General features: G+C 42.3%; 1 protein-coding gene across 1 annotated transcript; it reads left to right on the forward strand.

Annotated features, from left to right (window-relative positions):
• Window positions 1-6,720: 6,720 nt before the first annotated feature.
• On the forward strand, window positions 6,721-78,159 carry CDH17 (cadherin 17). The gene is made up of 18 exons (XM_036065518.2): window positions 6,721-6,782; window positions 24,862-24,932; window positions 30,463-30,561; window positions 37,358-37,492; window positions 38,420-38,558; window positions 40,506-40,664; window positions 40,767-40,966; window positions 43,334-43,465; window positions 43,770-43,920; window positions 48,082-48,297; window positions 51,955-52,031; window positions 53,949-54,140; window positions 62,448-62,692; window positions 65,565-65,695; window positions 69,735-69,974; window positions 74,714-74,830; window positions 74,967-75,080; window positions 77,251-78,159. Exons 2-18 carry the CDS (start codon window positions 24,885-24,887, stop codon window positions 77,349-77,351), a joined length of 2,496 nt encoding a protein of 831 aa, XP_035921411.1. The 5' UTR covers window positions 6,721-6,782; window positions 24,862-24,884; the 3' UTR covers window positions 77,352-78,159.
• Window positions 78,160-131,350: the final 53,191 nt, after the last annotated feature.

The following is a 131,350-nucleotide window of genomic DNA, read 5'->3' on the forward strand; positions in this document are numbered from 1 at the left end:
AAAGACAGACAGTAAACCACTTAATCCATAACTCTGGAAGAACCAGAGTCATTTGTCCTGTAGTTTCTCACATTTCGTATTTTGCAAACTGAGGTGTCATTTCATCCATAACCTGCTCTTCTGACCAGCATTTCCCACAAACGAGTTGTTAGACTTACATTCTAGAATTGGAGATTTGATCTGACACAGGGCCACATTTTCATAAAAGAAGTCTTCATAAGTGGTATTGTAGAACTTCCCTCAGGAGGCACATAGAGAACAGTTATCTGTCTGTTCTAGTTCATCATCTTTGTGGAGATCCATTATTTCAGTAGGGCTTGCAAAATGGTAATATTCTTTCATTTATTAGCTGGAAGACTTCTCTAGAGAGAAACTTTTCCTTAAAAATTATTTGGTTACCCTGAGATTCATTTGTATAGGAAGGGCAGGTTCAATCCTTGATTCTTGCCCTGTATTTACATGTTTTCAGAATAATACATTGGTTCTTTACATCTTCTGAAGGTGATGAATACGTTTTTGTTGTGATCTCACGGATCTTACATATTTTGTGTGTTTCATATCGTGGTCATTATTCTTATTGGTTCTCAAAAATTTCCATCTTTTGCCTGTGAGAGCCTCTTCCTGTTGGCTTCTCAATCTTTGATACAACCACAGTAGTTTTTGATAACTTCCCTGCTGTCCGCTATGACAGATGTTCTAGGCACATTTTGTAGATTTCCTGCTGCAGACCTAGAATCAGCAATTTCTCCAAGGAGGCGTAATTCCTTTTGTGAAAAATGATATTTAAAGATCACAAACTGGATGTAGGGCTGGCCGTTGCTTACAAGTTGGTCATTGTTCCCAGGCTGTTTCAGTGGACAGAATGATAAAAAATATTAGGATAAAGTACATCATGAGTTCCAGCTAATATTTTGAATTTGGATTTAGTGATGTAAAGTTTTTTATTTAACTTCTTTGATTTTGTATTTGCATAGTTTCTCTCTTCTGCCTAAAATCCTGGTTCCAAACAATATTAACATAATTACTTTCTGCTTTACTATGTTTCAGAATAATGATAATAATATCATTACTAATAGTATGATATCTGAAACAGTTTAAGATTCTTTAAAGTTATTTTTGTCCTTAGGATCTATCCCACTAGGGATACACACTCAAATTACCGTTTTAAAGTTACTTGGATTAATTCCTCTCAGCGTTTATGCTGCCAACTCAATACATAGTGAGGTTTATTTGTTTCATTTGTTTTCAACGTTTAGGAATTGCTTTCTTTTCATTTTGATTTAAGATTGTTTTTTAACTGTGTAAAGAATTGATGTGGTTCTGATGTCAAATCTATACACTAAGTTACATTGAGAGAATTTCTAGCTCTTGTTCTTGTCCTCTCCACTTTGATCCCCCTCTTCCCCAATGGTAACTATTTTTTTAAGTTTTTAAAAAATCTTTTATAAGTAATCTCTACACCTCATGTACGACTCGAACTCATGACCCTGAGATCAAGAGTCCCATGCTCTTCCGACTAAGCCAGCCAGGTGTACCCCCATGCCATGGTAACTACTAAACAAATGTGGTTTATTCTTCTATTTTCTAAAGTACAGATGGTTCCAGACTTATGGTGGTTCCACTTAATGCTTTTTCAACTTTACAATGGTGCAAAAGTGATACACATTCAGTAGACACTGTACTTCAAATTTTGAATTTGGATTTTTTTCCTGATATGCAGTTCAATCCTCTCGTGATGCTGGGCTGGGGAAGTCACAGCTCCTAGTCAGCCTGGAGATCATGAAGGTAAACAACCAATATACTCACAACCATTCTGCAACCATTCAACCCTTCTGTTTTTCATTTTCAGTACAATATTCAATAAATTACATGAGATATTAACACTTTATTACAAAATAGGCTTTGTGTGAGATGATTTTGCCCAACCGTAAGCTAATGTCAGTGTTCTGAGTGTGTTTAAGGTTGGCTGGGCTAAGCTATGATGTTCAGTGGGTTACATGTATTAAATGCATTTTCTACTTATAATATTTTCAGTTTATGATGGGTTTATCAGGACATAACCATATCATAAATCAAGGAAGATCTCTATAAGCAAATGCTTGCATGTATGTTTTTACATATGTACATAATTTTACACACAAATATATATATTTGTATCTTCTTAGACATTAGATGAGAGGTAGCATACTATATATTTTTTAAAGATGTTGCTTCTTTCACTTAGTATATCCTAGAGCTTGCTCTATATGGTTTCCATAGAAATCATCCCCATTCCTTTTAATAGCTGCAAACTGTTCATTGAATGGATGTACCACATTTTATTTAACCAGAACCTTATTGGTTGACATTTTGGTTGCTTTCAGTTTTTAGTAATAACTAGTGTTGCAGTGAATAACCTTGTACATTTATTTTTGGAAAAATTTTTCAGTGTCTTGATGGGATAATTCCTAGGGGTGAGATTTCTAAGACAAAGGGTAAGTGCAATTTTGCTAATATCGCCAAATTCCCACCCATGGGGTTGTATCATTTTGCATCCCCACTAGGAATGTGTGAGAGTAACTGTTTCCCCATAGCATCTCCAACAAGACTTGTATTTGGGTTTTTGTTAATCAGATAAGTAATAGTTTTTAATTTACATTTTTCTCATTTTTAATGAGGTACAGTGTTTTTTTATTCATGTGTTTTAGGGCCACTTGCATTCCTTTTTAATGAACTGTTGTTCATATTGCTTGTCCATTTGTCTACTTTTTGGGGGTCTTTTTGTTTCTATTTTTAACAGATCTTATACATTAAATATATCAACCTTCTCTCCATTATTGTTGCATATGTTTTTTCCTAATCTATCATTTCTTTTTAATTTCCTCTTGGTGTTCATGTACATGCAAAATTTTTTAATAAATTAATATTATTAAGTTTCTCAGTGTTTTCAGTGTTTCTTCTGGTTTTGAGTTAGGAAAGTTTTTCCATTTCCTGGTCATACAGGAATTCACCTTCTAGTACTTGTACGGTTCCCTTAAAAAATTTTTTTTTAAAAAAAGTTCTGATCTACTTGAAATGTATTCTGCTGGGTGGTGTGAAGAATGGATCTTTCTCACATTATGCAGATTTTTGATCAGAAGTGCGTAGCAGCCACCAGGCAAAGACTCAGCTATTTGGTTAGGACCTGGAAGGTGGTTATTCTGAGCTGTTGATACAGCCTTTTCTACTCAGGAACTTCTGTGGTTCAGAGCGAGAACTCACAAACTTCGGTGGTTAAGAGCCAAACTCACCAATGTCTGCAGTTAAGAGAGCGAAAGTTCCTCAAAATTGTCTACCGCAAACTAGAGATGCTAAAAATAATTTTTATGGTGTTGAGCAAAAACAGAGGTGGAAAAAGCCTCCAAGAATCCAACCTGTCCATAAGCAAAAGAGCTTCTATACTTCAGATGCCAGTAGTCAGGCAGAGGGCAAAGCTGACATGATTTTATGAATTAACAAGCCTGACCTGTATTCCAGGTAAGGGAGGACCATTCTACCTTCAGCAGAGTTGACCAGAGGGCTGCTTCCAGACAAGACCATCATTTTCTTTTTCTAAGAAGCCAGTTTGGATGCTCTGGGGTGGGGGGATCATGTGGTTCAAGGGAGGCATAGAAGAAACAAGATTGGACACGTGCTGATCATTGCTGAAGCTGGGTGGTGGTACATGGGGTTCATTACATTATTCTCTCTACTTCTGTTTATGTTTGAAATTTTCTATTACAAAATGTTAAAATGAGAAAATTCATGTCACACACACACAGCCAGGATGAAGCGTTTGGTATCTGACTATAGACTACAGATACTCCTGTGGGCCTTCTGCATCCCTCTGTGAATCAAATTAATTGCAGAAAGATGATCCTAGCAGAAAGATGATCCTAGATGGATTTCATTAATTTAAACCTCTGCAGGAAAGCCTTTATTAAGTTACATTTTAATGCCATATCCTTTGCTTTTATCAATGGTGGATGTAAAAAAGGTCTTTATAGAGAATGTTTCTTCATCTTCTATACAATCAATGCAAAGAGATCTTACATTGTTGGATCTACACTCTAAAGTTGGAGGTTTGATCTGATTCAAGTACATTTTTTTTTTCAACATGAATCCTGCGTAGACAGATCTACCAGGAGGCATATAGTGACCAGTTAATTGTGATTTGCCTATACTTATTATTTCAGTAGGGTTGACAAAATGGTGATATTTGAATTCTATCATTCTCACTTCATTTATTTATTGAAAGACGTCTATAAGAGAAACTTTTCCCTGTGATCCTAGAGTTCTTCTCTGCACAGCATGGCAGACATGACTTAAGCTTGGAAAACTCTAAAGGAAGTGACCACCAGTTGCTACCACCTCAGGAGGATCTTAGTGAGCCCAGGAGGCTTCTGAAATGGAGAGCTCTGAATTTGGACAGAGTACTCTGGGTGAACTTATATAAATATGTCCTGGACAGAATATAGCAACATATGAATAAATAGGACTGGTTTAACATTGCCTACTTAAACATCAGAGAGTTTGCCAAAAGCAACAATTCTAGTTTTGGCATAAATTTCCCAGAGCTGCTTTTTAGACTGTTATAAAACAGAGTTGATTGTATACTAAGGCCTCTTCCGGTTAATGGCAGTAAAGCTACTTCGAGGCCAGGTGATAAGAGAAAGGGAGTGGTCATGGTGTCCAGAGTAGAAGCTGTGACTAGGACGTCCCTATAAATCAGGAGTAGTGTACGCAGTGGCAAAGATCTTGAGTTACCACATCCGAGTTCAAATCCTAGCTGGGTCATCTACCTAGCTATGTGCCCTGGAACAAGATATTTGACTCCTCTGAGCTTCCATTTCCTTTGTTGTAGATAGGGCTTGGAGACTGTGATCTATTTTTCAGACTTGTGCACATTAGAATAACATAAGCCAAGCACTTTGTCCAATGCCTGGCACAGAATGGATAATTCTCTATATAGAGATAATCAAAGTAACTGTTTATTTCTCAGAGTAAATAGTTAAACAAGAATTGGGACTCATCCTTAAATCCAACAGATGAACATATTTAAATTCAGTAGATGAACAGGTGGCAAATAACTTGTGGACTAATCAGATGGGTTACATGGGAAAATTGTGCAAAGTTCCTCAAGGGGAGAATTGTAGGCTCCACAAAAGATGAAGATGTTGCTCCAGGGCCATCAAGTCAGGGCAACTATCCAATCAGCTACCGATAGAAACCAAGTTCCTGCCATACTTCCAGAAGTCATTTGGTGAGAAATGCTATGTCCAAATCGTGTCCAATCTGATGTCTAATGATTCATCTCAAGCTTTCTCACTGATGTTTGCTATAGTTTAGTTTTTTGTTTTTTTTTTTTGTAGATTAGCTGTTAAAATTGAAACTTACACGAAGATTTGAACTTAACTTTCTGTGACTTCCTTTGTATTTGGTTTGGTGTGGTAAAGACCACAGATTTTAATTTTAGTTGTCTAGCAGCCTCTATTACCACGAGACACGGTGACTAGCCTCCTAGTTACTTAGGTTTGTGACAGATGGGCTAATTGCTCTTAGTTTCTGGTCTAAGTTTGGTTGGGAGGAGCAGATACTTACGGCAGGTGGAGTAGAGTTGAAAACCTCCTTAGAAAAGTAATTAATGGAAAACATTGGGAAACTCCTCTTTCCACCTTCCATATACAGTTAAATATCGTGGTACCATTTTTAGACAGTTTGGAGCTCTCTACAAAGACCCCTAGTGCACCTCAGCATTTTACTCCCTTGATTGGGCCATTGCAGTGATGAGCACAGAGTGGGGGGTGTGGTATCAAGGGTCTAGTCTAAGATTTCCAAATTCATGCTGGTGATACATATAGAAGTCAAAGAATAGCATTAGAATTGGGATTCAGATCCCAAATTGCCAGTTTCCAAAGTCTGTGGTCTTGAGCACTCTGCCTTAAAGAATGGTACACTAATTTATCATGGAGCTGGATAAAGATGAGGAGAAGTAAGTTCTCACTGTCTGTGTCAGGCTTGGGAAATGTGCCACTGGCACTGTGACCCCAGGACGGGTCTCCGGGAATTCTCCCCACATTCCTTTGCTTCATGACCAAAAAAGGAAAAGAACCAAAGAGCTTTGTATTCCAAAGTAGAAGAAAATTAATTTTCAGAGCCCATAGTCCCTGTAGACTCATGTTAGATTCCAGAACGAAGGTCCACAAGTCAGCATTGTTGAATTGGGAGCCACGTGAATATTCAGTCACTGAAGGGAGGGTACATTTTAGAAAGCCCACCGAATCAGGGATAATTCAGTTATTGCTGGGGGCAAGGTGGGCCTGGCGTTACGTATGACTCTGAGCAATATTGGTCACTACGCCTGGCTTGTCTGAGCTGAGCTACAGTAAAAGCTAACCACTTCCTGATTAGTTCTGGGAGAGCGGGACCTTCCTGCAGAGCAGTTGACAGAGAGCGACTGAATCCGAGTCAGCCAGGGGATACTAGTGCTCCACGACAAGGGAGGTCAGGAGGAACCCTGAGAGGCCATCAGCAGGGAGAAGATTCAGGTGGAAAACGCTCTATGGGATACAGTGGTCGGTGTTACTCTTAATGGGAATGGCCCCTGGGCAGGTTGCTCAGCTGGGACAGGATTCCCTGTGAAGTAACTCTCAGGAAAGGTGGCAAGGGATGGACAGCTGGTGGGAACTGTATCGGGGTGCAAGGGCTGCTATTTTGGCTGTGGATTTGTGAGCTGATCTGGCTGCTTGGTGAACTTGAACCTGTCTGAGTGCTGTACCTTGTGGGTAAGTAGAGCTGTGCCGAGACGTGGTCTGCAGGCGGGAACCGGCAGCCGAGGGTAGCTGTTAAGCGCTTGGATTTTTTCTTCTATTCTTACCTGGATTCAAACCGTGGAGAATCTATTTTTACCTTCTTTGTTCCTCAATCTTTTTATTTGTAAAGTAATAGTAATAGCCACCTCAGGGTTAAGCGAGCTAATAGAGAGCGGGAGCACTTAGAACAGGGCCTGGCATGCAAACGTAAGGCCAGCGGGCTTCACCTCAGCGGGGCCCTGGCACCAAGGACGACTTCCAGAATGATCGCTGGTAGCTCTCGCCAAAGACCCACCGATCAGAATCCCTGCGGTTCTCTGCAGCTAGGTGTGAGAACCCCTGCACTAAAAATTTATGATTATTTTTTCTTTTTAAAAAAATCGTCTTTGAGAGAGAGACAGAGAAAGAGAGTGGGGGGAGGGGCAGAGGGAGGAGGACAAACAGACTCCACGCTGAGTGCAAGGCCTGATGCGGGGCTCCATCCCAGGACCCTGAGATCATGATCTGAGCCAAAATCAAGAGTGGGACACTTAACTGACTGAGCCACCCAGGCGCCCTAAAATTTATTATTTGTATTCAGAAAACTCTGTTGGGAGATTAAAAAAAAAGAATGATGGGTTTTGGTTGACTTTATGTCAAGCCCTGTGTTGTTAACTGTTCCTGGTTTTCTTTTGCATAAAGTGGCCACTTATGGAAGGTACAGCTACGTCTCGTAAATCTGCTTGGCTGTAGTCCTGGTTCCAGGCAATTCTCCCTGTTTCTCATGCTTAGGGAGCCGCACTGGGGAGATCCAGGAGTAGAAAAGCCCGTCCAGAGTGGTCAAGCCATTCAGATTTCAACCAGGGGCAGGTGGATAAGCAGGCTCCAGCCATTTAGGATGCTCTGCTGGGCCTCCTCCATGCTTTGCTAGAAGGGCGATCTGGCACCCTGAGCACTTGCTGATGAGGCCGGAGACTCTCCAGTAGATTCCATCCTTCCCTCCTCCCCTCCATGCCCTTCCTCTGCACTGTGGGCCACTCCTGCGTGCCCAGCTCTCCGCAGGGGCATTCAGTGATTCACAGATGTGAGATTTCAGTTCCTGTATTTTCTCATATAGCAACTGGAAAATTTCAGGCTTAAGATAATAGGGTTTTTTTCCAGCAATTCTCCTGAGTTGTTAGTGAGACTAGGCTTAATGTCATCCTGAGCGGGAAGACCAAAGAAGGGAGAATTTTCTCCTCTTCCTCTCTGGAGTTACTAGCTTAGTAGAAAGGCAGTGGTGAGGTCGGAGGTTTATCCAGTCTTGAACTGGCTGAGCCGAAACACTAGGAGACCGACCCAAGGGCCCTGTGGGGGAGATAAGAGGGGGGATAAAATAATAAGTAAAACAGATATATTTAAATGAAAATAAAATTTTATTTAAAATATCCCAAAGTATTTGCAATAGTAGAACCCAAATGATCTGTTTCTAAGGGACTGGATTGAGGTGACAGAAAATGTTTAGCCCATGTCTTGATTATTCCTATCAGGGTGGGATTGGTTGCAGGGAATACTTCCCTTTTTTGGTAACATATTTATTGAGATAAAGTTCATATAAAGTTCACATTTAAAGCATAGAATTCAATAGTTTTTAGTATATCCACAGAGTTGTGAAGCCATCGCTGGAAAGAATTTTAGAACATTTTTATCCCCAGTAAAAGAAACCCCAAATCCTTTAGTTATAACCCGCCAACCTCATGCCCTGACCCCTGGCCCCAGGCAACCATTAATGTACTTTCTACCTCTATGAATTTGCCTCTTCTGGACATTTCATATGAATAGATTCACACAGTATTTGGTCTCATAGGTTTGGCTTCTTTTACTTTAGCATTATGTTTTTAATGGTGATCCATGTTGTAGCCCATATCACTACTTCATTCCTTTTTGTGGATGAATAATATTCTATTGTCTGGATGAACCACATTTTTTTGAACCAGTCATCAGTTGATGGACATCTGGGTTATTTTCACTTTTGGCTATTATGAAAAATGCTGCTGTGAACATTCATGTACCAGATTTTGTGTGGACATACGTTTTCATCTCTCTTGGATAGATACCTAGGGGTGAAATTGCTGGGTCATATGGTAACATTATGTTTAAGTTTTTGAGGAAACATTCATTATTATTTCCCAAAGTTGCTGTATCATTTTACATTCCCCCCAGAAGTGTATGAGGATTCTGACTTCTCTGTTTCCTTTCCAATACTTGTTATCGTCTGCCTTTGTTATTATAGCTATCCTAACAGGTGTGAAGTAGTATCTTACTGTGGTTTTGATTTCCATTTTGCTGATGCAGAGTGATGTGGAGCCTCAATTCATGTGCATGTTGGCTATTTGTATACCTTCTTAAAAAAATATCTGTTCCAATCCTTTGTCCATTTTGATTGTTTTTTTAAATTTTATTTTATGATGTTATGTTAATCACCATACATTACATCATTAGTTGTTGATGTAGTGTTCCATGATTCATTGTTTGCATATAATACCCATTGCTCCATTCAATACGTGCCCTCTTTAATACCCATCACCAGGCTAACCCATCCCCCCACCCCCCTCCCCTCTAGAACCCTCAGTTTGTTTCTCAGAGTCCATAGTCTCTCATGGTTTGTCTCCCCCTCCGATTCCACCCCCCTTCATTTTTCCCTTCCTACTATCTTTTTTTTTTTTTTAAACACATAATGTATTATTTGTTCCAGAGGTACAGGTCTGTGATTCATCAGTCTTACACAATTCACAGCACTCACCACAGCACATATCCTCCCCAATGTCCATCCTCCAGCCACCCCATCCCTCCCACCCCCCACCACTCCAGCAACCCTCAGTTTGTTTCCTGAGATTAAGAATTCCTCGTATCAGTGAGATTATATGATACATATCTTTCTCTGATTTGCTTATTTTGCTTAGCATAATACCCTCTTGTTCCATCCACATCATTGCAAATGGGAAGATTTCGTCTTTTTGATGGCTGCATAATATTCCATGGTATATATATATATATATATATATATATATACCACATCTTCTTTATCTCTTCATCTGTTGATGGTTGATTGGGTTTTTATTGTAAGATTTTTTTTTTTAGCATATTCTTGGGGTGCCTGGGTGGCTCAGTTGTTAAGTGTCTGCCTTCAGCTCAGGTCATGATCCTGGGGTCGAGCCTTGCACTGGGCTCCTTGCTTGGCAGGTAGCTGGCTTCTCCCTCTCTCTCTGCCTGCAGCTCCCCCTGCTTGTGCTCTTTCTGTCAAATAAATAAATAAAATCTTTTTTTTTAAAAAAAGATCTTTTTAGCATGTTCTAGATACAATTCCTTCTTAAATAAGAGATTTGCTATATTTTCTCCCATTCTGTGAGTTCTTTTCACTTTCTTAATACTGTTCTTTGAAGCAAAAGTTCTTAATTTTCAGTAAGTTCAATTTGTTTATTTCTATTGTTATTTGAAGAAACCATTGACTAACCCAAGGTCATGAAGATTTACCACTGTTTCCTTCTAAGACTTTTATAGTTTTAGCTCTTACATTTAGTGTTTTGATCTATTTTGAGTTAGTCTTTCTGACTTGGTGTGAGGTAGGGGTCCAACTTCACTCTTTTGCATGTGGATATCCAGTTGTTTGATTACCATAAAAAAGACTACTCTCCCCACCCCCAGGAAATACTTCCTAAGGACAAAATTTTCAGAGGCAGTCCCAACACTTTGGTGTCTAATGAGAGACCCACCAACAGAGAATGGCGATAGAGGTGGGCTAGAGTGGGGTAGAGGAGCTGGAAGCCAGACGCTACAGTCTGAAGGGTGAACTGGATATGTGCAAAGACTCACACTGGTGAAATCTGATAAGGGAGATAGAGCTAGGTCTCAGAAAACCGACAAGATTATTGTAATTTCTTGGAATTTAAAGAAAATCTGAGGTCAAACAAAAAGTTCCATAGATCGAGAAAAAGTATCTGAGGGAAGATGTGCATATTTGGATCTGCTGGATCCGATCTGCAGGTACAATATCAAACCAACGGCATTGTTGTCTGAGACAGATCCTGCAGAAATGGATCCTAAATAATGGGGGAAAATTAATCTCAAGTGTGGGCTTTGCTAAAGAATATTTACTAACAGATAAAGCACAGGATCCCTAAGCTTGTGTTTCTCACACAAGGGTTCTTGTGATCACTTGCATCAGAATTCCAGAGTGCTTTAAAAAGTTTTCATTCCTGGGATGCATCCTAGACCTACCGAACTAGGATCTCATTGTGTAAGGCCCAGTTTTAATAAGCTCTCCAGGTTTAGAAAGCTCTATAAGACATTTGTCCACTGTATGGCTGATGATGGGGATATTTACTAACCATTCCATTCATAGGATTCGTCAGCAGTTTCACAACACGGTAACTAGAGCCAGATTAAGGACCTCTTCTCTTGGGCCGTTGCCTGGAGCAACCAGCTACAGATGGAGTTAAAGTATTCTTGAAAGAAACAACCGCAAACTGGGTCCACATCTGTCTAAGTAGTGAGGGGAAATACACCAACCTTTGTTAGCCTCAAACTGTCTTTTTTGAATACTTTTAGGATGAGCACAGGTGGCTGTCAGCTAAGTTTTTCAACAGCATGATGTATGGTTTAGTGTTTCCTACTTGGAATTAGTGATTTATTTGAGCTGAGTCTTAAATCATTTAATAGTTCCTGAAAGTGTTCTGCTTTGGAAAATTGCCCCCCTCCACTGGCTCTGTAAACAACAGCAACAACACAAAAACCCGGACTCAAACAAACCCAGAGACAAGGATCGAGCTACATAAAAGAGAGCTGTGTTGCTTAAATTTATCAGAAAATGGACACTGTCCTGGCCAGTGAAAGTAACCAGGGAAAATCTTGCTTCTGCCTAAAACATTCACTAGCAGAAAATTAATTTCTCCTCGTTTCACTAAATGAATTTGAAACAAAAGGTGCAAAATATTGGTGTGAGAGGGTGTGAAATCCTTTACTTGTTTGGGTTCCTGTGAGCGTTGGTGGAGGCTGCATGTAGTCTGACTATTTGGAATTATTGAATTAAGCAACTGAAATGAGTTCGATTCTAAAAAGTATTTACTGAGTGCTCACGGAAGACAAAGTTTGTGCCATCATTAACAAGAGCAAGACAGATATTAAATAAGTAATTAAAAAATATTTTTGTACACTTCTCTTCGGTGAGGCTTGTGTGTTGATAAACTCATGATAAAATGCTCTCAAAATACATGCTATGTAACACACAAAGTAGATGTTAAAATGCAAGTGCATGAAAGATGGAAAAACTTAGCATTCATAGATTTCATTTACTTTGAGTTGTCAAGAGTAAAAATATTAGAAATGTAACATACTTAGAATTTTAAGAATAATTCCAAATTTTCATGGAGTTTTTATCTGGGAGGCAATCCTAACTTTATTCCTTGCTAACTCGCATTGTTGATAAATTGCAACATTACTGATACATTTTCTAGGGCTAATGTCCAAGGAATGGCTAAAACATTAGACAAAAGTGCTAAAATGTTTTAAACACCATGAATCTGTTAGTTAGAAGTATCTGCCCAAATCTTTTCAATACTTCATTTGTTTCTGTCATATAAATCATTTATATCTCCTTTGCTTTGATAAAGGGAATCAGTAATTTACCAATTAAATTTTCTTTATTCCCATTATTACTGAGTCAGTATTAAACTATTGAACTAGCAATGTTTCATTTTTGCATGAAAATGAATTCCTAAGATGCGGTGGTGTTCATCCTGAAACAAAAGGCAGAACATATGGAATGATAAAATCCAGGCAATTTTATAAATTATAAATATATATAATTTATAATGATGAAACACACAGCTCTCAGACCATGCTAAACCATTATCCTGGAGAGCACAGGAAAAGCCTTTATAATTTAGAGATGCGATCACCTGTTGATTTTTCTGATGGGTGGTTTTGGCCTTTTAGAGTTTAATCAACCTGCTTCTCTGACTTGGAAGCTAGAGGCTAGAAGTAGCATAAAATGTATAGGGAAACCCAATTTAGGATCTTTGCTGTCTTCCATCAGGAAGGTGTCATACAGGGGCCTTTCTTCCTATGGATTTCCTTATTACTCACATGGAACTAGAAGGACAATAATTTGGCAGATTCTATGGTTGTGGTGAATAGGTTGGACTTTGAATCAGACAGACTAGGGTTGGAGTCCTAATTCTGTAATCACAGGCTGTGTGACTTGGGCAAAAGGTAAAACTTTTGTTTTCTCTCTATAAGATGGAATCTATTTTGTGAACATGTTGTAAAGATTAAATGAGAAAACATATTTTTAAACTAATAAACCAATATGTCATGACCATAGTTGTATATTACTGCTGAGAAAGGATGACTAAAAGTGATACATATGTATATATACTTAAAAAAAACACTTTATAGAGGGACGCCTGGGTGGCTCAGTTGGTTAAGCATCTGCTTTTGACTCAGGTCATGATCCCAGGGTCCTGGGATCAAGCCCCCGCCCCCCCCCCCCCCCCCCCCCCCGCCATTGTGCTCCTGCTCAGCAGGGAGTCTGCTGCTACCCCCCCCCACTCCCACCCCGCCGCCCCTGCTCATGTGTGCCCGTGCGCTCTCTTTCTCTCTTTCAAATAAACAAATCTTTAAAAAAACACTTTATAGATTTAAAAGTTCTTTTTTACATACATTATTTAAAAGTTTCTAAAGAAGCAAACTCCTTTTAGAACAATCCCGGTGAGAGTCTTGCCATTGATTTCAGGAAGTGAAACATACAAGGGAAGCTATTTGATTTTATAGAACAAGGTCCTTTTATTTAACTAATGGGAGGGCAGAGGTGTTGTGAATTTGAGAATTGCTTAGCCTCACTGACCTCATTTCCTTAAACAGTTATGTTGGCTGTCAGACAAAGGAGAATGATTTTTCCTAGCCCTGCTGATCCACTGAGTATGCTAAACCACTGGCATATGATGAGATGGTTTCACTTTCAAGGTTCTCAAGATAAATGAGGCTTAGAGCAATCCTGGTCTTCTTAAGGGATCTGAGAAGGAAGAAGTCCATCTAGACAGTGGGTTGTGCTCTTGTTCTTTCACTATGCTAGATGCACACCTAGAGACAAATGGAAAGCACAACACAGCTCAGGAGGAGCCCAGAAATGAATATCAGAAGGTCAACAGAAACAGGATGAAGTGTGACACATTTGACACAAAAGTGACATTGATTCTCCAGTGTGGATTTCCAGAGTGACTGAGAGATGGGAATCAGAAATCAGTCTCAAGGACACCTTGACTTCAGAAATCTGGGGCTATTGGCTTTGTTTAATTGGAAACCTCATTTTGAGTGTAAGTAACTTGCTTTATAGGTAAATCTATTCTCAGAATTGTGAAGGACTTGTGTGTGTTTGCGGGGAAGGCGACAACTAGTTGTTTCATGCAGACTTTGAAGAGGACCCTTGAACTTCAGAAGCAGGCACCCCCAGTTTGCATCTTTGGCTACACCTTCTGAGTTATTTCTTACGTCTCTCCAGTCGTTATCAGTGAACTGCGTCATTGCTCAGACGTCGTGCCCTGCGCTCTGTATTTGAGATGGAATTTACAAATATTTGTTAATTGTGTCTTCTATGCAGACACTATGCTAAATGTCAGGTGTACAAAATATGGACAAACTGTCTTGATGTCATGGAGCTAAAACTCTAGAGGCAGGTGAATACATAGAACGTTTTCCCACTATAACTTCCTTTTGTCCTCTAATTTACTTCTCTGCATTCAAAAATTCAGACACCTGATTGGAGATGTATTGGGTGTGAATTAGCTTCTTTTGGTACAAACCCACTTCTTTTCTGTAGTGATTATAATGATACCTTTTATGACATCTGATGGCTCCTGAGAATCAATAAAACCAGTTGATGGTTAATGTTTGACTGAAGGTGAAGGGAGAGGCTGGGGAAGCAGAGCAGTGCAAAGGGAGTGTTCTCCAGGGAGATTCTCAGGCCCCAGCAAGAGTCTCAACAGCTGAATGGGAGAAAATAACTTTTAACAACCATTTTGTTATTTACTTACGGAAAGGTAAGGGTTGACATGTCTTAACCATGTTGATAATGTACTTCTTCAAGAATGACAAAATAGATGGTGGAGGGGGAGTACTTAAGAAGTTGCTGGACAAATTTATTCCTTGAAGGGTGCTATGTGGCTGGGAAGGGGAGGGAAGTTTATTCTCGGTGTGATAAGATTTGCTTATGGAGCATAGTTTCTTTTTTGGTTTCTTTTCACTAGACTCCCCATTCTATAAATTTATTTAACGAAGTGACTTCGGTTGGATCAAGGTTGACGGTGGAAATAAAGGAATGATGGAGTTGGGGTTGTTTCAATGAGTGTTATACCCACTCTTTGTGATTAAAATATAAAAGTGCCTAGTCCTAAGATGCTCTGGGGCTCTGTATTCTAAAAATCAGAGTTGGAATCTCATTCTTACAAAGTGTCATCTCTCAGATGTGGTCTTCAACAAATGAACATTCTATCTATTTCTCAGAGAATGAGATTCAATTTAGGATTGTTAGGACTGTCTGGGACACAGTGGGGGAGGGGAAATGCATAGGAGAAAAGAAACCCTTTCTTAAAAGTATTGAATATAAGACTTGAAAACTGAGAGACAGACCTGCCTTCCCAATTGGGAGAGCAAGCCTTGCTGTGTGTGTTGGTCAGCTTTTGGTGCTTCTTTCCAGCTTGTTGGTGGATGTGCCGTTTGCTAACAAGTGATCATTTTGAGATGTCAAGTTGTGTACAGTTTATTGTGTCTTCAAAGGTCCAGTCTCTGCCTTGGTCTTGGTTTTTCTTTATTATGGGTGACTTTTTGGGGACAGATGCTCTCTGTGATGGGGGATGCTCAGGAGGAGATTAGGAAGGCAGTGCATCCTCTGATATTTTCTTGTTTTTATTTTTCTTTAAAAACTTAGATAGCAAGTGAAAAATAGTTTAAAAGAAAAAGAAAGCACATTTAGGTGACAAGGAAAATGGACAATATTCAGCTCTCACCAGGAAACGAAGTGTCTTTTGCTGAGTGAGGGTTTATTGCAGATTGCAGGGTGTAGAGTTTATGAGTTTTCAGGGTTGGGCAGATGGGTTAGGCCAGTTTCATCACTTACCAGCCAGCGAGCACTGAGCAGATTGCTTAAGCTCCCTGAACCTTAATTTTCTCATCTATAAAATGGAGATACTTGCCTAACCAAGTAGTTGTGAGACTAAATTAGACACGCTTGTAAAAAGTTCGGAATATTGCTTGCCATGTGGTAGATGTTCAATGAATGTTAGCTCTCTCCTTTAGAAAGTTCAAGTGTTAGGGGTAACTGGGTGGCTCAGTTGGTTAAGTGTCAGACTCTTGATTTCAGCTCAGGTCATGATCTCAGGGTCGTGAGGGAGATGGAGATTTTCTTTTCTCCAGCTTACGTTATTGTAAGAATACAATATATAATACATATAACAGAAAATATGTGTTAATTGACTGGTTATGTTATTAGTAGGACTGCCTGTCAACAGCAGGCTGGCTATTAGTTGTTAAGGTTTCGGAGAGTCAGAAGTTGTATGCGGATTTTTGACTGCACAGGGCTTTAGTGCCCCTAACCCTTGAGTTGTTTAAGGGACAACTGGATAAGTCTTCTGGTGAGGTGTGGGTGTGGCATCCTTTGAAACTTGCCTAGATGACCCCTGGGAAAAGTCATTGTTGTTCCAGGTGAAGTTTGCATTTCCTGTGCCTCCTCCCTTCTTCTTCTTCCTCCTCCTCCTCTTCTTCTTCTTAAAAATTTTATTCATTTACTTTAGAGAGACAGAGAGCATGAGAATGGGAAGAGGGGCAGAGGGAGAGTTGGGAATCTTCAAGCAGACTCCCTGCTGAGCATGGAGTCCGACCAATTCCAGCACCCTGAAATCATCACCTGAGCCCAAATTAAGAGTGGGACGCTCAACTAACTGAGCCATCCAGGCACCCCCTCCTCCCTTCTTTTATAAAAAGCAAAATATATGGTGGCAGAAACTCAACTTCCTATTCAGTTGTCAAAAGAACTCTCTGGAAAGGAGAATGTGCCCCCACTTTTCTTCCACATTAAGAGAGATGACTCTGAGAAGGAGAGCTGAGCATGAATCATCAGGCCCATCTCTCCAAAGGCCAACAAACAAGTGCTTTTATGGGTCTTAGTTTACATGGATAGGCATAAAGAGATTTAATTGTTGGCATAAAATTGGATTCATTCAGAAATCCCTGGTCTCGAACCTAGATTGGGGCTCATTCTGTGGTCTACTCATTGATTCAACAAGAGAAAAGTAGCTTAGTTTGTTACAGGAATATCTGTCTGTTACATGGGAGAACAAACAGAAATGTTTACAGAGGTACATTAAATATAAATGTAATAAAAACATATTTACTTGGTGGTTGACATATTTTAAAAAGTTGATTTTTCACTTAAACATATATAACAGCCCAAGCTATACCTGGTTATTGTGTATATGGCACAAAGAAAACTCAATTTCTCTTAAAAGATTCTGGAAGACTAACATACTGAATTCTCTGTTCTCTGATAGTCTGAATCAATAATTTCTTACCATATTTTAATTATCTTCAAACATTAAGACTTGTGTTCTTGCGGAAGAGACAAAGAGAAGTCAAAATGGTAGATTTGTGCTCTTTAAGAATGTTTAAACTAAGGATGAACACCTCTTCCTCACAGGGAGGGTTCTGTGCATGGTCTCTGCAGTCAGATAGGCACCCCATCCTGAACCTCTCTGAGCTCCGTTTCCTTCCCTGTAGGATGACGACAGGACCTACCTTACACGACTGCCGTGCTATTTAAATGAAATAAGTTGTCCAGAGTGCTTAACTTAGTAAATGCTCATAAAATACTAGCTAATTAAAAAAAAATTTTTTTTTTTCAACTAAAGAAAACTAACTCATGAGTGAGATATCATAGTGGCATGGTATTCTTTATGAAGATAGAATTAAATTAATTTTTCTTTGACTCGCTTGCCCGCCACAATTGTCAATTATGATCTTACTACAGGGATTAGAAGTGAACCTGCCACACTGCATAACTGTACATTTTTGTCATGAGAATCCTTGCCTCCAGGCTACTTTATAAATGAGCTAGTATTACAGCAAGTGTTTGGGGGATTTTTGTTTTGTTTTGTTTTAATCTCTGTGTCTAAACCCGATGGGATGAAATCTAATTCAGATTTACCTCATACTGAATTTCTAAGGACAGAATGTGTGATTTTATTATCTTGACAAAATGCTGATCTGTATGCTTTATAAGACACAGATAACTGTTGTATAATACAGGAGGAAACACTTTGTCAAAAAAAATTAAGCCATCTTTTATGAGAAATAGTGATTCCTATGCTCCTCTTTAGGCCAGCGAAGGCCCTTATGATGTTTGACAGATATGAACGAAAGCAAACTCTTCCCTCCCTTCCTCCTGGGGTTTCTGAGGTGTAAACCTGGATACCACAGGGCATTCAGCGCTGACGTCCTTGCTGCCTGCCTGCTCCAGACGTCAGGGAAGCACCCTGGCTAGATAGCCACCTGCTTCATGAGGAGGCCTCCCTTCCCTGTCACCTCCCCCCGCCCCCCCTTTTCATTCAGGGCTGGGCACTGTGTGTGGCTCTGAGGGGAGCTCCCCCTTCCTTTACTCACTTCCGGGGAGTGTTGGGCGGAATGAAGGCTAGCCAGGAATAAGCTTAAACACAGGTCTCAAAATATTCCTTAGAGCTCATTTTTTCTTTAATAAGAATAATTACGGTAGTAATTTGTATTTAAATTGATCATATAGACTTAAAACTTTTTAAGTCCTGTGGGGGGGGGCATGTATCTCTCATGAGCCCATTCATCTGACCATGAGCCCATCGATACAACAAATAATCACCCTCAGTTTTGTATGTGTGTAAATCCAGATTTGCATATACTGAAAGACCGGCATATCTACATTACAAAAGCTTAGTGAGAGACCAGAGTGCTTATATTTGTGTGTTGGAGTCGGGGACATCCATCCCTCCTTGTCTTCCTTCCTTCCTCCTAAATCAGTCTGAAATACGAGGCAGCAGCCTTGCTTTTATGCCTGCCTGTTTATTTCTAGCTTACTAATGGCCACTTTAATTGGGTCCCTAATTTGTCAAGATTGCAAATCGGTCAGATCGTCCTGTGATTTTTCTAAACCTGAAGAGATGTAATTGGTGCCAGAGATTTGCGAGCGAGACCAAAAAGATGGGCATGATTGATCTGAACATTACTTGCTGAGCAATGGTGCGAGCAGGCTTTTAATCTGATCTTTATTCATATCTGGCCTTGCTTTATAATTTATGCTGCTCTTAGCAATATACAGTGCAGAGGCATGATTAAGGGCACACAGGGTATGTAGCGCTGTTTGGTCCTGGCGGTATTATGAATTCTAGTCACATCCTTTCCTGCCCACATCACCTATGATATTTGAAAACAAATTTTCTAGTCCTCTCCTCCTGCACTTTCTTTGTTCTTTGGAAATGCATAGTTCAACCTTTGAGCAGGGAAAATTATTTGAATTCAAAGACCTTAATGCCTTTTTTTTTTTTAAAGGATGAGAGATGACTAACTCTATTTAAGGTTTGCCTATCACTGAGCTTTTTGCAAGGGGGAGAAATCGATGCTTGTGTGTTGAGTTATTGAAGGTTTGGAGACCTGGGACCTAGAAATTACATATCCTTACTCAGATAAATGGGGAAATGACAGGAGTGTCTAAAATGCCTCTTGGAGGAAATGGAACCCAGCAGGAGAATTAATCAAGCTTCGAGTGGACCCCTGAGATACTGTGGGCACTGCATGTGTAATAACTGAACATAGCCTTGTTGGAGGCCACCTCTATTCTGGAATGGCGGTGCCTTTCTCAGTCAAAACCAGTGTTCCTTGGGGTATTTAAATTGATGGGCTGGCATAACAAAGCACCACAGATGGGGTTGCTTGAACAACAGAAATGTATTGTCTCATAGTTCTGGAGGCTGGACATCCAAAGTCAAGGTGTCCATGGGGTTGGTTCCTTCAGAAGGCCATAAGGGTCTGTTTGGGGCCCCTCCATTCTGCTTGTAGATGGCCATCTTGTCCCATGTGTCCACATTGTCTTCCCTCCCCGTGTGTCTCAGTATTCAAATTTCCCCTCCTCAGTGGGGAGTCAGCTTGTCCCTCTCCCTCTGCCCCACTGCTCATGCTCTCTTGCGCTCTCAAATAAATAAATAAATAAATAAATAAATAAATAAAATTAAAAAATGGGGCCCCTGGGTAGCTCGGTTGGTTAAACATCCCGCTCTTAATTTTTGCTTAGGTCATGATCTCAGGGTCGTGAAATTGAGCACCGTGTTGGGCTCTGCCATGAACGTGGAGTCTGCTTGAGATTCTCTCCCTCTCTCTCTGCCCCTCCCCTACTCCCGTTATCTTTGTCTCTCTCTTTCAAAAAAAGAAAAAGAAAAAAGAAAAACTTTTTTGAATTTTTGGGAAGATGTGTAATGGATGAAGTGATACTAGATGTCTTATTATGTTTATGAATAAGAGCATAAGTATGGAATGAGCCAGGCAGTGTGATCTTGGGCAAGTCTCTCGACTTCTCTGACCCTCACCTTTTGAATTTTGCTAAGAGGTAGATTTTAATAGTACCTGCTTCATAAGGTTCTTATGAGAAATCAATAAGGTAATGCATATAGAAGTCTTAACAGGTGTGTGGCAAATTGTTTTCAGTAAGTGTTAGCTGCCTTTGCATTGTTGTTCCAGCTGGACACAGATGCAGGGTGCGGGGGGAGGTGTGTTTTGTGGGCTGTGGTGAATCAGCCCGAAGCAACAAGGCCAGCAGCCCGGATTCTGTATTTGTCAGTGGTTCACGGTTAAAAGCAAGTGGTGGTGGCTTTTCAAAAATCCTACCCCCCGCCCCTCAAAAAACCTTTGACCTGTGTTGCTAAGGATGTGCTTGGCCTCTCAGATAGTTGCCATAGAAACGGTCTGAATTTAGTCCTTGTGCCTGAGGGAAACCCCAACAAATAGCACAAATTCCAAGCACATGGTTGTATTCAACCTTTTCAGGTAGTTCAGGTAGAATGTCACTGAATTATCTAGAAATGTGCTCCAATCCTTTTCTAAGTAGTGTTCATGAGGAAATCTATCAAGTGTGTGTGGCTTGGTGGTTTTAGGCAGTTTCAGTTATAAACTATGCTTTCCCTCCAGCAATAGTATGATCCAGGATGTGATAGTCATTAGTGGAATTATGTCCATGCAAAAAGGAAATAGAAGCAAGACTTGTTTGAGAGGCTAAAGTCCCCTTCTGGCATAATCCCTGCAGTAGTGCGGTTTGCCTGGACGCACGGGTATAAAGGCTTTGCCTCACCGCTTCACTTGGTCGTGAGGACGTTGCTGGGAAGGCTGCTTCTTGAGCAGTCTCGTTATCGGGGCCACCGAAAGCCAGGGACTATGAAAGGAGACGTCCTGTAGGACAATGTTCAAAGTTCAGACGATGCACATGGGGGTGGCTGGATGAATTTTTATTTAACAAACACTGTTCAAAATATGAACTCATTGAACCTCCTAAATCTCACAGGTAAGTACTCTGATCATCCTTGCTTTGTGGTTGAGTAGACACAGGTCGGTGGGGGAGCCAGCTGGTTGAACTCCGGGGTCCGTGCTCCCAACAGCCGCACCGTGGGGTTGTAGATCGGTCTGCAAATGAGTCATGGAACCCTAGGCATGGCGGTGGAAAAAGCAATTACTTCTACTTCCCACTGGAAACCTCTCTGTGAGGGATAAGACTAAGTGTAAATGACAAAATAAAGGATAAGTGCATTGCTACTTTCACTTTTCAGATTCCTTAAAACATCCCAGATGGTGGCCTGTCTGAGCATCTGACTAAAATAAGTCATTTATCTTATTTTTATTTGTTTTTCTATCATTCAGTGTATATGTCTTTGGGAGATTAAAAGCACTAAAAAATCAGTTTAAGAAGAGATGATATGTATCAGCCAGTTTTTAACCTATTTACTGAGCAGAAATCTGTTAGTGTATTTAAAAGAGAAGAGACCCTTTTCATCGACAATAAAAATTTATTACTTTGCATCAAAACAAATCTTTAAATCTCAAATTAGTTTCCTTGAACATATTATGTTTATTCCGAAAGCTCTTATAGATTGGACAAATTCATAGGATATCACTGTTAGATAATTAAAATGTTTTAGAATTTAACAAACATCTGTTGAGGGATTAATATATGCAAAGCATCGCCTGACAAACTGTGAGAGGTTCAAAAAACTTTTAAAAATAAGGCCTCTGCCTTGAAGGATTTTGTTTTCTAGTACAGGCAATAACACAGATATATAAATAAATGATTTTAAAAAATGCAGTCAGGAGGGGCTTTGAGAGGAAGACACTTCTGGCTGGAAATTAGGAAAGATTTCATGAAGGAAGTACGATTTGGGCTCTAACTCCATGAAGGCAGACTCTCTACCCCTTATTTGGTTATCCCGCTTCTTAGCACAGGATCTGTCATATGAGAGAAGCTTTTTATAGTAATTCAGTGCTTTTAAAATCAATGAACAATTTGGACCTAGAAGGTAAGGTATGACCCGTAGTACATGTAGAGGTGAGGAAGGACAACCTCCATCCAACTTCCTGATGCAAATATTGACTGTCCATTTATCCCAGCTGGCCTCGTGCTGGGCGGGGTGGGCAGCAAGTGCCAAAGAGTGGAGGCAGGAAGGCTCAGGGTACAGAGTCCGTCCGGGTAGACAGCGTTACTGAGTGTGGGAAGGGAGTGGGAGATAAGGCTGGAAGAGTAAGTTGGGGACCAGTACTTGAAAACTCTTGAATGCTGAAGAGCTTGAGGAGAATGATCCCCAAATGCGCCATTATCGTCTGTATTTCTCCTCTTACAAGCTGATCATGTGCATTTCGCTAGATAAAAAAACAAACAAACAAAAAAAAACCGAGTTAGACTTAATAATTTATTCATTTACCTATTTGATATTGCAGTATGCTAGAGCCCGCCATTGTTATTTATTTCCATGGGTCTCCACACCACATAAGCAGTTGAAAGCCATAGAAAAATGTCTTGTGTTTAGGATAATGAGCCAATTCTAAAATGATGTTTATACACAACGACCAAATTAATTCTGTTGCAAAAGCTAACTTTTAAACATTCACCGAGTTTATGACTCTGACTGTCCTGAAGGGTTTTAATCCTAGCTCTTCCTTCAAATAGCTATAGAACCTTGGGAAAGGTTGCTTCCCGGCTTTAGCATGTAGAAACAACATACACATTTTTCATATCTCGGTTTCTCTGTGCCTACATCCGTATCTCAGCAGCTCCCACGCTACCTACGGTACCGTAGAAAGAGTTAAAAGAGGTCTGGGTCTTTGGGCTCTGACAGATCTGGCTGGAAGCATGGCAATGTCCCTTCCTACCTATGTACTAGGCGAATTGCTTAACTTCGAATCTCCGTGTCCTCCTATATAAAATTAGTATAACGTTTCCTAACTCATCCTGTCCGTGAGAAACTCACATGTTTATTATTGAGCAATTGTGGTGTATTTTCTTTTCTTTTTTTTTTTTTTAAAGATTTTATTTATTTATCTGAGAGAGAATGGGAGACAGAGAGCATGAGAGGGGAAGGGTCAGAGGGAGAAGCAGACCCCCCGCTGAGCAGGGAGCCCGACGTGGGACTCTATCCCGGGACTCCAGAATCATGACCCAAGCTGAAGGCAGTTGCTTAACCAACTGAGCCACCCAGGCGCCCCAATTGTGGTGTATTTTCTGTTTGAGGAAACTGAGGCGCAGGGAAATTAAGTGGTAATACCCGCACAGCTAGTGAAAGGTAGAGCTGGGTTTCTGGTCCAGGCTTTCTGACTCAGAATCCGTTGTCTACACCACTGTTATGCTGTTGGTAAAAGCCCCTCCCCAAATCTACCTCATAGATGATACTTAATAAATGCTTATTTCTATCTTTATCTCCCAGGGCATTTGTAGCATTTGTGAGGCTAAAATGGGATAGTGCTTTTACCTTTTTAAAGTTCTAATATAAGCTATCCAAATGTAAGGAATTAAAAAATTTCAGGGACTACATTTTTAGAGTGGTTAGAATTTCAGTAACCATTTTTTTCATGCTGAGTATATTAGTGGGATAAATGCAATGTAGAAAAAGGAAAAAAAAGAAAAAGAAAGAAAGAAAAAGATGAAACGGTAAACCAGGATCACCCTTAGTCCCTAGAGATAATGAAGCGATTGGAATTTTAGTGAAATGAGTGCATTTTTCATTTTGTTGATCTTTTGGTTGGCAGTCCAGTATTATGACAGGCAACAGCCTTGCCTTACAGGCCATGTGGAAAATTTATATCAGATCTTAAAATCAGTTAGTCATGATGTGTCTCAGGGTGAAAGTTATAATTTCTAAAAAATGTGAAGCCACAAGAAAGAAAGGAAAAATAATACCAAACAGAAGAGAATAAGGACAGAGTTCGTATTCTTATTTGGTTGCTTTTGGAGTAATAAAAAGTATACCTTTTCCTTAGGCATATTGCCTAGTTAACAACAATGTTTAGAAGACCAGAGTTTGGCTGGTGAGGTCTTTGAATGAAGGACTGTGAACATTCTTGAGTTCTTTCTGTTTGAGGAATCTCATGTATTTGCCGCTTTGAATCAGAACCATTAAAATGTTAATATCTAGTTATCCTGGCATTTGCCCAAACATATCTTTCCCATGCATATAATAAAAGTGAAAACTATACTTCTTTTCTATCATTTAAGACCTATAAGTGGAGAAGATTATAATAAAGCGAAGCAGTTAAAGAAATAGAATTACCATGAGCTTCTTTTGAGATGTTGACTTGTGTGTTCCTCTGGATGAGGTATCATGAAGCTTCTGGAAGACTGGGTTGTTCCCTAAAGAGAAGAAGCTGGCCTTTAGTGATCCCATTCTACTAGGCTTATAACTGGATATTGTCCAATGATCCTTTCTGGCTGGAAAGACAGGATTTTAACAGACTGGTAACTAATCACTTTTATTCTCTGGTTTATTCACAGGAGTTTCAATATAGAAAACAGCAATGATGCAAGCCCAACTGCATTGCTTGTGTCTCCTTATACTGTATTTGGTAAGAGGATGTTCTTTATTTTATTTTATTTTTTTTTTAAGATTTTATTTGTTTATTTGACAGAGAGAGACACAGCGAGAGAGGGAACACAAGCAGGGGGGGTGGGAGAGGGAGAAGCAGGCTTCCTGAGGAGCAGGGAGCCCGATGTGGGGCTCGATCCCAGGACCCCGGGATCACGACCTGAGCCAAAGGCAGACGCCCAACGACTGAGCCACCCAGGTGCCCCGAGGATGTTCTTTATTTATTTACTAGAATATTTTCTGACATTTTCTACCTCATACCAGGGAAACAATGATTACCATGACTTAAAAAAGGTCTATCAAAATTAAATTGTATACAAAGGACCCGTAGTTTGCCCAGTGAAATGGCTACAAGTCATATGTCTATCCTGCAACCGGGGAAGTACTTTTTCTCAGCTCTTAAAAGCCAGTACCACTTAATGGACAAGGTTTAAAACAAATCTGTCCATTCATATTTAGACCTTCATGTATAGCTCAGGAAATCTGGAAAGAAAAGTATACTGAAGCCTATATTGGTCTTTGTATACAGTATATATGTATATATAGTCTAGGTATATGTGTATATATTAGTTTATGTCCCTTAATCTTGGCTTTTTTTTTTTTTTTTTACTTTGACCGTGAAAAATTACCACCGAAATATTAAGAAAAGCATTTTCTCTATTTTCAACCCTGCTCTGCTCTGTGCTTTTCTTCCCATATATGGTTTGGAGTTTTCTGGTCAGAGTTGTCTTTAGCCATTTGTTAAGCCAACCCTCTCAATTGACAGGCTTCTACAAGTTGGAGCTGGATGGAACCTGGAGAGACCCAGCCCTCGATCTTGGGTAGATAGTGGGGTGCCAATGTTGTTTTATTCATGAGGCTCATAAAAGATCACATACTGACCCAACAATCTGTTGTATTATGAAGCAAGATTATGGGGAAGCATTTGCTTTCTCCTTAGAAGGACGTTACTAGATCTTCACACCTCAGATCTTGGTTCCTTTCTTCTGGGACCCCAAAATAACATCAAATTCTGAGTTCCTGAGAGCCCTCTAGAACCCTCACAATTCAGAATATTTACAGAATGAAATAGAGCCAGACTTGTAAACCTAACCAGAGCCTTCTTCTTGGGGGAGGAGGGGAAGCTACAGTTCAGATTTTATGAGCAAGGTGCCTCTGCACAGACCCGGGGCTCAAAACTTGTCACTAGGACTGCGTAAGGACTAGGTCAGACATCTCCTCTTGACTTCTCTCCTCTTCTCACCCTTCAAATGCCCTTTGCTATCTATATTATCACAGGCTGGTAGTGAAGTCAGACCTGGGTACAAAACTGGCACTGCCACTTCCTAGTGATAGGAGCTTGGGTGAGTTACTTAAGCTCTGAACCTCAGTTTTTTGCCCTGTGGAATGGATCTCATAAGAGTACTTGCCTTTTTGGTAGTTGTGGCAATTAAATGAGATAATGCATTTATAGAGCCCTGGGATCGGTGACAGGCACAGTCTAAGCACTGGATAAATATTGGCTATTCTTATTATTGGCTGTTATTACTACTGCATATATTGGGCCCAGCCTGGAGCCCAATGTGGGACTTGAACTCACGACCCTGAGATTAAGACCTGAGCTGAAGTCAAGAGTCAGACACTTAACTGACTGAGTCACCCAGGCACCCCTTACTATAGCATTTTAAATATTCAGTGTCTACGCTCATATGGACTTTGACTTCCATGAGGAGGACTATCTTTTAGTCATGTCTGTGGCCTCAGCACATAGCACCATGCTAGGAGTAGGGTGGAAATTAAATATATAATTATGGACTTATATTAGGAGACAACAAGATTTAAGAGAAAATTCTGTCATGATAATTTGATATTAGTGGGCTTATCTTGTCTGAGAATGGGAAATGCATAGTTTTTTTTCTGGATAAAAGGTGGGATATAATTTTTCCTTCTCTCTAATCGCAGCCCAGTGGGACTTCTACTTAGAGTAAGAAATAATGCCCAAACCCCTGCTGGCAGCAAGAGCCTTGTCCAGGAGATAGCCACGTGCACAGCTGTGTCTGGTTGCGGGGGCGGGTTGCTACCTGTGTGGTGGGATTGCAGGGGCATTAGGATGGAGCCACTTCTCTCTCCTGCCTCCACCCACCCCTGCTTCCAGACCCTCTCCTGTGAAGACTGGAAGTTTAGTTGAAGCTTTCCTTCAGCATAAGGCTTTATTCAGCAGAGATAGCGATGTGAAGTGATTGCCAGTCATTTATCCCATACTGCCAGTGGTTTTCCTGTTCTTTTCTGAGCACTGGTTCCCAGAGAGGGTGAGAAACATTGCATGAATATATTGCAAGGGCCCTGAAGAGAAAGCAAGTGAATGATCTGGGTTTGGGAAAGTGTGCTGAATAGGGAGGCAGAGAAATCAAGGAGAAGCCACCTACTCTAGAGTTTTGCCTGGGATTATACTTTTTCTAGAAGGAATAAGAGTTTGGCATAAATACTATCTATCCCTGCAGAGAAGTCTTGCTGGAAAGGAATAAGAGTTTGGCATAAATACTATCTATCCCTGCAGAGAAGTCTTGCTGGAAAGTATGATGAGGACGGCTACCAGGCAGGCACATCTGGCAGCTGCATGTGTCCTTTGCTGGCCTGGAAGGCAGGGTAGCAGTGTGGCTCGGAATTGGGGCTTGGTGGTCCAACAGAGCTGGCTTCATCCCACATTCTCTGTCTCAGCTGTGGGACTTCTCTGGAGACACTTTCCTGATCTTGTTGAGGATCAGAAGAAATGATAGGTGTGTGTGGGTGTGGGGGTCTAGTCCCACAGCTGTTGCACAGGAAACATTAAAAAATGACAGTTCCCTTCCCTTCCTTTTACCTCTTTGTGCATGATGGTGGGCATTATCCCTCCAACTCCTGCATGGACCCTCTTTTCGTTTCACCAGTTCCCCCACACTGTCTTTCCCAGTTCTGGCGGTATGGCTTGATGACTCATGACATGCACAAGCACTTTGAAATCTTTATAGCCTCGATAACCATGTTAATGACACAAAGGGAGATTTGCTGTCCTGTTATGAGAACCCAACTTTGAACCTTGCCACTGAGATAGACTGACTAATGGGGGTTTCTTCTGGATGCCATCACTGGTGTGAACTGCTGAAAGACTGGCCCCTGCTGACGTGAGCACAAAGTTGACGAAGGCGGTTTGCTGTTAAGTAGCGGCCTCACAGAAAAGCACCACCCTTGTCCTGTACCGACCATGGCAGTGCCCGGACGTCTACCTCCAGTTCTTGTGTCCCGTCCTCCAGAGAAGATGTGGAAAAGGAGTATGAGGGAGAAGGAGCTCCCAGAGGAAGATAGTCCTTAAAAGGAATTGATGAGCTAGAAGTCTATAAAATTATTGTGTCAGTTAAGAGTGCTTTCAGTATAGGCAACAGGAAGTTCAACTTTGGAGCAGCTTAGTAAGGAGAGGTTTCTTTTCCTCAGATAACAAGAAGCCCGAAGTGGGCATCCCAAGGCAGGTTTTGCATTTCTGTGATGTGACCAGAGACTTGAGCTTCTTTCTCTTTGCTCCCCCATTATTTGAGTTGGTTTGTCCCTTCATGGTTTCATGACAACCACCACAGCCATAGACATGAGGTCTATTGTCTGAGTAAGAACAACAGAGAAGGGGGTGGCAAATCCAGCCACATCTGTCTTTTTTCATTGGGAAAATAAAAGCTTGACCAGGACTCCCCCAGCAGATTTCACCTTTTGTTTCATGAGCCAAAACTGGGTCACTTGGCTGCCCTGATGGCTGCAGGGGAGTCTGGGAAAGAGACATCTTGGCTTCCCAAGGGAGAGAGGTGGGCGATGGCTGGGGGCAGCTAGTCCATGGGCCTGCTACAACTCTGAGGGTGAGGAGACCAGATTCCAAAGCCCTCTGTGTTTTCATTTGCCAGATAACTGGTATCAAGTTAATCGAGATTCAGTGAACCAAGGGGCATAGTGGAAGCTTTTCCCCCATACTCTTATCCCGATTATTATTCTCAGTATGTCCATCCCAAGAGTGTACTTGCTCTCCCTAAAGAAGTGGAAAAAACCAAGTTCTCTTCCCCCTAGTTCTTCTTACTTTCTTGGTTTTACCTCTTTAGCTCCCGAACCATCTACTTCTCATATTATACTTCTGATCCTAACCTATCCCACCCCTGGTTTCTACACAAGTTGGAGACCTGAAGAATCACACAAGAAGGAGGGGACACCAGCTTTGGGTATGGGTGCTAAGTCCCTCGTTCTAGACGGTGCCCTTTGTGGGTGGGCTGATGGCTGGCTGTCGCTGCGTGTGCCGCACGTTGTGCTCAGCTTCCTTTAGAGGCACAGTCATGGTGGAAGATGGAGGGATGGCAGGGGCTGCAGTAGGCTCCTCATCCTCCTGGGCTGGGGACAGTGGGAGTCACACCCTCCTGCACATCCTTGATGCTCCTGTCTTCCTGCCAGATTGTCCTGGCCATTTTTGCTCCCTCTGGTGGGTAGTGGGGCACAGTGGCTGAGAGCACCCATCGCAGTCGTAGGTTCGAATCCTGCTTCCCGTCCCAACCTGGGCAAATTGCTTCACCTCTCAGCATCTTAGTCTCATTGCCTGTAAAACGGAGCTAACTGTAAGAATTTGTCCCCAAGTTGTTGTCAGGATTAACTGCTCAGGACTGAGCTCAGCACATACTGATTTCTCTTTTCCCTGTCGCAGCCACCACGTACTGCTATCCCAGCCTGGATTTGGGGGTCTGCAGAGGCTGCTTGCCTCTCAAGTTCAGGGGCTTTGGGCTTTAGAAACATTGTAGGGCTACTGCTTAAAGTAAACATTTTGTTCTTTTTTTTTTTTCCTACATGAGTATAGATTGCTAATCAAATGTTAAAACAGGAAGTGTTTCTTGAAGTCACAGTTCAAATTCAGACTCAGATTTGACTAAAATGTACCATATAATGGTGTGCAGAGTAAGCACTGGACTCAACACATCTACATATTTCTCTCCCTTATAAATTCAGTTGTCCTTGAAGTGACTAAACTGTGGGGTGCTGGCAATCTGCCAGAAATGTTCTTATAAACTAACTGGAGTAGAGGAGAGGTGTTTTAAGAAGCTGGTATAAAACTGTGTGGTATTTAGAAGGCAGAGTGGCACTGTGGGAAGATAGAAACTGGTTCAGTCAGACCCCCCTGTGTGTGCCCTGTCAGCCACTTGTGGAATTTACTCTGCGCAAGTAGCTTCACCTCTGTGAGCCTCACTTGTAACATGGCAGTGTTAATATTCTCCCCATACGGTGATTGCTGGAATGGTCAAATGAGAAAGACAGTGTAAGGCTCATGGCAAGCCATCTTGACATAGTAGAAGCTCAAGAATATCAAAAATCTCTTTCCACCTGTTTTGACTACATTTTGCATTGTTTTGAGCTAGTTTAGAATCTTGTGTTTCATATATCAGTCCTGGAAGCCTTAATAAAATCAGCGAGAGGCACGTATATATTCATAATGATGGGTATGCCAATTTTTCTCTTTGTCTTTCCTTTTTTAACAGACAATTGGATATAGCCAAGAGGGGAAGTTTAGTGGACCCCTGGAACCCAAGACATTTTCTATTTTTGAAGGCCAAGAAGTGAGTCAAGTCATATTCCAGGTAATGGCTCTTCTTGATCACTGTTATCTTGATTTTACAGGCTCTTGCAGTGGACTTTACTCCTTAATCTACTGTATAGAAGGAAATAAAATAGAGGCATGGCAGATCTCATTATCAAGAATGATTTCAGAAGCTAAGTTAAACAGAGAGATGGGTGCCTCGGTCTTGTGAGGGCTTGTGCATGACATTCTCATTCAGACTTCTTCAACTGTGTCTGGGGGGAGTGCTCCCTTCCCTGGGGTGGGGAGCTTGGTACCTATAGGTTCTGCTTCTCCCCCAGGGTGGGAAGAGAACAAGCCTCTGGAGTGGAATGGCCACCTGACTGTCCGTCCAATGAGTATGCTGCTTGAAGCATTGGAAGATGCAGGTTCTTTGGAGTAGCACTGGAATGGTGTGCTTTTCCTTAGTACCTCCTCTGAACCCATCCCTGGGCCCTTGCCTATGGGTTGGCCATGCTGGGAGGTGGTCATCTTCTGTAGTTAGATAACTGAGAAAGCATCAGACTGAGGGGTGGCCTCTAGATGGGAATAAGAGACTCCAGCTATAAAGGACACTGAAAAAATCCTGGAAATATAATGGGGAGGGAGAAAAACATACTCCTGCATTTACCAGAAATCTTCTGGGGGAGCCCACTTGGCCTTGGAGTGGTTGAGGATGGTTTGATGAGCCTTTGGGGTGTGCCCATGACCCCCACCCCATGTACTGTGGGAGCAATGGAGGGTTGCTGAACACCTGCCCTGTGCTGCCAGAGGGAAAAGCATGTACCAAGGATGGGCAGTATCGAATAGGTTTTCTGTGAGCACAGGTCCACATTCCAGTGAATGGAATCAGGACCACATAGAGGCAATCCCAAAGTTGCACACCTCACAGACCTAGAAACTGGCTGGATAGGATGATTTCAGTCTCTGAGGGTCCCATTCCTTGAGTTGCTTTACTTCTTTTTCTGTTCTTTTTCCATTAACCACCCTACAAAGCCTATCTCTTTTTGGCCAGTTGTCATGGCTGAACATTTCTTATTTATGGGTGAGTGTGTTGGAGTAGAGGAGTGGGAGATGAAGGGGATTTCCTTCCTAAGATCTCAGAATCTCTGTAGACCTAGGAGACTTTTGGTACCAACCACTTGTTTTACAGATAAGGACACTGAGGCTTAAATAAGTTAATAGCAGAGCTGAGATTAGAAAACAGGTCTCGTGACTCCTAGTCAAGCATACCATGCCTTCTCCATCTTTGTATGTGGAGAGGATGCAGCAAACTTAGTAGTAAGATGCACTTTGAACTCTTCATTACAGTGGTGGGAGGAGTTGTACAGATCCCTTCCTTTAGCACCACTTGACGTATTCTTGCCTGGAGTTTGGGAGACACAAAGCGAGCTCATTGCCCCATGAGACTAGTCCTTGGGTTGGTAAGAGATCTTAAAAAACAGAACAAAGAAAAAAAAAAAAAGAATTAAACAGCCACAGACTTCTTTCATTGAGGATTTACAACTAGCTCAGTACCCTAGGGGTTTCCAGATCATAAGATAGTATGATACAAATCTGAGCTAGGTCAGTTTTTCCCTTTCTAATGAGATTTAGCTTACACACCATAAAGTCTACTCTTTTAAAATGTACAAATCATGGATTTTTAATATATCACAAAGATGTGCAACTATCACCACTATCGAGTTCCAGAACATTTTCACGAGCCTCAAAGAAACCCTGTATCTATTAACAGTCCCCATTCTCTCTTCCCAGCCCCTGGTAAACACAAATCTACTTTCAGTATCTGTAGATTTGCCTATCTGGGCATTTAATGTAAATAGAGTCATACATGTGGGCTTTTGTGTGTGGTTTCTTTTACTTAGCATGTTTTCAAAGTTCATCTGTATTGTAGCAGGTATTAATACTTTATTCCCTTTTTGTAGCTGAATAATATTCCATTGTATGGGTATATACCACATTTTCAATAGCCATTTATCAACTGATGGACATTTATGGCTATGATGAATAATGCTATTATGGACAATCATGTACAACTTTTTGTGAGGACATATGTTTTCAACTCTTTTGGATATATACCTAGGAGTGGAATTGCTGGGTCATAGTTAATTCAGTGCTTAACTTGTTGAAGAACCGTAAAACTGTTCTTCAAAGCAACTAAACTATTTTACAATCTTACCAGCATTGTATACGGGTTCCAATTTCTCTACATCCTTGCCAATGCTTGTTATTATCTGTGTTTTTTATTACAGCTATCCTCATGGGGGTGAAATGGTATTATTTTTTTCTTTGTGGTTTGGGTTTGCATTTCCCTAATGACTAATGATGTTGAGTATCTTCTCATGTGCTTATTGGCTATTTGTATATCTTCTTTGGAGAAATCTTTTGCCTATTTTTTAATTAGGTTGTTAGAGCTCTTTATATATTCTGCATACAAGCTCCTTATCAGATATATGATTTGCAAATATTTTCTCACATTCTATGGATTTTCGTCTCATTTTCTTGATAGTGCCATTTGAAGCACAAAGGCTTTTAATTTTGATGGGATGTTTTTCCATTTATTTAGATCTTCTTTAATTTTTTTCAACAATGTTTTATAGTTTTCGCTTTACAAATATTATATTTCTTCGGTTAAATTTATCCTGAAGTATGTTATTCTTTTCAATCGGGTTATAAATGAAATTGTTTTCTTAATATCATTTTTAGATTGTTCTTTGCTTGCATGTAGAAATACAATTGATTTTTTATATTGATATTTTATTCTGCAACCTTATTGGACTTGTTTATTAGCAGTAATAAATTTTTTAGATTCCTTAGGATTTTCCATATATAAAATCATGTCATCTGTGAATAGGATAGTTTTACTTCTTTCTTTCTAATCTGGATGCTTTTTATTTCTTTTTCTTGCCTAGGACCTTGAATACAGTGGCAAGATTGGGAAATCTTTTCTTGTTTCTAATCTTTTGGGGGAAAGCTTTTATTCTTTCACCATTAATTATAAGGTTAGCTGTGGGTTTTTCTTAGATGCCCTTTATCAGGTGGAGGAAATTACCTTCTTTTTTTTTTTTTATTATGTTCAGTTAGCCAGCATATGTAGTACATCATAAATTTTTGTTGTAGTGTTCAATGATTCATTAGTCGCATATAACACCTAGTGCTCATCCCACACGTGCCCTCCTTAATACCCATCACCTGGTTACCCCATTCCCCCACCCGCCTCCCTTCTGTAACCCTCAGTTTGTTTCCCAGAATCCAGAGACTCTCATGGTTTGTCTCCCTCTTTGATTTCTTCCCATTCAGTTTTCCCTCCCTTCCCCTGTGGTCCTCTGCACTATTCTTTATGTTCCACATATGAGTGAAACCATATGATAATTATCTTTCTCTGATTGACTTATTTCATTTCGCATAATCCCCTCCAGTTCCATGCATGTCGATGCAGATGGTGGGTATTCATCCTTTCTGATGGCTGAGTAATATTTCATTATATATATGTATCGCATCTTTATCCATTCATCTGTTGAAGGGCCTCTCGGTTCCTTCCACAGTTTGGCTATTGTGGACATTGCTGCTATGAACATTGGGGTGCATGTGCCCCTTCTTTTCACTACATCTGTATTTTTGCACTACTAGTTATTTAACCCAAAGATACAGAGGAAATTACCTTTTATTCCTAGTTTGTTGAGTATTCTTTTTTAATCAAGAAAGAATGTTGGATTTTGTCAAATGATTTCCTGCCTCTATTGAGATATTCATTTGGTTTTGTCCTTTATTCTATCAACATAGGGTATTAAATTAATTGATTTTCGTATATTGAACCAGCCTCATATTCTGGTATAAATTCTACGTGGTCATGGCATATAATTGTTTTTATATGTGGCTAGATTCAGTTTGCTAGTATTTTGTTGAAGGTTTTTGCATCTATATTCATAAGAAATAGTGGTCTGCAGTTTTATTGGGTTGTCTCTTCTGATTTGCATGTCAGGATGATACTATCCTCCTGGAATGAATTGGGAAGTATTCCCTACTCTACTTTTTGGTAGCATCTGTGAAGATTTGGTGTTATTTTTTCTTTATGTGTTAAGTAGAATTTACCAGTAAAGCCAACTGGTACTGAGCTTTCCTTTGTGTAAGTTTTTAATTACTAATTCAATCTCTTTACTTGTTATAGTTTTATTCAGATTTCCTATTTGTTTTTTAGTTAGTTTTGACAGTTTCCGCCTGTGTAAGAATTCATTCATTTCACTGAGGTTGTCTAATTCATGGGGGAAATAATTACTTATCATATTCTCATTAACCCTTTTTATCTCTGTAAGGTTGGTAGCAATGTTCCCTTTTACATTCCTGATTTCAGTTATTTCAATCTTGTTTTTTTCTTATTTTTAATTATTGTTAAAGATTTATTAATTTATTTTATACATAGAGAGCGAGCGCAAGCAGGGGGATAGGCAGAGGGAGAGGGAGAGTGAAACAGACCCCTCGCTGAGTGCAGAGCATGATGCAGGGTTCAATCTCGGGACTGAGATCATGACCTGAGCTGAAATCAAGAGCTGGATGCTTAACCAACTGAGCCACCCAGGCACCCCTATATTGGAGATTTTCAATGCCCCCTAGGGTCATCTTACTTCCCAGATGAACTTTTTAAGTATTTTGGTCAGCTTCTTGTTTGTATCAACTGTTATCACTGCCTCAGGTAGCTGCAATGTTAAACAATTGCTGCTGATTATTTTTGACAAATTCCCCAAGAGAAAAACCATTTGCAGTGAGTGAACTCTGAGGTCAGATAAAGACAAGCCCTTTGAGTAGGTGTTTCCAGGGAACTCCAGATAGGTCAGATAATAGCAGTTGTCTGGGAATGGGGATTTTGGGAAACTCCAAACCCTTTCTGCCCCCTCCTTAGTACTGAGGCTGTGAGGCTGTTGGATTTCAAGGTTAATGCATATCTTGAGAAAAGACAATGGAATTAGGGCAAGTCAAAGTAATAACAAAACTTGGTTCTTATTGATAGTAATTTTCTTAATTAAACACTTCTTGGATCTTGCAAGCATTTGGTTAATTTCCAAGGTTCTGAAAAAGTTGATATTTATTTATAATTTTTTTCCCAGTTTCTCATTGCTTTTATGGAGGAAGAGTTTTTTTTCAGATCCTTATTCCATCTTTCCCATTGATATCCTTAAAACACAAAATAGTAACACTTTTCTTTATTATATAAACAACATCATATCAACAAGCAAACACAAAAAAGTATTCACTCACAGTTCTACCCACTTAGCACATTAACTAGTTTTTTCCCATATCTTGCCCACTGACATGAATGCTTTTGGTACTGTTACAATCATAGTTTAGATTTACTCTTATAGTCTCCTTTTGTTACTTTCCATAATATCATTTTTTTTTATGCTGCTTCATAATTTGTAGAATGAACATTTTAATGGTTAATGTTTTATCAACTTTATGTGCTGTAATAATATTATCATCTTTAGTTTTTGTTCATTAGGAGTTTTCAACTTTCCAGCATTGTAAATAAGGCTACTTATACTACAAGCATGTAGTTTATTGTTGGAGAAATATTTCCTTAGGATAAATTCTGTTAAGTGATGTTTGCTATCAAAGACTACATTCTATGCCTCAGGTGATTTCCAAAGGGAAATTTGTGCTAATTTACACTTCCATCAATAATATATGTGTTTCTTTATGTCCTGTACAACATTGGCTGTTATTGATTTTTAATGTTAATAAAAATTATAAATGTGTATTAAAATTATTAATGAGGTTGAACAAACTTTTATGTCTGCTTTATTTTATGTGAATTTTCTATTCTTGTGGTCTTAAAAGTGCTATAACTCTTCCATGAATAATTATTGATATTTTCTTCACTTCTGAAAATGTAATTAAGAGATTGTCATATAGAATTTTATCAAGTTAAAGCCACTTCGAAATTGTTTTCCTTAATATTAAAATGTCTCTTGACCTTTGTCACAATGTTTAGAAGTACCAGATGACATCTTTTTTTATCGTAGCAATAAAGTTATTTCTTTTAATGTTTCTTAGAAGCTAGTAATGTTAAAGCTCTCAGATATTCTCAGAAAAAAATCTCATCTAACTCCAGCTACAATTTAAAGCATCAATTGGCTTTTGTCAATGTATTAAATTATATCATACATTGTTTCTTGAAGGAAATGTATTTTAAAGGTTAAATAGTTAATGTTCAAGCAAACTTTTAGAATGTATCACTTTATTTTTTTTTAAGATTTTATTTATTTACTTGAGAGACACAGAGAGAGAGAGAGAGAAAGAGAGAGAGAGAGAGGATGGGGGGCAGTGGGGCAGAGGGAGAGGGACAAGCAGACTCCCCGCTGAGCAGGGAGCCTGATGTGGGGCTCAATCCCGGGACCCTGAGATCATGACCCGAGCAGAAGGCAGACGCTTAACTGACTGAGCCACCCAGGCGCCCCTAGAATGTATCCCTTAATTTTATTTATTTATTTATTTTTAAAAGATTTTATTTATTTATTTGACAGAGAGAGACACAGTGAGAGAGGGAACACAAGCAGGGGGAGTGAGAGAGGGAGAAGCAGGCCTCCCGCTGCGCAGGGAGCCCGATGCGGGGCTCGATCCCAGTACCCTGGGATCATGACCTGAGCCGAAGGCAGACGCTTAACGAATGAACCACCCAGGCCCCCTAGAATGTATCACTTTAAAAGCTCAGATCTTATTTAGTGATTATACAAATGAAAATGTTACCTGAAATTGGCGACTTTCTACAAATTCTACAACATTGTGTTTCCTTACAACCTAATCTGATTTTTGCCTTTTCCCAGTTTAAGGCCAGTCCTCCTGCTGTGACTTTCAATCTAACTGGAGAGACAGATGGCATATTTCAGATACAACCAGATGGACTTCTATATTATAACGGAGCCTTGGATAGAGAAACAAGAGCTGTTCACAAACTCCAGGTGACTTGAGAAGAGTCAAAGGAACCTAACTCCAACCTCTCTGAGCATCCTTTAGCTTTGTCCTAGAAGTATCACTGGCACCTTCATCTCTTCCGTAGAATCCTGTTACAGCTCTCTTGATGTTAATGGCATGCTTTGCAAATCTCATTTGTCCATTTTTTACCAACTACGAAGGGATACCCCTTTGGGTATGGCAAAGATACCCTCTTCCTCAGGCCTTTTAACCAGAGTAACTCAATTTGAATTGCCAAAGCCCTCAGATGGCATTACTTGTTCAAGTCTGGCCATGCTCAAACACCTGGATCAAAACAAGCCAGTGCTTCTCTGAAATTTCAGTGGTATCTGCCTGTGGCTATTGTGTGGGTTTTGGACCCACAGAGAAGGCAGCATCAGTGCGGGGATGGAACTCCTGTGGGCCTTGAAAGAAGCAGAAGTAACCAATGTTCAGAGGCTCTGACTAAAGAGACCCTTCTCCCTCTTTGTCCTCCTTAGTTTTTTATGGTTGGCATCTGAATGCATAGGAATGGTAGGGAGCTAATTGTAGAAAAAATGGCAAGCAAAACTTCCCATCTGGTAACTTCTATTGGCTTTGCAGGTTGACTACTAAAATGCTCTGTCAGAGCACATGGCACCTCCATAGCCTTAAGGGTCAAAATGTTCTTATTTCATTGACTTATATTTAGAAAAGAAGCATGTCCAGTGTCCAGCATACCTTACTGCTTGGAGAACACAGACGTGATTAGCAGAGTTTAACTGATTGGGTCCCTATTTTAGTAGCTCACAGTATGGGGCTTTTATGGGTGTCTTTCTCCCCTACAGTCACCAGGTTATTGGGTCTTTGAGCTCTAATTTCCTTCAACTGACTTTTGGGTGTGTGATATGAAGATCAGACTCATCAAGGTGGTTTCCTTTTCCTTTCTTCATCAGGTCTCAGCCCTGGATGCTCAAGGAGCTATAGTGGAGGGCCCAGTTCCCATCACCATAGAAGTGAAGGACATCAATGACAATCGACCCACATTTCTCCAGAAAAAGTATGAAGGCTCAGTAAGACAGAATTCTCGTCCAGGTAAAAGGCAGGAGTCCGGAGATATTTATGGGAAGGTGAAGAATATCAGGCAGAAGGGGCAGATTTGTGTGGCTAACAGCTGCAGCATCACTCCTTAAGCACTTCCTGTCATACTTTAATTTCACAGCAGTCCTCTAGGAGTTATTTTATTATCCTCATTGCTCTAAGACATGGCTTCTCAGCTTTGGCACTATTGACATCTTGGGACCGATAATTCTCTTTTTGTCAGGGGCTCTTCCGTGCATTGTAGGGTGTTTAGCAGGATCCCTGACATCTATCTACTCACCAGATGCCAGTAGCAACCCCTCCTCCCAAGCTGTGACAACAAAGATGCCTTCAGACATTGTCAAATGTCACGTGGGGGGTGAAATCACCCCAGTTGAGAACTATGATTCTAGAATGAGCTTTAGAACACATTAGAGCTCTAGGACACTCAAGAATACTCTGGAGAGGTGAGCTCATTCTCCTAAATTCTCTCAGAAATCTTCATGCTCATGGTCACTGTTGGCTCCCAGTTCCTTTTCTTCTCTTACTTGCAACTCCTACTTACAGCTCATCCCTTCACTTTGCTTCTACCCTTCATTTCCATAAAAGCCCCTCATCAAGGCATAGGTGTGTGGCTCTATTGAAGATCTGGGGATATGAGGGAGCATTATGTCATAATATGAATACGAAGAAAATAAATGTGAATATTAGACTTCTGAGTTCTCAGAAAAACTCTTGGCCATTTCTGCCAACTCACTGTCAAATTTCCCTCTTTGTTACTTAATCTTCTTTATCTCTCTCTTCAATGCCCACTTCCAATAACTCGGGGAGAATATTCCTTCCACTTTATTACATGGAACATCTCTATCCCTGAGCTTACAACCAAAGACTCACTTATGAATTCTGCTAAATAAGAATCTTCCAAGTCTTACTCTTTCTCTCTTTACTAATAGGCTCTTCTAGATCAGTGGTTCCCAAACTTTTTGGTCTCCTGTGTTTTTTTAAAAATTATTAGTAACTCCAAAGAACTTTTTTTTTAAATATATGGGTTCTATCCAGTGATGTGTTGGTAAATGTTTAATAGCTGTCTCTCTGAGGGGAAAAGCCCTGATGTGTAGCATTTTCCAATTTCTGTGGTATAAATACTGCCACCATGGCTTATTTTAAGCTACCAATGGTGTTAATAATTGGCTCACAAAGTTTCTGGAAATTCAACCATTGGCTCTCATGAGCTGGCTCCAGTGCTTCACTGATTATATCTACCAATATTTACTTTATTAGAATTTTAAAAATTTAATTCATGGTAAGTAATAATCAACATATTTTAGTGAAAAATAACTATTTTCAAAGACAAAAGGAATTATTAAGAGTGGCTTTGTTTTAATCTTTGCACATCTCTTAGTGACTGGAGTAATTCACTGAAAACAATTGGATTCTTGTCTTTTTCTGCATCCATTCTATTGCCATATGCTGTTTTGGTTGAAGCATATGAAGCAAAACTGGCCTCACACAGATATGCAGTTGGAAAAGGGAGGAGTATTGTAATAGCATTTTCAGATAACTGTGGATATTCTTTGATACTATACCAGAACTCAACAAGTGGTGGTTTCTTAAAGGCTGATGGCAATGTGAAATCTAAAACTATATCAATGTCTTTTTTTTGATACTCCTTTATGCTAAAATCCATTGAATTATCTTGTGCTTCAGTGGATCTTTTACACATGCATGAGTTTTTTACTCCATCAAACCTAAAAATAATCTCAAAGACCCCTACAAATCCTTGGACCATACTTTGAGAAACCCCATCTTAGTGGAAGGAAGTAGAATAAAGATTTATTTCCCCATTAGTATAAATTCCCCCATTCCCCTAAGAATTTTATCTTAGAAGATAAAAGTGGCTATGGTTGGTTTGGATTTCAATTAACATCTTTTTTTTCCCCTCTGGGATATTTTGTTAAACAGGAAAGCCCTTCATGTATGTCAATGCTACAGACCTGGATGATCCCACCACTCCCAATGGTCAGCTTATTTATGAAATTATCATTCAGCTTCCCAAGATCAACAACATCATGTACTTTCAGATCAACAACAAAACAGGGGCAATTTCACTTACCCTAGAAGGTAAGTCAAGTGATGCCCTCGTGAGACTCTCTGAGTCAGAAAAAGGGACCTAGATCTGTGTTACCTTTGGAGATGTTTCTTTTTCTCTCCTACTTCCCATAGGATCTCAGGCACTGGATCCCAGTAAGAATCCTAACTACAATCTGGTGGTCTCAGTAAAGGACATGGGAGGCCAGAATGAGAATTCTTTCAGTGACAGCACATCTGTGGATATTATGGTGAAGGAGAATATTTGGAAAACACCAAAACCTGTGGAGATCGTAGAAAACTCAACTGATCCTCACCCCATCAAAATCACTCAGGTAGTGCCCAAGGAGTGTCTTGAGACTAGTAGATAAATGGCCTCACTTTGTGGAGGCCCACTCTCATGATCTTCACTGATGTATTTATTTGGTACATTTGTTCATAGCATAATTATAAAACAAACTAAGTAGATGAAGTCTCTGGCCCCAAGTCTCTGGAGTTTATTAGTTTATTATTATGGGTAAACGCTGGACTTTACCAGCTTGGATTCAGATACACACACACACACACACACACACACACACACAAGCTTTAAAAGAGAACTTTGCTCACCCTCAGCTTCCAAGTAGATACCACTAATGTCTGTTTACTGTCAGTAGTATGGGATTTGGCTGCACTGGAGTGGGTTGTATATGGTGCACAAATCATGTGTATATACATGATTTGAATAGGAACTGTAAATATTTTTGAAAGGCTTCTTCTTATTCTTGTGAGAAAGTCTTTATCCAGTAGACTCATCCCATCATAGCCTGAGGGACAGACATAGGACTGGCTAAGAGTAGGAGTCAAGTAGGCAACCTGTACCCTTGGAGACCACCCTCCTGCAACTCCATCTCCTATATGTGCCTCTCCTCTTCATTCACATGTCCCCCTCTTCCCCTCCCCATGGCTGGAGCTCTTACCCTGGGTCCCCTTCTACCTTAGATCCTGGAAATCTGCTCTTGTCTCCACCCAGATCTTGTCTTTTCTGGAATATCAGGAGCTCCTTGACATGAAAGCTGTGGATTAATGAAAGAGCACTGGATTTAGAAGCAGATAACCAAAACCTTGTGCCCGCCCCATTATTTTAATGATCGATCATGAATAAGCTGTTTAACTCTTCTGAGCCCCAACTTCTCATCAATAAAATGGGGATAACAACACCTCTCTGGTTGTTGTGGAGATTAACTCACAGGTAGTATCTGTGAAAGGGGATAAAATGTATTAATGTTATGAGTCTCAGTTTGTAGTTCCCCTGAGGTTTTTCTGCACGGGTGTTGTTAAGGGGCACTGGAATGGCCCATCCCATCATATCTATTGTCTATCTTAAGAGGATATTTAATTGTTGAAATGTTGAATTAATGAACCTCACCTTCAGGGTGAAAAAAGGAATGAAAGCAAGAGGTAGTTTGCTTTACCAGCTAAGAAAATGTGTCAGGACTCACAGCCATGAGAATTTCAGACTTAGGTCTTTACTAAAGTCTTATTTATTATTTAGGTTATCTCCATAAGGACTTACAAATGCCAAAAAGAACAAACATACTTATTTGCTCTCAAGGTTGTTGAAGTAGAGAAATTCTAGAGTGCTACACATGATACCCAGGCCTGGGGGAAAGTGCTTTGGGTGTCTTGAAACCCAAGAAGAAGAATCAAGGGGGACAGCTCAAGAGAAAAGAAGTCAGACTGAATTTTTAGGACACAGGGGTGCTCCCTGAGAACCAAGAACACCGTCTTTGGCTTGGACAAGAGGGTGGTGCTTAAATAACTAACAAGGGATGAGGGAGGCTCCTTGATACCCTTCCCAAGCTGGTCTAAGAGAATAGTTCAGTCTGGAAATTTCAGATAGCCATAGGAGCTTGGGCAAGTCACTTAAACATTGTGCCCTAGTTTCTTCATTCATAAAATGGGTATAACAATTGTCTCCACCGCTCTACCTCATCGGGCTCTTTGAGAATTTAATGAGATAATACTTAAAAGTGTTTAGAATTGCATCTGGCATATGGCAAACCCCCAGTAGGTGTTATTATTAGTATTAGAGTATCAGAGAGGCTGGGCTCTGTCTCTAGCAAGTGGACTGATCTTACTACTGAGTTTATTTATTTTTTGCCAAGTTGTTTACAAACAATACTAGGAGTTGGCAATTATTCTTATCTCTTTAAGACTAAATATTCAGGGGAGGAATGTGTTTTACTTTTGAACTATCTGTCTTACTTAAATCGTGGCATGGAGATGAGGTTAGAGTGTCTCCTATTGCTCTTATCATCTTCACTGGGGAGTTATAGAAACTTGTCATACCTCTTGGCTTTGTTCTCAGATAGTACCAGCTGTAAAGTACATTTTGTTCCTTAAATTGATGTTTCATGGATAGGAAGACTCCATGGTCAGACTTCCAAAAGAACAACCCACAGCCTCTTTAGAGGGTTCACAAAAATTGTTTTAGAGAAGAAAAATACCCCTGTGTGCTTTTTTTGAGCGCTATAACTTGGTTAAAAAAAAGAAGGAAAAAAGACTTATTTTTGGTTGAATATGAAATAGTTATAGAAAACCACAGACATACAAACGAGATTGTCAGAAATTTCAGATTGAGAACCAGAAAAGTGTTTATTCCTTTCCAGTTCTCTTGGTCTTGATATATCTCTCCTGACAACTCACTGTGGCCCTTATAGGTGCAGTGGAATGAGCCAGGTGCACAATACTTCTTAGTTGACAAGGAGAAGCTGCCAAGATTCCCATTTTCAATTGACCAGGAAGGAGGTATTTATGTGACTCAGCCCTTGGACCGAGAAGAAAAGGATTCGGTGAGTAAATCTGGGAAGAGTTTCACGGGCAACAAAGACAGAGTCCTGTGCCTATGGACAACTCAGGGCAGAATCGATTTTACTTAAAAACAACAACAAAAACCCCAAACTGTGTTCTGAACCCCAGTACATGATTGCTTTCAAAGACAAGAGAGCATCCCACAGATCTGACCCATTTCATTTTTTCTTTTTTCCCAGTTCAAAGTAAATTGAAAATAGAGGGGTAAATTAAATAGCTGTTTTCTTTGCCTTTTAATGGGGATGATGGAGGAGTCCTGTCTTAACACTGATCTTCCTGTTGTAGTATGTTTTTTATGCTGTGGCAAAGGATGAGGTTGGACAAGTGCTTTCATTCCCACTGGAAATTCGTGTGAAAGTTAAAGACATTAATGATAACCCACCTACATGTCCATCTGCAGTGACTGTATTTGAGGTCCAGGAGAATGAAAATATAGGTAAGAAATGGGAGCTGTTCAAAGCCATGTGATTGTCCTCCACATGTTACCTCCGCAATCCCTTTCTCCTCTCTACCAGGTAAAAGATGGGCAGGTAAATGTGATTGGGGATCATCTGTGCATGTCTGGCACAGGAGAGAGATTTGAACGCACTTTGGGAATCACACAGATACAGTATTTCGGCTCAAATAATATCTGGGTAGCGTTCTTAAATTGGAGCTTTTATAACTACTACCACCACTGCTACCACGATTACTCCCACTACTATTACTGTTACTACTACTATTCCTTCTACACCCTTACCACTACCACTGGCACTGTAACCACTTATGCCCGTATCCTGAATACATATACAAGGTTATCTCATTTGCAAGGTTTTCCCATAGATTCTTATTTGCCTTCTAACAACCTCAGTAACAGATAAAATCTCACGAAATTTGCTAAATAATTTAGATAAATAATTACATCCAATGTCAGATACCTTGCAGTAAGAAGCACCAAAAATGGAAGTTGACTTTTGACCCTTGATCCTCCCTCTCTAGGAGTCAAATAATAGTTCAGGAAGCTGGTAGATGAAGTTCGAGTCCTACCTCTTTTTGTCCTTGCAAGTCTTCTTGACCTGCTGTGTTGCCCTTTACTGTGTCGAATGGTGGCTTTAGTTTTGTACAGGGGACCTCTACTACGAGGACATTAGGATTTCCGGGAGTTTTATGACTTCCCTGGATTTGGGACAACTCTTGTCTATTACCCTGTGTTGATGAGCCCGTTGATTGAACAGGCTGGTATTTCTCGAAATGTGTTTGTCTGTTGTTTTGTGCAAGTTCCAGAGGCTTACAAGGTTAGCAGTCTCTTATGACTGCCACTCTTAGGGCTCTGTTGTCCTTGTGAGCAGATCCTCTCTCCCATGCCTGTGGACACTCTCATCATTTCCTTTGATCGCTCTACTCTTCTTGCTACACATTTTTGACACAGTGGGTGCTGTTCTGGCAGCATGATGGGCCCTGCTCCTGTGGCTTGTTTGCTCAATGTGCATGTTTTATTTGTTTTTTTTTTTTTTTTTTTTTTTTTTCTTGCTGTCAGGAGTCCTATATAGGCGGCCTGTTGTCAGTGTGTTTTGTTTAGGGCCTGTCTTTTTCCTTTATTCTAATGTTTCTGCAGCAGGAAGGGGTACATGACAGCGTGAAGGATTTTAGTTAATTACAAGGAAGAATCTTCTAACAGTGATGTTGTGTAACAATGGAATGAGTGACAATAGCCAAGAAATACTTGTGGCATCACCCTTTTTGAAAACGTCCCAGATTTCTGGTCTGTGATACTGAATGAAGGCAGAAGACCTTTGAAGAACTTTCCAGATGATCCGTCAAATCTCTTTTATAGGGCCTAACATTTGGTGTATTCATTATCTATTGCTGCATAACAAACAGCCCCCAGACTTTGCAGCTTCAAACAAACATTTATTATATCACAGTTTCTGTGAGTCAGGAATCAGAGTGCAGCTCTGATGCATACCTTTGATTCAGAGGGAAAGTTTGGTGGGGGGGGCAGGAAGAGCTTGAAAAATGGTGAGCAAGATGAAAGGCAGTATTTTTATAATGTAATCTCTGAAGTGGCATCCGTCACTTTCACCATATTCCATTGATTAGAAGTGAGTCACTAGGCTCAGCCCACACTCAGAAGGAGGGGGTTACACCAAGGAATCAATATGGGGGATCACTGGGAACCATTTTAGAAGCTGCCTACCTTTGTGAAGAGGATAGTACTAGTTTTCTGAGACTGGTGAGGAAGTCATTGTTGGTAGAATAAATTGTTCAGGGGCCCAGGGAGCTATTTGCCTCTGTAAAGGTGAGAATTTATTTTGTGACAATGTCTCACAAAGTGTCGAATAGTAGACTTAATGGACCAGGAATTCTTATAAATCAACAGAGATTGAGTCTGTTCTTTATATTTAGCCTAAAAGAGGTACAAAACCATGTCCCTGCCCTTTGGGGGGCTTACTGTCTAGCTCAATAAAATACTAAATTATTCCTTAGTGTGTTGATATTCTCCTCTTTGGTGTCTTTGATTAGCCAGAATCTTGTGGGACTCACGTCCCCAAGTTTTAGCAGTGCCAATATTAATTCTGAAATCCCACTTGTTACCAAATCCTATGTGATCATACAGGAAGTTTAGCTTCTCGTAAAAGCCCCACCTCCTTAAAGTATTACTGAGTACCCCAAGAGCTGCTGTAAATACCTCTGAATCAGTTTGGGCTGCCACTCGTTCCTGGCCTTTGTTCTTCAGAGACCTGGCCCTCCTTTTCCTTCTGGCGCATCCAAAAAGTTCTCTGCTCCCACCAAAGAGGCATCCTCTGCTGGAATTTCCCTGGTCACTGATGTCAACAGTCCTTATGGTGCCTCTGACAGCTGGAATTTTCCTGTGAGGTGGGAGAAGAACAGTGTCCTCTGTGTTACACTTAACTTGCTGAGAGGAGAGGTCCAAAGCAGGGCTTCTCCGACCCCAAGGATCACAGGATTCAGTAAGATACTCTTTCATCCCAACACACAGACACTTAAGGGCAGATGCATGCCACAAAGGTGACTTGGTTGTAGTGGATTCAGCAAAAGCAGCTGCTACTCTCTTGGGTAAATATTCGCCTGTGCCCTGTTGGTCATGATGCCCCCTCCCGAGCCCACGGGACACGTCTACATGTGTCTAGCTCCATGACAGACATAACATAGAAACTTCCCTACCTCCCCCCTCAAAAAAAAAGAAAAGAAAAGACAACACCTCCAAATTTCCATGTAAGTCAGCGAATGCAAATTGATTGGGGAAGGGGTGAAACCTAATTCCACAACTGGGATGTATTCAAGTTTTAGCCCCAAGGTGGGATTCTTGCTGCCTATTGGAAACCCACAATTCTCATTTCACAGAGCAAGATGATCCAGAACCTATTACAACTCACCCAGAACTGGAGGGAGCAGTGAGTCATAGCCTCTGCCTGCTGGAACTCCCCAGACCGAAACACTCACGGGAATAAAATACATAGGGCCATAACCCGCAGCCAGGCGGGGGATGTGTGCCTGTTCTTTGCCCTGTGTTATCTGCGGGGTGGGGTCAGTCTCGGCAGTTGTTGCATGAAGTTGCTTAGAAGCAAGCCACGGTTGGCTTTTCCTTGTCGAGTTCCACCATTTGTCTTGTCTATCAGTGTCCAAGGACGGCTGTAACACATTACCACAAACTTGGCTTCAAACAACAGAAATGTATTCTCTCACAGTTCCGGAGGCCAGAAGTCTAAAATCAAGATGCCAGCTAGGAGAGAATTAATTCTTCCCAGCCTCTTCTAGCTTCTGGTGGCTCCTGGCATTCCTCACTGCTTGTGGCATAACTCCAGTCTCTGCCTCCTCCTTCACATGGCCACCCCCTCTGTGTGTGTCTTGTGTCATCTGATCTTCTAATAAGAACACCAATCACTAGATTTTGGCCTACCCTAAGTCCAGGATGATTTCATCTCAAGATCCTTAACTAATTACATCTGCAGAGGCTTTATTTCCAAATAAGGTCACATTTGAGGTTCTAGGCGGACATGAATTTTTGTAGGATGCTATTTGTTATGGGCTGAATTCTGTCCCCCCTAAAATGCATATGGTGAAATCCTAACCCTCAGTACCTCAAAGGGGGACTATTATTTAGAGCTAGGGTCTGTAAAAAGGTAGTTAAGGTAAAATACTGTCATTAGTACGGGTCTTAATCCAATATGACTAATGTCCTTCTAAGAAGAGAAAATTTGGACTCGGACGCGTCTGGAGGAATGACCACATGGAGACACATGAAGACAGTCATCTAGATGCCAAGGAGAGAAGTCTCAGAAGAAACCAACCCTGCCAACCCCTTAATCTTAGACCTTTAGCCTTCAAAAACTGTGAGAAAATAAATTTCTGTTGTTAAATCTGCCCAATCTGTGGTGCTTTGTTATGCTGGCCCTATCAGACTAATAATATACTGCTCAACACACTACATTATGGAAAGAGTTAGAAGAACCAAATAAATGTAAGAACTTTAGTCTGCTACTCAAAGCGATTTACAGCACTTTCTAGGAACGTGCTTATCCAGTGAAACCATTTTGAATACAGTAGATTAAATAGAATCTGTAATGGATGGATTCCTTTTATTCTTTCTCCACAGGGAGCAATATAGGGACTTTCACTGCCCACGACGATGATGAAGAAAACACTGCCAACAGTGTTTTAGGATACAGAATTGTGGATCAAATCCCCACGTTTCCCAAGGAAGGACTTTTCCTGGTCCAAACCTACTCAGGAGTGTTCCAGTTAGCTGAGCAGTCCTTGAAGAAGCAAGACACTCCTCAGTACAACCTGACTGTGGAGGTGGCTGACAAAGGTTGGTATCACGTTCACTGTCAAAAGTGAAAATCCCTGTTTTCCTTCTAGTTGTGCTTTGTTAGGCTGCTCTGATGCCTGGGTGTATTACAGGATGCCATCCAAGAGCTCTTGCTTCCTGCGTAAGACCCACATGGAGCACAGAGGCAGTTGGTCCAACGCGGTAGAGGCCAGAGTTACAGCTCAGGCAACATGATTGTATTAGTTCCGGTCCTCTGAGAAGCCGATGCCAAAAGGGGATTAAATGTATAAGGATTTTATTAGGGGAAAGGCCCATGAGAAAAAAATGGGGGGGGATGTCCGGAGAAGGTTGGGGGAGCCATCGGACCACAGTACAAGCCTAACCCTGAGTGAAGGAAGGCTGGTGGGAGTACCATAGACCACAGAGAGTCAAAAAAAAGTTGGCCAAGGTCCCTGGCAAGTCCAAAATTGTCCATCGAATGAGTCTGTGACCTCCTAGAACATGGCTGTCTTGGCCTGCCTGCCTTGCCTAGTCACTGGCTAGGGGCAGCCCATGGGAAGCAAGTCCTCCGTGCAAACGTGCTGCTGGATTTCAGAGCACAGCAGGGAGCCATCATCAATTAAGTTCCCTGTTGTTGGAGGTCGGCAAGGCCTATTCTCATGGCCACTGAGATCATGACCCAGAATATTAATCGTATTTTCCAATTCTCCCTTTTGGACTCCAAGGACTCTTACTGTATGAAAGAGTCTAAGGACTCTATTGTATGAAAGTGGAGGAGAAATGCATCTTTGGGGAAGGTCTGTCTTCTATCACCCCTCACTTGGCCATGAGACGTCAGGAGACATTGTTCCTGACTCCTATATAATTTCAAAGCAAGTCGTTCTTAATCTTTGTTGGCTCACAAGACCCTTTGAAGATCTGATGAAAACTGTGCGTTCTCTAACAAATGCACACATTTTTGGACGATTGTGCACAGACACACAAAAACACATGTATTCAGAGCCAGATTGATTTTGGGGGCACACACACACTCCTAGGTTAACAATCTTTCTCTGAGTTAATGAGCACCCAATCTCAGATGACCAAATAGTTCAGTAATCATTGTGCTAGGAGTCACAGATTATATAGGTATGGAGAAGAAAAGAGCATCATTTCACACCACTCCTCACATTTCCCCCTTTGTACAGATGTTGACATACTGAAGAGAATTAGGGTTTAACAGGCCCCCAATACAGACTTTTTAGAAGTTAGTAATTTGGCAAATAGTGAGGGCCTACTATATATGTCTAGAATTATGTTAAGAGGTACAACAGAAGTGAGTATAATAAATCATCCCTGCCTATGGTGTATTAACAATCTCACACCATTAACCATCCATTCTTTCAGCAAACAGTTATTGAGCACTTACCTTGCATGAGATACCATTCAAGGTATTGAAGATACACAGGTGAATAAGACCCAGGGTCTGTCCTCAAGAGCATTCATGATAAAGGAGATGGACATGTGAATGAATAAATTACAAGAAACATGTACAAGGTAACCGATGAAGGATATGAGTGACTTAGTGGAGGGAGAGAGCAGGTCAGGCTTTCTGGAAGAGGTGTCATTGAGCTGAGTTTTGAAGGATGAATATGACAAGTTACAAAATAGTGCAGAGCTTATGGAGGAGAAGAAATTCCATCTATAAATGCAGGGAGACCTGAAGTAATGTGAGGCTGTAAGAGCATAAGGTGGAAATCAGATTACAAATTGTCTATGTTCGTGAGTACATCTATAGAGAACAGGGACCAGATCACAAAATAGATTTATACATAAACATATATGCATGCAGATGGAATTAAACATTAAATTGTGCACTAATATAGCCTAGAGACTAGGCTTAATTAACATAGTTTTACATAAAATTGGAGAGGGCTCGCTACCCAGGAGGCCACACTACTGGCCCAAGTGAGGTTTGTGCAGAGCTGGGAGCCAGCGAGTTCAGGTCCTGGGAAACCACCCCCCCTCTACCCCCGACCCATTGTTAATCATTCTTGTTGTCCTCAAATGTTCTGGAGACTGACCCCAGCTTTTATCAGCATCCATTATTATAATTCAATTGTTATTAGATCATAAGCCTGGCCTCATGTCCAGTGCATTGGACACCATCTCTGGAGTTAGACTGCCTGAGTGTATCTGTTGGGATCCTAGCAGGAAACAAGGAATAACCAAGAAGAGTTTAAAGAAGAGATTATTTGAAAAGGTTGTGGGCAGGGTTAAGGGAAACCAACTGGAGGCACGAAGCACAATGGACAGCCTCCCTCCACGGAGGTGTGAAGGGGCGATTGAAGGGAACATTCTGCGAAGGAACAAGCCCTCTACTTTTGCCTACAGAAGAGGCTGCCGGGGGGAACTATCCCCCGACCTCTCTCCTCCTGCCCCTCCTCCCATCCCCTGGCAGGAGCCAGGGTGCCCGGATGCAGTCTCTGAGGTCAGCCTCCCAGGACACGGAGCGGGGTGGAAGGGTGGAGAGCAGACAGAGAAGGCAAAGGGAGCACAAGGATTTGAATTCTGGCTTGACCACTAGTTAGTTGTGTGACCTCAGTCTGGTTACCTAACTTCTCTATCCTGTGACTTCCTCATTCATGAACTACATGAGGACGATCATAGTATCTACGTCATGAAACTTGTATGACAATGAAATGAGTAATGCTGGTAAAGCACTTCATACAGGGCCTGGCACACAGAGAGTGCTGCCAGTTTGTATTATGACAAGAACCCCAGTTCTGTTATTATCTACATTTTATAGATTAACTAACTGAGATGCAGAGACCTGGAGGGACACACATCTGATAAGCTCTCCCACATCTGATAAGGGGCAGAGTCAGAATTCAACAGTGGGACTCCCGAGCCCTGAGTCTTAGCTATTATACAACACAGTACATCATGGTTTAGAGCCATGGTGACCCCTACAGAGAACCTGTCATGTTGTTTCTCATTCTGGATATATCCCTGGCACCCCATCCCCACCTGTATTCCACGCTCATCTTGGACCTTGCTTGAACCTGCTCTCTCGGACTAGATCTTTGAATTGTCAAACCCACCCCTCAAAGCCTGTGTCATTTTCCCAGGGTTCCATGAGCTACTTCTGACCCCCTCTTGCCTCCCACAGTCTGGGTAGCCAGGCCTCTTGAAGGGAGCTAACTGTACTGCTTCTTCCCTCATTTGGAGGAATAGGCACCCGACCTTCCCACCATGGAGGACAGAGGAGATGCAGGATGGTTAGTGCCGGAAGTGCTCAGAGAAGGAAAGACAGCTGGCTGGGTGATTCAGGGAACACTTTCTGGAAAGATAGTTTTGCTCTAGGTTTTGAAGGTTACATAAGTTTCACTAGTTAGAAAAGAGAGGTTGCTTCACAGGAAAAAAAAAAACAAACAACCAGTTTTGATGAGGAACGAGTCTTACCTGGGAAGGAGCCGTTGGAGGACAGTGGGACACCCAGGGAAGCTTCTCCCAGAGCTTTCTCCAGCCTCCTTTTGCTGACCTTCTTGTGGGTGTGGGTGGGAAGCAGAGGATCCTGTCCCCACAAACACTGCATGTCAGTAGCAGAATTGTGGCTGTGACTGTCACTTCCCTTGCCAATGTGTTTCTTGCAGATTTCTGGTTTTAACACATGATGTTTAATGAATATTTTTGTGATTTGACTTTGATTTTCAGATTTCAAAACCCTCTGTCATGTGCAGATCCATGTTATTGATATCAATGACCAGATCCCCATCTTCGAAAAATCAGATGTGAGTAGTTTTCACCTGTTGTTTTATCTTTGCTGTGTTCGTATTACTTGACCTTTACTTCTGGGATAAAGACACAGCGAGTAGTTAGGAAAAATTCCAGACCTTAAAGGTAACTTTCTAGTCAGTACACTGGTAACAAACCCAGACACCATTTTCATTGGAAATCTTCAGGGAACAACAGCATTCACTGGGAGTATCTGGGAACATCTGTTTATAAACTCCTCCCAATGGCTCATTTCTTCCAAGGGCTTGCTTAAAAGCTGCAATGACAAGCTTTGTCAAACTGAAAGGATTTGAATGGCTACTTGCATTTTGTCCTTATATATTTTGTGACAGTGAATGGATTACCACTAGGTCTCAAACAAGCATTTTTAGTCAAAAACTTAATATTTGGAATACTGGTGATTTAAACTCTGTTTGCAATAACTGGGTAAGAGAAAGAGAAAGGAAAAACTGACCTCTCGGTTAAGCCAAAGAAGAACGTGCTTAAGACATTTGCAAGAATTAGGAAAATTGGGCAGAAAGAGCAGGGGAAAAAAGATCAGTTGAGAGAACATCAAGAAAAACGTTCACTTATTTTGATCTGGGCTTTAAACTTGGGGGTGGCTTTACCACTGCTTCCCTCAAAAGGGAGATCTCTATTCTGGAGCAGAGAGAAGTCCTTTTGACTAGATTGTTCTGTCATGTTTGAAGTCACTTATGGGATAGCCCAGAGCCCTGTGATGATGATCATAAATCAAAATAGGGACGAAGCTGTGACAAAGAAAGGGAATTGATTTATGAGAGGGTTTGGGGCGGCAAGAGGTGTGACTGAACCTAAGGGGTAGCAGGCGCTGGGGCCCCACAGGCATGAGATAAAGAGCCCATTCCTTCTCAGTCTCCACGAGCCTTTCCTTGGGTTGTGGTTTTCTTGTGTTCCATCTAGACAGTGGTTTTACATTGAGGATAAGAAGATCCTGCTTTGGGAGTTGGAAATGCAAACTGTACCTGAGAGAGAGCAAGTGGGTGTCTGTCATTGCCCCAGGCCTCCCCTGGGCCCTGCCTGTTACCATCTTTAAGATCATGACGCCAACAGAGATGACCTGGGAGATTTGCAGCAGAGAGGTGGGGGTTGGTCCGGGCCAGTGAGCAAGAACACAAGCTTTGGTGTTGGACAAGCATGGGCCTGAGTCCCAATTCTGTGACTCACCAGCTGTGAGCTCCTGGGTGGGGTTTACCTCTCCAATCCTTTGCTTTTCTGCCAAATGGAAATGACAGTATAGCTACTTGATAGGGTGCTTTGTTGCTTATCTTTCCTGAGTCCTTATCATATGCCAGGCATTGAGGGGGTTTACATGCTTTATCTCTCTCAATCCCCACAGCAAACAAGACATAGGTTGTGTTGCTATTATTTCTATAAGTCAGATGATGAAACTGAGACTTGAGGAAATGAAGTGACTTACTTCAGGTCACCCGGCTACTAAGTGGCAAGCTGAGGATTCATCCCCAGGCTATTTGACTCCAAAGTTCAACCTCTTAACCTTTCTTCCTTGGTGGATTACAGATTAACTAAAATAATATATGTAAAATGCCTGCCATAATTTAGGTACTCAACACATAGTAGCTATTTATTTATATCATCACTAGTATAATAATTGCAGTTAATAAACGTATTGGATGTGAGAAGGGGAATCTGTTTTAGAATCCTACCAGTAGCTCCCTGAGACATGTTTCTTGGTGCAATGGATATCAGTCTACGAGGATGACTGATGTCAAAATCAACGGCCACATATTTATTGGTAGGAAAACATGCTTGGTAAGTATTGATGCAAACTATGATTTGTGTTCATTGTGAATCCAAAGAGACAGATTTGCCCTTTGGAGATTATGCTTGATGACAACGGACATTCTCATTTCCTTCCCCTGTTTTTTTCTTAGTATGGAATCCTAACCGTTGCTGAAGACACAGTCGTTGGGTCCACCATCTTAACCATCCAGGCCACAGATGCTGATGAGCCATTCACTGGGAGTTCTAAAATCCTGTATCGTATTACACAGGGAGACAGTGACAGACGACTGGGGGTTGACACAGATCCCCAAACCAATGCTGGATATGTCATAATTAAAAAGGTAAAGAGCCTCTTTAATGGATTTTTTTTTCTTTTTTATAAATCAAGTTTCTTATGACAGTGCAAGGATCGATAAGCAGAGATAGTGGATTAGCCGTTACCTTTCAGATGTGGTGAGGGACTCCTAGAGCACCCATTCATTCTCATCCTCCTGAAAGACAGAAGGCCAGGATTCTAGTTCTGGGTCTGTTGCTGAGCAAGTAACCTTTGTGGAGGGAGGTAGGGTTGCCATATAAAATATGTAAAATATAGGATAAACGATTTTTTAGAAAAAGTATGTTCCATGCAATATTTGGGACATACTTCTACTAAAAGAACTGTTTGTTGTTGACCTAAAGTTCAAATTTAACTAGGTGTTCTATATTTTTATTTGTTAAATCTTGGGAGCGTGGAGGTTTTGCTGAGGGCATTACCTCTCCTTTTGCAAATGTGGGCTATTAGACTGGATGAGCCCTATGAGCCCTTAAGGCTGTAGACCCTCCAATGTGTCAGCCATAGATCTCCTTTCAAGGTTTAATAGACTTATCCTTTCATCCTATCCTTCCTGCCAACCCCCTACTTTCATCTTTTATGATATTGCTAAACTCACTGGCTCTCACGTTATCTTACCTTCTGTAAGGACTAGGAAGTCTAGAGCCAAAGTCTTGATTACTATAGTCCCTGCTTCTTTGTGCAGGATCTTTCTAGCCCTCCCTCAATCTTCTCCCACCGCCTACCATATACACCTAAATCTTGACCTTTTTCTCCATGGCTGCCTCATCTATGCTTTACAGCATGTAAATGGTTTACCAGATGACTCGATAGGAAGCATCACTCAATGTCATCTGATATATCCGGAATTATAAGGGGTCAGAATTACAGCAATAGTAGGTCAGTAGGCATGGTTGGGTGTTGGTGGTTTATGATGTGGTGTGCTAGAGGCTGCAGAAAAGGCTCAGGAGGAAAGTTTTAGACCAGAATCAAGGAAAGCTGAAGAGGAAGACCAAGTAGAATAATTTCACAGAGGATGGATAGAAGCATGGGGATAAAAGTGCTAGTGCCAAAGTGAGCCCGGGGGCAGAGTTTCGGGATTCTGATCCTATTATTACCATACACTTCACCTCCAACAAAGGGCCTCATGGGGCTCCGGCAGTGAAGTTTGTGTGAGGACCAACTGAAACCATTAGGATCCTGTGTCAGTCTGACATTTGGAAAAGGACTAGGGACGACTCCCCCCACCCTGTTCATGGCTGTCTACATGGAGAAGAAGAATTGCAGAAGGATCAGATAAAGGAAAGGGCAATTTTCAGAGTTGGCAGTGGGTGGTCCAAGCAGCAGGCTGGATCCTTTCCCAGCAGGAGGCGGCAGACAGCTCCCAGTTTCTCCCAGGACCAGAGGTCTCTAGACATCTAAGAGAAGATAGAGGCCTGCCCATCTCGGTACGAACGATTCCCACATGTCAACATTTTCTCGTGGTGGCTTGTTGTGAGCCAACTTAAGTTAATTGGACCATTTGTGGCTAATGGGCACCTTTAGGGAGATGTTGGTGACCCCGAATGATTAGTGGTGGGTGCGAGCTGTGAGTAGTCTTCCACACAACCTTGACATGAGGAGGTATGTTACAATCCAGCAGGCTTCTGACCAAAATCCTTGTCATATCCTTATTATTTTGTGGTTGTATTCCTAGTGTCTGGAATGCTGCCTGGCATATAGGAGAGTTTGATAAGTATTGGTTGGCTGAATAAATAATTGAATTCTGTCCTATACACAGTTATTAACAGACAAGCACAAAAACAGTCATCCAACTTGTGCTTTAGGCCTATGAAATCCTAGCTCTCTGTCCTTCGGGCACTGTGATAACAGTATTCTAGTGAAAGGATTTGTCTGACTGTCCAAAGAAAAGGGATCCGAGACAGAGACAGAACAGAACTGGAGTTCTAGAACTCTGAAGGGTATAGGCTGCTGGACTAGCCAGATCCTCACACTCTCATTCATGTGATGACTGAGAGATTATAGTATATTTTAAACCAAACTGCATGTCTTGGATACCACTAATAGCACCACCTTCCTGTCTTTGTAAGATCACTCTGCCAATTAACAAACCTTCCAGTGCTGCTTGAGCTAGTAGCTCAAGGCCTGCAGTAGCTGCCTCTGGAGCATGCATCTCTGATTAAGATCTCTTCAACGCTCAACAACAACTGACCCTAAGGTGTGGATTCTTGATTAGGATACCCCAAATGTTAACCAGCCGCCCTTAGGACTATCTGTATTCACTATGACAGATGCATGTATTTATACTGTTTTTAGTGTTTTAAATAAATTAGACTCTATAATGTGGTTACTTGTGTATGACTTAGGCTTCTAATTCCCTATGCGATTAAGCTGCTAGGGGACTACCACTGCTTTTGAACCATTGTGTTAATCATTTTTTAATGTTTAAAACTAGTTTTAAAAAAAAAACACATAGGGGCGCCTGGGTGGCTCAGTCGTTAAGCGTCTGCCTTCGGCTCAGGTCATGATCCCAGGGTCCTGGGATCGAGCCCCGCATCGGGCTCCCTGCTCCGCGGGAAGCCTGCTTCTCCCTCTCCCACTCCCCCTGCTTGTGTTCCCTCTCTCACTGTGTCTCTCCCTGTCAAATAAATAAATAAAATCTTTAAAAAAAAAACACATAACATGGAATCTATCCTCTTACATTTTATAGTGTACCTTCTCTATATGCCCCTGTTGTAGAGCATCTCTAGATCTCTTTTGCTTGCAAGAATGAAACTCTATGTTCCTTGAACAGCAGCTCCCCTTTTCCCCCACCCTCCAGCTCCTGGTGACCACCATTCTGCTTTTTCATTTCTGTAAGTTTGACTCTTCCAGGTAGCTCAAAGACGTGAAGGCAAACATAATTTGTCCTTCTGTGACTGGCTTCGCTTAATGTTCTCAAGTTTCTTCCATGCTGTAGCATATGGCAGGATTTTCTTCTCTTTTGAAAAGGCTGTATAATTTTCCATTGTGTGTATATACCACATTTTCCTTATCCATTCATTTGTCAGTTGACATTTTGGTTGTGTTCACCTCTTGGCTACCAGGATTAATGCTGCATGATCATGGGAGAGCAAATATTCTGTTTTCAGTTCTTTGGGGTAAATAGTCAGGAGTGGATTGCTGGATGATATAGTTGTTCTAGTTTTCAGTTTTTTGAGGAACCTCCAGGCTGTTTTCCACAGCAGCCCTAGCATTTGCCATTCCTGCAAACAGTGCGTGAGGGTTCCAGTTTCTCCACATCCTCGCCAGCACTGTTTCTTTTCTTAAGTTCGATAATGGCCATCCTAACAGGTATGGTTTTGATTTGCATTTCCTTGATGAGTAGTGATGTTGAGCATCTTTTAATATACCTGTTGGCTAGTTGTATGTGTTCTTTGGAGAAATGTCTACTTAAGTCCTTTGCCTAGTCATTTCTAGGTAAAAATCAGGTCATTTTGGTTTTTTTATGCCAACAATTTGCAGGAGTTTCTTCTTGATATGATGCATATCACCTCTCATCAGATACATGGTTTGTAAAACAATCTCTCCCATTCTGTAGGTTGCCTTTTCATGCCGCTGCTGATTTCCCTTGCTCTCCCGAAGCTTTTCAGTTTGATGTAGCCCCACTGGTGTAGTTTTGCTTTTACAGCCTGTGCTTTTGGTGTCCTATCCAGAAACTAAGCTTCTTAGTCACCTTTCTATCAGCAACTGTTCACCTGAATTACAAATGTGCTAATTGTGGGCAGATTTGTCCTAGGAAGCCCTATTGCCCGACTGTAGTCCGCTTCACTTTACGGAGCATGTCTGCATCCCTTCTCCTTAGTGCTCCACCCTGACCCCAGCCAAGGCACAGCTAAGCTCCACTGTGCAGATGAGGTTCAGGTCTCCCAGCCATGGCAGAGCTGGGAACTTGACCCCAGAAACCATTAGGGAAATGGTTTCTGTCGAGGCCTGGTGTTGCCACCTACTAGCCCTGCGACCTTGACCATACGGGGTCAGCTCTCAAAGCCTCAGTTCTCTCATCTGTAAAAATAGGCAAAACGGTGGCACCTTCTTGAAAAGGATGCCAGAGGATTAAACGCGAAAATACATAATAGCTCTTAGCCCAGCACACGGCACACAGTAAGCTTAATAAATGTCCAGCATTATTTTAATTCTGATTAATTCGAGCTAATTTAGCATCTCTCATTTCTGACACTACATGTGTGCGTTTCCACACCAAGCAATTCTTTGAGACCGGCCTGAAGGCCTACAATTTAACTCCATTCTGGGACTGCCTACCTGGAGATAGCGCAGACTCCACAGGGTAAGGGCTCAGTCCCACGAGACTGCCCCTTCTTCGGAAGCCAGTTGCAAATCGCGGCTTGTCACCTGTACTTTGGAGTGACTGGCTGTAAGTTGGCTCTGTGACTCCCTCCTTGGGTCCCACCACTTGCTAAAATAGCTCACAGAACTCAGAGAAACACGGACATTGACTAGTTTATTGTATCATGGATATGATAAAGGACATAGGGGGACAGCCGATGAAAAGATCCATAGGGCAAGGTCTGGAAAGTTTCCCCAGTGCAGGAGCTTCTTCCTACTCTTGAGTTGGGGTGCCCCATTCTCCCAGAACATGGGATATGTTCACCAACCTGGAAGCTCTCTGAACTTGTGGGATTTTTATGGAGGCTTCATCGTATAGACAGGGTTGATCATGAACTCAATCTCTAGCTTTCTCTCCCTTTCCTGGGAGGTGCGGGTGGGGCCAGAAGTGCTTGATCTTTCTGGTGAGCAGCCTCCATCCCGAAGCAACCCAGGAGCCCATCAAGAATGGCTTCATTAGAACAAAAGGTATTCCTCTCACCCAGGAAATTCCAAGGGATTTAGGAGCTCAGTGTCAGGAATCAGGGGCAGAGAACAATATATATTTTTTCTATTATTTCACATTCCAACGTGATGTTGAGGATTAAACAAGTTTTGGAAATGCTGTCCTCCTCAATATTTACTGCCGCCCAAAGCACTGGCCGGTTGTGCGGTAGAACATGATAGTCTTGGGGCCAAGCGGGTATCAGGAGCGGCAAGTCTATTCCTTTGAGTCCTGCCTGGCTTATTGATAATTCCCCTATGGGATCCCCTTTTTGAAATTTGGGGTTTTGTTTCAGCTTTAATTTCTTTAAATGCAAACGTTGTCACTTCTCTATCATGGCTGGTCTTTTTGAATTCTCAGTCCTTGACCTGTTTTTAACTAGCTTAAGTGTCATTTGGAAAAGTAACGCACGCACTTTTTCCTCGTCACTGATCACTGGTGACAATGTTACATATCCCCAGTCTGCACTCCTCTCCCTCAGCACTTCTATCTCTGCCTCCAGGCTGAATCTAAATCACTGGGTTTGATTTAACTCAAGCAGTTGTGTGAAGAGGAAAGGTGGCCTGAGCATGTTTTGTGAGCTCATTTGATGACTGTATCTCATCAGATGGGACCCACGACCATCCCAGGAGGCCGTGATAGGTCTCTTGACTTGACTTTGCAGGCACATCCCCATGTTATGAACGACGATACACAAGGTTTGATAAGGCTTCTCCTTGATTAAGTTCTGCTGATGATCATTTGCTAATTTAGCATCTTTCATTTCTGATTTTTTCCCTGGAAGATCTGGCTCAGTGTTTTTCCTGGCGTGAAAGTTAAGCACTCTGATCAATGGCAGGCTGCTTCTTTCTCCTTTGTTCTTCCATTCAATATGTGTTTAAGGAGCACTGACTCCCTCTTCTAACTGGTCTCCCAGTCGAGGGTGGGTACCCCTCATGTGGCTGCTCCCAGAGTTATTTTCCTAAAACACAAATCTGACCACATCAGTTCTTATGCCTTGTGCCTCCCTTTGCTCCTCAAGGATGACGTTCCAGCTCCTTAGCTGGATGCACAGTCTTCTCTGTCTCAGCGTCACGCATTCTATCTTGATGACACAGGCTGCTTCCCATTTGCAGACGTAGTGTCTCATTTCTTTATCGCCCACCTCTGGGGGCCGCAGTGATGGGAGGGGAAAGCCAGGGAGGCCCCTGAAGATCTGTTTGGTGTGAGGATGGGATACACCTCTTCTGTCTGAGCACCCAGAGAGTGGAGCTGCCTGCCTGAGCCTGGGCTTGGCTGGACCAGCAAGGAGCAGAGAGTGCTTCCTTTGTCCACAGTGCAGGCTTGCTCTGGGGGCTGCTGTCTTTCTGTACCAACTACCAGGCTTTCTTGGTTTGATGCCCTTGCCTTCATTCCCCGAGATGAAGAGTGGGTCTCTGGGAATCAAAAGCTCCAGCTTGCATCCCACCCCCAGGTAGGGAGACCTCAGACCACTTGGTGGTGATCAAAATGTCATCATGGGGCCATGGCCTGCAGACAGTGGGTGCTTATCTCTGTGAGCAACCTCTTTTTTACATCTCATCTGGCTTACAAAATTTTATATCCTTTATATTATATCCTGTCCATTGCTTCTTATTTTCTAACTCAAATGGCCTTGAATCTTCACACATAATTCTTTATCTTCCATATGAACAACCTTTCTATCGTACTTTCTATTTGAGCTAGAAATTGCGTTGTGATGTTGTGTGTGTTTGTGTGTGCATGGAGGAGAGGGGTTTCTGGAGAGTGGGAATTTTCTCCGGAATGTCTTTTCCACTGGAGCCCTCAAGGGCCCACGAAGACCGAGTCTTTCTCATCTTTCTATTTCTTGACTGATGATACACGATGGATACTGTGTGCCAAGGAAGAGGGGAGAAGCAAAGATCAGTATAACACAGAGAGCTTATGCTTAGTAAGGATCTAAAATAGATAACCAAACAATTAGAGTCTTGAGTCAGAAACTGAGAGATTACAGAGGACATGGAGCTTGTCCATTTGGAGATAGCAGATGGGGATTGGCTGTAGAGAGGACAGCATTGAGCCAACTCCTGCCTGAGGGGGAGAACTTTTTCAGATGTTAGGGAAGGGCAGGCCAAGAATGCAATCATGTGTCAAATCCTCCACGAGTTTTTCTGTTCATGAATGGATATTACCATTTTTGTTCAACCGATGAGAAACTGATATAAACTAAAGTTAAAAGACTGACATCTCACCAAGAGATCCTGGGTCTTATAGGCCTGGGAGAGTGAATCAAATAATGTAGTTCCCATAATCCACAATCCACAATCCATAATGTACCTTCTGGGCTTCACTTTGGTTCCTTTGTTTTTGAGGTCCTGGGTACCATTGAGACCGTGACTGTATACTCTGCCTAGGAAAAAACTCACATGTGCGCATAGGATAAATATTTAGATTTTGGTTTCTAGGGCTTCACGGATTCCCAGAAGCCTTTTAATCCCAGATGAGAAGCCCAACTTTAGGGGCTATTCCTCTTCAGCAGGCCTTTCGGACTAGGATTTTTTTCCCCTCATAGAATCATGGACTCAATGTCTTGAGAGAGACCTTAGAAGTCACATAAAACCAGTTGCTGAAATGCTACGGAAGTCCTTTCTATGCTGGCCTGTCACACGTTGTTTAAGCCTGTTCTTGAAAGGTACCAGAGTTGGGAATTTACTGTTTTTTGAAGCCACTCCTTCTGTCTTGGGTAGCCCTGTTAGATTCTTCCTCATACTGCACTCAAGTTGGTCTCTTGCTTCTTGATTCCTGGCTCTGTCCAGCATAGGCTGTCACAAGAGCAGACCCTCTCTCTTTCGATTTTCTCTGCTAACCTCTCCTACCTTTTATGCAGGTAAGTTCTTTATTTTGGGGTTTGGATTCGGAGGTCCCTGGGAAATCATTCTCTATACAATGTGGATGTCTGTATATAAGCCTTTCCCTAGCTGTCTTCTGAGAATTTTCTTGAGAGAACTAGTAAGTTTCTGCTCAATGAATGAAGTATCCCAGGGTTACATAAATTTAAGGGACGCTGCATTGATTTCCTCTTCTAGGAGAGTCATAATGCATCTAGCATATTGAAAGCTCTGATAAGTCCTGCAGCAAAGACTTTGGCTCTGTTATCATTCTGACAAGCAGGTTTTTGCTGACACCAAATTGGGAACTGCTGCTCTGTAAGAAAGTATTTATTTATTTATAGAGAAAGAGAGAGAGTGTATGGGGGAAGGGGCAAAGGGAGAGGAGAGAATCTTAAGCAGGCTCCACACCCAACGTGGGGCTCGATCTCACGACCCTGAGATTAAGACCTGAGCTGAAATCAAGAGTTGGACGCTTAACTGACTGAGCCACCCAAGTGCCCCTGTAAGAACGTTTTTAAAGGACCATTGGGAATGAATCTTTTAAGGGAGCCAATCATCCCCCAAATTAATTTTTCCTCTTTTTTCTCCCCCTACACAGCCTCTTGATTTTGAAACAACAGCCATTCACGATATTGTGTTCCAAGCGGAAAATCCTGAGCCTCTGGTGTCTCGTGTAAATTACAACACCAGCTCTTCTGCCACGTTCAGACTTATTGTGACAGATGTGAATGAAGTACCAGAATTTTCCGAGCGCGTATACCAAGCAAAAGTCAGAGAAGATGTGGCTATAGGCACTAAAGTGGGCAATGTGACTGCCAGGGATCCGGAAAATCTGGATATAAGGTAGAGGAGAGCAGTGTTGGGTAGGCCCAGCTGTGCTGGGACCATGGCCAGTGGGGAGGAGGAAGGGTTGGGAGGGATAGAGAAGCTGGTCTGACTCCAGGGCTCTCCTCTAAGAAAGCAGCCGGTGATCTGAAGCTGTATCCCAGGACACAGGGTGGACATGACCTTGGTTCCAACAGTCGTCAGTACCCTGGGAGCATCAATGAGAAATCAGGCTCAGGCAAGTGGGAAGCATGTCAGCTTCCATCCCAGCCCACTCACCACAAATCCCAGCTGACGGCTGGTGAGTTCAGGAGATGGGGTCCAAAGACTGGGCTGCCTAAAGCCAGGCTCTGTGTCTGTACCAGGCATGGGAGCCAGGGTTTGGGGGAGATTGCTGTCCAACCCCTAAGGTGGACTGAAGTTCTTTCTAGACAGAGAGAATGAAGCAAAAGCCCAACTGGACAGACTCACCCACTTGATAGGGTTAAGGGAATCTTCTGGATGTAGAGTGCCTACGTTCTTTGGCTCTCCAGACAACAGGTCTGGGGTGACAAGACTCATTCCAGAGCCTACCCCTGGAGAGGCTAGTGCTCAGGCTGAGGTGGTTAAACAAAATGTGCAAATCTTTCCATCTTAGCAATTCTCAATCATTTTTTCCCCAGTGCAATAGGACCTACACAGATTTGTCTTAAACATGTGCAATGATAATTTGCCCAAGATATATATGTTGTGTATACATCAATATCTATAACCTCTTTAAGATTGTATAGTTAATAAGCACATAGATAGGATTTGAGCCCGGATATTTTGCTTCTGTTTTATCACATTGGCACTACTGTCTGTGGCATAACGAATACTTCAGCTTAAACCATTGGCTTAACCCATTGCATATGGTTATGAATGCCAATTCCTTAAATTTCTCAAAACATTTCAGGGGAGTCTTGCCTCCCAGTGAGCTGTCATTTAGGCATGTGAAATCACCTCTAAGACCTTTTTCTTTGTCAGGGAGTAAAGTTCCTACCTATTGTTTCATTCTCTATGTCCCATAAAGGCAAAGGGAAGAGAGAAAGAATAGTGGGGGCTACGCTGTGTGGTTTAGAGTAGATAGTGCTGTATACATGAGAGTCACAAAGTATGATGGGGCACAAAATGTTTATAATTTACAACCATGTATTGTTTAACAAATGCTTCTGCCTTCTTCATGAGAATGCTATAAAAATCATCAAAGACAAGTAAATAAAAATTTGAGTTTATGAGTGGGCAAAACAAAAACATTTAAGAAAAGTTCTTGGATCGACGAAAAGGTATACCAAAAATACTATTAAATTGAAATCAGGAAGATGAGGATGAAGACAGAGAAGGGGAGTGTCCTGTAAGAAGACAAATGAAAAGAGGGTTTCAAGAATGAGGAATAATCAATCAATAGTTCTGATGCTAGTAATAAGTCAGTTAAGAATTAAGGATGACTCCCAAGTTTTTGGCCTGAGTTCATTCTTTTTCTCTCAGTTCGGCAAACTCATAATCCATCAGCACCCAGTGGTCCTTTAAAAAAGTAGATCAGATCATAGGACTCCTCCGAAAACCCTCCAAAGAGTTCCCATCTTACTCAGAATGAAATCCCAAGTACATAGGATTTCTTCTTCATCACCCGTACACACAGCCTAACAGTGCTTGGCATATAGATCATACTAATATTATGAAAAAAATTAATTTGATGAAAGAACACATCCTGACTTTTTAATCATGCTCTTGCTTTTGGACATGTAGGTTGTTTCCAGTATTTTTTTTATTGTATAAAATATTTTGAATCTATGTATGAATGTAATTCTTTTCTAACTTCAATTAAATTGTTTTTTATTTGGGGACAATTTCCAGAGGTGGTATTCTGTGGTCTGAAGACATGGACATCCTTATGGCTATGTTGTATTCCTTCCCAAAGGGCTGCACTAATTGGTTTTCTGGTGGTTCTAGTCTTATCTCAGATTCATCTCTCGTACACCTGCCAATGAGTTCCACTGAAAACACAAATATGACTAGAACACTTTCCTGCTTAACAGCATTCTGTTGCTGCCCGTTGCTTCCAATGATCTGGCTCTTTCCACCTCCCTGGCTTCATCTTTTGCCATCCACTGCTTCCCATTTTTATCCCAACACGGCTGGAATGCTCGACTCCCCCACACCACCAGGCTAGTCCTCGGCCTCTTCTGCGCTAGCTCACACATTGTTCCTTCTTGAAGCATTCTTTTTCTTGCCTTAGTTAACATCTCCGGCTTCAGAAAGACTTCTCTGGGATACCGCAGGGCCCCTCTCATTGTATTTGCCACATTTTATTGGAACTATCTATTTCTGTGTCTGTCTCTTCCACTGGCTTAAGAGCTCCCCGCCCCCCTTTTGGGTAATCTCCGCTCTTGTTCTAATGCGCGATATTTGCTAAGCACTCAGTAGATGTTTGTAGAATGAGCAATTAATTCACTGTGCCACGAGCAGCCTCTGAGTATCCACCCATTCACCTAACATCTCCACCCCTGGGTGTCCGAGTTTTCTTAGAGGGAGTGGTTGGCTAATCAGTTTTCAAAGATGCTTCCAGGTTGTTTTAATTGGAATCCTTTGATTTCCAGGAAAGTTTAACTTTTTTCCTCTGGAGTTTGTGACTATACCTTTTTTAATAAAACAAATATAACTACGATTCTGTAAGGATGCGCAAATCCTCCTTTTGAAGGTGGACGGTATGCAAGTAAAGCATTAATAATATAAAATAATGATCCTTTAAATATGCCGTAAGGGATATGCAAGGGATGAGGCTCTTAGAACAGCATAATGATCTTAAACTATCTTCGCATCTTCGCACAGAGTAATGTGGGTTTTCTTTTGCTCTTTTCGCCTTATGAAGTTATTCCCTGAGAGACAATGGCAGAGGCTGGCTTAAAATTGACCCCGTCACGGGTGAAATCTCTACTGTGGCTCGGCTCGACAGGGAAGCTGAGAGTGTGTATCGGGTGCAAGTGGTGGCCACCGAAATAGGTGAGGAAAAAAGTAACGAATGATTAGGGGCTACACCGATAGACATGGGAGGGAAGGTGAGGTGGGTGGGAAAGTTCACTGGATCCGATTGTCAGAATATCTTCTAGTGGAAGGATGATAAAGGTACCGAAGGGGAGGGAAGTGCTCACACCTTCCTGGCTTGGTGCAGGGGGGGATCCACCGGCATCTCTCCGGCAAGGGTGCACCTGCAGGCTGGCCGGGCTGCAGCGGTGCTCTTTCCGGTTGCTCTTGTTTCCTGTGGGGGCTACAGCTTTGGGGAAGGTTCCTGCATCTCTGCTGAACTACATCCCCTTCCTCCAAGGCGGTTGTGGGTTTCTCCTGAGAGCAGGGCCAAACCACTGCCCTGCTGACCTAGACCATGACTTGCTCCTTCAGCCTTAAATTGCAGTGGCTCGGGGCTGATCCGTTCTGAAACAGAAAATGTTTTATGCCATGTTCTCACCTTCCATATGTGCCGGAATCACCTGGGAGCTTGTTCAATCAGATACAAGGGGTTCATCTCTGGAGACTCTGATTCACTAGGTTTGGGTGGCCCTGGGTATCTCTGTTTTGCTGAAATCGGGTGAGCTTTTGAAAGGAAAGACTTATTATATAGATAAACCAAGGATGTTTGAATCATCCTGTGTAGTCCTTGCATCCCACTTAATCTGGTCATGGTGATATATATTCCTCTCTGACTTTGAATGTGGAGTTCCAGAGAACTTGAAAAATTAAAATAAACATACACCCATAGGAATAGTATGCTTACCAGTGATAAGGCTGGTGATTAAAACATTAGGTTTCTTTGCATTTAAATGGAATTTTCCAACTTAGCGTAGAAATTCTGTTGATCTTATGCTGGTTGAAACCTCTAATTGAGTAGCAAATACATCTGCCCGGTTTACCGAAAAATGAGAATGGAACAAATTAGGACTAAATAAATACAGTTTTAGACCAAAAAAATAAACTTCTAAATGTGAGGCCCAGGAATTGGGAGGTGGAATGGGGAACATTCCAGTGGATGGGAATCATAAAAATGGCCCCGCATGTGAAAGGATTAAGAAAAACAAAAGTGCCACAGTCAAGTTAAGCCAATGAGGGTAGAAATGCTGGAGTCTGTGCCAAATTTGGAACAGTTGTGTGCAAGCAGACACGCCTTGCTGAGGCGGATTGGGACTCGCTCTCTCCCCTGCTTGTTTCCGGACGAGCACATTCCACTATCACATTGTATACATTGAACTCTTGATTTAAAAGCTCCCGATTAATCAGTAGGAAGTTTCTGGCTGAGTCTTTATGCCTCACATTCCACTACAACATACTGTGGAGATCAACACTTCACTTTGGATGTGTCCTAGAGACCTCTCACGTTTTAGAAGTTCCATGAATCAAAGCCAGGATCCCAAGCCCTGTTCCCTTTGTTGGTTCTGAAACGGTGCAGATAGATGAAATGACTTCAAGAGCACCGTGGCTTTTCCTCCTTTGGTTATGTGTTGTCAGGGCCATGGAAGACAGTTGAAAAGCAAAGCAAGAGGACAAGGTTCACTGGAATTAAAACAAGATGGGGTCAGAAACTGTGGAACCGGTATCTGATTGACGTCAGGGAGAATGAGAAGAGTCAGTGTTTACATTGCACTGGCAGCCCTGGTTTTAAACACTTAGTGTAATAACTTAATCCTCATACAACACTATAGGTAGGTGCTATTCTTGACCATATTTTATGGATGAGGAAGTCAAGGCACTGAGAAGTTAAGTAACTTGCTCACAATCACACAGCTACCATCTGTTAAGGCTACAGAGTTTAAATCTCTCACCGCTACATCATAGTAAATAACGTTTGTGGAGCCCTTTACTATTTTCAACAAACACTACGTGTGGGATCCTCACAAAGTCACATATCTTATAGCTGAAAAAATGATGTGTAGAAAACTTAACAAATATGCCTAGGTCAGTGTTGAAGAGAAATTGTGGGCTCTAGAGTCAGACTTCCTGGGGTGGAAGCCTTTCTATTGCTGTGTGACCTTGGGATGTCACACAACTTCTCTGAACCTCAGTCTTGTCATCAGTAAACACACATCGGAGTTGTTTTGAAGTAATGTATACCCAAAGCAATCTACACATTCAATGCAATCCTGATCAAAATAACACCAGCATTTTTCACAGAACTAGACAAACAATCCTAAAATTTGTATGGAACCACAAAAGACCCCAAATAGCCAAAGCAATCCTGAAAAAGAACAACAAAACTGAAGGCATCTTGATTCTGGACTTCAAGCTCTATTACAAAGCTGTCATCATCAAGACAGTATGGTACTGGCCCAAAAAACAGACACATAGATCAATGGAACAGAATAGAGAACCCAGAAACGGACCCTCAACTGTATGGTCAACTAATCTTCAACAAAGCAGGAAAGAATATCCAACGTAAAAAAGACAGTCTCTTCAACAAATGGTGCTGGGAAAACTGGACAGCCACATGCAGAAGAATGAAACTGGACCACTTTCTTACATCATACACAAAAACAAATTCAAAAGGGATGGAAGACCTAAATGTGAGACAGGAAACCATCAAAATCCTAGAGGAGAACACAGGCAGCAACCTCTTCGACCTCAGCCGCAGCAACTTCTTCCTAGAAACATCGCCAAAGGCAAGGGAAGCAAGGGCAAAAATGAACTATTGGGACTTCATCAAGATAAAAAGCTTCTGCGCATTGAAGGAAACAATCAACAAAACTAAAAGGCAACCTACAGAGTGGGTGGAGATATTCGTAAATGACATATTGGATAAAGGGCTAGTATCCAGAATCTATAAAGAACTCATCAAAATCAATTGCAATTGCACTACTAGGTATTTATCCAAAGGATACACAAGTGCTGATTCAAAGGGACACATGCACCCAAAAAATAAATAATCCAGTTAAGAAATGGGCAGAAGACATGAATAGACATTCTTCCAAAGAAGACACACAACTGACTAACAGACACATGAAAAGACGCTCAACATCACTCGGCATCAGGGAAATACAAATCAAAACCACGATGCAATACCACCTCACACCTGTCAGAATGGCTAAAATGAACAACTCAGAAAACAACAGGTATTGGTGAGGATGCTGAGAAAGGGGAGCGTTTTTGCACTGTTGGTGGGGATGCAAACTGGTGCAGCCACTCTAGAAAACAGTATGGAGGGTCCTCAAAAAGTTAGAAATAGAACTTCCCTATGACCCGGCAATTGCACTACTAGGTATTTATCCAAAGGATATACAAGTACTGATTCAAAGGGGCACCTGCACCCTAATGTTTATAGCAGCAATGTCTACAATAGCCAAATTATGGAAAGAGCCCAGATGTCCATCGACAGACGAATTGATAAAGAAGATGTGGTATAGATATATACAACGGAATATCACTCAGCCATCAAAAAGAACGAATTCTTGCCATTTGCAATGACATGGATGAAACTAGAGGGTATTATGCTAAGCGAAATAAGTTAGTCAAAGGCATATATCATATGATTTTCCTCATATGTGGAATTTAGGAAACAAAACAGATGAACATAGGGGAAGGGAAGGAAAAACAAAGTAAATTAAAACAGAGAGGGAGGCAAACCATAAACGACTCTTAACTATAGGAAACAAACTGAGTGTTGCTGGAAGGGAGGTGGGGGGGGATGGGCTAAATGGGCGTTAAAGAGAGCACTAGTTGGGATGAGCACTGGGTGTTGTATGTAACTGATGAATCACTAAATTCTACTCCTGAAACCAATACTACACTATCTGTTAACTAACTTAAATTTAAATAAAAAAATATTAGCACATAAATCTTAGTTATTATTATTATCACTGAGACTTTTTAACCAGGAAATGAAACCAGGTCTGATTCTAAAATCTTGCTATCTTCCTACTACCTCAGTATACCCAACTGCTTGAACTGTGTGTGTGTGTGTATTTTTTTTTTTTTTTTTAAGAAAAAGAAGTATCTTTTTCCCATTAAGAGGAAAATGAGAGGGCTGATACCATGTTTCAATCGCTCACTGCCTTAGGTGGCTCCTCCCTGAGCTCCGTAGCCAGTTTCCACCTGACCCTCTGGGATGTGAACGACAACCCCCCTCGGCTAGCCAAGGACGACTCAGGCTTGTTTCTGTGCCATCCCCTCCAAACAACTGGAAGTGTCATTTTCGAGGCCACTGATGATGACCAGCAGTCATTTCGGGGTCCACAGTTTGAATTTTCTCTTGGCAGTGAAATCGTACAAAAGGACTGGCAAGTTTCCAAAATCAATGGTAAGTTGTCAAAAGTACATCAAACAAACACTGATCAATGATTAAAATTAGTTTTTATTTGCCTTTCTTCCATGCTGCAGGTACATGCTCTGAAAGAAAACTTGTAGAGAGGAGCTCTTCAGAGGGAAGAAAGCCCTGGGCTTTGGAGGGAGGAAAGATTAACACACAGCATTCCCCTTAGTGTACATTGGACAATTGGATAATTGAACAATTTGAACAGCATTTGCAAAATTTCCAATGGCAGCTGAGAAACAGATTTCATAACGGTTCTTAAAAACAGCTTCACTGAAATAACAATTGTCATCCAATAAGCAGCACATATTTAAAGTGTACAATTTCATAAAAATTGATAAATGTAGATATCATTGAAGCCATCAGCACAATAAGGACAAGAACACTTACACCACCCCCCAAGATTTTTCATGCTCCAGTTGCAAATCCCATTTTCCACCCCACCCTGCCCATCCTCCACCCCCTATCCTCAGGTAACCACTGATCTGCTTTCTGTCACTATAGATTAGTTTGCATTTTCAAGAATTTTATCTAGATACAGTAATACAGTATGTATTCTTTTTTGTTGGCTATTTTCACCTAGCATCAAGTAAAGCTGCTATAAGCATTTGTGAACAAGAATTTTGTAAGAGCATACGCTTTCATTTTTCTTGGTTGAATCCCTAGCAGTAGAATGGTTGGGCCATATGGTAGCTGCATGGTTAAATTTTTAAGAAAATGGCAAATTGTTTTCCAGTTTGTAACATTTTCCATTCCTATGGGCGCATGAGAAGTCTAGTTGCTCAATGTTCTCCCCAACACTTGCTATGCATAGTCTTTTTGATTTTAGGCATTCTAGTGAGAGTGCAGTAGCATTTCATTTTGGTTTTAATTTATGTTTCCCTAAAGACTAATGGTGTTGAGCATCTTTCCATGTGCTTATTTGCCACCCATGTATCTTCACTGGTGAAGCGTCTGGTCAAATTTTGTGCCCATTTGAAAAACTTGGCTGTTTGGTTTCCATGGTTGACTCCTAGCATTCTTTCTATAGCCAAGGTACAAATTCTTTGTCAGATAATATGTTTTTGTTTTTTTTTTAAGATTTTATTTATTTTATTTCAGAGAGAGAGTGAGGGGGAGGGGGAGAGTGGGAGAGGGAGAAGCAGGCTCCTGGCTGAACAGGGAGCCTGATGTGGGACTCGATCCCAGGACCTAAGGATCATGACCTGAGCCGAAGGCAGACGCTTAAGGACTGAGCCACCCAGGCGTCCCTGTCAGATAATATGTTAATAGATACTTCCTCACAGGACATGGCTTGTGTTTTCATTTTGTAACAGCGCCTTTTGAAGAACAAATTTAAAATTTTTTATGGTATCTGATTTATTGATTTTTAAATTTTATGTGATTTGTGACTTTTTTGGTGTAATATTTAAGAAATTTTTGCCAAACCCAAGGTTACTAAAGTTTTCTAATTTTTTCTCCCTAAAGGTTTGATAGTGTCGGCTTTTACATTTAGCACCATGGTCTGTTTCAAGTTAATTTTTTTTTTTTAAATTTATTTATTTATTATTTTTAGAGAGAGAGAAAACTCGGGGGGGAGGGGCAGAGGGAGAGAGAGAGAGAATCTCAAGCAGACTCCTCACTGAGCATGGAGCCCACCATGGGGCTGGATCTCATGACCCTAAGATCATGACCTAAGCCGAAATCAAGAGTCGGATGTTTAACTGACTGAGCCACCCCGGTGCCCTTCAAGTTAATTTTTGTATGTGGTATGTAGTTAAGGTCAAGTTTCATTGTATTTAATAGGACTATTTAATTGTTCTGACATTATTTATTGAAAATACCCTTTTCACATTGAATTGTCTTGGCCGCTTTGTCAAAGATCAAGTGACCACATGTATACGGATCCATTTCTGGACTTTTCTGTTTCACTCATCTCTTTGCCTACCTTTATACCAATATTACACTGTTTTGATGACTGTTACACTATAACAAAACTTTAAATCAGAGAGTGTAATTTTTCCAACTGTGTTCTTTTTCAAGATTTTTTCATCTATTCTAGGTCTTTTGCATTCCATATAAATTTTAGAATTTTGCTTGTCCATTTCTATCGAAAAAGTCTGTGGAGATTGTGATTTGGGATCATGTGAATCTATAGCTGAATTTGGGGGAGAATTGACATCTTAACAAAACTGAATCTTCTAACCCATGGACATGCTATATATCTCCATTTATTTAGGTCTTCCTTAATTTCTCTGAGCAAAGTGTTTTAATTTTCAGTGTATAGTTCTTGCAAAATTTCCCCTAAGCATCTCATATTTTTGATGCTATCTTAAATGGCATTTAAAATTTTAATTTTTAAGTAATTCCAGGATATGGGAATATAATAATTATTTTTGTGTTTTGATCTTATATCCTATGACACTGCTGACCTCACTTTGCTGTGCTCTCTCTTTTCCTTTTTTTACAACTCCGTAGATTTTCTATGTGGGCAATCCTGTTGTCTGCGAATAGTAACATTTTAATTTCCTTTCCAAACTGGATGCCTTTTATTTCTTTATCTTGCTTTTTATTACTGGCTAAAACTATCAGTAGAATGTTGAATGAAAGTAGTGAGAGTAGAAATAACCTGGCTTGTACCCAATATGGGGAGAAAGCATTCAGTCTTTGACCATTAAGTATGAAGTTTGCTGTAGCTTTTTTGTCCATGCCCTTTATCAGATTGAAGAATTTATCTCCTATTGCTAACTTGCAGAGAGGGTTTTCTTTCTTTCTTTTTTTAAACTGGGAATGGATGCTAAAATTTTCATATACCTCTTTTGCATCTATTGAGATGATTGTATTGTTGATTTTTTTTTTTTTTTTTTGGTCTGTTGATTGGTGAATTATATCAATCAACTTTTGGATCTTAAACCAGTCCCTTCTTGGTATAATGCCTAGTTGGTGGTGAAATATGAGCATTTTTATATATTGTTAGATTTGATTTGCTAAAATTTTAAGGATTTCTCTATCTGTATTCTTGAGGAATATTGGTCTATATTTTTCTTTCCTTGTAATGTCTTTGTCTGGTTTTGGTATCAGAGTAATGCTGGTCTCATAGAATGAGTTAGGAAGTATTCTACTTCTTCAATTATCTGAAAGAGTTTATGTAAAATTGTTTTTTATTTCTCTCTTAAAGTTTTGTAGAATTCACCAGTAAAGCCATCTGGACCCAGAGCTGTCTTTATAGGAAGTTTTAATTAAAAACTCAATTTCGGGGTGCCTCAGTGGCTCAGTTGTTAAGTGTCTGCCTTTGGCTCGGGTCATGATCCCAGGGTCCTGGGATCGAGCACTGCATCGGGCTCCCTGCTCGGCCGGGAGCCTGCTCTCCCTCTCCCACTCCCCCTGCTTGTATTCCCTCTCTCGCTGTCTCTGTCAAATAAATAAATAAAATCTTAAAAAAAAAAATTCAATTTCTTTAATAGATACAGGGCTATTTAAGTTATAGATCTCTTGTTGGTTGAACTTGTTAGTTTGTATCTTTTAAATAATTTATCTATTTCATTTGATTTGTCTAATTTATTGGCACAAAGTTATTTGCCATATTATTTTATTATTATTTTAATATCTACAGAATATGTAGTGATATCATCACCTCATTCTGATATTGGAAAATTGTCTCTTTTTTCCAAATCAGTCTGGCTAGAGGTTATTAATTTTATTGATATTCTCAAAGAACCAGCTTTTGATTTCATAGGTTTTTCTCTATTTTTTGTTTTGTATTTCAGTGCTCAGATCTTTATTATTTTCTTCATTCTTCTTATGTTGTATTTAATTTGTTGTTCTTGTTCCATTTTTATTAAGTGGAAGCTGCGGCAATTAATTTAGAAATTTTTGCTTTGTTAACATGGGCATTTGGTGCAATAAATTTATCTCTTAGTGTCATGTTAGCTGTGTTCCACAAAGTTTGATATATTGTGTTTTCATCTTCATTCAGTTCAAAATACTTTCTAATTTCCTTTTACATTTCTTCTGTGACTCATGGGTTATTTAGAAGTGTGTTATATAGTTTTCAAATATATGGGGATTTCCGACATCTTTCTGATTATTGATTTCTAACTTAATTTCATAGTGACCAGAGAACATTTGACTGGAATACTTTTAAATTTATTGGGACTTTTGTCTCTCAGTACTTTAAAGATATTTTTTTACTGTGTTTTGGATTGCATTGTTCTTTTTTGTTCCCTTAAATGTAATGTTTTTTTCTTCAGATGCTTTTAAGATTTTCTTTTCCACTAGTTTTAAGCAATTTGATTATTACATGCCTTAGTGTAGTTTTGTTTGTTTTTCTTTTTCTGGGGATTTACTAATCTTCTTGGATCTGAGGATTTAAAGTTGTCATCAAATTTGGAAAAACAGTTGGCAATTATTTCTTCAAATATTTTTTCTCTTTCTAATTCAGTGTTTAATTCAGTTTAACTTTATAAAAAAACATTGCGATAGGGAATAATGATAACCAGCTATATTCAGTAGTATTCATTCTACAGAGAAGTCATGATCGAGAAATCACAGGATGCTTTGGCATCCTGTTTGACATTCTGAAAAGTACACGTAGAGTGGTAATACTTTGGGTAGTTTAACTCATACTTACATCGAATCTTTTCCTGGTCAACCTTAGTATGTACTGCAAAGATGAGCTTTATTCCCATTGATACATAGTTCTGAGGTTGTGTTTTCATGTCATTCATTTTTTTTCCCTATTCTGACAGGAACTCATGCCAAACTTTCCACCAGGCACACGAACTTTGAGGAGAGAGTTTACAACATTCCAATCCACATCAATGATGGTGGTCGGCCACCCTTGATAGGAACAGTCTCTTTACCAGGTAGGTATTATCCCACAGGCAACTTGGGATAATGTCTGTCACCATGGGTAGTTTGAGAGAATTTTTGTCTTTGATAAAGAATTCTGCAACTGTTTACTTGAAAATGTATTTTACTGAATACTGCTCTGCTTTTCAGTTACTTTCTGCAAGTGTGTGGAAGGAAGCTGTTTCCGGCCAGCAGGTCACCAGTCTGGAATGCCCACCGTGGGCATGGCAGTTGGTATACTCCTGACCACCTTTTTGGTTATTGGTGAGTATAATTTCTCAGATTCAAGGATTCCTGCTCTGGGCCTTTGAAACCCTTACCTCAGGGTCTCTCTTCAGGGCTGGTCTGATAGCTGCTCACTGGCAATCTATGAAATAGCCAGGAACACAGATCACTAGCAAACTATGAGACTTTCCCAGTTGAGGACTGCTGCCTTCGTACAACCCTTTACTTATCATTGCCTTGTTGGTTAGTTTGGGAAATATAACACAAGAGGCTTTAAAGCATAAATTGTTATATTTTGGGCCTCGTTACTGAGGTTTTGTGATGAAGGAGAAAGAAATGCAGGGGATGTGCCCCTGCTATGTGCCAGGCCCTGTGCTCGATGTGGGGGATACAGTGATGGGCAAGACATAGCAGGTCCTACATTCACAGAGCTCACAGCCTAGTCTACCGTTGTTGGAAGAGGTAGAATCAGCTTTCCAGGGGAGATGCTCACTGAAATGTTGCATATTTTCATGACTGTAGACTCTGATTCTTTATTACCCCAGAACAATTCTAGCTTATCACAGGCCTCACTCTGCCTTGGCCCCTGGCCAAGCTAGATAGCAGAGTCCCCATTTCTAGCCATCTTCTTTTTTGTGAAAAGCTCAGTGCTTACTGTGGTAATCGTCCTCTTTCAACTGTTTTCCTCACCGTAAGTTAAATATTAAAGATAGATCCTTCATCAAGTCAGATCCACTTGACTGAAGGGGTTTACACTATTTCACATCCTTTCTCTTTTAAAAGGAGGGCTGGGATTCTTCTAAGAATTCTTCATTGTTCTCTTGGCATCTGGTCTTTTCGGCCACGACCCAATCTGTCACATTGGACTCTGATTCACAGGTCTAAAAGGGATCTCATTTCCTTATAGCATTCCATTCAAGTTTCTCATTGTCATGACAGGGAAGGACCTTTGTGACGTAGCCACAGTCCATCCTGACATGTGCATGGGGATCATCTTTTATCCCTGACCACAGGCTGGTACACACCTTTCATACTAATTGAGCTGGCCTTTTGAGTTTTCACTCACTTACTAAGCTCCCTTCTGCCTTCTAGGCCTTTTCTTACTCTGTCTGCCCTCCCATCTTAAAAGGATTTTTGAGCTTATGCACCAAATAGTTTTCTCCCATGACAATTTAATCCCATAATTTTTGCCACACATTAAAGATTGGTTGAGTTTAGGGATATCTAAAGATAGAAGGAATAGGATCTTACAGTTTCATATCCTTACTTTTTTCAAAATAGGGTTGGGATAAGTGCAAGATTCTTTTTTTTTTATTTTTTAAAAGATTTTATTTGTTCATTTGAGAGAGAGAAAGAGAGAGACAGAGAGAGAGAGAGCACAAACAGGGGGAGGGGCAGAAGCAGACTCCCTGCTAAGTGGGGCTTGATCCCAAGACCTGGAGATCATGACCTGAGCCAAAGACAGACGCTTAACTGACTGAGCCACTCAGGCGCCCCTTAGTGCAAGATTCTTAATCAGTCTCTGAGCATCCAGTCTTTTCTGCCATGATTCCTCCTGTAAATTTACTGCCAGGTTAATTTCCTTCAAACAACTCCCCTTTTCCATATTGGTATCTGGTTTATAGTACACAATTAGTGCTAAAATGCACAGTGTAATTTTGTAGGAGTTCAGAGATAAGAGAAACCAGAAAGGTTAGGGAGTCTACTGGAGCTGGAGCCATGAGGAAGGCACCAAAGAAAATGTGGTATCTGGTGTGGACACACCTGAGTTTTAGGTAGGTGAACAGGTCAGAGAACAGCTTTCTGGTTGTTCTGATTGGACTATTTCCTCTAAAGAAGATGAAGGACTGGAATGGACATTTATTGAATATGTCCAAAGATCAGGAACTCTATCAGATGCTTATACACTTCGTCTTCAGCATACGTTAGATCCTATATTCCTTGGTAAAGACCCAGTGATATCCACCAGCTTAGATGTGATTTGGGAGTTGATACATACTTACTGACAACAAGATAAATGATAAGTTTACGAATCCAAGAAAGCCAATGCCTAGAATCCCTTATTCACCAGGACAACAAAACTTTGTTGAACCACAGAAAGAAATGAAGTCACATGAGTCATTTTTTCCTACCACAGTACTACTTTATAAATGAATGTGATAGTACATTTTAAGATTCCATCTCTTTGACCCTGCATTTTCTCTTTTAGGTATAATTTTAGCAGTTGTGTTTATCCGAATAAAGAAGAATGAAGGCAAAGATAATGTCCAAAGTGCTCAGGCATCTGAAGCCCAACCTCTGAAAAACTGAATTTGAAAAGGAATGCTTGAGTTTATGTACTGAGTGCTATTTCAGTAACACAGCCACTTAATCCCATAATTTTACTTTTTTATCCAGCATGTGCACTATAATTTTTTACAGATATACCCTCTTGCCCTTTAATATTTTATTACTCTTTGATATTTTGTATGCTATAGACATTAGAGACATTTCCCATTCTCCCATGACACTTTCCCCTCTGCAAAAGCTTTAGCTATTTATCCAAAACAAAAAATGTATGTGTTTTTTCCCTTTAGGGAAAGACGGACTGATGAAATATTCTGTTCATTTTCTCCTTATCAAGATTTATCAGTCATCCACCACAGAACTTCCTGGATTCCATTTATACTTTCTCTAATTCCATCCTGTGTCTCCTTCCTCATGTCTCAGTTGGTATTGCACTAATTTTAAAACATTCGTTAGAGAAAAGAACAAAGTTAAGTCTCAAGAAAAAAATAAAATGGAAGCCTTGTCCCTTGGTGTGAACAGAAACTATTTTGTGTTATTAGCCTTCTTTAACTCACTGTGGCTCATATTGCTCTTCGTTTGAGATTCTTCCACTTGGATATGGCACAAGTCTACCACAGGACACACAGGCCCACTTCCATAAATTTTGGTGCAGAAACCAACCACTGACCAGATTTACTTACTACCTATTATGCTTATGTTCTGCACATGTTTTCCTTATGTGTATGTTAATAAAGTTTTGGTTGCTGTATATTTAACAGTGAAAGAAAATAAGAATACATGGAAAAAGTAGTGACAAAAATCAAGAATAAATGTTGACTGTGGTTTTGTTTCTTGGGCTCTTTGGCTCTGCTTCCTGGTTCTTTGCATTTGTTGAGGGAATATCTGGTAAACAATGATTACTTAACCTTGATCAGAATTGCCTCCCATGTAGAGTTAGTCTGTAAGGAGGAGTCTACAATAAAATAAAAGTTCACTGCTTTCAGGACCATAGGTTGGGTTCAAGACAGATATTTTGAATAAGAAAACCTTAGATATTTGAAGCATTTTTAGGTCTGGAACTATTATTGTCTGGCTCATGCTTTGAACCTTGAAAACATTCAACATTACAAAGCCTCTCAGAATTTTCAAGAGTTTTCTGGAAAAGAACTTGTATCTGAAAAGGTGCTCTTACAATGGTAGCTGAAGCAGGCCATGAAGTTTTATTTTTCATAAATAATCCTTTTTGTGGACTTGTATTATTTTTTATAGGCAAAAAATTAAAGCAAAAGAAAATATCCAAACTCTAAGACCTCAGTATTGCTTTCTTGTGTAATATCTTGTGCTTCAGACTCTTTTACCTGTTTTTTCACATGAGGCTCATTGAAAACCTCATAATGGGTAAGGTTCCCCCTTGTTTCACTGTACATTAAAAGACAAAATAAAAAAAAAATCCCCCCCCAAAAAAACCAAAATCCAAGAGCACCAAAAGCAAATTTACTTCACAAGTTATACCCCCAACCCAAAGAATAGTCTAACTTTATCAGTAAATTCAATAAGTATTTTACTTGTGTGCTCTTGTTTTTAAAGATTTATTTTATTTTATTTATTTATTTAAAAGATTTTATTTATTTATTCGAGAGAGAGAGAGAACACAAACAGAGGGGAGGAACAGAAGGGGAGGGAGAGGCAGACTCCCTGCTGAGCAGGGAGCCCGATGTGGGGCTTGATCCCAGGACCCTGAGATCATGACCTGAGCCGAAGGCAGACACCCAACTGACTGAGCCACCCAGGTGCCCCAAGATTTTTTTATCTGAGAGAGAGAGAAAGAGAGTGAACATACGGGCAAGCAGGGGAGGGGTCCAGGGAGAGGGAGAGAGAGAGAATCCCAAGCAGATTCCCTGCTGAGCATGGAACTTGACACGGGGCTTGATCTTAGGACCCTGAGATCATGACCTGAGCCAAAACCAAGAGTTGGACACCCAACTGACTGAGCCACTCCAGCGCCCCTAACTTGTGTGTTTTTGCCCAAGAGTGGCTATGATGTGACATTTATGTCACGGAAAAATGCATCATTGCATTATTTTCAAGAAATCCTATTATCATTATTGAAAGACCAAAGTAGTCCAAGGCAAGTCTGCTGAGGTAGGTTCAGGGGTCTATCCTTCTTCAATTCAGTGTTATTCTCTCTGGACCAATTTGTACCACCTAATAATAGGTTGATCACACAGAACCTTCTCATCTAAAATCTTTGATTAGTATTCATATTTTTCTTGCTCTTTTTTTTTTTTTTTTCCAGGCTGGGCCCTTTCTCTCAACCTTCTATTCCTTCCACAACCAGATCTTACCTATTCTTAAGGTCTTAAAGACCAGTTTAAATGCTGGTCCCTTTGGGAAACCTTCTCTGATTTCCTACAGGAGACCAGGTCATTACCTCATCTAAACTTCCATGCTGTGGTGAGAAAGATTGTTTGGCCAGGATCCATTTCCTCTACCAGTTCTAATAGTTCTATTTCCACAGGGAAACATTTCTTCCGCCCCTCACCTACCTATATTCTTTGGGCAGACCCAACCCCCTGTGTTTCCTCATTCTTCCAGCTTTAGAGATAGGCACTTTATCTCACTAAAACTTCTAGAATTCTAGTTGAAACTCTTAAAAATAGCTCTCTTTAAGTGGAATTTGCTAAACTAGTAGGAAGTAAACTTCGAGCATTCTGATCACCACAAAAGGTGAGCCTGCCCCTGAACGAGGACCATGTAGAGTCAAGAGATAAGAGGAGAAAATTCAAAAGATGTTGAGTATCAAGATCCAGATGTGTTTGAAGGCAACCTTGCCCTGGCCTTTTCTATCTTGTGAGCCAGTACATTCCTTTTTTGCTTAAAGCTCAATGGATTTCTGGTCCTTGCAACAAAAAGAATGGTATTTGAACCTTGCATATGGTCCCTCTCATGTTCTACAATTAGAGCTCTTTTGATCTCTGCAACTAGTCTGGGACTTCTCAGAATCTTTTCAATGCCACTATGACAAGTCTTGGCTCATAGTGTTTCCTCCATAGTTTTTTTTTTTTTTTTTTTTAAAGATTTTATTTATTTATTCATTAGAGACAGAGAGAGAGAAGCAGAGGGAGAAGCAGGCTCCCAAGGAGCAGGGAGCCCGATGCGGGACTCGATCCCAGGACCCTGAGATCATGACCTGAGCCGAAGGCAGACGCTTAACCATCTGAGCCACCCAGGCGCCCTCCTCCATAGTTTTTTGAAGAATGTGTAAGTGAAATAGTTGATTCATTTTGGCCACTTATGCTATTGTCACTTAAGTGCCACCCATTTGACAAAATTGGAATGAATTCATTCTTTGGGTTCACCTACTGTATCCTCAAAGACACCTTAAACTCCCACTTCACCACCCTTCTTCCTCCTACATACAAACCCTGATGCTCCATGCAAATGTCCTCAGAGCTGACTGGTCTGTGAATTAAAAAGCCCCCGAGGGGCACCTGGGTGGCTCAGTCATTAAGCGTCTGCCTTCGGCTCAGGTCATGATTCCAGGGTCCTGGGATCAAGCCCCTCATCCTGCTCCCTGCTCCGTGGGAAGCCTGCTTCTCCCTCTCCCACTCCCCCTGCTTGTGTTCCCTCTCTTGCTGTGTCTCTCTCTGTCAAATAAATAAATAAAATCTTAAAAAAAAAAAAAAAAATCCCCTGAGGAGTTCTGCATGGTTAAGAAATAGCTGTGAGACTGAGGGTGGAGGGGGGAGAAATAGACGGCAGCTTTTGTGAGTAGCTCTATAGAATGTCCCAGAGGTTTCTGGGGAGCAGTAAATTAAGAGTGGAGATCTCCAGGTGTTGCTCCACGGTCTAAACAACCCACAGTCAGGAAGCTGAGATGACTTCTGACATATCTAATGTAAGAAGGAACCAATTCACTTCCAGGATTCTGTGCCATGCTATATGCATCATGGAAGCTTGTTAAACTTGGAACCTTAAAAGTTATCCAAAAAGATACAATATCTTACAATTCAACTTTTAAAAAATCAGTTGAACTATTGTTAAGTGTACAGTTCATTTGCATTAAGTAAATCCACATGGTTGTGTAACCATCACCAACAACCATCTCCAGAACATTTTCATCTTCCCAAATGAAACTCTACCCATGAAACAATCACTCCCCAATCCCCTCCTCCCCTGAGCCTCTGGTAACCACTATTCTAACTTTCTGTCTCTGAATTTGATTATTCTAGGGACCTCATATAAATGGAATCCTACCATGTTTGTCCATAATATCAATGTTTTAAAATAGTAACAGGAAAGAAAAAGAAAATAGAATTCAAACCTCAAAGTTATCTCAGGAGGAGACTATCTCAAGACTAATGCTATTTTTGATTTTGCCTGTATCCATGTGTGTCACACACGTATACATTTAAATATACATTTTAGACACATGTGAAGATATCCATACAGTGGATATGTTTGTTCCTAAACACCACATGCACTGGCATTGCTCCTAGATTTCTCCTCACAAAAGCCTGTCTCATTCTGGCTGAGTCCCGAGAAGTGTGGTCAGCTGTTGGATGACAGCTGTCTGCTACAGGGGTTCTCAGTGGATGCATGTCAAAATTACCTGGGGCAGTTTTTCAAAAGCACTCATTCTGTGGTTAAAATTAACAAGTCAGGAAATGACAGATGTTGGCGAGGATGCGGAAAAAGGGGAACCCTCTTACACTGTCGGTGGGAATGCAAGCTGGTGCAGTCACTCTGGAAAACAGTAGGGAGGTTCCTCAAGAAGTTAAAAATAGAACTAACCTATGATCCAACAATTGCACTACTAGGTATTTATCCAAAAGATACAAACAGTGATCCGAAGAGGTACGTGCACCCCGATGTTTATAGCAGCAATGTCCACAATAGCCAAACTATGGAAGGAGCCTAGATGTCCATCGACAGATGAATGCATAAAGAAGATGTGGTATATATATATATACAATGGAATATTATGCAGCTATCAAAAAATGAAATCTTGCCATTTGCAACGACATGGAAGGAACTAGAGGGTATTATGCTAAGCGAAAAAGTTAATCAGAGAAAGACAATTACTATATGATTTCACTCATATGTGGAATTGAAGAAAAAAAACAGAGGATCATAGAGGAAAGGAGGGAAAAATAAGATGAAATCAGAGAGGGACACAAACCGTAAGAGAACTTTAACTATAGGAAACAAACTGAGGGTTGCTGTAGGGGAGGTGGACGGGGAGATGGGGTAACTGGGTGATGGGCATTAAGGAGGGCACGTGATGTAATGAGCACTGGGTGTTATATGCAACTGATGAATCACTGAACTACCTCTGAACCTAGTAATACACTATATGTTGATTAATTCAATTTCAATAAAAAAAAATTCTCATTCTGGGGCCCCATCCCCAAATTAATTAGTATCTCCGGGCAGAGGGCCGTAACTTCAGCATTTAAAAAAACTCTCTCTGAGTGAATCTTAATGTGTGACCCCAGCTGAGGACCCTTATTCTGGACAATCCCCAGAGGGCATAGTCAGTACCAGGGTGGTGTGGAATGTGATCGTTTCTAGGGTCTCAATCAGTGTTCTTCTTCAGAACCTTGGCTCCCCAGTCCTTTCAACTTTCTGGGCACCTTCAATCCTAACCAGCCCTGCCGAGACCCGTTCCCAGGTGCAAACACGGACCTGACCCAGAGCTCAGGGGGGTGGGGGGTTAGCACTGGCAGGAGAGTCATTCCTTGGCCCACAGAGACCCTTCAACTAAGAGCAGCCTGGTGGGTCCAGACCCAGGTCACTCTGCCATCACCTGGGAGGCTGAGAACCCCGACTGAGAAGCAGCGAAGAGAGAAGCCGGTCCAGCTGCAGGAAAGCAGCCCTGTCCGCAGGCCAGAGCTGGGCAGGGAGCACAATGCCGCACTTTTCACCGTAGATTCAGCTCTCAAACATTCCTCTAAAAAGGCGTGTCTGCCTAAAGTGACCCTCTTGTGTCTGTGCTTGGAGAGTTGGCTAAGTAAAGAAATATTACTGACCATGTAAAAAACGAACGTTTTTTATAATACAAACAATTCCTTTCCATTTTCCTGGTTTTCCATTTTTACACACTGGCATGTTACAGGCTCCATCTGACATTTCAAAATGATTTCCTGAGTCCGTGCTATGCGTTAGTCGTTTGTAAGCCATCTGGGCCCTTTAGGCACCGAGGCCTCTTGAGATGGTAGATATTTCGAGGGTTCGGGGTTGATCCTGGAGTGCAGGCCTGGTCATGTCCCCGGTGAAGGCAGAAGCCGTCCTTGAGCCTCCAGAGTTATCTGTCTACAATAGCCATTGGTTTCTTTGGACAGAAACCAAAGCCTCCTTTTCCCCTGTGGTCCTGGTCCCGAGAGAAGCAGCTGAGTGGGCAATGAGACAGGAAGGACAAGCGAAGTAGGGGCAGGCCACAGAAGCAAGTGTTCATCTGATTGAGAGAAAGCATTTTCAGTGTTTCCATCACAACAACTGGGCTGATGTGTAAGTCCAGGATTTGAAAGGCTACATTTGGAAGTGGAGGAGGGTGTGAACATGGGAGGTGCGGATAATAATAGCCTGTGTGTTTACCTAGCATTTTTAGTTACTCTTGAATTAAGCACAGGAAAGGGAGGAAACAGAATCTATTCTTGGTAACAGAATATAAAACCGGGCCTCTTTGGCTCCTGGCCAAGCAAAGATCCCCACGACAGAATTTCTGGTGGCTCTGCCCAGACACAACCCAAGGGAGGCATGGCCTGGTTGATGGAGGACAAGAAGAACCAGGGAAATATTCTCGAGGTTTCCAAGTCCACCGCAGGGCAGGAGCAGAGAGGCTGTGGCTGAGGGTCCCCACTTAGTTTTGCCTTTTACAGTGGGGTTTCAGGGAGCCTTCCTGGGGCCTCCGAGCGGGAAGGGATTTTCCTTAGGAAGCGAACGTGGCCTTGTGCATGCTCGCTGAAATCCGGGCATAGCCTGTGCCGAATGGCACGGAGGTAAGGCGTCCAGCGGGTTTGCCTTCTCCCTGGGTTATTCCACATCCTCTCAGCTCTGCTTCTTGTCCTCTGGCGGCCCAAACCACGCTTGTCTAGGCAGGAGAGGCAGAAGTGTCGCGTGGGTCCAGGGAGGCACTGGTGTGTTCTCCAGGAGACCCTCCGCGACGCAGAGGCCAAGGTGGAAATAGACAAGGAAGAGACTGATGGGAGGACAGGCCTGTGAGGGGTAAGAGGACAGGCCTGTGAGGGGTAAGAGGAGAAGGAAAGGAAAGGGAGCCCCGGAGCAGGATAGAAGTTTGAGAGCTGTTGAAGAAGAGAGGAAGGAAGGAAGGAAGGAAGATGGATAGGAAGAATGTGGGGCCTCTGCGTGGTGAGGCTTTCAGAGTCTGGCGGCGGCAGGGTGGGGGTGGGGGGGCAGATGTCGAGCCCCAAAGCAAAGACTGTCTGTCTGTCGGAGCCTGTGTTGGATCGGAACCACCCAGCTTTGGAGCCCCTGTTGTCTCGGTCGCTGACTGGGGGTGTGATCGCAAAGGTGGGGGCGGAGGCAACCAGTGGGGGCGCAGAGCTGAGCCTGTGCTCCCAAGGCTGTCAAGGTTAGTTTGCTCTTTTACTTATTCATCCCATACAGTAGCTAATGATTCTACAACATTGGCTGGTCTCGGTGTAAAGGTTGCCTCCTCTGAGATGTCCTGCCTGTTACTTTCTATCATAACACCTGTTAATTTCCTTCCTAATGCTCTTCATAGTGTGATAATTGTGTCCTTTATTAGCCTGCTTTTTTAGGGGCAGAGACCTTGTTCTCTGCTGTGTCCCAGCACTGAGCATGATGCCTGGAGTGTAGTAGATGCTCCAGTTTTTAAATGCACGAATGGCTTAGCTTAGAATCTGATTGTGGAGCCAAGATCTATGTCTAGGACACAGAAAAGAGTTAGCTGCTCAGCTGCTCAAAGAATGGAGAGATTGATGTGTGCATTGAACAGGACGGGCAGAATTCAGAGACAGGGACAGCCAGGGAGGAAAAACCAGTGGGGGGAGGAAATCCAGTCTGTGGGAGGACAAAAAATAGTTTTCTCTTCCCTGCAGGTTTGAAGCACCTTCATTTTCAGTATCTGGAATTGTCCTAGATTTCCTTATACCATTCTCTCCTTCTACTTGTTGGAACGCGGGCTAAGGTCCTGATGGCCAGTTGTCCAGGCTTCTGTCCCTGGAGTGTTTTGTGGGACCCCTTGGGAGACTGAACACAATATTGGGACTGAACTTTCATCTGGCTTCTCAGCCTGGGAATGAGGATGTTTTGGGGAAGCCATCATGGATTCTGTTCTCATTTTTACTGTGCATCATGGACTAAATGACTTCCAGTGTCCAGAAAGGACCTCAGATGCCCTTATTTTAGAAATCCTTTGAGGATTTTAGAAGTAGAGATGTTTCTCACCAATTATAGTGTCTTCAGTCAACTACTCCTGGTTATTTTTTTCCCACACAGAGATAGAATAGAGTACATAATTTGATTCACTCACTGAATTATGTACTTGCAGAACTTTGAATTTCATTGATTTCCACACCATACATTTTGAAGATTTTTTTTTAGGTCTTTATCGATTAAAGATCTAAATGTGAGACTTGAAACCATAAAAAATCTAGAGGAGAGCAAATGCAGTAACTTCTTTGACATCAGTTGTAGCAACTTCTTTCTAGATATGTGTCCTGAGGCAAGGGAAACAAAAGCAAAAACGAATTATTGGGACTACATCAGAATAATCTGCACAGTGAAGGGAATAATCAACAAAACTAAAAGGCAACCTATGGAATGGTAGAAGATATTTGCAAATGACATATCTGATAAAGGGTTAGTATCCAAAATATATAAAGAACTTCTAAAACTCAACACCCAAAAAACCCCCCAAATAATCCAATTAAAAAGTGGGCAGAAGACATGAACAGACATTTTTCCAAAGAAGACATCCAGATGGCCAACAGACACATGAAAAGATGCTCAATCACTCATCATCAGGGAAATACAAATCAAAACTACAATAAGATATCACCTCACACCTGTCAGAATGGCTAAAATCAACAACATAGGAAACAACACGTGTTGGCGAGGATGTGGAGAGAAAGGACCCCTCTTGCACTGTTGGTGGGAATGCAAACTGGTGCAGCCACTCTGGAGAACAGTATAGAGGTTCCTCAAAAGGTTAAAAATACAACTACCCTACAATCCAGCAATTGCACTACCAGGTATTTACCCGAGGAATACAAATACAAATACTAATTCAAAAGGATATGTGCACCCTGATATTTATAGCAGCATTATCTACAATAGCCAAACTATGGAAACTACGGAAACAGCCCAAGTGTCCATTGACTGATGAATGGATAAAGAAAATGTGATGTGTATATATAAATACAAGGGAATATTAACTAGCCATAAAAAAGAATGAAGTCTTGCCATTTGCAACGATGTGGATGGAGCTAGAGAGTATTATGCTAAGCAAAATAAGTCAGTCAGAGAAAGGCAAATACCATACGATTTCACTAATCTGTGGAATTTAAGAAACAAAGCAAATGAGCAAAGGGAAAAAAAAAAGATAGAGAAAGGGAAACCAAGAAACAGATTCTTAACTATAGAGAACAAACTGATGGTTCCCAGAGGGGAGGTGGTGGGGGGATGGGTGAAATAGGTGATGGGGATTAAGGAGGACCCTTGTGATGAGCACAGGGTGATGTATGGAAGTGTAGAATCACTACATTGTACACCTGAAACTAATATAACCCTGTATGTTAACTGAGATTAAAATAAAAACTTTAAAAAAAGACTGTATATACAGAATTAATAGAATTTAGAAGGAACAATAGAAAAAGTAAGGTGGAAATAAGATTATGATATTATGTGTGAAAATAAAGGGAAAAATAAAAACAAAGTATAATTTTAAAAAAGACTCGTTACCATTTTATACATGTTCTGCCTGATGTTCAGCAGACATCTATTTATCTTACTTGTCTAGAAGGATGTCTCTGTATAGAGTATCAAGTCTTGTTTTTATGATTTATTCATGTGTTTGCCCCCCGCCCCACCCAGCACACACTCTCAGATCCTTTAGGGCAAGAGACCATGTCTTATTATCATTGCAATTCTGCTGACAGCAAGGAATCTTCAATGAACAACTTCTTGGTAGATGTTGAATTAAACTGAAGAGTTCTAAGACCTTCTGGAAGTTTGGTTCTCTGCTCTTTTTAGCAGAGCAAGTTGCCTCAATTCACCTGAGCCAAAGGTTGTCACCTGTTAACCATATAAACCAAAATCCGTGTCCTCCTTGTCAAAGACTATTAAAGAGCCTAGAGATCTCATTTTAACCTTAACTGATCTGTGACTTAATCTGGGGAGCCTCTTCTTGCTCAAGATTAGACATTATTGAACAAGAATACAAAAGAATGAACTAAAAATAACTTTCTGCTATAATGGAGCAACAATCTAAAAATCTAAGCAAAACTCTTTGCCACAAACCTCAACCCTTTAAGAAGCTTCTAGCTATTTCAGAATTTGAAGGGAATATTAATCGCCACATTTCAGCCAAGGACAACACCATGTGATGGAGCTAGGAATGAAATCATTTGGGTATGTGTTTTCTGGAACCCTGCCCTGAATAGTTTTCTTCTTGACATATGTCCAGCTCTTTAAAACAGCTTTAAAATCCTGTCTAGAATATAAAAGAAGCATGGCGAATGCTCAGAGTGAGGGAGAGGAAAGGAAGGAAACGTTTGTTGAGGGTGAGGGAGCATTCACCCTGACAGTGCGTGGTGAAGCTGCTTTGTCAATGAGAGCTTTATCGAAAGAGTCCTCTTGGTGGCTGACATGATATGGACTCCCAGAATTCAGATGCTCTGAATTTAGCTAAGAATCATCTTCTTCAGATTCATGCATTATTCACAAATGACTATTTATTATTTCTTTATCCCTGAGAAGCCGGTGGTAAGTCGTGGTAACATCCACTATAGCCTTTGTTCCTGCAGCTTTCTCTTCGTTAATCGTCTCGCTCAACAGAATCCTGTCAGGTCTTCCGAAGGAATCTTGGATGTTCCCAGACTCCAGGCTCAAGGACTCTTCGATCTGATGACGACTAAGTAAATGTTTACAGTGATTTTTACCCACCTAGGATCATTTCTGTCTCTCGTATTTTACCATGATCAGAACCTGATCCTAAGATCAAGTGGAAAACATTTTAAGAAAATAAAGTGTATGAAAACCCCTTCGTGAGGCCAGATCTGTGGCGTTACAGAGAGACAGCTGGGAACAGTCAGCCAGAGAGGGCTGCAGAATTCATAAACCATGTTAAGAGTTTTGGTGCCCTGGAAAAAGCTCTGAAATGTTCCAATCATTAAATTTCTCGACTGAAATCATTTTCAGATGAGCAAATTCGGGACAAACATTACCAACTTTTTAAAGTACATCATAGGTTCCAAAAGCAAAATGGAAAACAATAAAGCAGAATGGCCTGTTTTTACTCTATCTGCTTATACAGGTGATTTCAGATTTAATACAGAAGTGGAATCAAAGGAAATCTCTGGTATGTTTATCCTCAGAGCCAGTAATGTGAATCTAGAAGTCCTGGGCCACTGATTCAAAGGAGTTTAATCTGTAAATGATTCTGCCAGTTAGTGTAGTTAATGTCAGGGCATCTAACACATGGTAGATGCTCAGGAAATGGTCATTTCAGTGATGCATCCATCCTTGGGCAAATGACACTTGATGAAGAGAATAACTGAAAACTTGAAGTTTGGTAGAGTAACATGGACCTGTGAAAGAAAATAAAAACAGCAGCTAAGTAAAGGTAAGACAAAACCTTGCAAACTGAGGTGTTGCCAAAAATTAAAGGAGAAAATTGTAAGAAAGAGTGAGCCGTTGACAAGGTCATATGTGGTCAGGTGCCTTGGAAACCTGACCGGTAAGGGTCAAGTGTGTTTAACGACACAGGGGAATCTGGATGATAATAGTTACAGTTTGCATCCGAGACTCATTCAGTAGGCAGTCTCTGAAATTGCGCCCCCCCCCCGCCCCCGGGCATTCACGCGCTTGTGTGCCCCTGCGACCATGAGTGCAGGCTGGAGTTAGTGACCCGATCCTAGTCAATCGAATCTGGCAGAGAGGATGGACATCATTGCTGATACTGGGTAACAGAAATTCGGTGGCTCTTCTCCCAGGCTGTCCTCTCACTTTCTTTCTCTCATTTGCTTGTTCTGGAGGAAGCCGCATTGTGAGCTGCCCTGAAGGGAGTGTCACATGACAAAAAACCCTGATGTTTCTGGCCGACAGCCGGCGTGGACCTGAGGCCCTCCAGCAGCCAAGCACATTCCTGCCATCATGTACTATGTCAGGAGTTTGTATTAATAGACCTGGGTTGCTTTCTTTTATCTCAAGAAATACCACTACGTCATTGCTAAAGATCAGTTTGCAGCCAGTCTCTCACCTAAAAGCAAAGAGTGGTGGCCCTATGGACTTAAGGATGGACACAGAAGACACCCTTCCTAAATGACTGGCCGACTTAGCTTTCCTTCTTCACGCAGGGAGCTCTTTTAGCTCACTATTCTAACTGGCTTCTTGTATAAAAAGGAAGACTCTGGCATCATTCCCAGCTGGCTCTGTGGACATTGGGGAAATAAGTTAAACAAGCTGTGCCTCAGTTTCCTCACAAGTAATATAAAGATAACAATGGCCCCTCCTTAAAAATCATAATAATGAATATTTGTTGAGAGCTTACTGCATACCAAACACTATTTTTAAAAAAAGATTTGTCTATCCATTTTAGAGAGAGAGGAAGAGAGTGAGCAGGGAGAGGAGCAAAAGGGGAGGGAGGGAGAAGCTTTAGCAGACTCCACGCTCAGTGCAGAGCCTGATGTGGGGCTCGATCCCATGACCCTGAGATCATGACCTGAGCCAAAACCAAGAGTCAGACACTCAACCCACTTCGCCACCCAGGTGACCTACATACCAAACACTATTTTAAGCACACTAAATATGTCAAACTCATTTAATCTTCACAACTCGATGACATAGACTTTATTATTATTATTATTATTGCATTTTATGAGAAAGAAATTGAAGGGTAAGAACCTTCCCTTTGATCACACAGCGGGCAAGGGGCAGAGATTGGATAGAGGGTTACTGTCAGGACTGAAGGCCATAATGGCTGTATGGGAAGCCCTGCTGGGCACATAGTAAGTGTGTGCCCTAAAACGTGCTAGGTGTTATTTCTAGGTCACCTTCTGCCCACGATATCACCTTAGACACAATTATAGAAACCTGTTGAGGTTCTTGAGTGAGGGAAGTAGCACAAATAAAAGCACGGAATATTCTCATTGAAACCAAGTTAGTGGGGTAGTGACACGCCAGGGGAGGCAGTGATGGGTTTTCGAGGAAGCCGTTGAGGAGAAGCAGCAAGTGCAAGTCAGGCTCGGGACCAGTGTGGATGGACAACTAAAGGCAAGCTCGGGAGAGGAAGGAGCGCCGAGTTCTCACAATGGCTGGAAAGGTCTAAGAGAATGTGAAGGGGATGACTGTGCAACAGACTTCCCCACTTCTTTCTAAAATAATCTTCAGTGGTCTAATCCTTTTGTTTTTCTGTTTCGTGACTGGAGAGTCATTGGCTTTCTTTCTGCCTCCCAGATAACCCCACTCTATTAATATGGACTCTTAGAACATTTTTTCCATTCCCCAAGATAAACTTAACGCTAACCCTGCCCTTGATTTCATCTGTAGCCAAAGTGAATTTTTTTGCATCTTTACTTGTGTTGCCTCCAACCCTGTTTAAAACTTGTCACGGAGTTCCTATTTTCTCAAAGATGTTTCCTGCAATCAAAAAGATTTATTCTTTAATTGAACTTCCATGGAAATAATTTTAAGCGTCTTTTCCCCCTTTCTTCTTTACAACTCTTCAGCGTGGATTTCTGTTCTGATGTTTTTCAGAAATGGGACCTTTGGGGACTGTCTTGTGATTTGCGATGTCCTCAGAACAATGACTCTTTCCTTTCACAGAGGCTTTCCTTCTCTGACCTAGGTTAACCCCTTACCCAGGCCCTTGGCTCCCTCCTCTCCAAGAGTCTACACTCGGTCTTCTGTCCCACCATCACCCATGGCTCCCTCTCCTATGACCTCCTCCCACAATCTCACTGACTCCCTGTCTCTTCTAGTCTTGCTAGTCCTTGAGCTGTTGTCCTCTTCCCTTCCTGCAGCGATCAAGTCTCTCCAACAAATGGTATCACAGGTAGTTTCATCACCTCGGTCCTATTACCCTTTAAAAATACCTACTCCTTGGTGACCTATGGCCTCCTGATTATCAAAGTCAATATGTTTCCCTGATTTTGTCCTCCTTAATCTCTGGGTAGCATTTGGTATTGTTGACTCACCTCACCCTTCCCAAATTTCTTCTCCTTCTTCTGGTTTCCCTTCCAGGAAGTAGTGCTTCCTCCAGGCAGCTGTCTCAGATTTCCCCAAATAAGATGGGACTTCTTCCTCCCCGCAATTGCATGTGTCTGTGTCACATCTTCATATCTGTCCTTATAGATTATAAATTCCCTGAGAGCAGTGACCTTGTTTTTAGACCTCTCCCCACACACATATATACACATACAACCTGGAGCTAATACAGTGCCCTGCTCAAGACAAGTATTTAGCAAACATTAAGTACAGATATAAACATGGTCTCAAAATTCAGAATGCAGGCTGAATACGGCCCAAAGATGTATTTAATTTGGCCCACTTAGTGATTTAAAAAGATTTGAGTTAAGGATCAGTATTTAAAAATTGGGATATTTAAAAAACATTTTTTAAAATTGGAATATTTCACATAAAAAACTAGGATGTCTTGGTCATTTTCTTTGACAAGTCTGGTTTAATCTGGTCTGGGTCCCCATTCCTACATGGTAACAGTTAGCAGGATCTGAGCATCCATGTTCCCTTGGGTGGGACATATGTGTCCCAGTTTTTCACTTTACTCATTGACATTTTCTTTATGGTCCCTCTAGGCACTTTTGTTTTATGAACTCTTGACGAATGAACCAAAGCAACTGGATTAAGGAAAAACAGAATCTTCAGTTTATCCATCCACTTACCTATTGGCTCTTTTATCTGGCTACCTGTTAAGAATTTGGAGGGGATGGGAAATTGGAAGTCTCTCTGAGGTCCCTATAACTGGCCTGGGTCTGGAAATAATACTTCCTCCATAGTTACTCCTGCTGATACAGAATCTCCAATCCTAACACACACACACACACACACACACACACACACACACCCCTTTGATATATGGTTTAACTTCAGTTGCCTATTGTCAGTGTTCCCCCTACACACACCCTCAATGCATCTTGGGGTCTATTTGCCTTTATTCATGTGGTTGTGAACTTTGGGTTGGTGAGCCATGGAGGAGGCATTGGTGGGGGCAGGGAGAAGAGGAGGAGTTGCTTGGAAGGGATAATGTGGTATCTGTTCCTCTAGGGATGGCCCTTTGGGCTGAGTGTGCACTATGGTGAAGAGGGAGAATCCAAAGCTAATGTGAGTGTTGGGAGGGGCTCTAGGTAGAGCTGCCCAGATGCCCCAGCAGACACAGAGTGACCAGAATTGTAAAAGTCCCTCTGGCCTTTGCCAGAACTTCTGGACCTCTCTTCACCCAGAAGCCTGAGGGGTTTGGAAGTGGACGAGATACTACTCTTGGCCTGGGTGGTGGCCTTCTTGTGATGGGCTGTGACTGTGGCCAGGCTTGCCACATGGAAGGCAATGGCAATGACAGGGAGTAGAAAGGGAAGAACAGAGCAAGTGTGCATATCCACACACTGGTTGTAGGTCACTTGTGAAGTTTTCTGAGGGCTCCCTGGAGTAAATGGAGAACATCTTGCTGAGGTTCTACCATTACACAGATGGGGCTACTGAGTTATTAGACATTGGTTTACAGGTATTGGTGTTCACATCTATATTCATTGGCATATAAAATTGGGCCCTTCAACAAAGAGACCTAAAGAACAGTGGTTTAAATGAAAAGTTGACTTCTCTTATGGGTAAAAGTTCAGGGAGATAGTCCAGGGCTAGTATGGCAGCTTCACCATCAGGGCCTTACCTACTCCTATGTTGCTGCTCTGCCATACTTTTATTTTTTCCCCAAAGATTTCATTTTTAAGTGATCTCTACACCCATCTTGGGGCTTGAACCCACAACCCCGAGATCCAGAGTCATATGCTCCACCAACTGAGCCAGCCAGGCACCCTGGCTCTGCCATCCTTAATATGTGGCTTTCACCTCATGGTTCTGGATGGCCCCTCGCACTCCTGCCATCATGTCTGCATTCTAAGCAGTGGGAGGGAAGAGAAGGGGAAAGGGTGAAGACATCGCTTCTTTTTAAAGGCACAACAGGGAAGTTGCACAGATCATTTCTTATATCCCATTGGCCAGAACTTTGTTACAGGGCCATCTTTAGCTTCAGGGGAGGCTGAGAAATACAGCATTTAGCTTGGTAGTCATGTACCAACTTAAAAATTCTATCTCTCTAGAAGAAGGGAAGAGTGAATATTAGATTTCAACCAGAAGTCTCTGCCGTAACAGCTGTCTCTACTGGACTGGAAGCTCATTGATGACCAGATCTTTGGCAACCCTGATTCTACCAAGTGCTAGCACAATATGGATGCATAGTTGATGGTTCATAAACAAGATTTGCCACAAAATCTGCTCTTGCTACCCTTGTCATATAGGCAAGTCATGGAGTTAGTGCCGTCCCATGGCAATGTCAGGGAAGGGTTCTACACAGAATCCCCCAGTGCACATAGCCGCTAGTGAAGACAACAGAAGAGTTCTGGGTGGGTGGGTGCTTGCTTGAGGAAACCCAATTTATAATCATCTTTATAAAACCAAAGAGAACCCTCAGCCAGTAATATTAGGAGACCAACAGCTTGAATTTCTTCTTGGGTTTATGATACATGTTGTCTCAGCATGGCTCCTTTGCCAGTTACCCTGAGAGGTAGATACTGGTAATGTCTTCTTCCATGGCCTAAGGGTACTAGTGGAGAGGAAAGAGCTTTGCTTTTTTTTTTTTTTAAAGGAGGTTCCACACCCAGCATGGGGCCCAGCATGGGGCTTGAACTAATGACCCCGAGATCAAGACCAGAGCTGAGCTCAAGAGTCTGACATTCAATGGACTGAGCCACTCAGGCACCCTCAAAGAGTTTTTCAATTAAAGATCAATGCACTGCAGAATTCTAATCCCGCAGGAGGTTTGGCTAAAAGGCTCATTGCTTGAGGTTTTCCAGCCTTCCTTAAAGGGCTTGTTTCTAGACAAAAAGATTCCTGGCTCCAGGGTTGAAGTATGCTTGGGAACTCTAAACGGGTGGGTGTGCAGACCTCCCTCTCACTCTGTCCTTGCATGAACTGTGCAGGCCACCATTCCCCACGGTGTTGCCAAGAATGTTTTTGAAGTACATGGTTTCAAGCATGTCATCTGTAGGAACAAGAGTCATATTGACAAACACATGGAAAGAGCATGGATTTAGAATCAGACTTTGTATTAAGCTGCAACTCTACCGTGTAGGGGAGAGACTTTGGGCAAATCCTGTAACTTCACAGAGCCTCAGTTCCCTCATCTCTAAAGTGGGTTGCATGCCTCAACAGGATCCTTAAAAGAATGAGATCAGCTAAAATTGTGTATCAGAAAAGCACCTTGTACACAGAAAAACACTGTGATAATGCTATGTGTGTGTGTGTGTGTGAGAGAGAGAGAGAATGTTATTTTTAAGTCTAGTATGTTACACTGCTCTGGCTGATTAGGAGACTCTGCCTCAGATCCCTCCCCCTGTGTTGGGGAGGAACATTTGAAGAAGAATCACATTAGCTCCCTTCTGCTGTTGCAGCCCCCACTGTCTGGCTCATCGTTCCTGTGGCTCTCCTCCACGGCCATGAATGGCCCATTCTCAGGTTAGTCAGCAGATTAGAGCTTGGCATCAGAGTCAGAGAGACCTCAGTCTGCTCTCCAGTTCTTGCTTGAGTTACTTAGCTGTCTGAGTCAAGATTTCCAAGTGGGAAAATATAGCAGTGTATCAGTTAGGATACTTTTGGCCGCAAGTAGCAAAATAATCCAATTCATACTGGCTTAAGCAGTAAGGACATTGATTCTGAATTCTTCTGATTCAGCAATTCAATTGTACTATCAAGGAACTGGTCTTGACTTCTCTCAGCTCTGTCATCCTCATGTTGGCTTTGCCCAAGCTGTTAGCTGTATGGTTGCAGGTGATCTAAGCATCAAAGATTAAGGAAACTTTTCTAAGAAGTTCCCCAGGAGCATTCTCCTCTCAACTCACTTTCAAGATGAGGGGTCTCTGATCGGATGGGGGCCCCCAAATGTGAGGGAAGCCAGTGGCACGGGTGGTGAAAGGATTCACGTGAGGCAGAACAAAGGAGTAGAAGTTTATTGAACCCACCACAAGGGAGCGGTGGGCAGGACAGCAGAGGCGAGGCTGTCTGCCATGAAGCGGTGGGTGGGGGCTGCTTTTAAAGGAGGAACGTGAGGGGGTATGCGGACCTGTGGAATTTTCTCCTTTTTGGTAACTGTGCCTGGTTGTAAGTAGCCCATTGGTCAGTTAGGGCTTATCGCTATTTTGAGGTGGGTCACCTGCTGGGCCTGTCTTCAGCCAGGGGGTTGGGGTCACTGTGGGCCCTTTTACCTTACTCAGGTTTCCGTTGTTCAAGCCTGTTGCCTACAAATGGCCTCTACAGTAGCCATTCCTGAACCAACCACCAGGAAGGGGTCGGCTTACCCTGAGATAAATCAAGCCCCTCATTGGAGCAGGAATACATTTGGTTTTCCTGAAGCTGCGCTAGGGAAAAACAAAACATGACACCGATAAAGGAAAGGGAAAAATAGATGCTGAGTGGTCAACCAAGAGTTTCCTCTGCCAGGATTCCATGAACCCATCAGGGTTATGTGAGGGTTAAAAGAAATATGGTAATGAAAAGGAAAACACTTGTTCCCTATATTCACTACTCACTGAATACTTCTATACTCCAAGTGTTGGGGGTGTGGTTCCCCTCCCCCATACCAAGCAATTCTCTAATTCTTAGTGGACACCAACTGGATGTCCTACAAATTTAACTCAATTCCATTCTATTGGCACTATCTCCCTGGAGACAGCATCAGATTTCACAGGTTAAGGGTTCAGTCCCACAAGACTGTCCCCAATCCCCACTTTGGATGCCAATCACCAGCGCAGGTTATCATCAGTGCCTCTGGGCTATAAATCTGAGGTCCTCACGCTGGCCTTCTTGGGCTTGATAATTTGCTAGAGTGGCTTAGTGAACACAGGAAAACAGTTTCCTTATTAAATTATTGGCTTATTATAAAAGGATACAACTCAGGAACAGTCAGATGGAAGGGAGGCAGAGAGTAAGGTACGAGGGAAGGAGTGTGCAGCTTCCACGCACTCTCAGGGCTTACTACCCTCCCAGCACCTCCATGTTCAGCAAGCTGGAAGCTCTCTGAACCCTGTACTTGAGGGGTTTTAACAGAAACTTCTTTACATAGGCATGGTTGATGAAATCATTGGCCATTGGTGATTAAAGTCAATCTCCAGCTCCTCTCCCCTTCTGGGAAGTGGGGGTTGTGTGGGGCTCAAAGTTCCAACACTCTAATCACAAGGTTGGTTCCCTCGGCAACCAACCCCCATCCTCTTGGCTTACCAAAAATCACTTCATTAACATAAACTCAGATGTGGTTGAAAGGGACTTGTTATGTATAACAAAAGATTGCCCTCTAGCCTTTATAGCACTTATCACTTATGGTAATTAAGGGACAGGGACAGGGAGAAGCAGACTCCCTGCTGAACAGGAAGCCCAACACGGGGTTTTAGGAAATTACAAGGGTTTTAGGAGCTCTTTGCCAGGAAAGGAACAAAGACCAAATACGTATTTCTTATTGTATCACAATAGCACAGGTAGTGAGTGCTAAATTAATGGTACCCATTAGCATTACTGTTCTCTTTTTTTCCTTCTCCCATCAAACTCTCTTTATTCTGGATCTAGCTGCTTCAAGATCCAGATGTGTGATCCTATGGACATTCTAAAAAGGTGGCAATTTCTGGTATCAAGCAGCACTGTGGGACAAGACTTCAACAGAGGGGACAAAAACCCAAATCATTACCATCCCGAAATCTCCTTAAGACTTTCATTGGGCACAGGTGTCCTTGAAGCTGCCCCGGCGGGGGGGGGGGGGGGGGGGGGGGGGGGCTCCCGCTGTGCTGCTTGCTGTGTTTGGGGAGCAGAGGGTCTGGCAGCAGCCCTCAGAGGTGGTTCTATAGCTGCAAGAGCTCGGCCCAGCAGCTGGCAAGCTCTCTGCCTACATCAGCACCCCCAGGGCCCTCACTCCTCTTTCTTTGCTAAATCCAGCAAATGAAACCGTGTGCTCACGATTCACAAAATCCTTTTTGGCAGAGTTATCCTGAGCAGAACTGCGAATACAATAGGAACAATATTTTGAAAATATTAATCTGATATAGTTTTCATTTGCCTGTAGTTCTTGAGTCATAAGTCTGAGCATTAGGCTTATTACTCAGAGAAAGAGGGCGGTTGCTTCTAAAAATAGCAAAATACTGTTTTTCATAATCCATTCTTGGGTATGGGTTTCCAATTTAGAACATTCCAAAGCATAGAATGGGTTATTTTTTACAAGGCCATCTGGCTCAAATGCCTGCTCCTAAGACACGTTCCTCATGTTTCCCAGTTGGGAGTAAAGGAAAACAGCATCCCATAATACCTCCTTGATGGGAGTCCTCTTAATCTCCCACAGTAGATTCCTTCACTCTTCTCTCTGGTCTCATTGTCTCCTTGTACTATTCTCTCCACCTGTCTTTGCTTTCTCTTTGCCTACCATTTTTTTTCCACCCTTCCTTCAAGACGCAGCTCAAAATTCATCTTAAGGAAACCTTTCTTGAATAGCCTTGGATTATACAGAGTCATTTTGTTGCCAGGCGAACTGGGGAGACCCTGGGCCTTGAGACCTCCACCAGCCCATCCCAGTGATGTCACTGGAGGCTCCTGGTCTCGTTGAAAGAGAGAATTCGAGGACAGACCAGACACAGCGGATGAACAGTGCAAGCAGGGAAGTTTATTAAAATGAAAGTATACTCGGAGAGCCTGGGTGGCTCAGTCAGTTAAGCGTCTGCCTTCTAATTGGGTCATGATCTCAGGGTCCTGGGATCAAACCCCGTGTTGGGCTTCCTGTTCAGCAGGGAATCTGCTTCTCCCTCTCCCTCTGCTGCTCCCTCTGCTTATGCTCACCCTGTTTCTCTCAAATAAATAAAATCTTAAAAAAAAAAAAAGTATACTCTCGAGATGTAAGAGCTGGTGAGCTCAAGGAAAGTCTGAAGGAAGATGTTAGTTGTGCAGTCATTTAGTTCTGGCATAGGTATCTATTCCCAAGACAACAATATAGTAATTGTACAAGTGATAAATAGAAAAAAATGTAGGTGCAACCAACCTTATTAATTGGACATTTCATTCTAATTTCATAGATGGTATTCTAGTGAGTACAGAAGTATCAGATGACAGAGAAGAGGTATTCAGAAATTTGTTGCTTCCTTCTGAAATGTAACAAAACCTACCAACCAACCAACAGAAATTCCAGGGGTTCTCTTGTGGGCAGGTCTCTGTGGCCTTTGACGTTGATCACTATGGTGACACACCTCCTCATCAGTGTTCCGACCTCATATAACACTAGTCAGGAGTATTGGTTGTAGAGTCAAGGATACTCTTGCTTACCTAACTCTATGGTTAAGAACAAGCCTCACACCTGTAGGGGAAAAAAGCAATATCTTAGGGCAAGAATGCACCCAGAACACATCTTTCTTGGCTCCAAAAGTCCTCGTGACAGATTCATTAGCTTCCCCTTGGGGTGTCCACTTAGATGTAGCTAATGAACATTTTTAACTCAATAAATATAATTAGACATATATGTGCATATGTATGTAATTCCACAAAATTACAGAGATTCCACAAAATTAAAACAAGACACCACCCATTTCTAAAGCAGGCACTGAAGACATATTATATTGAATTGATTGATTCACAGGATTTACTCACCAAATCCAGGACGCAGAGGGGCGCCTTAGAGCAACTGAGATTATGAGATGCTAATAGACTTTTGATTGAGCTTCAATACTGCTTCCACCCCAGACATTAGTAATCAGACTAGCATTTTTGGATTGGGTCCTTTCTTTTAGACAGACTTCATCTGTCCTGCCTATAAGATTTTCCAAGCCTCCCATCTGCTGGGACTTTTTATCTGATATTTTAAGTTTCCTTTTCTTTAAACCCTTTACAAGGATATGACCTTCTCAAGTTTTAGCCTTTTAGTTTCTTTTTTCTTATACCTTTTATGAGGAGGTATTTTTTTTAAAGATATATTTATTTATTTGAGACAGAGAGAGAGCAAGCATGGGCAGGGGCAAAGGGAGAGAGAAAGGGAGAGAAGCAGACTCCCTGCTGAGTGGGAGCCTGACATGGGCTGATCCCACGACCCCAAGATCACGACCTGAGCTGAAATCAAGAGTCAGAGGCTCAACCCACTGAGCCAGCCAGGTGCCCTGAGGAGGTATTTTTAAATTTTAAAAATTTTTAAAGAGTTTATTTATTTATTTGTCAGAGAGAGAGAGCACAAGCAGGGGGAGAAGCAGTCTCCCCACTGAGCAAGAAGCCCAATGTGGGACTCAATCCCAGGACCCTCGGATCATGACGTGAGCCAAAGGCAGACACTTAACCTACTGAGCCACCCAGGCATCCCAAAGAGGTATTTTTTTTTTTTTAATTTCAATTCTGTAATGCTTTTCATTTCTTTAAGTATTTAATGTAATTAATAATCAATAACTTCCTATTAGGTAAGTCAGTGACCACTTCATCCCCTTCACTATTAACACTCTTATAAGTGGTTATGTCTTGAGATATTGCTCCATAAATAATTCAGTGAAAATTAATACTTTGGTTGAGTGTAGATGAGCATGTTTAATAAGAGAATAATGTACATCATTTCATCCAGTTCTCTCCAAAGGTCCACATAGTAGCCCTCAGTCAAGTGACCTTTCCCTCTTGTCTCACCTTGGCTCAAGGAAAGGAGATGTGCCAGTGACAATTGGTATAAGATTCTCATTTGCAAGTATCTTAAACTTTCTGGAATGAAACGCTGACTCGTTGGAAATGATCATGTGTTTGGATCCAGGGTTCCTGGGGTCCAATAAACAGGCCGGGGTCAGTTGGATTTCAACCACTACTTAGTATGCCTGAAAATAATGGACACTATCTGAGATTGCAAGAGAGATCTGAGGCAGAAATAGTGGCATATGGAGTTATTTGGAAAATAATTCCCCAATCCAAATTGTATTCTGTTACTCTTTCTCAAAGTACACTGTCTTTTTCAACATAGCATTTATAATAATTTTAATAATGTGTTTGAGTCTTTAATTTGTTAATGTCCATTTCCTGTACCCATCACGAAGCTCCAAGAAGGCAAGAACCATATCCTTCACTATTGGTGTTATTATTTTTGAGGTATTACTTACCTATATAAACATATGCAAATCTTAAGTACATAGGTTGATGGAAATTTTTTTGTGCATGTACACCCACATATCTACTACCCAGGTTAAGATATAGACCATTTCCACCACTCCAGGAAATTCTTTTATGTCCCTTCCTAGTCAATATTTCTATTTTGTATCATTACAGATTAATTTTGCCTGTTCTTGAACCTCATATAGATGGAAACATACAGTATGCATACTCTCTTATGTCTGGATTTTTTTTTAACTCAATATAAGTGTTTTTGAGGTTCATTCATATCTTTCTATGTCTTTAGCTTTTTTCCTTACTAGTATGTAATATCCCATTACACTAATATATCACAATTTATGTACCATTCTCCTGTTGATAAACTTTGGAGTCATTTCTAGTTTTAGCCACAATGAATAAAGCTGCTGCGAAAAGTCTTGGAGAAGTCCTTTTGTGATGTACACGTTCATTCCTCAGTATATGCCTAGGGTAGACATGCTAGGTCATAGGGTAAGCATATGTTTAACTTTGTATATACTGCTAAGCAGTTTTCCCAGATCGCTGTACCATTACGCACTTCCCCCAGTAGCAACTGGGAGTTCTAGTTGCTCCACATCCTTGTCAGCACTTGGTGTTGTCGTTCTTTTTGGTTTTAGCCATTCTGTTTGGTGTACAGTTGTATCTCATTGGAGTTCCAATTTGTATTTCCATGATGAGTAATTATGTTGAATGAAAATCTCTCTCAGGATTATCCTTTCTCTCCCACAGTCTGCAAACAGAACTGTTTGTTGATTGAGCAGAAACTAGTTTGACTAACTATAAATGCAGGTATAATAGACTTTATATTTCTTAGGTTCTGCTGGCCCAGTTTGTGAGAGTTCTTTGTTCACTCTAAAAGCATAGAATTTCTATTAGAAATTTTACCTTTAATTTCTGTGACATGTAGAGAAATAATCTCACCAGAAGGGATTTTCCTTGTGCCCTTATATCTGAAAGTTTGGTTCCACAGAGAGCTTTTGTAGGATGGTATCCTGGGTTGAATAGTTTCCCCTTAAAGTTCATGTCCACCTGAAACCTCAGAATGTGCCTTTATTTGGAAATAGGGTCTTTGAGGATATAATTAGTTAAGGTGAGGTTATACCAATTTAAGGTGAGCCCTAAATCCAATGATGGGTATGTCAAAAGAAGGCCATGTGAAGACCCAGAAGCACATGGAGGGAAAGAAGACCATGTGAAGATGGAGGCTGGAGAGATGTGGCTGCAGGCCAAGGAACACCAAGGATTCCCGGGAGCCACCGGAAGCTAGGAAGAGGCAAGGAAGGATACTTCCCTAGAGCCTTCAGAGGGAACATGGCCCTGCAGACACCTTGATTTCAGACTTCTAGCCTTCAGAACTGTGAGAGATTAAATTTCTGTTGTCTCAAGTCACCCAGTTTGTGCTGTTTTGTTATGGCAGCCCTAGGAAGCTAATACGGATGGCTTCCTGGAGAACTCCGTATCCTTTCATGGGAACTCCATATCCAAGGTGATGGAGCAGGTTCAGCTGAGAATTCTTAAAAGTACCACACTATGGTGCACTGCAGTAGAAGCTCTGCAGTGGAAACAGCAATGCTTCAGATGTGATTTTCTTTTTTTGGTTAAACCAAATAACATGATAGTGTGTCATTGGAAGTATGTCTTTGACATTTCAAGATTCACTGAATATCCAGGGATTAGGTCAAGCAGTATTTCTGTGTTCCGTGGGCTCTTGGAAGCTGACTCATTATTGTTGAAGATTTTCTGTTTCATTTGCCTCAGAGTAGAATGGAAGTTTCTCAAGATAGAGCTCAGCACAATGCCTGGCACAAAGATGGATATCAATAAATATTATTCAATAAACTTTGTAGTAATTAGTTGTCAAGCAACAGAAACTAACTCAGACTTACTTTCATGGGCTCATACAACTATGAAGATTGGGACAGAGGTTGATTCTGTAGGGCTAAACCTGGGGGCCCATAAGTTTCTCTCAGGGGACTGTCTTTCCATTTCTCAGTTCTGTGTTAGCTTCATTCTTGGGTATGTTTCCCTCACCTTTCCGTGTAAAGGCGAAGAGAGCCATCAGCAGCTCTAGGCTTACATAATTCTCACAGTTAGTGATCCTAATGAAAAAAGAAAGGAGGGCTTCTTTTGTTACTAGTTCCAGAAAAAGTCCAGTGTGCTCCGATTTATCCTGCTTGAGTTATAATAACTGTGACCAGGGGAGTGGAGAACTCTGGACAGGCCCAGGTCACGGATGGCTGAACCACAAGGATTGAGATTGGGGAGGGTTGTTTCTCCCAAGAGACCTCCGCAAACAAAAAACATATCCATCACTTGCCTAACACTTGCCTAAGCTGTCATTTGGAGTCATCTTTGGAATGGAATGCCACTGCTGGTAATTGCTCAGACTTCTTATTTATAGACTTGGCTGGTTGTCTCTAGAAGTCTCATTCCTATATCATTCAGCAGTTAGGAGAGAGCAGACCATCAACAACAGTCTTCTTCTGGAGCAAACTTCCCTGGGCTAACCCATCCAGAATCCAAGTAGGTTACAATTACAGGATCTCAAAAGGAAGAAAGACACTAATGGAAGTTGAAAGGAATAAAGCAGTAAGATTGAACCTCCTGCATTCCTAGCACACAAAGACCCATTTTAAGACTGACAGAACCAGGTAGCATTGCAAGGACTCTCCAAACTTCTGAGCCCCGGGTGAAATCAAGTAGGGTGATCAGTTTGAAACAGAAAGGAATTTACGCCTCGGGACTCAAATTAAGCATGACTGAGATGCTCAATCATCATCTCTTGGATGATTGAGAATTTTCTTTCTCTTCGTCTCCATAGGACAAGAGTCCATCAAACGAACATTTTAACTCTTCAAAATAAGCAGGATTTAGAATATAAGCAAATTTATTTTGTGTTTAAAAAGAGAGAAAAAAATTAAGTTAGACACTCTTAGCAGCATTGAAATAAATTTCTAGGCTGGAGATGAAGCCACTCCTGCCCCGGGGTACTGCATCAGCAAACCAAAACTTAGATAATTCCGGAATCCTTGTCAATGCTCTGCTTGACCGGAAACTCACCGTATACATCCGGTCAGCCAATCCCTGAATGCCAAGCCAACTCGGGGCTCTAGCCTTGGTTCCTTGTTCCTTCATTTTCTATTTTTCTCCTTCTTGTTACTTATTCTTTATCCTATAAAAACTTCCTACTTTCTGCCCCATTTTGCAGTTCTCTGAACTCTTGGGAACCGAGACTGACTGCCTCCTGAGGTGTTAAATAAAGTTTGTTTGTAACACCTAAGTTGTCTTTTAAAATAACGTTTAACAGCAGCTAGCATTTATGATCATATGACTTATATGTCGGGCACTATGCTAAATGCTTTATTTTAAATAGTTAGTATTCCGAACATCCCTGTAAGGCAGCTACTCATACCATCTCTGAGATGCTTCAAGGATTGTCCATTCAGCAGTTTACAAGGAATTTTTTTAAAGTACATTACAATTTTAAAATTCCATATCTATGGTTCTTTGAGTATAGAATGGGGAAGCAAAAGCCAGTTGGCTCCACATGGATCACAAAAGGATGAAACCCAATAACGTATATAAGGAGAGGACCTGGTCCAGGGCCTGACCTAGCACCGGAGAAGCTCCATCCACCTTAGGTCTATTTGCCGCCAGCCCCACCCCTTCTCTCACCACTTTGGTCTCCACTGCCGGTGTCCTGGTCTTGTAAAAGGCTCCTAAGAACAATGAGAGTGAACTGCCACAGTGAATCAGGAAAAGACCAAAAATGAAGCCACTCTCTGAGGGCACGTCCTGGGGACCCAGTCACTGTTGGCTCCGGAGAGTGACAGGAAACAGGCAGGGCTGTTGGCTTCCAGGTGTCCCCCTGGGCCAACTTGTTGACATTTCTCAGAGTGCATGCTTCCCGTCTGACTTTTAAAACATGTGCTCTCTCTCAAATGCTTCTCAGGCTTCCTTGAGCTTCTGGCTTATTACAAGAAGTATTCCTGCTATTCCAGAAATAACTTTTTTTTTATAAGTGCCTGCTGATAGTTGAGACCTAGTCTGTGAAGCAATGTTGGACTATGTCACGACTCTGGAAAATTCTCTAACAGTGGCCCTTTCCCTGATGCTATGATATTTAAAAAATGATTATTTTTGTTAACTTTACAAAAGGATATGGAGGCTTTTTATAAAAATTTTATAAACATTAGAAGTCAACAAGTAAAAGGAAGAAAACAAGAAAAGCTGTCCTACCCACCTAATTAGGAGACTAGTTCATATCCTTCTAAATATTTTTGTCTTTTCCTACAAAGGGCTCATACAATGCAAACTATTTAGTGATTTGCTTTTTTGCATTTAATAATATTCAACTAAGTATCTTCCCATGTCTGCAAATACAGTACTGTAACTCATAGTTATGTAACAGCATAGTATTCCACTTGTGGGTACAGCTACTTCCTAGTTAAGTAAAACAGGGTGAATTTGGTAGGTGCCATATGTTCTGATAACTTCATACCAAAACAGACATTCAAACACTTGGTTGAAAAAACCAAAAAAAAAAAAAGAAGAAACCCCCCCCCCCAAAAAAAAGAACAACAAAAAAAAACTAAAAAAAAAAAAATGTAATGGTTGTTTTCCTAATAGAATATCAAAGAATTGGTTTGGTTACCTTGTCCCCTGAGACCAATGCTCTTCTTACTGCATTAACTTAATTGGTTAGGAGCTCTGAGGTTCTGTGTACAGATCCTAAATGTCCCTGAAAAGCTAAACAAAAACGTCAGATAAACATTTGATGTAGGCTTTCCTGCCGACAGTCAGAGCTGCGTGCTTTGCTCTCGGCGGGTCTGGCTGGGACTGACAGGGACCCTCACGCCTTGTTTACTGCTCCATCCTCCGTGTGATGTCACTGGACGTGGGAGGGAGGTGTGTGCCCGAGGTGCAGACGCACTTCCAGCCGGCCTTCTTCAGAGGGCTCTGTCCTTGAACAGACTTTCTCTTGTCACTGAAATCATTTGTTGTCATTTGTAAGGAGACTTCCTGGCAGTACTATTTAGAGGTGATGCCTTCCTTGGTTTTCTTTCTTGTTCTAGTACGCAATGTGTAAGATCATGTTCCCTTGCTTGCCACAATATTCTTAGGCTGTTGAGGGGGGTGGGAAAGAAAACAGGAGACGGTGTTTGCTAGAGCTTTTGGCACAAGAAGGATCATCTTCCCTTTAAGGAGATGCAGAAGGCCGTGGCCACCCGAGGTCACACCCCTGTGACAGACAGCTTCAGAACCCAGTACCCCACGATGCCGCAACACAAGGACGCAGGAGATGTACTTGTGAGCTTTCTCCCTGGCCTTCCAAGTGCGTGCTGTGAACCCCTGCGCCACCTTTCTGGAGAGTGCCTCTCAAACAGCAGAGCTACCCCTTCCCTGGAGGTCTCTCCTCTCCTCTTGACCCCAAAGACAGTTGTCAGGTTGGTACCTCTGCCTGGTGCTGGCTGGCGCGCAACAGCCTCCATCCGATGTGGGTACCTCCACTTCAGATCTGCTTGAGAGCTTTGCCTCACTCGTCTTTAGCCTTCTAGGGTGAACTAGATGAATTGGCAGTGGGAACAGAGCTGACTGTCGGGGACAAAACTGATGGATCGATTCAGAGACCGAGGCCATGTGAGGAACCGGACGTGCTCTTACGGCTAGGTTTCCCCGACACCCTCCCCTCGAGCACACTGCCCACCATCGGGGATAGGAATTAGCTTGTTACTTCTGGCCTGGGTCTCCCTCCGGCTGACGGGTCTCATCCTCTCTCTGCATGTCGAACCTCCATTCTGGCTTCTCTTAGCTCAGAGGCTTTTCCTCTGGACTCTAAAATTTCCTCCCAGTGATATTTCAGCAACTGCCCTGGACTCTTTCCTGTGTTTTCATCGTGTCGTATTTGGCCTGTTTGTCATTGTCAGCTTTTTTGACCTTGCCACCTTGGCCTGCAACTCCCTGCCTCTTATCTTAGGTGGAGTCCTTCACCTCCCAGCCATCTGCGAGGCATCCGACTCTCTGCTGCCCTCTAGTCGTCCCAAATGGAACTGCAGCATCTGGATTAACTGCAGAATTAACTCCTGGCGGGCTGGATCTGTACTTTTAAAGACCTACCAGGATCCAGGTTGCTGTGCAGGCTCAAAGCCCACTAGGTTTGTTTGCCTAAAAGCACCAACCAGGTCTGAGACAGCAGGGCCTCCGGGCCTGGGGCTTTTCTGCACACGTGCTCCGTAAGCACTGGGTAAGGCCTGATTACCCAAAACCCTTGTCCTTCTCCTACATGGGATTCTGTAGGACAGAAATAGAAGGGTAGGAGGGCAAATGAATAATCATGGGAGCATAATCTTCTCTCTGAGTAACTGAAATCCACTGGATTATGTCTGACCTCCTTTTCCTATCAGCTTTTATCCTGAGGGAGACCATTACACAGAAGGGAGAGAAAGATCCTTTGTTTATTGCATTTGCCATGTGGAATCAATTATCGAGAAGTGGTACATTTCTTGAATGGACTGTCACTAACAAGCAGCACTGTAGTGATCCTCATCGCAAATGATCCAGAATTTTCCATGAGAAGAGCATGAGAATCTTTAAAGCACCAAATTGAAATGAGGCTCCATCTATAATCTCATTGAGAATGAATAAATCCCCAGTTCCACTGATAATTAGGAAATTATCCACTTAATTATGTCAACCAGAGAGAAGTGGCCCTTCCTTGACAAATTTGCATTTCATTTTGTGCTCTGATTACTGTGGGTGGAGGAATGTCTAAGAAGTGTTCTGTTCTCTGTGTGCTATGGCAGATGTTATGATGGAGTCACTTTTAGTTATTCACAAAACTATCTTTAAAGTAATAAAAACATAAGATTGCCACCCTCATCAAAAAACATTTATTTTCACAAATAGATAATGAGGCAAATGGTCTTGTGTTCAGATTCCGGGTCAGACTGCACGATTAGCTGTTGCCTTGGGACAGCTATGACATCTTGTTAAGGATGAAAAGGAATAAAGCCTGTAAAGTGAACACAGAGACATTGTGGGCATAGACAGCACTCAACAAAGATGAGTTGAGGCAACTCTATTAGTTTCCTATTCTTACTTTAAACTTAGTGGCTTCAAACAACACTAATGTATTATCTCATAGTTCTGGAGGCCAGAAGTCTTAAAATCAAGATGTTCTTCTGGAGGGTTGAGGGGAGACTTTATTTCCTTGCTGCTTACAGCTTCCAGAGGCTTCTTGCATTCCTCCTCCGGGCCCTATGCTACTCTGACCCTGCTTCCACCCTCCTGTCTCCTCTGACTCTTCTGCCTCCCTCTCTCACTTAGAAGAACACTTGTGATTACATTGGGCCCACCCGGATAATTGAGGATAATCTCCCATCTCAAAATCCTTGATTTAATCATACCTGCAAAGTCTCTTGCATGTAAGGTAACACATTTACAGGTTCCGGAGACTGGGATGGGACGTCTTTGTTGGGGGGGGAGCACTATTCTTATCTAGCAACATATTTCATTCTCAGGTCTTTGAGGATCTTTCGGCAGCCCAGAGAGTGGCATGGCTTGGATAAAACACAGGCTGGAAATGTGTAAAGGTTTAAGGACTTCTGAGTTTGGGAGCAGAGATGAGCAGCCCTTTCTGGCAGATAGGTTGACCACTTAATTCAAAACAATTATTTCCCGGGGCGCCTGGGTGGCTCAGTCAGTTAAGCGTCTGCCTTCGGCTCAGGTCATGATCCCAGGGTCCTGGGATCTGAGTCCTGCATCGGGCTCCCTGCTCCGCGGGGAGCCTGCTTCTCCCTCTCCCTCTGCCTGCCAATCTGCCTACTTGCGCTCTCTATCTCTCTGTCAAATAAATAAATAAAATCTTAAAAAAAAAACAAAACAGTTATTTCCCAAACTCCAATCGTGAAAGAACAATGAGGGTGAGCAGATAGATACAGAATAATAGCTTTTTTCCTTTTTTTTGTATCACAGTCATTGGATTGAAAATGCTGAAAAGTTGGTGGTTGGACTTGACTTCTGAGTGTTACAGCCCTTGGTCAGGTTCAGCCCTCTGGCAAATGGTTCTACGGCCAATGGGAAGTAGCAGTCCTGCCTCCGTTCCTGTGATGCCAACTTCTCATGCTCTCTTGTGTTGTCAAGAGGTACCAACCAGCACAGAAGTCAATCAACCACTCCAGCCTCATATTTTCGTAATCAGCACTAAAAAGGAACAGTCACATTTGGAGACTATAATGAATGATCGGAATCACAGGGTGCGAGGCTGGGAGGAAATTTGGAGATGGTGTCCTCCAAATGCTGGTTTTCTAGGTGTGGAAACAGGATTTGGAAAGGTTATGTGACTTGCCCAGGACACGCACTGAGTGGCAATAGGAGGGCCGGGTTCTGGGGACCTAGATTTCCGGTGAGATGCTCCTTCCATTTGAACGGACCGACAAGCCTGCGGCTGTGGAATAATGGTGAGCAGTGGGGTCATGCTGCGACAAGAGTTGCCAACCTCTCCTAATTTGCATGATTAATGCATTTTTCTCACTTGCATTTTTGACTTTGGTATGAGCCCTATATGCTAGCCCAGTGTTTCTCAAACTTTAGTGGGCATCAGAATTTCCCAGCAGTGTTAAAACAGATTCCTGGGCCCTGCCCCCAAAGATTCGGATTCAGTAGGTCTGGGGTGGCACCTGCAGATTTGCATTTTTACAAGTTTGTAGGTGATGCAGATGCTGCTGGACCTGGCTTATGGAAGCACTCCTCCAGTCGCCCATCCGTCTATCCCAGGAGAGAGGGTGGTGGAGATTAAACCAGCAGGAAGATCACGGTCCGCTTCCACTATGCAAAGTACAATTAGGCAGTAAGACAGCAGTCTTACAAACCATACTACTGTCTTGAGAAATCATTTTCCATATCTGGGAATTTGTCTCTTCTTTTAGCACATAAAAAGCACTTAGCAGATACACCTGTCTACAGAGTAGAGGGAATTGCCCTGCCTACCATTAAGACTTAGATGGAACACAGAGCAAGGAAGATATGATATGGGGAAGCCTTGCCTGATTCCAGGCCCAGAGATTGTAGGAAGAAGATGGAAAATGAGAGAAATGTGTGTCCCTGATTGCTGCTTGCTGAGCGCCAGCCTAGGGTGTAAGATAAAAAGAGGGAAGTGCTCAAGGCAAGGAATACTTGTTTTTAAGGGATTCTGGGAAGAGCCCACCCACAGAGGCCTGCCCTGAACGGTCTGAGGAGTAGCCACAATGACTTGGAGGCACCGATCACATTTTGTGGTTCTGCTCTGGCATAGACGGGACCCAGAAGTGTATGAGAGACTGGTCCCGTACGTAGCAGGATCAAGATAGCTCGTCCAAGAATACTACCCAGAATCACTTCCTTGAGCAGCTGCCCAGGAAGGTTCTAACGGGGGATCACAACCAGGCCTCAGTGAGGTCTTCAACGATGTAAGAGGTGAAGGGGACTGATCTGGCTGGCACGAGCTGTTGGATCCCAGCAAGCTGTGAGAGGGCCGTGTCCTGACCACATGGGTTCTCCAGCCGCAGGCTCCTGCTGCACGAGCCAAGAGCGCAGGGTGTAACTAGCTAATTAAGGGATGCCCCCCGAGGGACTGGCGGAGGCAGACAACACCAGTGCTAGCCTCTGTGGGGCCTTCATGCACATTAGAAGAAGGTGTCTTTGTGGGCAGAGGGAAGACAAAGGGTACCCGTCTGGGATGACCAACTGGAAAGAGGTGCCCCTTCTCCAGGCTGGTGCAGCTCCAGCCAGGTCATGGCTCGGCAAGCAGGGCATGGGCTAGAAGGAGACCCCCACTCCCACCACACTGAGGCACCTGGTTCAAGACCCAAACAGACTAACCACAGCAGCCATGCCGTGTCTCTTCCCGGCTACATCCCTACCCTCAGGTACCATCTCAGGATTAGGAAGAGTTAGGCTGTCTATAAGCATTATGATTCCAGGGAGACTCAATCTACCTAAATGGACTATTTTAATGACCAGAATGCACCAAGCTTTAAGGTGAGATCGCCATATGATTAAATGTTTTATTCTTCCTGCTTAAAGAATAGGAATTTGGGGGGAAACCAGGCCGGTGATAGACTAAAATCTTTGGTAGATGGTTTGCAAAGATGGCTGCAAGGCCCCCTCCACACCCCTGTATAGATGCCCCTCTGCCTTGTGACTTTGCATCTCCTCCCATCTAGAGAAGAAATCTATTTCTCCACCCCTTGAGTCTGGGCTTGGCCATCTGACTTTCTTTGGCCAAGTGACATTAGCAAACATGAAGCAAGCAGAAGCTTAAAATGTGCTCGAGCACTGGGGCTCGCCTTCGCTTTCATCCGGGGGCCTCCGACACCGTGTGAGCAAGCCAGATGAGCCCGTCAGAGGATGAGACGAAAGCTGCAGAGACAACTGAGAACCATGAAAACTCTCCGCACAACCCACTCAGTCCAAACCCCTGTACTATGTGACTTGACCAAAACTAGCATCGCTTCTAGCAGCCTCCTGTTCCTCTTGAGTTCCTGTCTAGAAAAGTTCAAGGCTGCCAAAAGAATTGACCCTTTGCTTCAGCCAACACCTGAAGATAGGTCCCTGACTTCCCTTTCTCAGAGCATTTATTTAAAAAAGCGTATGATTGTGAATCCTTCCACCCTCCCTTTCTGATATACAGACATCTCATCAAGTCTAGAGTATCTTCCTCAAGGACCTGAAAGTCATTCCTTTAAAATGAAATCATCAGGAAGGACAGGACCTCTGTCTCCCAGTCTGTGGGAGGGTAAGAAGCTAACTTCGCTAAGCCCAGTTAGCAGACACTTTGCGTAACCACATTTACGCCAACTATCCTTCCTATCCGCTTTTGGTAATTTTTCACCTCCCTGACTCTGCGTTAGCCCCTGCTTGCTCCCCCTCCCAACTCCCTCATTTTCCCATTTATATGCCCGGTCACTCCTGTGCAAACCAAAACTGGGAGCTCTGCTCTTTTCCCTACCGCAGTAGGTATTGAATAAAATCTGTTTCACCGCTTTTAACCATGTCTGGCTTTGTTTCTTTCTGACAGACCCCATGCTGTCCCACAACCCTTGCCTTCCCAGCTGAGGTTCCAGACATGAGTAAAGCTATCTTAGACCATCTAACTCCAACGGAGACAGCCCAGATAAGAAGAACCACTCAACCAGTAGTAAATATTTGAGAAATAATAAATATTTGCTCTTCGAATCCACTAAATTTTGGGGGTGGTCTGTTACATAAGAGGAGCTAACTGAAATGATTTAGTTTCTTTTTTTTTTTTGGTGCAAACTCAAGTTATAGAGTAGGTTAAGTTCATGACTCTATTCCACTTGTTATAATATCTTGTGAGATGTTTCTAAGAACCCCACTAAAAGTAGATAAACCAAGTCCACTAGTGTGGCTGGGTTGTATAACAAAATACAAGGCAGGTGGATTTTTAAAACCATTAATTTAACCTACACTTTGGGTTAAACCAGACAAACATGGTCCCTAGAGGAAATGAATATCCACCCTCCAGGTGAAATGGACTGGCTGCAGGCTGAGCGTTCCAGGTGCCCTATCGATTCTACTCGATTATCTCAACATTTCTTGAAGATTCTTACAGAGTTATGACACATTGATGGGTTGCAGTCGAGTGCAGGATGGATGGTAATTAATTACTAACTTGTTACTAGTATACGCTAATATTGCCAATGGCTAACTTATAAATTAGAGTGGTCTCCAGGTTCTCCCAGTAGAATGGCTATTCCAACACACTTGCATTTGGAAGTGCTTCCAGGAGTGGGGGAAAGAATGGAGCTGCAGAGAATGCAACTGGAATTGCATACTGTTTCATGTCACCTAGGAAAAAAAGGAGATTCGGAACTTTGGTCTGGTCTGACTGATTGCCATCTACCAATCAATTGATTGATCTCCCAACAATGAGGCAGGAAGCTCTGTCTTGGTGACCTTGACCCTGAGCTGACCCAAGCCTGAGCACGCTTGTCATTTTCTACTGGGCTGGCACAGGCTTATTCCTTTAAATGTCCACTTTTACTGTCGGTGGGAGGACCTTCACTGTTTTGTTTTTTAGCAAAATTTACAAATGCTGTAAGTTAGCTGTATCTTGTTCCATACAGATTCTTAGAATGTTTGCTCATAAAATTGGTTCAGCTAAGGATGTTATGGGACCTGACGACTGGTTGGAGGGGAGAAGGTGATGGGCGGCAATGTCTTAACTGCCTTGAGGTGCTTAGTAGGTGCTTGTGAGGGAACCATTTTATATATGACCTGAAAGACGTGTGCACTGATTTATGAAGTTAACCAAATTTGGAAATGTTAGGGACAAAGGTGAAATAATTCAAATGATATCAAAGATGGAAGAATCCTGGACAAAAACCAAAAATTATTTTCAACTTCAGGAAAGATATGAACCAATATCTAGAAGGCACACTGATCTAAAATGCTGACTCTGTAGATGGGAAAACCCCCAGAAATTGGCAAGTACGGGAGAATATTAATAAATGTATGCACTGCATGAAATATGTAATTTGTAAACCACTTGCTTTCTGTTTATAAAGATTCTTTACAGCATTACTGGAATGTTCACTACATTGAAAATTGAAAGTTATGTCTGTCTAGTGTCATTTTTTGTGATTATGCTACTCTCTATTGCAAAAGCTATCAACCTAGCATACACTTATTAAGCACCTACTATTTTCCAGTTACTGTGCTGAGAAAGCAATTGGAAACAGGTGACTGTCATGTAGCTAAAAGAGGCAAAAACTTCCGTGAGAGGAAGAAACTGTTTTTGCATTCATTCCATCCTTAATTCTTTATGAACATGTGATCCTATCAATTGTTATTATTCCATTTTATGTTCGAGGAAATGAGGCATGAAGAAAGCTGATTCACATTGCTGTCATCATTCCCACTGTCATCTCCATACTCCTTATGGAGTGCTTGCTAAAGGTTTAGGCTTGACATTCACTCTCTCATTTAATGTCCGCAGTAGCTCTGACGTTCAAAGCGATTCATTCACTCAGGGCTGAGCACCTATTGTTTCCTAGGTGCTGGGAATACAAGGACGAATGACAGGTCATCCTGGCCTCCAAAGAGTTTTTAGCCTATTACAGAAGTCCCTTGTATAAAGCACTGCAAGTAGAGGCGGGGTGGGGATTTAAATATGGGACCACCCGGCTCCAGGACTGTGCTCATCTCACTAGACCCAACACACGTTCATGACTTACCCGTTTAGTGTCAGGTTCTGGGTCAGGAAGTGACCAGGGGATAAAAGAGCTGGGACTTGACCCCAGACCTCCCATCCCCATTGAATGTTCTTTGTCCCACACCTGCTGCCCCGGTGACCCCAAACTGAGCCAACCCCATGGGAAACACTGAGTAGGGTTGTGGTGTGTGGTCTCACCTGGTTCAGAGGCACCCCCCCTCCCCACCAACACGGACAGCCCTTTCCAGGTCCGACTGGCCATATCCCCTCCCCACTGCCGGAAAGGAACCCTCACTTCAACCCTCATCCTTGGCTTCTTTTTCCTGGGCTGCCTGCAAGACGCCAGAGACTTAGCATAGGTTTTATTTATTCTTTTCTCCTTGAGGTTTTGCTTATGTGTACTTTCCAGTTTCTAAAATGCTGAAAGATATATTGTCCTTTTTTTTAACCGGGCAGCTTATTGCAGAGCCGCTCACAGAATAACACATCTTACAAGAGCTTGCGGCAGATGTAGCGTGCACTTTAATTTAAGGCTGTCCTTGTTATGCTGTTACAGCCGTCGGTCTTGACCTCCGGGATTTGTCTCACCTAATGAAAGTTGCAACCACTATGATTTTTGCCTGAAGTTTTACATTTTTAGAAGGATGAGGATTGCTTAAATACAAATTAAATCCATTTAATTGAGCAAGCATTTTAAGGCCCACTGAAGTGTAACCATCAATAATGGAATGTCCCAGGTTGGAGGCTGAGGGGCTGGCAGGCACGAATAAGGCAGCCTGTGCCCTCTGGGAGACTTTGATTTAATTGGAAGGTAGGTTGTTTGGCATAGTGATTGAGAGCAGGGTTCAGCAAACTTTTTCTGAAAAGAGTCAGAAAGTGAACATTTTAGGCTTTGTGGGCCATGGGGTCTCTGTCATAACTACTCAACTCCACCTTTACAACATGAGAAAAGCCATAGACAATAGTTTAAAAAAAAAACCACATGGCTATGTTCCAATAAAACTTTAATAACAAAAACAAATAGTGGGCCAGATTTGGCCCACTAGCGAGAGTTTGCTGATTCTTGGTTTAGAGCAAGGTCTCTGCCATCAGACTGCCCATTTTATAGCTCTGTGCCTCTCACTGCAGGACTGTAGGCATTCTACTTAATCCCTCCAAGCCTTGGGTTTCATGTCTATAAGCGGGGTTGGGAATAAAAGCTGCTTCCTGGGATTGTTCGAAGATTGAATGAGCTAGGGCTTACTGGCTCCTGGTTGGCTCCTGATCAGAACTCAATAAATGTTACCACTATTACCACTAAGCCAGGAGCCCAGTCAGAAACGACACATAGCAGTGATGACAGCTATCAAAGGAGAGAAGGGAACCCTAAAATCATAAAGTGTTGTAAACAAACTCTCTTCGAAGCAAGGCCCTCCAGAAGAGGGGTATAAGGACCAGATCACCACCTTCTGCGGCTGTCTCTGACCTTTCCAGGCAAACGTGGCTGGCTTTTGCTCTGCTCTCAGCATGTTTTGGGCAATCCTCCATTAGAGTCTTTGGGGGCACTCCTGAGGTCACCGACTGTCAACATCTGTCCCCACTCCTTTGGGAGTCCCTCCTTCTGGGATCCCAGGACCCAGAACAGGGCTGGGCTCATGTTAGGTGATTAATAGTAGTGATTAGTATGTGATTAGTAGGTATTGCTCTCAGATATTTTTCAATGTTTAGGATTCCATACAGGTAGAGAAACAGCTCTGCTGTTAACAACCCCAAGCTCTGCCAAGCCAGTCCAGTTTCCAGGGAGTTTTGGATGAACCCCCAAAGCTGCTTTGACTGCTTTCTTTTCACTGCAGTCCCGAAGCTGCTTTCTTTTCACTGCAGTCCCGAAGCTGGATCTCCACCATTCTGAGGAATGTCTGTTCCCTTTCTTCCTCAGGGTCAAGGACTGATCCCGGTAATGCTTACAGGATGTTCTTGAATAACCAATTGCCCTCTGATTATTAAGTGAATAATCTTTTACTCATGGAAATGAAAAACAAGTGAAAATGCCAAAGTCAAACAATCTGAGCATGGCAAGTCTCTGGTGGATGGAGGCCACGCCACTGTGCAGAGACCCAGATAAACAAAGAGCATGCAAGCCAGACAGCTCGCTTTCCATCACCTACCCAGTAGGCACTCTCTAGCGCCTTCCTGGCACAGTCTAGAAGGGAAGTGCCAAATGGGGACACGGCTGACATCCACCTCAGTTCTCACAGACACAGATCAATGGACCCTGGCACCTGGTTCATCTCTTATTTGAATTGTTTTGAAAGCTCAGGGTAGGGAAAGCCAACAGACTCTGCAACATGATGTGCTATTTGTCTTCGCCAAATGTACTTCAGCTGTCTGCTTATGGTGAGTCATTCTCCACTGGGCTGTGGTGGGTGTGGGGGGGGGAGGGTGGAGGAGGCCTCTTTATAGAGAGGGTGGAGGAACTAGGGCCACCACATCCCAGGTCTTTGTGCAAGCCGGGCATTGTTGCACACTTCTGTCTGAGCCACAGAGTCAGAAATGTAGCAGAAGGGAAGAATGGGGGCCTGGGAGAGGAAGAACAAAACTAGCATATATCAGTGCATGGGCAAGCATTGTGCCTGATGCTGATATACATGATCGCAGTAAATTCCCACAAAAATCCTGGCTTCTTCATGCCAGAGCACTTCTCTACCCCAAATCCTAAGTGTGAAGGCAATTACCAGGTTTTGATCAATCTCCACAAACCTCCAAGACATTCTATTACTGCCTCATGCTGTCCCCAAGACCAGTCAGCACTTTTTATGTTGGCTTTCCTCAAACTTGGCTTTCTCTCTTTTGCCACAGGACCTTTGCACATGCTATTCTCATTATCTGGGACTCTCTTCTGCTGACACCTCAGCCTCCAGCTTTTTATCTAAGTAACTCAATAGTTAGATCTCAGTTCCAGTTTTCTTCACCAGGAAAGCCTTACCTAACTCTGAAGTGTAGGTCAAGTATTTTAGTTTCAGGTTGCATTGCTTCTCTTCAACCCAGTTTGTGATCACACGCTTATTGGTGGTAAGTAGTTAACGTAGTGTTTTATCCCCATTATTAGCATAGTTCCTGGCTCCAGAGCTGAACTACTAGGATTGAAATCTTATCTCCAACACCTGCCAGCTGTATGACGTGGGCAAATCACAGCATCTCTGTGAGCCTGCATCTGTAAAATGGCAGTTAGAGTGGTATCAATGTCAGAGAGTTGTAGGGACGGACGATTAAGCGTGTGACACCTTCTGAGGTGTTCCTGTTGTTGCTTCTCCTTGGTGTCGACCCTTGCTTGGGTTTCTGCATTCACAGATGTAGCCAGGACCTTGGCTTTTCCTGCTCCTGACTTCCTGCTTTGAGCAACTGGTTTTGCTGTCAGATTGGTTCATTTTGGCCTGGTCAGTCTATGATTTTTTTCTCTTCGACCCCTGACCCAGTTTTCAGCCCCAACACTCAAGTGAACTAGCCCTGGCTTGAGTCCAGATTGTTAGCACTGCTCTGGAGGAAAGGGAGAGAGAGGTGACCACCGGTGGAATTGGACAGACTCAAGCTCTGACCCACAGACATGCCTCCACCCATGGGCTGCAATCAGTGAGGGGCCGAGAGCTGACAGGCAGATCAATACGTGGAGACTCTCCAAAACTCTGCCCTCATGGCATCTGGTCACATTTTCTTTCTTTCCCCTCCCTGACCAGGCAGCATTCTGTCACCGCTCTTGATGGATGGCCTGAGCCCTTTGGTCCTGAAAACAGCACTGAGGAGAATTATGTTAGTGGAGGGTTTTCCACTATAATCATTCTTCTATTATCACATTATGATTACATGTTTACATGAGGAGATTATTTTATTTTTAATTAGTTTTTGATTATAAGAGCAGTATAAATGTACATGGTTTAAAAGTTCACACGGATTAGATGCCCAGAAAAGTTATTTAAAAACTCTCCTCCAACTTACATATACGTGTGTATCTCATCCCTCCCAGGGATTGCTCTATTGTCCCTCTAGAAAAGTGTTTGCCAAACATGCAATTTATGCAAAAATATGTATCATACATCCCTTTCTACACAAATGATATACATATTGCCCTGCACAAGGGCACTTCTTCTTTTTTTTTCTTTTGAGAGAGAGAGAGTATGTGGGGTGGGGGTTGGGACAGAGGGAGAGGGAGAGAGAGAGAATCCCAAGCAGGCTCCACGCCCAGTGCAGAGCCCAACTCGGGGCTCAATCTCACCACCCTGAGATCATGACCTGAGCTGAAATCAAGAGTCAGACACCCAACGACTGCACCACCCAGGCGCCCCCAGGGCGCTTCTTTTAGTGAAACTGTAACTTTGTTTCATTTTAAAAGATCAATACAGATTGAAGGAGAAACAGACATTCAGAACACCACTTGTCAACCTGTGCTGATTCTTCAAATATTATTGATGTATGATTCATTCTTCACAGGGTAATAAAATTCTATTCAGAAAATTCAGAAAAAGTCATCACTATAAAACCAAAGGAAGTTTTGGTCTTAAATAGATATTTAATAGTACTTGTACAGGGTAGGCATTTACCAAATGTTAGATATTGTCACTACCACTATTGTTATCATTATTAGTATATTTCAGAAGGGAAAGCTGCCTGAGAGCAGCTGATTCCTCCTTCCTTTGTGCCACTACTCACCCTTGTATATATACTGTGTAGTCACATCAGCAGTTCTAGATTTATCATTTTGTGTTTGTATTTATTTCCTTTGGAGTCTTATTTCCCTTTCAAGCCCCATGGGCTCCATAGTGCCTGGGATATGCTACATGACTGGTCTTTTCACTGTCAATCCTTCTGTAAACATTCAGCTTCCATTAAACATAAATAAGCAGCCAAGGATCATCAGACTTGAGGAGAGCTAAGTCATAGGCTCCAGGCTTTCCTCTAACACAGGAAAGAGATGAAGAGAATAATCAGCATGATGGTGGAAGTTAGTTTCAAGACAATTGCTCTGCCTAGAAAGAAACCAGAGGAGATGGAGAAAAAGTACAGTGGTCGTCTCCAAAAGAAAAGCGTAATTAATAGGTCAAGATGTGCTTGACCATATTGAGGGGAATTTTACAGCTCTGTAAGTGAATCTGGTTAAAAATTTTTTAAAAACCCTAAGGGACTAAAAAATAGCACAATCCTCAACTCCAGGAAAAACAAGAAGTCCTATAACAAAGCAAATTAAATAAACAACACTTGCATAGTCGTAAAAGTATAAACACAAAATAGTAATTTAACCAAAACTTAGGATATAAATATACTTGGAAGACAATAGTAAAGGGAAATTGAGATGGGAGAGAAGTATAATAAAGCTTATATTCCAGAGTATGAAGTCAGTAGATAATGTCTATAAAATTGAAATTAAAAAAAAGTAAGAAATATTTGTAAAGGCATATTACTTAGACATTATGAAGGTTCCTCAAAAAATTAAAAATTGAATTAAGATATGACCCAGCAATTCCACTTCTGGGTATATATTCAAAAGAATTGAAAGCAGGATCTCGAAAAGATATTTGCACACCCATGTTCATTGCAGCATTATTCACAATAGCCAAGACATGGAAACAAACGAAGTATCTACCAATGAATGAATGGATAAAAAAAAATGTGGTATATACATACATCGGAATATTATGTAGCCTTAAAAAAGGAAGGAAATTCTACCATTTGCATCAACACGAGGAGCCTGGAGGACATTATGCTAAGTGAAATAAACCAGTTACAAAAAGACAAATAAGTATGATTCTACTTATATGTGATATCTAGTCAGAGTCATAGAAACAGAAGTAGAATTGTGGTTGCCAGGGCCTGGTGGGGGAGAGAGAGAGAGAGATAGACAGTTGTTCAATGCTTATAGAATTTTAGTTTTGCAAGATGAAAAAGTTCTAGAGATCTGTTGCACAGCAATATAAACACAGTTAACACCACTGAACTATACTTAAAAATGGTTAAGAAGGTAAATTTTATGTTATGTTTTTTTATTCCATTAAAAAACCTCATTGAACTGTTGAAATTTAACAGTACAGTTAAAATATGTGCATTTTATTGTGTGTAAATTATAGCTTTATGAATTTGAAAAAGGCAGAAATAAAGCATGTTACTTAGAGAAAACTAGGAGAAATGGCTCTTTTTTTTTTTTTGCCAAAAAAGCTTTTTTAAAATTTAAATTCAATTAGCCAACGTACAGTACATCATTAGTTTCAGAGGTGGTGTTCAGTGACTCATTAGCTGCGTATAGCACCCAGTGCTCATCACATCACGTGCCCTCCTTAATGCCCATCACCCAGTTTTAAAGAAACCTCTTAAAGAGGCATTCTCTGGTGATGGGGATGGGTAGGGCAGGAACTGCGGGTAGTTCATATTATAATTAACTGTTAAATGTTAAATTATGGTCATATATTACCCAGAAAAAATAAACATTAAATTTAAAATATTCGTTCAAGGACATGAGTCAACATAAGCTTTCAATGGAAAAAGGGGTCAAGGTTATGATTCAAGAAAGAAATACAAAATCTAATGAAAATAAGGAAAGCGTTCCAACTTATAAGTAACCAAAGAAACCCAGTGATATACTGTTTTTCTATGAAAATAGCAGATATTAATAAAAATTCATATAATTTGAGGATGGTGTGAATGGAATGAGATAAACAGTTTCACACATTGTTGGTGCAACCCTCCAAGAGCACAGTTAGTTTGAGAATGTGTAGTGGGTCTTTAAAGATACTCATGGCTTTTGACCCAATGGCTCTATTTTAAAAATTCATCAGAAACACAAAAATCAAACAATTAGATCAGAGAAATGGACAAAAAAAATCATATACAAAAGTGTTGATCACTGCACTATTGTTTACAATATTTTATTATGAAAAATTTCAAACACAGAAAAGTTTAAAGGAGAGTACAACAAACTCCCATACTCTGTCTGCCTGGATTCAACTATTAATAGCATTTTGCCCTGTTCGAAAGTTGCCAATATCTTGACACTTCATCCTCAATATCTTATGCCAATGATATTTATAATAGCAAAATTTTAGAAAGAACCACAAGTACATCAGCAAAGGAATGCTGTATAAGTTATAAGACATTATGCAGACATTAAAATGATTCTCATGATGCATTTGTAATTACCTTGAAAATGCTTATAACATTTTGCTACATAAATAAAGCAGAGGCCAAATCGTATGAGCTCAATTATAAAACACCACTAGTTAACAGTAGGTATGTCTGAGTATTGGGATTATAGATCATTTTTACTTTTTATATTATCTTTTTTTCTTTAGTTTTTAGCAAAAACAAACAACAAAAATTCCCAAATGACATTTCAGAAAAAAAAAAAAAAGTTCCAGAAAAGTGATTTGTCCATTCAGTGAATATCACATGGTGAGTTCTTTCCTATGTGTAATGCTGTGTGAAATGTGTTGCCATCCCCACCACTAATCCATCTCTGAAATCAAAACACCAGTCTGCAGAAGCTGTAGTAAATTCTGCAGTAGTTCCTCTAGCTTTTTGTCGACTGCTCATCTTTGAGAGAAGCCTGTAGGCTGCACATCACGTATCAGAAGCTAAGAGTAAGTTCCTATCTTGGTCAATCCAAGACTGTGTTCATTACTCTTTTCCAGTTTCTGATGACCCTGGAAATTGTCCTGAATTGCAACTGGTTGCATCTCTTTACTGGTCTGAATCACTCTCCCTTACCCCTGCCTGTCCAGCTCACACATACCCCCTGGAAGGTCTTGCCTGAATCTGGAGCACCTGATACCCTTGGGGAATGAGAAAGGTGCCTCTCCAGCTGGGGGCCCCAAGTGTTGCGCATGCTCTCCTGCGCAGAGTATCACTGGTCTCCTTTCTTGCCTCCCACACTAGACTCAGCTCTTTTTTTTTTTTTTTAAGATTTTATTTATTTATTTGAGAGAGAGAGAGCATGAGCAGGAGTAGGGTGAGAGGGAGAGGGAGAAGCAGACTCCCTGCTGAGCAGGGAGCCCAACCACAATGTGGGATTCGATCCCAATGACGTGGGGCTCGATCCCAGGACCCTGGGATCATGACGTGAGCCGAAGGCAGACACTTAACCTACTGAGCCACCCAGGCGTCCCTCGACTCTTAGCTCTTAGGAACAGGGCCTGCCTGACCTCATTGTCCCCAGAACCTAAAAGAGAGGGGGCGTCCGTCACCAGGACTTTGAATTCCTACTTTGTTGCTTAGAAGATCATTCCTTTTTCCTGGAAACTATTTAAAATGACTCCAGAACATCCCCTGGCCTGTTGGGGTTTCTTAGCCTCACTGAGAGAAATTTGGGAAAAAATTGTGGCTTCCCATCTGAACAAGAGCTTGGGATTTTTGTCCTGTGCTTCAGGAGGGGCAACTTTTTCTCTTTCAGAAGGAAACAGTTTGGGATGACATGGATGGTCTTCTAGAAGCCTTCTGGGGGAGGAATGCAGCAGGGGAGACATCTGAAATGCAAGTTCCTTCTGAGCCAACAGTGAGCTGAATCCACTCTTAGCAGGTTCACCTCCTCTCTGGGCTTGCTCTTCATCTGTGAAATGTTAAGTCTGGACTTGGTGACTCTCAGGTCCCTTCAATGTGGGTCACAACCAGAGACCCTCACCTGAGCCCAGGATAGGAGTACAGAGGATGCCCTCTGCCCAAATACCTAAAGAACTCCAAACAAATCCAGAGGAAGGAAATTCTGAGCCCCTCCCACCCTGGTCAGGCCTCCTCTCCACACTCCGGGAAAAACTACCTCCCAGAATGGATGCGTTCCCTCAGACACAGTCTCCTGTTGCTTCCTGGTGCGACCCTGGCTGGGGGCCTCCGAGTGCAAGGCTGCAGATCCAGCGTCTGCAGACCCAGTGGAGGTCCCCTGCTGCAAGGACAGGGCAGTACTCTCCGGGCGTTTGCTGCAGAGCCTGACACAGAGTTCTGTGCACACAGCTGCCGACTGAGCAAGGTTCAGGCCCTAGGCCTCCGTTAGCAGGGACCTCCTGCTCTCTGGCCTTTGACCCCCAGCCCCCTCCCCCACCCGCACCTGCCAGGCTGCTTAGTCCTGGGGGAAAGGACGGGTCTCACCTCTGTGGAGACTGGTTTGGGGTTTGGTGCTTTTGAATCATTTTCAGAAACAGAACATGGACATCGATTCACCCCCCCCCCCTTGCCCCCCGCACATCCTCTGTGTCTCAGCCCCCTTCACAGAATCGTCATGAATGAGTCAAGGTAAAATCGGGCAGGAAGACAGGGCATCATTTAGAAGAGAGCAGATTTACGTAAAGGTCCCTCAAAATGTAGCTATTTTGAAACATTTAGGCTGCTGCAGAGTTTGAGAGGATGTGGTGTTGGAATGAGCACTTCCTGTGACAAAATAGGAGAAATAATTACCCTGCAGCTCTCTAGCCGACAGCGCTATGGAAACCGGTGACCCGCCGCACATGGCCTCTGACGAACGCCAGCTGAATTTTAAAAGGCATAATTTTGCCAAAAAAAAAAAAAAAAGAACAATAATAATACTCATAAACTTTCTTATATGACGTTTATGACTTTCCTCTTCATGTGCTTAAAATATTTTTCATTGCTGAAATCCAGAGCACAGAGACTTAAGATCTCAACTATTCAGTATTAAAAATCCCAAACTTTGAATATTACTGATGTGTGAAAAAACGAGGGCTGGGGAAAGTAGAGTTCTAGCTTTATACTCTAATAAGAAATAAAGCAAAGAACATAATACAGCGCCCTTACTAGCGGCTTTTATTAATATCTGCTCGCCTGACGGCCCACAGACACGCACTGGCCGGCATGCGTGGTGGAAGGCTGCGAGAGGGACCGGCCTCGACCTGTGCTACCAGTTCAGGTCCCTTGTTGGTGCCTCTGAACTATCTTCCACCCTGATTTCCTCTGACCTCTAGAGTAATTTGAAAACAGATGATGTTTTGCTATGGAAAGTTCTTTTCTTGGAAATATGCCCAAGCTTTTGATATGGGAAAATTTTTGCATCTATTGCTTAATAATTCCCGGCACACATCATAACCCCCTCACACACACACACACACACACACACACACACACACACACAATTTAGGGTACTTTAGTTCACCGTACCAAACATAAATAAATTAAAAACAACAAAAGGACTTGATTTCCCACAGTAAAGTGAGGCGGGGAGAAACGAGCAGAGCTCTAGGGTCTTGAAATGGAAGAGACGTGTTTGCTCTGCTCTTTCCCCCACAGGGGAAACCTTTCCATTCACTCCCACCTTCCCTCGCTCCCTGGGACTTGCTCATCTGGTTGTTCAGATCCTAAGACACCGAGCGACTAGGTCATGTTTAGCACTCACCAGGGACAAGGGTGCTAGGAGTGAGTGGTTCTCTCTTTTCTGTGTGTCGCTGAAGCAGTTAACGGATTCAGGGCAGACGCCCTCATCCTCCCTTCTCAGTGGGGAGAGCCCTGAGGTCTTGGCCGGCTCAGGAGGGAGCCTGGCAAACTCTCTCTTCTTATCTGCTCTAGGGGCCATGCGGGGGGGGGGGTTCTCTCCTTTGCTGCCAGCTAGAAGGTGATGAACACCTAAGATTTGGGTTTGCATTTTGGAGGAAACTAAGGGACTCCCTCCTCAGGACTCGGGTGTTGGCCACATTCTCCAACCGTTTTCCCTCTCATTTTGCAGAGAGGTGCTCCCCTAACTTGAAGAGCATCAGAATCACCGAAGGGCTTGTGCAAACCCAGACTGCTGGTCCGCAGCCAGAAGGTCTGATTCAGTAGGTCTGGAGTGGGACCTTAGAAGCTGCATTTCTAATAAGCCCCCAGGTGACGCTGATGCGCTGGCTAGCAAGCGCATTAGGAAAATCACCGGCCTAGAGTTTCACAGACACAAGCCCAGCTTATGATAGGGTCATATTTTGCTTTCTTTTATAAATTGCGTGTTTCTGGGCACCTAGCTGAATACCATCAAAACCTCACTCTGACTCCTAAAAAGAGAAATTATGAAATGATCCCAGAAATAGATGATGGGTTTTATGGCATAACAATAAGGAACTCAAAGCTTTTTAACCTGGAGAGGACGAGGTCAAAGAATGTCAAAGGGGAAGCTGACCATGTGTCCTCCACAGATGGCTAACAAGGCTTCAGTGGCAGGAAGAGAGGGGTTGGCAGACAAGAGGAAGATTTCCAACCTGCAGGGATGATTAAGCAAGCACGCTGTGGGAGCCTGTGGAAACCCTATCCGCAGAGGTCTCTAAAAGAAGGATCAATGACCATCTTCCTTGGATGGCTTGCACCTGGATGAAAATACACATTTCTGGAAGCGAGGCGAGTAATTTGACCCTCACTCTCTTCCAGGAATTGTGCTAAGTGCTATATTTTTATCTTATTTTATTCTTATAACAACTCTATAAAGTCAGTGCCAATATTATTGCCATCTTTATAAATGAGGCTGAAGCCACAAAGGCCTCTTGCTCATACCCCTGGGAAGGAGCAGAACTCAGATTTAAACCCATAGTATGATTCCGCATCCCCATTTTAGCTAATACATGAAGCTATAATTAGCTATTGGCATTTTGTATTTTCAGATCAAAGAGTCATCCCCATCCCAGGAAGTTGGGAGGAGGAAAGTTCCCTGTAACCTGCAAGTTAAGTTTTGGCAGGTTGTCAGTGAGTGGGGCAAGGGCGTATTGGAAGCAGGAAGGCACTGGCTGGCTAACAAGAAGCTGGGGGCGAGGGAAGATCCTGGGGATCCCGGGGTTGGCTCACACGCAAGAGGGTGGAGAGAAAGGAGATGCAGCTCACAGTTGGTCTCGTTCACAGTTTTGCTTGGGTCAGATCTGCTATTATTAAGATACTGAGTGTAGCCAATATAAAAGAAACTCAAATTCAACAGCGGCTTTATCAAGATGGAAGTTTACTTGCCTTCGATGTGAAAATCCACACTGGGACGGCAGTTTCCTTTTCGAAGCTGTCAGGGCCCAGGCTCGTTCTGGCCCGTTGCCCGGCCACCCACGTCCTGTGATTCCATCCTACGGTGTCGATGGCTGCCCCAGGTCCACTGCCCTGTCCCAGTTCTCCCGACCAGGTCCAGAAGTCACACATGTCCCTTTCACTTATACGCCTTTGGCTGGAACTTAGTCGTATGGCCACAGCTAACTTCCAGGTAGGCTCCAAAGTGTAGTTTGGTATTCTTCTGGGTAGCCATGGGCCCAGCTGAAAATAAAAGGTTCTGTTATTCTGGGAGAATGGGAAAATGGGCATTGGAAGGCCCTTTCAAAGTAGCTCAAGCTGCCCTCCTTTCAGTAAGGGCAGGATACCATACTTAAAAATGTGTTTCAAAACCTGCTCCTTTTCCTTTATTCCCCACAACAGCAAAAGTCATCCCTGGCTACCCAGTGACCTGATAGAAAAACTGGACTTCACCTTTGCCACCTTCCTCCTGTCCCTGCTTCCACAGAAAACGAGTTCCATCCAGGAAGGTAAAAAAAAGGTCTGTGGTGCTTGGTTGTATTGCGAGCGCCCAGCAAGTTGCTGGGGGCGTCCCTCTCTGCTGAAACCCTGTTGGGTCCTGTGGTTCTCAGAATGAAGCCAGGGCTCCTCCTGAGGCACACGGGTCCTCCGTGGCCTGCCTCCCGTGCAGCCACCAGCGCCCCCCAACCCCAGCCCTTCGCCGGCCTTCCACTGGGCTCCGTAAAGCCACTCTAAGGGCTCTCAGTGCCCCCACCTGCTGCCGGGACCGCCTGTGTCTTTCTTCAACCGTCACTTCTCTCCGGACTCAGCTTAGATGGTGCGTCCTCCAGGAAGTTTCTCGGATCCTGGTCTAGTTGCGAACCTCTAGAGTTCTAGGCCCCTCTTCCGTGCTCCTGTATCTGCCCCAGCAATCCTCCATTACGGCACTCCGCCTTTCTCTTACTTGCTTGAAGCCAGAGACTATGCTCATGCTGATTTTGTCTCTAAGCCCTAATCAGCACACAGTACTCAGTAAGTGTATGTTGAGTCCACTTAAAACTCCAAGAATCAAATTGTACTCGGCACTTCTATTATGATGCACCTCATGAACTAGGATGGAACAGAGTATAGCCAGGTCAAGGCCAAACTCATTGCCCAAGAATTTATTGCGCACCTGCTTTGAGACTGGAGATGAGTGAGGTGCGAAGAGCAAGCTACACACCCAGCTAAGAATTCTCACCAACAGATGTGCTCTGACCACCTTCTCCCTCCTGCAGGGAATTCTTCCTCCACCCCAGGGCCTGGAAATAGTGCCTGTGCAAACCTAAGGCCTGCATTGCACCCCGGCTCCCTCCTAGGTCCGCGTGGAAGACACGGAGGGTGGACCAGCGAGCTGACGTCAGGGAACACGCAGGTCTCTGCACTTCTCACCACTAGTTCAGATTTTCAGCCTTGTCTCCCGAGAGGAGTGTTTGGGGTCTGCCTCCTGGCTCCCCTGCCTTTAAAGCATCTCAGGACCTTAACAATGGCATTAAAGGCAAGCCAAGCCAAGCCCCACCCAGCCATCCCCAGGTGAAGATAATGTCCTGAGGGAGTTTAGATTTAAGTCTGAGGACAAGAGAGGCGGATTCCCCCCCCCCCCCCCCCCCCCCCCCCCCCCCCCCCGCTTAGTATTTTTCAGGCACTGAATGAGAAGATTATCTCAGTTCTGGCAGGAGATCCGAATCTGTGTCCCAGCACATCTGGATTCCAAAAAAAGTCACGTTATGTGTTTCCTGGTATTTCCATACTCCAAGAACTAGGCATCCTTGGTGGGGAAAGAGCTCTAGAGAGAGGACCACTCCCTCAGAAGGGGACAAAGGATGCGGCAGCAGTCACTGAGCACTTCTTTCCAAAAGGTCGCACGTGAGGCATGTCAAAGATCTGTTGTGTCATGCTTTCACCAGCCAGGGCACGACACAGGTACGAGGACGGAGACTGCGGCACTCTCCTTGTACCATGGAGTGTCAGGCAGCTTTTAAAAAGAATGTGCTAGGGACACCTGGGTGGCTCAGTCGGTTGAGGTCTGCCTTCGGCTCAGGTCACGATCCCAGGGTCCTGGGATCGAGCCCCTCGTCGGGCTCCCTGCTCTGCGGGGAGCCTGCTTCTCCCTCTCCTCCCCACTCCTGCTCTCTCTCACTATCTCTGTCTCTCCCTCTCAAATAAATAAATAAAATCTTAAAAAAAGAAAAAGAAAAAGAATGTGCTAATATGAAGTGATCTCTAAGGTACGTTGTTAGGAGAGAAGGAGGTACAGAACGGTGTTCATAGCTTCGATCAGCATAAATGTATTTACACATGCGTACACAGGAACAGGTCTGGTCTTAAACACTCACTGGCTTCCATGTTCTGGGCAGGGGAACTTGAGAATTTAAGGTGAGAGGAAGACTGACCCTTCATTATATAGACTTCAAAGCAGGAGCCTTGAACCGCCTCCAGTAATCATAAAGGCTCCCAGAGGGCGGTCCTTCAGGATGGAGCACTTGATTGCATTGATCCCCATAGGTGGCCAGCTCAGCCACGCTCCCTCTCTCCCTGGTCCCCTCACTCCTATTCCCTGCCATTGCATTCCCCGAGAAGGTGGCAACACATACGGCAAACCCTGGCTGAGACACCAAGAAATTCTTTCTTTTATTTTATTTTGATGAAGTATTAGTTGAGGAAGACAAATTGTTCGGAAACAGTGTTCAGTCAGTGCAGTCGGGGGTGGTTATAGGAGTTGCCTGATGCAATGGATTTTTCAAAAGAGGCAAATTTAATACAGAGTCAGTCATAAGGGGATAAAATAGTCATCTAGGGATAATACAGATTTAGTCGTAAATCTAGGGATATGATTTCACAACAGCAAATACTAGATATCATTGAAAACAGGTTTCTTATAGATCACTTTAAAAAGCAAAGTGATGGGGTTATTTTATAGATATCACTAATACACATTTAGAGAATGAGTGAAAAAACCAACTGTACTAAATCTTACAGAAATGGATATTAGGGGCTTAGGGTACACTTTCATTAATAGCGTATTATATGGATTTAAAAAGCAATGTATCTCAATTTAGCTGGAAATCAGGTCGACGTGCTTTGGAAAAATCTTAGATGGTTCAAAAGTGACTTTATTTGGGACCAAGACGATGATGTCAGAGTTTATGAAAGATTATTTCCTGAATGTGAGATTGGGAATGTTGAAAAGCCATGTTTCTAAATTACTGGGAACTTTTGTAATAAATACGTCTGGGTTTCAAATTAATACATATAACAGACATTTGTCTATTTCATTTACATTTCTAAAAGATTCTATTCTCATTTTGATCAAAATCTTTTTTTTGATCTTCAACCTTTCAAAAATGGGGACTCACCTCTGTTCCAGTTTGCTGTTTATTCAGACACTTGCGGTTCCTACGGGTTCAGCACAAAGGAGGGAGTTAACGAACGCTGGCCCCTTTGCCTTTTTCTGCCCTAATTAATAGCTCTGTTCTCCTTGCTCTTTGCTGCTCAGATTCCGCCAGGATCTTGCTTGTTTTGCTTTGCTTTGTTTTCTCTGATAAAGGAGCTAGCCTTGAGTCTAGATCAGCACCTGGCTCTTTTTACCCTGGTATGTCCTGGCTGTCTTTTTTGCCATATAGCTGACAGGGTGGGTTGATCTCGTTTTTGTTGATGAAAATATCTCATTTTGCCCAAGAAAGAGGGCTCTTCAGGAGACCCTGCTCTGCTCGCCCCGCTGGGGCAGACACCTGCCAAACGCGAGTCAGAGCAGCACGAGAAAGAGCGCAGGGAAGTATTTTCTTCTTGCAGATGTTTTCTCCCTGCTGCAGATCCAGTGGTGCTCAGTGGTGGCAACAACCAGGTTGGCACTAATGTGGCTGCTTTGGGTAAATAGATCACTTGCCTTAGCTCTTTCTAACGAGGGATGGATTTTAATAGGACAATAGCCTGATTCACTACTATTATTAATATCATTAGTGCTTCCACTCCCGGTCTTCTGCACCCGGGCTCCTCAGCAGCTCATCACCATAGACGGCATCCATACATTGGTGCTACCATGTTCTTAGGGGCCACCAGGTGGAAAATTTGCCATTTGGGTACCTCCTAACAACTGGAGAGGGAAAGCTGTTGATAAGTGCCAGCATTGGGACCAAGCTCACGAATGGTCTCTAGGTCTCTGATCACCCAGCAGACAGGCCTAGAGCAAGGCTCTGAAGCCAGCTCCAAAAGGAAACAGAAAAATGGCTTCTTATTAGCACACTGGATGGCCAATGATAGCAGAGTGGAAAAGGGCTTGAGTTTGGGGGGGGTCCATGAATTTTAGCTCCTCCATATACTAGCTACGGAAGCTTGTGTATATTAATTAACTTTTTTCTTTCCTTTTTTTTTTGGTTCAAAATGAGGATAATAATAACCCTCCCCCTTTCCTCACAATGTTGTTGAGAAGATTAAATACGATAAATATGGAAAATGCTTGGCTCGTGGTCTGGCACCAAGTAGTCCGAAGACGTGTATTTATTATTATTGAGTATATTACAGCCATTTTCTTTAAATAGCATCTGATCCCGTACCACTAATAGCTTATTAAGTCCTTCTCTGCAGACAGACATATCCTTGCTCTCAGTACACGAAGCACAGCATGACTATCTCTGACAAGTTCTTAGAAATTCCTCCTCTCATCACTGCCCATGAGCAACAAGAAAAATAAACAGTCTTGACTGATACAGGGGACGAAACCAAGAGCAAGGCTGTGGTGCAGTGAACCCTCCAGAGTGCCCCACAAGGCCACCTGAAGCTGGACTTCAGCTGAGACCACATCTTCTCTTGGGTCTCTCCTGTGCTCCATCCTGCTCTCCTTAATCCTTGTTCCCTGAGGTAATTCCTTTGTGCACTGGAATCCCTGTTTTAGGCTCTGCTTGTCTGTCGGCCAAGACAGCTTTTCTCCTCAGAAAAATGTATGCAGAGATACCCAAGAAAACTTTCCAGACAATTTCAGGGAGTTCAGTGATCCTCCGAGTTCCAGATTGAAAAGCTGTGTGTGGAATAGCACAGGGCTCTACTTCCAAAATCCTAAAATGCCCCCTGGTCTCACAAATAGACGTAGCCCCTCACATGTGGGATTACATCATATCCAAACATTTCTTCTGCGCTTTAATTTCTCTATTTCCTTTTCAGTGGAAGATGTCAACTTGATTAATTTCCTGTAGAGCTTCAAATATCTTAATCAATAGTAGGACTATTCACAATCTGTGCGTAA

This window comes from Halichoerus grypus, chromosome 5 (genome assembly GCF_964656455.1).
Source record: "Halichoerus grypus chromosome 5, mHalGry1.hap1.1, whole genome shotgun sequence".
NCBI classification, from domain to species: domain Eukaryota; kingdom Metazoa; phylum Chordata; class Mammalia; order Carnivora; family Phocidae; genus Halichoerus; species Halichoerus grypus.

Excerpts from the sequence above, each read along its gene's own strand:
- CDH17 (XM_036065518.2), top strand. The coding sequence starts at position 24,885 with ATGATGCAAGCCCAACTGCATTGCTTGTGTCTCCTTATACTGTATTTG. Across the intron at positions 37,493-38,419 it reads GAGCTGTTCACAAACTCCAG|GTCTCAGCCCTGGATGCTCA; the intron begins GTGACTTGAGAA and ends TTTCTTCATCAG. Across the intron at positions 75,081-77,250 it reads GACCACCTTTTTGGTTATTG|GTATAATTTTAGCAGTTGTG; the intron begins GTGAGTATAATT and ends TTTCTCTTTTAG.